The sequence below is a fragment of the Lactuca saligna genome, chromosome 2, assembly GCF_052625555.1.
Source record: "Lactuca saligna cultivar CGN05327 chromosome 2, ASM5262555v1, whole genome shotgun sequence".
Classification (NCBI taxonomy): Eukaryota; Viridiplantae; Streptophyta; class Magnoliopsida; order Asterales; family Asteraceae; genus Lactuca; species Lactuca saligna.
This window is the reverse complement of record NC_136418.1, coordinates 17,020,321-17,164,499: the sequence shown is the minus strand read 5'-3', so window position 1 is coordinate 17,164,499 and position 144,179 is coordinate 17,020,321. Positions and strand designations below refer to the sequence as shown.

Below are 144,179 nucleotides of genomic sequence, written 5' to 3'. Positions count from 1 at the left end.
GCACTCTCGAGTTTTATTGAGTTTAATTCCCTATCGATCTTATCCCTATTGCGCTGCGAGAGCTCTGTGTTATCGTAGGCATGGATTGGCTTGATGCGTTTGATGCGGAAATCCACTGTCGTAAGAAGCAAGTTCGTGTTCGAAACCCTAGAGGTGGACAACTTATTATTCAGGGGGACATTCCCCGCCTGGCTATGGCTTCTTGCTCTTCTGCTATAGCACTAGACGACGTTCCTATCGTTTCCGACTTCAGCGATGTCTTTCCAGAGGAACTCCCTGGCTTGCCACCTGTTCGGCAAGTGGAGTTTCGCATTGATTTGGTGCCAGGTGCGACTCCGGTAGCAAAATCTCCTTATCGCTTGGCACCACCTGATATGAAAGAGCTCCAAGATCAACTTCAAGAACTAAGTGATAAAGGGTTTATACAGCCAAGCTGCTCACCTTGGGGTGCTCCTATTCTCTTTGTGAAGAAGAAAGATGGATCCCAGCGAATGTGTATTGATTATAGGGAGCTAAGCAAGCGCACGATAAAGAATAGGTACCCGTTGCCACGTATTGACGATCTTTTCGATCAGCTTCAGGCTGCATCTTGGTTTTCCAAGATTGATTTACATTCCAGTTACCATCAGATGTGTGTTCGTGAAGAAGACATTGAGAAAACAGCATTCCGTACTCGATATGGGCACTTTGAATTCGTGGTGATGCCTTTTGGGCTCACCAATATACCCGCAGCGTTCATGGATCTCATGAACCGGGTGTGTAGCCTGATGCTTGACCGTTCGGTCATAGTGTTCATAGATGATATCTTAGTCTATTCTAAGAGCAAAGAGGAGCATCAGCAACACCTTCGGGAGATTCTGGAAACTCTGGCAAGAGAAAGGCTTTATGCTAAATACTCAAAATTTGAATTTTGGTTGGAAGAAGTTCAGTTCTTGGGGCATGTGGTAAACAAACACGGTATCAAGGTCGATCATGCCAAGGTTGATGCGGTTAAACAATATTCCGAAAACACCTTCTGAAATTAGCAGTTTCTTTGGTTTAGCCGGTTATTACCGGAGGTTCATTGAAAATTTCTCTAAAATCGCCTTACCACTCACCCGATTGACCAAGAAATCAATGAATTTCGTTTGGGGCCCGGAGCAGCAACTGGCGTTTGATGAGTTAAGGAAACGATTGTGTGAAGCTCTGATTTTGGCCTTACCTAATGGGGTTGAGGATATGGTGGTTTACTGTGATGCATCGCTTCAAGGTCTTGGTGTCGTGTTAATGCAACGAGATAGGGTGATAGCCTATGCCTCCCGACAGCTGAAACCCCACGAACGAAACTACCCCACTCATGATTTGGAGCTTGGGGCTGTTGTTTTCGCTCTTAAGATTTGGAGACACTATCTCTATGGAGTGAAGTTTATCATATACACTGACCATAAGAGTCTAAAATATTTGTTCGAGCAGCGAGATTTGAATATGAGGCAGATCCGATGGTTGGATGTGGTAAAAGATTATGATTGTGAAATTCACTACCACCCCGGTAAAGCTAATGTGGTAGCTGATGCTCTCAGTCGTAAACAATCTGCCGAACCGATTCGAGCTAAGTGTCTCCGGATCACGATGGTGTCGTCTTTGTTAGCTCTAATCCGGGACGCCCAAAAGACGGCAATACTGGAGGAAAAAATCAGGCGTGAGAAGATTGGGAAAGAGTTGCCTAAGATGGAACGATACGGGCGGGGTTTGCTGACTCGCTACGGTAGGGTTTGGGTTCCATATACCGGGGGAAATCGGAAAACCCTAATGGATGAGTCTCATAAGTCAAAATTTTCTATCCATCTTGATGCTACTAAAATGTATCGGGACCTTCATGAGGCTTACTGGTGGCATGGAATGAAGAATGATGTGGCTCGATTTGTGAATGTATGACATGTCGGAAGGTCAAGGCGGAACACCAGAAACCGCATGGGAAGTTGCAACCATTGGAGATTCCTGAATGGAAATGGGAGCATCTAACCATGGACTTCATTACAAAACTTCCTAGAACTGCCCGAGGATCAGATACGATATGGGTGATTATTGATCGTTTGACTAAGAGTGCTCACTTTCTGGCTATAAAGGAGAGCTCATCCGCGGAGAAATTAGCCGAGATCTTTGTTCGGGAGATTGTCTCATTACATGGGGTGCCCGTTTCTATCGTCTCCGATCGAGACACCCGATTTACCTCTCGGTTCTGGAGGAAGTTTCAAGAAGAATTGGGCACACGATTACATTTTAGTACCGCCTTCCATCCATAGACAGACGGGCAGAGTGAGCGGACGATTCAGACCTTGGAGGACATGCTTAGGGCGTGTGCGATTGATTTTGGGGGTAGTTGGGATGACCATCTACATCTAGCTGAGTTTTCTTATAACAACATCTATCACTCGAGCATTAAAATGCCTCCGTATGAAGCCTTGTACGGGAGGAAGTGCAGGACACCCGTTTGTTGGGGCGAGGTTGGGCAGAGGGTAATTGGGAGTACCGATATCGTGCTACAGACTACGGAGAAAATCCAAGTGATTCGGGATCATTTGGTCACAGCGAGCAGTCGTCAGAAAAGTTATGCTGACAAAAGATGCTCCAATCTTGAGTTCCAGGTGGGAGATTATGTGTTGCTTAAAGTCTCCCCCTGGAAAGGTGTGATTCGATTTCGGAAGCGGGGAAAGCTCGGACCCCGATTCATTGAACCCTACAAGGTCATAGCTCGTGTGGGGTAGGTGGCTTACCGTTTAGAGCTTCCTGACAAGCTTAGTCTAATTCATAATACGTTCCACGTGTCTCAGTTACGACAATGCGTTGTTTATGAGACCGCTGTGATACCACTGGAGGACATACAAATTGACGAGCGTCTCAATTATGTTGAGAAACCAATCGCTATTTTAGAACGAAAGACGAAAGCTCTCCGCAAGAAGACTATAAACCTGGTTAAGGTGCAGTGGCAACATAGGAAGGGTTCGGAATGGACTTGGGAACCGGAATGCGAGATGCAGGCTCATTATCCGGATCTGTTTCTAGGTGTTGACTTCGAGGACGAAGTCCGTTCTTAGTGGGGGAGAGTTGTAACGCCCCGGGTTTTCTCGGTACGTTTGGTTATTTTAATTTAATTATCCTTGTAACCTTGGGTTAATTTATTTAACCATTGTCTGATTTCTTATGTTATTGGACTCTTTTGATCATCTTGTAAACTCCTTTTATTGAAGTCCATGGGCTATGGGCCTATTTGCAAAGTCCATCTAGTTAATAGTACTTAATGTGTAAATTGAATCATTTGGAACACACACAAGGAAAACACTCTAAACCCTCCCTCTCTCTCAAAAATCGTCCCTCTCTCTCTCTTTGGGATCAAGAGCAGCCAAGGGGCTGTTTGGAGCTTAATTCTTGTTCATTTCCAGCCTTGATTCGTATTGGTATGAACCTCCTTATCCTTTCTTACAACTTGATTCATAACCTTGTTCTAGTTTTATGATTTCATCTTCACCTCTTCTCCTTCTTATTTGATTTGTAATTATATGTTATACATCATCTCAAGATCCTATCTTCACCCCATATATGGTGGATGATGGATCTAGGGGATTACATGTGGCAAAAGATCATGGAAACCCTAAAAGGAGAATGATGATTTTATGTGCTTATGTTTATTTTCATGTTGATTATTATTACATCGTGTGGCTAAATGAAATCCTAATGATCCCTAACCTTTTTTAGTACCACCATTATCATGGGGACTGAATTGGGATGATGAACACATCTTAAAATGTGTTTCAAAAGGAGAAGGATGGATAAGCCAAAAAGGAATCACGGGTGGCTACGATTCTGTTTTCCATCAGATCTGTAGTCATTTTGTAAAAACCATATCTGGAGCTCTAGAACTCAAACGGACCCCAAACCAGTTCCAAAAGTTCACAAATTGAGTTGGCTAACTTTCTTAAGAAGGCCAACCTCACTGATAACGGCTTTATCTATGTGAAAGAATGGCATCTTTGCTGTTAGCTCTGATCCGGGTCTGTTCTGATATGTCATTTTGTTTTCATCATTTCTAAGGCTTGGAAAAGGATCCAGAGTGATTCCAAGTTTCTATATGTTCCTTTTAATATAAGTTTAAGATCTGGAGAATATGGGGTGTTATTTACAATTATAAATTTGTTAGAATGGATCCACACTCCAGGTCAGTGGACAGTCACCAGCTTTTGCTAGTGCTGTGATTGTCCACAATGTGAATTTTATATCTGGAGTTTGAGAGAAGCTTTTCATTCAATTCCAACTCTGAGACTTTCACTTGTATCTCCTTTACTTCTCTTAATTTTCTTTTGGACGAATTCTACTCACAAGTTGGGTAGAATTGGCCAACATCACTTGACCGTATTGTTGGAGACAGAAGTGATACACCATTTTGTAAAATTCATATTTAATTCATCTTTTGGAGTTAGAATGAGTTCTTTATAGTTGTTGAATCCAGAGCAATCATAGTTTCCTATAAAATTTAGTTAAAGCGATGTTTCTGTTTTAGATTTTGGAGTAAATCCGTTTTGAACAGCAGGTCTGTTTCAAAGACCTTGCTGTGATTACTCTTTTCTCAACTCATAGCTTCATTACTTCTCCTTTCTAACCTTCAGTCCTTCTTAGGTGAGGTTTTGAAGTTTGCTCAAGCTTGGTAGCATTATTTGATTGTTAGCCATCCTTAATACTCACTCAAGGTGAGTTCTCTCACACCGTTGTATTGATGATTGTGTTGGCTAGTTAGCTCGTGTGTGATTATTTGAATTTATTATAAAAGCATGCTATATAAGTATTGTTTTAATTCGTACATGTGCACTGTATGTAACTAATTACGGATATGCGGACACCACCAAAGGATACGGATTTACCGATGCGGTGGGTAGGTAAGATCACCAACGTAATACTCTTCGTGAGGTGCGGTTATTAGGGCCAAATGATACGGGATCTTCCCGGTGCGGTTCAAACCTACAAGTCCTTCTCGTAATATAGACATTGATTCGTTCTTTGCCTTTATCATTATAATTGGAAAATGGATTAGGGCTAGTAAATATGAATGTTAGTACAATGTCTGTGTTTGAATTCACTAAGCTCCGTGCTTACGTTTTTCCCTTATAACTTTTCAGGTGTTAAGATTAAAGAGGCTAAGGCTTGACATGGAGCATCGGGACATCGCTACTAGTTATTTTGTTGGGACCTTATTATTATTATTACTTCCGCACTTATTTTATATGATTATTAAGTTGATGGATTATGTTATGACTATTTCAGTTGTTTTAATTTAATTTAAGATGGGTTTTAAAAGTTTAAAATTTTTGCAAAAAAAAATAATTGGGTGTCACATACATCGAGTCTGCAGTGTGATTGGTCCGCCTGCACCGGGCCTTTAATCCACCTGGTCCACTCTCTGAGTCTACAGTGTGACTGGTCCGCCCGCACTAGGCCTTCAGTCGGCCTGGTCCACTCTCCGAGCCTCGGCACGTCTGGTCCGCCCTCTTGTGGCCTACAGCCTATCCGGACCGCTCGCTGGGCCTTCGGGACAACCGGTCCGCCTTGGGTATCTTGGCCTACAGCACAAAGCAGGACCAGCCTCAACCCAACCCCAGTCCAACAACCATGTGCACATAAACATATAATCATATAACAATCCACAGTCAACAAGCCGATCTAGCAGATCACATAACATATCATCATCCTAACCAGGATACCGACCTAACCGGTCACTAGCATAGCATCATCCTACATACCAGGATGCCGACATTAACCAGGTCTCTAACATATACCATCCTAGCTACCAGGATGCAACATATCAAAGCAATAACATAACAACAAATACCCCGATCTCAATCCGATAAAGGGTCGGCCTTGGTGCCTTAGACCCTGTTGATATAGTGACGATAACTCACCTTGCCACTGCCGAAACTCTGAACTGAGGAAGCATATTCTCCAATCACCGACTCACCGAAACTCCCGAACTAGCCAACATAGCAAAATAATCATTAGGCTAAGCACAATACCCTTCCAAGGGTAAATTGACCAATTTACCCTTAACTCAATCCGGCCCAAAATCCAGCAGCCCAATAACAGCCCATTCCCTAAGGCCCAAAATGAAAACCCAACAGAGGGAGTATGCTGGGCGTACAACGCTGATTTGGAATTGGGGATCGGGGCACTGACCCGTTACGCGGGGCGTACTCCTCTGTTAAGCGGGGCGTAACCTCGCTGCTCAACAAGTCGACATAACTTCTTAATGGCTTAAGCTCTTAAGCCCAAACTTCAGATCCTTAGGCCAAATATGCCTAAGATTCATAAAGTCTCAAACTTTATCACTTGGGACGTCCATAAAGCTCTTAATCCAAGGTCTTAATCCATTAAGACCTACTTATCTCACACATGGAAGAACCACAACCCTTGGGACCTCATTTTTCTCACTCAAGACCTCTCCAAAGGTCTGAAAGGACAGATAATCTCGACCAACTCAAAACATGCATCAAGATGAGGACTTTTGGGACAAGAATGATGTCAAAACTTCACAACACTTAGATCTATGCAATATAAATGGCAAGCAAGAAGCTTTATACCTCAGATAGGCTCCAAAGGATGATATCTTTCCAGATCTATAAGCTCCGGCCACTCAACTCCTTCCTTGACAACTTCCTCTTTCTTCTTCTAGCCTCTCTTTTGCCAAAACAAGCTTTCCAAGGCCAAACACACCCAACAATGGAGGTGGAATGGCTATCTAGGGTTTCTGAAGTTAAGAGAGTGCTTATGGAGGCTAGGGTAAGAACCAACATGTTCCTTTTATAGTGGCTGACCCTAAAATTAGGGTTTTAGGACTCTGAGAGTACGTTGGGCATACCTCTAGTACGCTGGGCGTACTCAACCTCGCACCCGCGTCCATTCATACACTTACGGTGGGCGTAACCCAGCCTACGTTGGGCGTACTCGGCGTGTCCCAATTTTCATATTTGACCCTCTTTTTCCACTTTTCCCACAAAAGGACCAAAATACCCTTCCTCCTAAATCCCAGGGACTCATAAATAAGTACTTCTATGTACGGGGCGTTACACAAATTAATTCTTGATCAATACTATTTAAATCATATGATTTCATATGAATATATTATAACTTATAATATATTAATAAATCATATGTAACCTCTTCTCAAAAGTCCATCCTATTAAGTCCTTAATATAACACCCAAATGAAATAGTCTAGGTTAACTATTGTAACTCTTTTTGAAGTAATAAAGATGAATTATTTTAGTATTATGTGAATTATGTGTATTTTTGTGCTTATTTCTTATTTATAAATGTATAATAAATGAAGGATACAAATAAGCATCAAAATTAAAGTGTAAAATAAACCCGATATCTTTACATAAAGTTTTAGTGGTCAAAACAAGGATTCCGGGGATATAAAAAATGCGGAAATCCGAGTTATGACGAAGAAATTATGACCTTTCGAAGTTTTACAACTAAACCGGCACGACACAATGCGGCGTAAATAGTGAATTTACGATAGTAGACATTTTGGCCTTAGTGATCTAAACAAAATTCATAGTATACATTAAACTGGGAGTATGCATAAAAAGAATGCCCAAATCTGACTTCGTATGAGGAAGTTATGATTTTTCTAAGATTGGGCATAGTAGTGCACAATCCGGAATTCGAATTTTAGATCGAGCGGTTTTTGGTCAGTGCGACCTAAATGAGAATTGAAGATCTCATTAATAGGAACTCAACGACAAAAATACAGATGAAAACGGAGTCCGTATGTAGAAGTTATGAATTTTATGCGGTCATTTAACAGTATAATCTCCTCATACTGTTAAATTTAAAATCGGTCGAGAATTAGCCAACATAGTTAAAAGAAAAGTTGTAGATCTTGTTTTTACCTATGCGTGGATATAAATAACGATGAAAACGGACGTCGTATGTGAAAAATACGGATGAAGCTTAATCTATACTTTTGCAGCACGACGAATTCGATACGTTTTTGTAAATCCGAGATAGAATGAGAATTAGCCAATGGGGTCTAAATGAAAGTTGTAGTACTCGTAAATACCAACGTGTAGATATAAATAACGTCTAAACTAGATCTCATATGCGAAAGATATGGACGAAGCTTAGTCTCTACTCTTCGAGCGTGATAAATATGATATAATTTTTGTAAATCTGAGATAGAATGAGAATTAGCCGACGGGGTGTAAATGAAAGTTGTATTAATCGTAAATACCAACACATGGATATAAAGAACATAGAAAACGGAGCTCATACGCGGAAGATACGGATGAAACTTAGAGACTACTCTACGATAAAACTCCTATTAATAAGAGATGAACTCTTTATAATTTCTTTACACCATAAGCCTTTGTTTTGTCTCTCCAACTTATCTCTAGCCTTCCTAAACCCCTCCCAAGTCTAGGGAACCTCCCTAGCACGAGAAGGAAGCCCCAGAGCGCCCCACGGCTCCGAGAAGAAGACTTTCGGCTAGGAAAAGCTGTTCTAGCGAAGCTCGGTTTTTAATAAAAACCAACTGTAAGTGAGCTACACCTACACTATTTCTAATATAGATTTTATTTAAATATAGTATTGTTATTAGTACCTTATAATAAGTATTTGGGCTATTATTATGAGTTATATTTTTTCGTGTATTGTTATTAGTACCTTATAATAAGCTCGGTGTTTCGTGTATGGCACGTGTCTGTACATAGTGGTTGAGAAATATTTTTTCGTGCTTATATAATAGTAATAATAGTTAGACTATTAATTAGTCTCGGTGGATATTAGACTAAAGTCTAGTGGTAATGTTACTAGGTTTTGTCCAAGAAAAATTGTTTTGAGTAAACGAAGTGTTGTCCGAGTACCAAGTCACTACCTTACCAGGTGAGTGCATAGTTACTTTCATCTTACACATAGATATGAAGTATTTAATATAAACTGCATGCTAAGAGTGAATATTGTCTGAAAATTTGTTGTCTATGCTGATGAAAGATTTTTATACGTGTTTTAAATCATTTAAACTGTATATGTATTTTATATCTACAAAAATGTTGGGTAAAACATGGGTAGACGTAATAGACGATGTGTGATAAAATAACGAGAGGCCTCGATATTGTTGTTGTTGAATCTAGCATCTAGCGGAGTACGGATGACGACCACGGACTCTTCTAGACAGTCCGGTGGAAAGCTTGCTGGCTCGCAACCTGTAGGTGTTTGTGAACGATGTGTTCACCGGTGTACTCTGTAACGCCCGTAGATCCGAGCTAGTCAATTTAGAGGAAATAAGTGTCGAAAATGACTTTTCGGCAAAATATTATTTATAATAACTAGTTTTAACCTAGTTGTAGAATATGTCTCAAGGTTTCCGTACATATAAAGAATGCCGAAATCTGAGTTATAACGAAGAAGTTATGACCCGTCGAAGTTTTACGGCAAAACCGGCACGACACGGGGAAGCGTAAATAGAAAATTTACGATGAAGCGAATTTTATCCTTAGCAATCTAAAAGAAAGTTGTAGTATATGTTAAACCAAGAACATATAAAAAAAAAGAACGCCCAAATCTGACTTCGTATGAGGAAGTTATGATTTTTCTAAGATTCGGCTTAGCAGTGCACGACCCGAAACTCGAATTTTAGTTCAAGCGTTTTTTGGCTTACGCGACCTAAATGAGAGTTGAAGATCTCATTAATAGGAACTCAACGGTAAAAATATAGACGAAAACGGAGTCCGTATGAAGAAGTTACGAATCCTTCGCGGTCATTTAACATTCTAAATGCCTCCTACTGTTAAATTTGAGATCGGTCGAGAATTAGCCGACGGAGTCTAAATGAAAGTTGTAGATCTTGATTTTACCTACGCGTTGAAAAAAAAGAATGTCGAAAACGGATCTTGTATGCAAGAGGTATGATTTTTCTAAGTTGGAAGGCTGATACGCGATATTGGGTGACGTGGCGCGATCACAGCCATTGCTTTCTCTTCAAGGAAAGCCATCAGATGATGACACGTGGCACCAACTCGGCGAGTAGGTCCTCCTACTTGGCGAGTTCGTCAGGATTTCACCCTATAAATAGAAGTGTCGGGTTTCTCTCATTTCTCACACCTTTCCCCACTTCTTTCTCTCTCTACACTCTCTCTCTCTAGCCTACCTTAAGCCCCCTAAAGCCTAGGTAAACACCCTAGCACCCGAAAGAAGCCCAAGGATCCCGAAGCCCCGAGAAAAGAGCCTTTCGGCTCGGAAACGCTGCTCCAGCGAAGCCCGGTTTTCTAGAAAACCCGCTGTAAGTGAGCTATGCCTACCCTATCTTTAGTATAGCTTATGTTTTAATATAGTTATGTTATTAGGACCTTATAATAAGTATTTGGGCTATTATTATGAGTTATATTGAGCGTTATTTAATGCTTATATAATAATAATAATAATAATAATAATAATAATAATAGCTAGACTATTAATTATTCACGGTTAACATCAGACTAAACCCTAGTCATAATGATACTAGGTTTTGTCGAGGAAATTGTTTTAAGAGTAACGAAGTGTTGTCCGAGTGACGACTCACCACCTAATCAGGTGAGTGCATAGTTACTTTCAGCTTACACATAGATACGAAGTATTTTATATAAATTAGAATATGACACATCGATCCATAGTAGTAATAAAAGAACTTATCTCAAGTTCGTATCTAGTGAGGATCGAGATTGTGACTTGAAGGTCATAATTTGGAGTCTAGCCTGAGGTAGAGAGCAGGTGCACGATCGAGTACTACTTACAGTCAATGAGTCTAAGAGATAGACTTGAAGAAATATAGAAGTTATATTTATTACCTAGGATGAAGAGATGACATACGGAGTCATTATACGAGCCCTATTTCGTTGATGATTCAGGGACGTAATCATCCTAAGAGGGAGATAATTGTAACGCCCGTAGATCCAGGCTAGTCAATTTAGAGGAAATAAGTGTCGAAAATGAATTTTCAACAAAATATTATTTATAATAAATAGTCTTAACCAAGTTGTATAATATGTCTCAAGGTTTCCGTACATATAAAGAACGCCGAAATCCGAGTTATAACGAAGAAGTTATGACCCGTCGAACTTTTACGACAAAACCGGCACGACACGGGGAAGCGTAAATAGCAAATTTACGATGAAGCGAATTTTAGCCTTAGAAATCTAAAAGAAAGTTGTAGTATATGTTAAACCAAGAACATATAAAAAAAAAGAACGCCCAAATCTGACTTCGTATGAGGAAGTTATGATTTTTCTAAGATTCGGCTTAGCAGTGCACGACCCGAAACTCGAATTTTAGTTCAAGTGTTTTTTTGGCTTATGCGACCTAACTGAGAGTTGAAGATCTCATTAATAGGAACTCAACGGTAAAAATATAGACAAAAGCGGAGTCCATATGAAGAAGTTACGAATCCTTCGCGGTCATTTAACAGGCTAAATGCCTCCTACTGTTAAATTTGAGATCGGTCGAGAATTAGTCGACAGAGTCTAAATGAAAGTTGTAGATCTTGATTTTACCTACGCGTTGAAAAAAAAAAGAATGTCGAAAACGGAGCTTGTATGCAAGAGTTAAGATTTTTCTAAGTTTGAAGGATGATACGCGATATTTGGTGACATGGCGCGATCACACCCATTGCTTTCTCTCCAAGGAAAGCCATCAGATGATGACACATGGCACCAACTCGGCGAGTAGGTCCTCCTACTCGGCGAGTTCGTTAGGATTTCACCCTATAAATAGAAGTGTCGGGTTTCTCTCATTTCTCACACCTTTCCCCACTTCTTTCTCTCTCTACACTCTCTCTCTCTCTCTAGCCTACCTTAAGCCCCCTAAAGCCTAGGTAAACCCCCTAGCACCCGAAGGAAGCCCAAGGCTCCCGAAGCCCCGAGAAAAGAGCCTTTCGGCTCGGAAACGCTGCTCCAGCGAAGCCCGGTTTTCGAGAAAACCCGCTCTAAGTGAGCTATGCCTACCCTATCTTTAGTATAGCTTATGTTTTAATATAGTAATGTTATTAGGACCTTATAATAAGTATTTTGGCTATTATTATGAGTTATATTGAGCGTTATTTAATTGTTATATAATAATAATAATAATAATAATGGCTAGACTATTAATTAGTCGCGGTTAACATTAGACTAAACCCTAGTCATATTGATACTAGGTTTTGTCGAGGAAATTGTTTTAAGAGTAACGAAGTGCTGTCTAGGTAAACCCCCTAGCACCCGAAGGAAGCCCAAGGCTCCCGAAGCCCCGAGAAAAGAGCCTTTCGGCTCGGAAACGCTGCTCCATCGAAGCCCGGTTTTCGAGAAAACCCGCTCTAAGTGAGCTATGCCTACCCTATCTTTAGTATAGCTTATGTTTTAATATAGTAATGTTATTAGGACCTTATAATAAGTATTTTGGCTATTATTATGAGTTATATTGAGCGTTATTTAATTGTTATATAATAATAATAATGGCTAGACTATTAATTAGTCGCGGTTAACATTAGACTAAACTCTAGTCATATTGATACTAGGTTTTGTCGAGGAAATTGTTTTAAGAGTAACGAAGTACTGTCCGAGTGCCGACTTACCACCTAATCAGGTGAGTGCATAGTTACTTTCAGCTTACACATAGATATGAAGTATTTTATATAAATTATGTGCTATGTGTGTATAATGTCTGAATACTTTCAGCTTACACATAGATATGAAGTATTTTATATAAATTATGTGCTATGTGTGTATATGTCTTTTATATCTACAAAATGTGTTGGGTAAAACATGGGTAGATAAAATAGTTAATGTGTGAAGAAATAAAATGATAAGAGATAGGTGATGATAGGAAGGTGATGATAATTAGGTGAGGATAGATAAGTGATGATGAACCGGTGATGTAGGATGAAAGATACTATAACCTTGTCCGACAATTTGGAGATGTAGTCGTCTATCAGAGTATAAATGGAGACCACGGACTAATATAGACAACCCCGTGAAAACACCAGCAGCTCATAACCTGTAGGTGATGAAATACGAGTTCAGGTGATGTTGTAACTACGTATTCATGTGATGATACTCTAACCCTTACTATGAATCATGAGTTCAGGCGATGTTGTAACTACGTATTCATGCGATGATACCCTAACCCTTGTTGGGCACGTATTGAGGGAGTAATCCCTGAATCAATATTGTCTATGCGATGTAGGCGATGATCCTTAGGGAGAGTCCTTAGGAACAAACATATAAGGAAATGCGATGTAAGGAGATGAGAGGTAAATATGATGTAGGAGACGACCCTTAGGATAAATCCTTAGGGATGGTACTTAGGAAAAAAGAAGATAATGGGGATAGGTAATTGGGTTAAATGTTTGATGATTAAACATAATAATTATATTATTTTTGGTTGAAAACCCTATGTACTCACCAGGTTTGCCAACCTGACCCACTCCAGCTTATTTATATCATAGGTGTCGATATGAAGTGACATTACACTGAGAGATTAAAGAGATGTAGATCACTAGTGTAAATAAATGTCAGTTCTGTTTATGCTTATGTTCCTGTATTGACAATGACATCCCAAACGTTTTAAAATGAATAAAATACGTTTCTTCGAAAATGTTTTGATAACATATTTATCATATTTTCTGGGAACAAATTCCGCAAAATTTTTATGAAAAGAAGTACTCTGATTTTTATAAAGCATAAACAACATCGATCTTTTCTGGCCGTGAAAATGGGGATGTCACAGTTGGTATCAGAGCATTAGTTTAAGCAAACTAGGAATTTGTAGGAAATTTCTAGACATAAACTTAGAATGCTAAGCGATGATTGTGATGTGTGAGCACTAGCTTATTTTAGGAATTATGCCTAAAATGCTTTTATGTGCTAAATGCTTTATGCCTTATATGCTGTTATTTATTTGGATCGATGGTCTGTTGCCTAACGGATCTGGAAACCTTATGTGTTTAGGATTCTAAACGTAAGACTACGATATTAGAACTAGCATGTAAACGTTTCAGAGTGATGAGGATGATTTAAACGTCTATCCAAAATAAAGATGTAGATTCACCTTTTTCGATGTATAGATCAAGATGGCAAGGACCCGTAGCGGAAACGCCAATGCCAATGAGAATAGGAATCAACCCCCGGTGATTCAGCAAATACATGTCGTAGTAAAAATGTACCCGAGCCAATCACCACGGCTGGAGTTCAAGCCATGATTCGGGCTATGCTAGCTGAACAAAGGGAAGAAATGAGACAGATGCTCCACGAAAATAGGGATGAATGTACCTTACATGCTGAGCCGACCAAGCCAATTCCCGAGCAATCTGAGGAAGGGAACTACAGCCGCCAAGTGAGTCAAGTAGGGACTCAAGGTGAACGAAGGGATGGCCCGGAGAGGAGAAACCACAAGGATGGGCGAATGTACAAAAATTTATTAAGTACAAGACCACCAAGTCTCTCCGGGAGCCCGAAGCCTGTGGAAATTATAGACTGGATCTCCGAGATGGAGATGGTGTTTGAGAGTTGCGACTATAGCAACAAGCAGAAAACCGTCTTTGCGGTCAGACAACTAAAGACCGGAGTCTTGAGCTGATGGAAGTTATTGGCAGATACGATGCCCAAGGGAGAAGCAAGAAAGATGTCTTGGGAAGATTTCCAGAAGCAACTAAAAATGCAGTACTGCTCTGAGCAGGATCTACTAGAGATCAACAACGAGTTTCAGAACCTAAAGAAAAGAAAATGAGTGTCACCGAGTACGCTGCAAGTTTTACGAAGAAGATGAAGCTTGTTCCTTACCTAGTTCCAACGGAACTTTCCAAGGTCAACAGGTTTGCGAATGGATTACCAGCGGACTTTGTTCCAATGGTCAAACAAGCAACCACTTTGAAAGCTGCCATATGGGCAGCTAAGAATGTTGAGACCCAAATAAGGGAAAAGGGTCTGGAGAAAGCTGAAGTTGGTGAAAAGAGGAAGTTTGAAGGATCCTCAAGACGTGATAATAAGGGAAAGTTCACGAAATCTAACCTTGACGACCGAAGGAATGGAGCTAAGTGGTGTGAGAAGTGTAAGAAGAAGCACTTCGGAAGATGCGATGGAGAAGTGACGTGTTATAAGTGTGGTAGGACCGGCCACTATTCCAAAGATTGCACATTCGACAGCAAGAAGTGCTACGAATGTGGAAGTAATGGGCATATTTCAAAGGACTGTCCAAAGAAAAACGAAGCAACAAGACCAAATGCACCGCCAAAACCAAGGGCATTCCACATGATCCTCGACGAAGCAGAAAACCATGTGAGGAATAAAGGATGAGGACTTCATATCCGAAGATCAAGTTATGCAGTAGCCATAGTATCGTATGATGTAGCCTATTAGAGGCATAGTCTAGTGCGAACTTTAACACCTATGTAATAATTTCGAGAAATAATAAAGCCCTCGTTTTGTTATCTGATGTGTTAAACTGTTATGTGATTTTCCTGTATGTTGACTTTGAAAACTGGGAGATAATACTTGGGACGAGTATGAGTAGGTGTGAATGGTAGTAGAGGCCTATACTACCGGAAGCACAGGACTCACACTTAGATCAGGGAAAGTCACAAGGTTACCAAGAAGCTAGTAATTGATTTCGTTTTATTCAAGTATGTCGTTACCATTGTTTCGGTAATGACTAAGGAAATTGTTGTTATCCCGACCCTAGTGGTCATATCACATTGAGTCCGACTACGATGAGTAGTTTACGTGGTTTAGAGAACCAAGTTTGATGTAGCGTCCGACTAAACCAAACGATTGAAATCAAAGTGATCAATAGAAGCATCACACTCGTTGTTAAAGAAGTTGGTAGCTAGAAATGCTACATGTTAAAATGTGATTATATCACATCAGACCATGAAGGAAGGCATATTCCATTCCGGAATTTGACTCTAAGAGACCTAAGTCTAAGCATTACAACATACGATGATAGGTCATTAGAATATGACACATCGATCCATAGTAGTAATAAAAGAACTTATCTCAAGTTCTTATCTAGTGAGGATCGATATTGTGACTTGAAGGTCATAATTTGGAGTCTAGCCTGAGGTAGAGAGCAGGTGCACGATCGAGTACTACTTACAGTCAATGAGTCTAAGAGATAGACTTGAAGAAATATAGAAGTTATAATTATTACCTAGGATGAAGAGATGACGTATGGAGTCATTATACGAGCCCTGTTTCGTTGATGATTCAGGGACGTAATCATCCTAAGAGGGAGATAATTGTAACGCCCGTAGATTCAGGCTAGTCAATTTAGAGGAAATAAGTGTCGAAAATGAATTTTCAACAAAATATTATTTATAATAAATAGTCTTAACCAAGTTGTATAATATGTCTCAAGGTTTCCGTACATATACAGAACGCCGAAATCCGAGTTATAACGAAGAAGTTATGACCCGTCGAAGTTTTACGACAAAACCGGCACGACACGAAGAAGCGTAAATAGCAAATTTACGATGAAGCGACTTTTAGCCTTAGAAATCTAAAAGAAAGTTGTAGTATATGTTAAACCAAGAACATACAAAAAAAGAACGCCCAAATCTGACTTCGTATGAGGAAGTTATGATTTTTCTAAGATTCGGCTTAGCAGTGCACGACCCGAAACTCGAATTTTAGTTCAACTGTTTTTTTGGCTTACGCGACCTAACTGAGAGTTGAAGATCTCATTAATAGGAACTCAATGGTAAAAATATAGACAAAAGCGGAGTCCATATGAAGAAGTTACGAATCCTTCGCGGTCATTTAACAGGCTAAATGCCTCCTACTGTTAAATTTGAGATCGGTCGATAATTAGTCGACAGAGTCTAAATGATGGCGCAACTTCCTCCCATTTGGCGTAATATATAAATGTAAAAGAAAAAATAAGATACTATCTTCTTTCATCTGATAACCGGTTCCTAAAATAGATGCAAAGTTAACAATTTTGATTTGTATAAGATGCATCAACAAAACTACAAATTTCAAATTATTAAGGAACATGAAAATAGAAAATTAAGAGAACGATGGAAAGATAGACAAAGTATTCACGATGTCTCATAGTGAACATGTTGCTTGCAGTTGAGCCCTCCAATCACTATATCCATTGGAGGAATCACATACAACCCTGCTTTTACCTGGAGTATATCTGATTAATTCTCACTCCTAAATTAGAAATATATTTGTGAGAAATGAAATGATTCAACAATAGATTGAAAAATCTATAAGATCTTGTTGAAACATTTCATCAAACACTAAGTGCGCATAATCAAGCTTGTCACATTTTAAAAAAAAATGTATCATTGATTTTTTTCCTTATCCATACTATCATTTAGTTTTTCAATCTAAGCATCAAATACAAAGCTTCAAATTTTGATGTAGAATTCATTGAAGAAATAATTGCTATCAAGAAGATTAATACGAACTTGAAAATTACAAACCTTGAAATAACCATAACATTAATCACTTGAATCTTTGGATTACATATAAAACACATACTTACTACACACATCAATACACATAATACACATAATTGAATCACATATTATTTTCCAGAATAAAGAAAACATCGTTATAGGTAAAAACTCATTCATTGAATGTCTACAAACATTGTACATGACTGCCTAGAGTAAAGCTTCCATAGAATCGATAGGTAAAAAGCTAGAACCAAATCGTAAAAATAGATAGATTGGGCATTAATTACTAACCTTATGTACTTATTCAAGCCTTTTATCAATCTTTGTTATGAGAATATAATAAAATCAAGAACGATGGAGGTATATATAGACCATCGAATTTAAATTTGATATTGGTCACAGATTCTTGAATTCTTGCTAATGGAATCGAATTCAAACTATGTTGTTGATTTTTTGGAATAGCTACAATCGGTAATTGAGAAATTTATTCCTGATTTCTTGCTAATCATCATATTTGATATATTTGATTTTGGGAATGAGTTACAGAAAGATCTCTCATTTTCCTTCGGATTGATATTAATCTCAACTTCAATGCTTCAAATCATTCAAAGTAAAACATAAGAAACATTAACAAATACTTAGAATTATCATAATGAAGCAGTAACCTTGAGAAATCGCTAGAGCCTAGCAACAAAATACACTTCAAATACAAGCTTCAATGTAGATTATCAGCGTCGATGGAGATCGATTAAAGACTAGGTTTATATGATTCGATTTGGGAGATAATCTCGTTGTTAATTTCTTTTGTGATTTGGAGAAAATTGTTGCTGATTTTTTGTGATCAAGTTGTCGCCATCAGTTGAGACAACGGAATCCCATTCCCCATGGATTGTGGGTTGGTTTTACGAGAGATGGGACATGAGTGAGGGGAAACATTTTTGTTTTGCTAATTTCTAGGGTTTGATAAGGGATGCAACGTTATTTATGGAGGATGATTGTTATAGTACTCAAAATTGAAATTAACAATCAACTCCTTAATTCATGCTATCTTATCCGAAGAAAGAGAGATGACATCAAAGTAAAATGAGCAGGAAAAAAAGAAAGGGAAAAGCTGGAAATTCATATTGGTTTTTTGAGCGGGAAAATTACATGGGAGGGTGCTCAGTGACTGCCACATGGCAGGTTAGTACTTATTTATTGGATTAGGGGATATAGAAATTTACTTTATTAACTAACGTAACTTGTGATTCTTTTATGAAATTCTGAACACAAAAACATGAGTGTTACATTTTTCTAAAGATTGGATTCATCTCAAGGTGGAGTTTTGTTGAAGATGTATTGAAACCTACATTTTCTAAGACGTCGCTTTATGCAACATTGCAGGTTCTAATTTGAATGCACCATTTCTTTTAATGGTGCATGGGTTTTACTGTGTGATCCAATTCTGACGTAAAATATTAGTTGATTAATTGATTATCAAGTAGCACAATAGTTTGGAATGATTCCTTACTATTAAGAGTTATTCACGTATATTGTTATAACTCTGTTTGTAAGTCTATAAGGTTGCTCGATATGGGTCTCTCAACTGTGTTAAGAGTCTGAGTTGGAATGCCTCCACGATTTTAAGGATGAAGAATCACTACTATACCTACTAGCTATGTTAATTTTTGTTGCTTGCTCGATGCATATCAACGAAAATCAAAGAAACGGTCCTTGGACCTTAGATTAAAAAAACAATAAAAAAGGTTTTTACCTATATGGCGGTGTGGTGGGTATGTGCGTAAAAAAAATGGTGTAATGTGGAGGATGATGTGGAAAAAATTTACTATGGATCAAGAAGTGACCTATATGCTCCCGCCTAAATAAATCTGTTTAGATTCTGTATTTGTTTGTTCTTTTCATTGCATCTTATCGACTCATATATATATTATTCTTCCTATTAACAATTTAAAACCCATTCTAATTCTTTAATTTTGTTTATAAAAGTTTTTAGCATGTGCCTTAGACCCTGTTTGGTAGCCTCTTAATTGAAAAAATAAAAGATAACCTCTTAATTTTTCAGATGTAGACTGTTTGATTGCATATAAATTTATGCCTCTTAATTTAAAAGATCCCTCTTAAACTTTCAGATGAAAAAGCAAGTCTCAAAAAGTAAATAGAACGTTCCATTTTTGCCCAAATACTCCCATCTCCTGAAAGGGCTTCCACACATACATTATGTTCTTTGTGTGTATATTTTGTTTCTATTTCATTCATCACATTACCATAATTGAACATTATTCTTCAAAAATCAAGTTAGGTTTTCATTCGCATGCCCTCATTAGAGGTTTACAATTTTATCGTTCACAAATACAAATTGTCTTTTAGTGACAATTTCTAAAAACAAGGAGGTGTCGGTCTTATATTTCTCATCACTAAAGGTCATACACTAATTTCCAATATTGTTTCCATGACAATTTACTCAAAACACGTCACCATTGCAAATCAAACATCACATATGAACATCGATTTTGCGTCAGAGTATTGACAACTAGTACCAGAGTCAGGACCTATCATGAGGATTTAAATATCCTTAAATGTCATGGACGGGCTAGAAAAAAAGGACCGCTATTGCTATTTTAATTAGTTTATTTTTAAATAAATATATATACTTATATAATATATTAAAAAAATTGATCCCTCAAAAATATTGGGTCATATGCAACTGCCCACTTTGCCTTTCTCTCAGTATCCCCCATGACCACGATAAAAAACAGTGTCCAAATGTAATTTTTAATAACTGAGTTTTTATTTGATATGTATCTTTACCTTTTTAAATGAGATTTAAAGACATATAAGATGACAAAGTTTAATTTTAAGTGATTAATTCTTGTATTAAAATTGGTCACATGAAAAAACTCATGACAAAGTAAAAAGTAGTCATAATATTATGATCTGAGAAGGTGGCAAAGGCGATTCATTATAAAATGCCTGCTCTGTGGAGAATATCAAAATCGATTCCTCTTGATCCGCCCATATCATGTAACTAAATCATGAAATGTGTTTGAATTTTGATGTACGTCTTTAATATAAGGCAAGTCAAACCAGAACAAATTTAAGAAAAAAAATTACATTTTGGTCCCTCTATTATTTATTTCAGATGATTATTAATATTAAGCTAGTAAATAGGTAATATTTGTTTTGGAAAGTATATTTTGATCTATATATTGTGCAAATAACATATATATATATATATATATATATATATATATATATATATATATATATATATATATATGGTTGTTGTGTACCTAATATTAGGTATAGAACCATCAAAAAAATACCTAGTTTTAACAAAATGCAATTAAATCTCTCTTCGGTCCTTCTTATATCCTCTATAGGACTAAATGATAGGCTTTGTACATATTATTATGGAGTTTTAAATATTTAATTTTGTACCACAAACTATGCTCAAGAATACATTATCAACTATCTATAAGTCTTCATATTCAAACTTAATATAAAAACTATAGTAAAAAATTGAAATTATTTATTAAGAACCCAATAAACTACTTACCATAACAGTTCAAAAAGAACCTTGAAAGTATACATATGGTAGGTGTCAAAGAATGTTATAAAACCTACTAGAGGTCTAATACAAACAACACATTCGAGAAATACATAGATGTTGGGGATAAATTATGAAATCAAAATTAATATGAGCTGCAAAGCAATAGAAAGAAGCTAACAATGAAAAAAAATGTGTTTTTTAATCAAAATGAAGTCAATTTTGATTATTCTATATTTAATATTACATATATGATAGCCACATATTAACTTTTCCCATATATATATATATATATATATATATATATATATATATATATATATATATATATATATATATATATGTATATATATATATATATATATATATATATATATATATATATATATCTCGAGATAGGTTAAATCGATGATACCATAAAGCCATTAAAATATAAAAGTAATGTGAGAATTTATTTCACAATGGTTGTTTTATGTGGCCATTCATTAACTTTAGGTTTGTTAAATGTTATAACCAGTTAAAACACATGCATTTGTACTATAATAATATATTTAGTTGCATTTATACATTAGTATAATCGTATTACATATTCATATTTCAACTTTACATTTATCAACAAAAAGAAACCCAAAAAACAAAGTGTTTACATTCACAGTTACCATAAAGTTTTGCCTAAAGACATTTTATAAATTTACAAAAACGATTTTACTCCCAATAGACCTACTATCAAGATAAAAATCCAGTTTAGGATAATACTCGACAATTTCATCAATGATCCATTCGGCCGTATGACCCTCCTCTACACAATAGTTATTCTATAAAAATACTAGTTGTGAAACCCGTATATTATACGGGTTAATTATAACATAATGTTAAATAAGAGCGATTAAATGAAAAGTTTATTTGAGTTTGAAATATGAAATAAGTGAAAATTATGAAAAAAAAAACATGCAAAAAATAAATTAATTAAAATTATGTGTTTAATTGTTAGATCCGTGTACTAAATGAGTTATTATAATAAAATGTTAAATACAATGATTTAAAGTGTAAATTTATTTGAAATTGAAATTGAAATTTCAAATTTCAAATTTGAAATTAATAGTTATTATAGTAAGTTTAATTTATGGAAACTAAATTAATGATATAGTGGAAATGAATAATGATGTAATTGACGAGTGGAAAATAAATATATTTCAAAATTATAACAAAATTACATGTGGCAAATTAAATGACAGAATGACAAGTGGCAATAACTCTAAAATCTCTCTATCATATATTGAGGTGGTTAACCTACAACCGAGTTTTAATGGGTTATACTCACCACAATTAAACATCACCATAACTTATCGTTAATGACGCAAACTTTTCTTACACATTGAGTGAAAAAAGCATCATAAATTGTTAGTGACAAATTTTTTGCTTCATCGAAATCCATTTTTGTACTAGTGATAACTTCGAGTGACATGGATTCATTAATTTCCTAGTACATATTTGGTATATATAGTGACTAGTGTGTCCATGCAATTGACACCACCTTCGAATATCATACAATCTTCCATTATATGGTCAGGTGTGAAGAGTATCTCATTAGTCTTTAAGTATATTGGGGCTCTAACAAAAAAATACCAAACACATAGGCAAAATTGCACTTCACTGAAAAGTATAGGGGAGTTAAAGTGAAATTCACCCATCAATAATTATCCTTTTCCTCCTTCGCAATGTCACAAGATTCAAACTACTCTCCCCTATCATGGAAGTCAGTATAGTATGGTGTGGGATGGAAGTGTTAATATATAATCCTGGTTTGTTATGCTTTAAGATAGCTGAATTGGGATGGCTAAAACCAAAGAAGAACGAAAAATGTCTAAGAGACCAAAACCTGAATGAAAGCTCCTATAGTTCTGGTTTGGGTAATTAAAAGAGGTGGTTAACATGTTAAGAGATGCAAAATCTACAACTGTAAATCTAAATGAAAAAACTGTTCTCCGAGTCTTGCCCTTTGACCATAAATTGCACACTGCTTATGGTAAGTATTTTTCTTTTTCTTTCCTTTGTCTAATTGTTTACATATCATAGTTGTGAATTTTGATTCTTCCATGTGATCATAGAAAGCAATTTTTGCTTTAATCGTATAAGCAAGATTTGTTTCACATGGCCTAAAGTGCAAATAACTGATCCGACTATGGTAAGGGAGGTATTCGCAAATAACTATCAGTTTCAAAAGCCAAGAGGAGGTAACCCATTAATAAGGATGCTAGGACCAGGTCTAAGAGATGCTGATGGTGATCAATGGAGCAAACACAGAGAAATAGTCAATCCTACTTTTCATGTCGATAAGCCCATGGTTGGTTTTCCTTTTCTTATGTTTTTCCGATTGCACCATGGATGAAAGAACTTTATATAGAATATAATGCCTGCAATCTATGTGAGTTGTGCTGAGATGATCAACAAATGGGAAGAAAGGTTAAAGAAGTAAAACTCGTTTGAAGTGGATGTGTGGCCCTATCTTCAAAAGTTATCCAGTGATTTTTATTTCATGTACAACATTTGGTAATAACACTGAAGAAGGGAAGCGTATACTTGAACTACAACGTGCACTAATAGTGTTAGTTATAAACGCTATGCAATCACTCTACATTCGTTGATCCAGGTTATCTTTCCGAATAAATATTTTATAACGTCGTTTTTATGTTGATCTAGAGACGATTGGTCTAATTCAAACACAAATTTTAGGTTTTTACCAACAAAAAACAATAACACGATAAAGAAAATTGACCGAGAAGTGAAGGCTACGATTAGGATTATCATTGACACAATAATAATCACAATGAAAGATGGAGAAACTACTCCTTTCGTCCGAAAATTATAGTCTATCTTTCCGTTTTAGTTTATCCCAAAATAATAGTCTACTTCTAAAAATAAATAAGATTTTTATCAAAATATCCCCTTATTATTACTTAACCAACTAAACAATTAATGGAACATTAAATGCAAAGTAAGGACAAAACTATCATTTTATTATATAAATAAGTGGTAGTTAACGCTTTATAAAGGAAGTGGTAATTAATGCTTTATTATATAAACTTTTTGGGCATACTCTAGGATTCAAATTACAAGGAAATTAAACATGGGAATAGGAACTCTAGATTAACAATTGATGAAGTGACCGATGAGTGCAAGGTTTTCTATTTTTGCTGGATAAAAGACCACTGGAATTTTATTAGTTTGGACTATGATTTTGTTGGCTCAACACACAAATTGGCAAGAGTGTGCCAGAGAAGAATTTTCAAAAGTATTTGGGAATGAAAAACCAAAAATCAATGGGTGGAATTGTTTAAAAATTGTCAGCCTTTCAATACCTTAATAAAACCATACATGCTCCTATGATTCCATACATTTGTTTCTTTCCATTTATGTTTGTCAGATTAACATGATTCTTCATGAGGTTCATAGGCTATACCCACCAGCAGTAGGACTAGGACGAATGACACATGAGGAAACCAAATTAGGGGACATAAAATAACCAGCTGGAACTTTCCTCCATTTGCAAATTATGCTTATACACCATGATCATGATATATTGGGTGATAATGTGAGCGAGTTCAAGCCTAAAAGATTTTCTGAAGGTGTCTCGAAGGTGACCAAGGTACAAACATCATATCTTAATTTTTGTGGGGTTCCATGAGTATGTCAAGGGCGGTCCTAGCTAGGTGTCCGGTGTGGCACCGACCACACCTAGCTTTCACGCACGTAGTAGAAAAATTTTCGTTTTTTTTTGTTTTAAATTTTGACCTATTGTGCCACTATGTAAAAAAATCATGCAACTACTAAAAAATTTTTGTGCAACTACGAAAAAAAAAATTCTCACTCTATCGGGAAATACCAAACGAAAAAAATAATAATAATGAACCCAGTGTTTTAATCAATTATTGTCTCATAGCCGAATTGCCCAAAGCCCAAAATAAAACAATAATTGGATAAATTAGCAATTGGGCTAATTGCTTGTAAAAAAAATAGACCAAACCTAATTAATTGACTAAATGTGTTATCGGTACAAGAAAGGAAAAAAAATAATGACTACAGAATTGATCAGTAGACATCATTCCTTGGCTCGTGACCTACTCTTCGGTTGTACGCACAAGGCTTCCTTCCATTGTTCGATCGATCAGCAATCGAATGAAGCAAGTAACAAAATCGACTTCCTTAGATTTCTACTTTCTTGGTTAACAAAATTGACTTCAAAGCCCTAGAATGAAGAAAGTAAGTTTTACCAATTCATTTAGGTATTTGAAATTGATATGTTTTTTTTTTGAAGTTATTGATTGGCTTGGGTGTAATTAATTTGTTGTATTGAAGTTATATTGTTTGCTTAGGTTATATTGCTATGTTTTTATTGAATTTATTTTTTGATTAGGTGAAATTGTTATGTTTTATTGAATTTATTGTTTGATTAGGTGAAAGCAACTTGATTTATTGAAGTCATTGTTTGATTAGGTGTAATTGTTATGTTTTTATATGTTAAACAAAGTGTTTTTTTTACCAAAAGACAAAGTCCTTATCCTAATGAAAGTGGTGAAAAATGTGGTGAAGAATGTTCCCAAATACCAATCACTAATCAATCAATCCCTTCCATTTCTAATTCTAGTGCAACTCCACAAACACCAATCACCAATCAATCAATCCCTTCGGTTTCTAATGCAATTCTACAAACACCATGCTCTAACCAACTTAATGATAATGTTGACTTGAAAGATCTTCCAAAGGACCCGGTGGATAAGCCAAAGATTACACGTTAAAATCAAATATAAGAGATGATGTAAGAAGAGCGTATTTTCTTCAAGGACCTTGTCAAGTAAAGGCGTAATGTTTATATTGTTATGTGTGTGGAGACCTCATTGGAAAAATGAGGGAGAGATGCATTTGTTTCCCAAGGTTTTGATACTTGGAATAAAAAAGATGCAATTTCGGACTCATGTGGGTGGTGTTGATAGTTTTCACAACAAAGTAAAAGAAAAGTGTCAGTTTTTAATGAGGGAAAAACAAGCTATTAATGTAGTCTTGAGGAGGCAAACTGAAGCAGAGGACCATAAATATAAAGCATGATTATGTGTTTCTATTATTTTTGTTAGATGTTTATTGAAAACCGGTTTACCGTTTCGCGTTCATGATGAGTCGGTTAACTCGGAAAATAGAGGACTTTACATTGAAGTGTTAAAATCCATTCGAGAGACTAGTGAAGATATTTTAAAAAATACTTTAGAAAATGCTTCTAAAATCAATCAACTAATTTCCCCTATAATTCAAAAAGAACTTGTGCAATAAGTACTTTTGAGTATTCGTGAAGAGATTGGTCAAGATGTGTTTGCTTTACTAGTTGATGAATCTAGTGATGTTTCAAAAAAGAAACAAATGGCTATTGTTTTGCGTTATGTCGATAGTTGTCACACCCCCAAATCGGAACGACGAAAGCATTTTGGGGTGGAGGACGTCATATACAGTATCACAAGAATGCGTAATAGTAATCATAGTAACAACAACCATTACATTGATAAAATATAACTTTACATTCCTGTTCAAATCACTGTATATTTGACACCAAAAAGTATATTTTAAAAACATAATTATATGAAACTCTGTCATCTTCAAAACTTGTAGGTACCTATTTATCGACTCCCTGAAAATACAAGTAGTTTTGAAAATAGTATCAACAATTAAGTTGATGAGTTCATAAGTATTTATGTTTAGAAGCTTGTTGTTTATTTCTTGAAATAGTAATCATGTTTGTTGTCCTAGAAAATTAAATATTTTCTAATATACCTGAAAAGTAGTTTTAATACCATAAAACCGTTCTGTGTAATTATTGTTGTACTATAAAATAATGTACCATAGTTTTAGCTTAAAACTATAAAAAGAATGTTTTCTATTTTGTTATGTTCTCTTTGATGTAAACCGGTACTTTGTACTTGTACCCCGTTATGGTAAACCCAGTACTTTGTATTTGTACCCTGTTTAGTATAAAATCAGTATGTTGTATTTGTTGGATTAGTTTCTAAGTCCATAACTATTTTGGTATGTACTTGACCCAATTATGAGCATAGTCCTTTTGGGTTGCCTTCACCATAACAATATGTAGGATGAATTAAGGAGAGAAAGTTTTAATTATAATTTATTAATATATTATGAGAATAATATATTAAAGGAGAAATCATATTGTTTATTTAATATTAGTCAAGAATTAATAAACAATTAATTTTGTGGCTAAAAGAGATTAAAACTTAGGGAACTGGAATTGTGATTATAAGATAATTGCAATTAGGCTATGGATCACATTGGAATAACAGGTTGGACGAATTCTAGGGGGAGGCCCATTAGAAATCATCCAAGGCATGTTCCAGAAGGTGTCCATGGACTGCTTAGGGCTTAAGCAGTCAAATTAGGGTTTCCTTGTTAGATAACCCTAATTGGCTACATATTTAAGGCACCCCTAAGCCCCAAAAACGTGGGAAATGATTCCCTTAGGGTTTATGGACGATTTTTGGTGCTCCTCTCTCTTCTCTCTTCATCCATGTTGCTTAGTGGTGTTTGTGACTCCATTAGAGGTGCAACACTTGAGGCACTAAGCTTTCTGAAGCCAAGGATTAGATTGTTATTGCTATATAACAATCAAAGGTTAGATCTAAACCCTACTTTGTGTTAATATGATTAATTGTATGCTAGATCTAGGGTTTATAGCTTTGGATATTCATTTACATGTTCATTAGACAAACTAGATCCAAAAGCTAATAGGGTTTGCATGTACACCATAGGAATGATGTATTGCTCAAAACCCATCAGTGGTATCAAAGCCTAAGTCGTTTTTTCTATCTAATAGATGCATAATTAGACTGCCAAAGATCAGAAAAATCAAATTTTTTGCTTTTTGACAGGTTTACTTGCTGAGACCATTCATGGAATCGATGAGTTGGCCCAACTCAACGAGTTCCGTGGTGGACTCGACGAGTCCAAGGATCAGTTGCCAGGATTTTCGATTTTTTTGCCAGATTTTGTTAAGGATAATTACCAAAACTCGTTTTTATTGCCTAAAATCGATTTTTTATGTTTGGAATGTTTATCCTTATCAAAATTAATGGATTTGGTTAAATATGGATAACATAGGAATATTATTAGATAAATATTTGACCTAGTAAGTTTGAAAAGTTTCAATTTGCACCCTTTAGGTTTTATAGTTTAAATTTGAACTTAAAAGTTTTGTTTTTGAAATTTAAATAGGTAAACCTAAATGTTTTGAAAGGTTTCAAAACTTGTCCTTAAGGTTTGGAATTTAAATTTTTGATTAAAAGTTTAATTTTGAAATATTTAAATTCTAAACCCTAATGTTTTGAAATGTTTCAAAACTTGCCCTCAAGTTTTGGAATTTAAAGGTTATTTAAAAGTTTAATTTTGAAATGTTAAATTCTAAAACCCTAGTATTTTGAAAATGTTCAAATTACACCCTCATGGTTTTGTTAAATTAAATAAAGGTTTAATTAAAAGAGATAGTTAATAAAACCACCTAGTATTTTAAAAGTTTAAAATACACCCTATACTATATATATGAAACATTAAAAGTCTAATATATATATATATATATATATATATATATATATATATATATATATATATATCATGGTTGCAGAAATCGGAATTAATCGATGATTAATCGTGGATTAATCCCTTGGCGTTATCCAACCGTCGAGGATTAGGGTATTAATCGGAAATTTAGGATTAATCGGGTTTGGCGGCATTAATCGGTCTTGGAGGGATTAATCGGTCAACAAAAGTCAAAAAAATGTCATTTTTTTTTTCAAAGAATAAACTTTTTTTTTATTCCAAAATTTTCAAATTTTCAAAATTCAAATATTATACCAGAATGTTCATATTTTTGTATTTTCAAATTTTCAAATTACAAACTTTCTTATTTTCTAATTTTGAAGTACTTGTTTTTCTTAATATATATTAAGATTTAATTAATTTTATTATTTTATTAATAATCTATGGTCCCCGATTAATCCCTACAAAAACCGATTAACCCCTTAACACCAGTCCACCGCCGAGCTACTGCCAAGCGATTTTTACAACCTTGATATATATATATATATATATATATATATATATATATATATATATATATATATATATATATATATATATATATATATATATATATATATATATATATATATATATATGAGTAAAGAGCCAGTCTTACCGTTACTAGGCCCATTCACGAAGCTGATCTATAAGGGGTCTTTAAGGAAATTGCCTATAAAATGGCAATTGAATGGGTATCCACTCTTACCCACCGCACTCTTGACTAGTGGAGGGTCGTTAGCCGAACGGGTAGGATATGACAGAAACCTTCTATTATAAGTATAATGAAGTACAAAGTAAATAATGATTTTACAAATTCCCAAATCATAGTTACTTTAGGAAAAATGTGAATTTGTATGCTAATCCATGGAATTACACTTCGTACCCTTGTCAAACGAGGAATTACACTTTGTACCCTTGTCAAACGTTAGTGGAGCGTGTGTGATTAACCGACACACTAATTTGGGGATGACATTGGTAGCGAAGGGTGGCTCGATGTTTATCATAGATCAATCGAGCGTGTGTGGCTAATCGACACATTGATTAGGTGATTGTAGCATTGATTGAACCACATGATTCGTATGGTTATTCACACCTTATTTGTGATCCTCGGCATCCCAGTCACAAATAGAAGCGCATAATCGAGATTTAAACATGCCATTGAAAAGTTCAATGAATCTCAAAAGATCTAGGAGTTTCAATTCATTTAAATCTTAAACTTCGTTTTTGTTTTTCATGGTGGAAATTGGTTAATTGTCATTTACCTACCTTCAAATATTCTGCAACTAGATTACCACATCCCTCTTCTAGGTTGTAGAATATTGTGTTGGATCCTAGCCTTAATAACTCATTTTGGTGTTTTATTAAGGACTTAATCAACTTAACTTGAATTTTCTCCCGTTTTGTAGATGTATGAATCTTACAATGGTCTTCCCAAATCCTTTGGAACAAGCTTTCCAAATGAAGATGACATTCCGAGATACGATCAAGGAAATGAGAGTCATGCTTCACTTCCTCCACCTCCTCCAATTGTTCTCCCTGACCTACAAGTTCAAAGGCTGGAAAAGTTGAAGCTCACTCAAGCCCTTTTGGCAAGTAAACATGAACATGGGAAACCTGTGTGTGCACACGTCTTAGAGATGAAGTCACACATTGATAGGTTAAGGATGTTGGGTGTCGATATCTCAGAGATGTTGGCTGTTGACTCGGTTCTTCAGTCATTTCCTGATTCGTATAGTGAGTTCGTAAGAGAGTACTATACGATGGTTCACGACATGCCCCTCATTAATTTGACCTATTTGCTTATTTCTGCTGAATCAGCGATGATTTGGCTTAATGGTTAGGAAAACTTGTTTGGTCGATCAAACTCTTATACTTCATTGGACACTGGCAACATTGAAAGTCTAGAAAGGACTGACCATGAGATTGACCTATGTAATTTGCCAAGGGAGTCCATTCGCTTTTATTGCCAAGAGAAGCGGAATTGGAGACGAAGCTGCGATGTTTACCTGAGAGATCTAATAGATGGGAGAGTCAAGACGTATGGATCTACTTTAGGTAAAATCCATTAACTAACTCTATAAGTTCCTATTTTTGATTCTTAATACATGATGTGATATGATTACATTTTAATGTTTTGCAGGATCGAAGAAAAGAAAGGAAGCTTAAGGAAGAAGCGTGTTGAATCTGATCACGAAGAAATGGAATTCGATCGCATGGATTCAAAGATCGGATTTTTGAGCTGCTACATTAGAGTTAGGTTAGATTGCTAAGAAATATGTAATAGCATAGTTTTTCAGTTGAATTGCATTGTAAGGATAAGTTTTTCTGCAATAAAATAAATTTTGATTTTATCTTATTTATTTATCCTTGCAATGTCATGTATGAAAAATTGATGTTTGAAGGTTTCTATTATTAGCAATAATGGATTTGATTCTTAATTATGAAATTTGTGGAAATTTGAAAAATTTGCCAAACATGGAGAGTTTCTCATCGCCCAAGTTTCAATTGGACAAAAACTTGGAATCATACAACTTGGTTGTGTGATGAATGAGAAACTTTATAATTGGAAATTCTAGACTAATTCATTGACAATGAGTCAAGTGAAGGAGTAGGAGATCGAGTTCGCAATGTTGTGCATCAATCAAGTCCACCACAAGAGTGATAAAGATGTTCTTCATGATTTACTAAAGTTTAGTAAATATTATTATACCTATAAGATTAAGTGTAACTCTAAGTTGATTGAAAAAGTTTCAATGAATAGCAAAACGAATAAAGAAGGATCAAGTAGGCAGAAAGATAAAAGTTTCTCTATTCTAAGAAGAAAGGAGAGTACTTTTTATTGTGTTTTATGATAAAGTCCTAATGATTAAGAACCATATCTCAATTGGTCCTCTAAGTGAGTCTTAGTTCATTTGTATGTCTAAGTAGAGGAATCAGGAATTGTGGAAATGGTTAAATCAAGAAGTCAATCATACTTCGTTCCAATGTTGAATCTTAGAGTCATACTCCAAGATTGCGAATTTAGTGACACATCACGTCTTTAGTAGGTTTATAACCCTCAACAAATGTGGAATTTGGAAAAGTTTTCTTATTCGTGCACATTTGAAATTGGTAAATTGTGTTGTCTTGGATAAGACAAAGACCAACTAGAACCAATTATGTGAAGTGTTTTGTCTTGATAAGAACTACACTAACTCTTGAATATTTGTTTTGTCTAGGAAAGTTTCCTGACAAGAGAATCATATATGTCAAGAGGTCAGTGGGAGTTTTAATGACGTTGAAAAAGGTTTCAAGAACAAATCAAGAATAAACCTTATCAATCATCACCAGCACACGACTTGAGGTTTACAACCTATCATGTTGACATTATTTTGTTTCCGTGCCATTCCAGTTGAGTTAATTATGTATGTGAGTTCTATGAGTTCTCATTTGAATGCATAAAGACAAAGCACCTTGATCGATGGAAAGTACATTGATATGTAAGGATAAGTTGCTAAACTACTTGGAATACATGGTGGACACTCGTGTTACCATAAGGCTAGAAATCAAGAAAGCTCAATCCAAATGAGTTTGGATTTGTCTCAAACTTGGTTTTGGTAAATTCACATGGATAGGAACTCATACACTATAAAATTTAAGTGTCATAAGATTCCCTCCTTCATGAAAATGACTGTGAGGAAATGCTTTCACTAAGAGAGGTTTTAAGAAGATAGCAATTGTGAAAATTGTATTCTCAAATTCGATTATGGTTACGAGATCCCTTTCCATAGTTCGAATTGTGAGATTTGGCAATTAGTCTAACATTTGGGACTTATTGAAATAAGTTCTGAATTGTTTAGACACACATATGAGCTATCTAAGGCAAATGTGTATAAGTTTAAGAAGCTTAGATAAAGGCTTATCGAAGCATCTGGTATTAGGAATATGAATTTCAGAAATTCAATATGCATTGTTTTCTGGAAGTTCAGCTATTTTCTGAATACATGTCAAAGCTAGGGGGAGAATAAGTGTTATACTTATATGATAATAATCATCATGATAGTGGGAGCATAAGTGTTATGCTTGTATGATTATTATGGAAAGTATTGCAAGTTAGCAATATTAATTATAGAAAAACAAAGATTCAATTTGCAAAGTTGCATGTGTTGAAGAGTTGTTTTGCTATAATTAAGGGAGAGAATATTATACTTCTTTTAAAATCTCAAGCTTAGATTGAGAAATTTTAATAAATATTGTCAAAGGATACATAGTGTGTTCTCAAATTTCGATTATGATTACGACATCCCTCTTCATAGTTCGAATTTTGAGAACCTGACACATAAAATATTATGGCAAAAGATTGATAAAGTATAATATCTTTATGTAAGACATTATGCATCATGTCCCATACGCTTCGGGTATAGGATCAATTGTAAATGCTATAATATTTGACCATTCTTAAATTTTCCAAATGTCTAGCGCATTAAGAGGGAAGAAGGACTAGAATCGGTTTTGACTAAAATAATTAAACAACTATCAAAGGACGATCCAAAGTTTGTTGAGGATTGGTCGCTTGTGAATAGTTGGAAGTATGGTATTGGATGGACCATATCAACATTATAATGAATAGATAAGATTCTATTAAGAATGAGTTGTCATATGGCAAATATGGAAATCTTTCAATATTAGGAGTTGGAGATTGAGAGTCTATTTCTAGATTAGAAACTTTTATGCAAGAAGGATGTTCAAAGGAATGTACTTTGAATGTGAGACTTTACATCTATGGAATTGTCTTGTAACAATTTCTGATAGAGTATTTTGTAATTTCATTGGCCAAGTCATGGTAACTTTTGTGTTATGACTTTGCGAAAGGATCGCTGCAAAAAATGTTAGAATCTAGCATATTCTAGTAGTGGCAAGAACCTTGTGTTCAAACACTAATGATAAGGATTGGGAATTGTGAAATGAGAATCATTAGAAAAGGTTTTCAATTGATCTATTTCACAAAGTAAGGACCTTAGGAAACATACTGTGAATGCTTTGTGCATGGGACAACTATTGTTTTGATTTGAGTAATAAGTTGATTTTCTGAAACAGTAAACGATAAATAATGAGTAATCAATATGGTGGTTAAATAGAAGTGTTTTATTTACTCTCACAAGTTTGGGGCCATATAGGATTAAGTATTATTATTGTGTTTAAATTTTGCATGTTTTGACTTCCAGAATAACTGGGTTATTCGAACCTCCATATTCAGTTATACGTTGGAAGTAGGTATGAAGAAAGACTATCATGAAGAGTCTGCAGATTGTCTAAAGAGTTTAGACATAGCACAAGTTTGCTGCAGGATTCATGAGTGCTTTGATAAGATTAAAGTATTGGATTAAACCCACGCTCACAAGAATCACTTCATGGATTTTATCACGAGTGATTGTGAGTCGATAATATTGTATATTCTTGAAACCGAGACGTGTGAGTTGTTACTTGCTGGTCGGTTACACATTGATGATAATTAAACGCATCAGTAACTTCGTGTTATAAAACTTATTGTTGTGTGTGATTCGATTAGTGAATGCAAGCGAGCATATGAGTGGAGTTTATCCATTCCTTTTACCCAAAGTGGGATAAAAGCGATATATGTGGGCCCCTCGATGATTTAGTGATGACACCTAAGCGGTTGGCCAAGCCGAGACTAAGTTGATGTGCTCAATTGTATTCTGTTATCAGTTGTCATAAATCGGATGTCGGGAAACAGTATAGAGAGAAAGATTAAAATTCGTGTCTTAGGTCTATACGATATCTTGAGAATGGAGGAATATATGATCCCTTATCTAAAGGACACGCGTATCTGATAAGATCAGAGTTTATAGTGGCTTTTGAAAGCTACGATTGTTGATCAGGTTCTAAAGTCATACGGAAAATAGTTATTAGACTTATCCAAGTAGGAGACTGTTAGATTAGTGTCTAAGTCCATAACTATTTTGGTATGTACTTGATCCGATTATGACCATGGTCCTTTTGGGTTGCCTTCACCATAGCAATATGTAGGTTGAATTAAGGAGAGAAAGGTTTAATTATGATTTATTAATATATTATGAGAATAATATATTAAAGGAGAAATCATATTGTTTAATTAATATTAGTCAAGAAATAATAAATAATTAATCTTGTGGCTAAAAGAGATTAATTAAATTTAGGGGACTAGAATTGTAATTATAATATAATTGCAATTGGGCTATGGATAACATTGGAGTAATAGGTTGGACGAATTCTATGGGGAAGCCCATTAGAAATCATCTAAGGCATGTTCCAAAAGGGGTCCATGGACTGCTTAGAGCTAAGGCAGTCAAATTAGGGTTTCCTTGTTCGATAACCCTAATTGCCTTCCTATTTAAGGAGCCCCTAATCCCCAAAAACGTGGGGAATGATTCCCTTAGGGTTTATGGACAACTTTTGGTGCTCCTCTCTCTTCTCTCTTCATCCAAGTTGCTTAGTGGTGTTTGTGACTCCATTAGAGGTGCAACACTTGAGGCACTAAGCTTTTTGAAGCCAAGGATTAGATTCTTATTGCTATATAACAATCAAAGGTTAGATAGAAACCCTACTTGGTGTTAATATGATTAATTGTATGCTAAATCTAAGGTTTATAGCTTTGGATATTCAATTGCATGTTCATTAGACAAACTAGATCCAAAACCTATTAAGGTTTGCATGTACACCATAGGAATGATGTATTGCTCAAAACCCATCAGTATTTGTGCCCCATTTAGAATAATACTAGTACTTTGTATTTATATCCCATTTAGTATAAACCCAATACATTATATTTGTACCCCGTTTAGTATAAACTCAATACGTTGTATTTGTACCCCGTTTAGTATATATACGGTACGTTGTATTTTTGTTAAATAACTCCATCATTTTTTTTTAAAAGGTAAGTATTTTCACCTAGAAAATCCTATATTTTCTGCAGTATATGTATTTGTGTTCTGAAATAGTATTATATAGTTCTAATTCACATAAAACCATAAAATGAATCCTTTCCATGTAATAAAATAGTATACTAGTTTGAATTCTCTATAAAGATAGATGCCTATGTTTACATTTGTATTGCAAATTACCGTATTATAGTTTTAATTTATTAAAAATATGAGAAGTTTTTTACTTATTCATACACTAAACTCATTATTCAATACCAAATTGTGAGTTATCATAACTATGCTTGATGACGTAAGCCTTGCCTAAAACACAACGTTTGTTAGGGTCGAAATGTTGTAAAGAGTCGAAGTGTCTGTATTATAATTTCATATCTATTACTAAGTATTAGGTAACATATACATCAAATACACTCTATAACTAGGCAGCGGAATAATCGAAACAACAAAACGATTTACCTAAGTGTACATGCACCCTATGGATCTATGGCTTCATACTATTACTTCTACCCTAGGAAAACCGAAAATATAAGAAGAATACTAACCTCTTTAGCAGCCCAATGATCATCGAGCTTGACTCCTTATGCGTGCCACCTTGTTTGGATGATAAGGATCCAAACTAGAATCTCTCTCTTGGTTCACACCCAATGAACTCGAAAGAGTAGAAACAAATATAAACTAGGAGGGATGAACTCACGAAAACTTCATCCACAATTAGGGAGAAAGAAGGTGGCGAATACTCAAGCCAGAAAATGAGCAAGGAGGAATGAATCCCTAAGGCCCTATTTATAGCCTTGGATACCTCCTAGGGGTTTATCCTTCCACCCATGTGGGATGGGATATGCTATGAACGAAATTCCCTTTATCCAAAGGGAATTTTCGTCCAACCCCCTTCCTTCTAGGGTTCTGGAATGTTCCCTGATCAATCAACTATTGATTAATTCACATTCAACCCTTTTATTAATTAAACTATTAGTTAATTCCCAAATTGTTTTCCAATTAGTTTCTAATTAATTATTAAACCATAATAATTAATAAACTTAGTACTCCTATTATATATTCTACTCAATTTTGAGTCTTGAGGGCAACCCAAGAGGACCCTGCTATTATTAGAAATATCACCAACTATTTAATGATCTTGGACACACTTCCAACAGTCTCCCACTTGGAAAAGTCATCAACTAGATATGCATGGTTCTATATTTCTCAAATAATCAACAGAGAGAATGCCATCCAACGCATCTGCCGAACTTTTATCTAATCAGTATCAGCCCTGAGATAAGTGATCAACTATTCCTTCATCCTAGTGATATATGTATGAATCCGAGACATGGATAATGGTCAATCCAATAATTCAAAATTATGATTCCCGATATAGATTTGTGACGACTAAATCTGACTACTAAATCAAACACATCAATTGTAGTTAGTACCCGGCCAGGTTTTAAGATGTCAGCACCAAATCATCGAGGGGCCCATAGATATCGCTTCTCTTATTAAGGCAGAAAGGACAAATAAACATTGACTACATAGTCCTTGTCTATTTCATCATATCACACATGAATGCACCCGTTATAGCCATCAGTTACGAATAGCGTTGAAGTACACCAATGCATAACAGAATCATAAAGCAAAGCCCCACATGTATCTTGGTTTGAAGAACAGAGGATATTATCATCTTAGAATTAGTTGTGACTAAATCCATTAAGCACTCATGAGTGTTGACAAAATCACTATGTTATGCCAATCAAAATGGTCAATCCACCAACACTCATGATAGTCTTGAATCACTACTTACTTCCAAGAGTATGACCGACTGTGGAGGTTTAAGTATTTCAAACTCGGGAAGTGGGTTCTAAACATGCAAAAGTGAAACACAGTAATAAATAAACATAAATGATAGCAATCCAGCAGTTTATTAAGTCTCTACAAAACAAACATCACTTCTATTAAAAATTCATACTGCTCAATGTTTCAAGGATTATCAGATTAAACAACTAAACAACTATTTCATATCTTCAGCAAATCTTATGCCTATAGATCTCGTATGACTATCATGCTTGATCCTTGATAGTGGTTTAGTTAACTGATCGGCTGGATTCTCCTCTGACGATACTCTGCTCACAATAATATCTCTATCCTCGACTCGATGTCTTACATAGTGGAACTTTCTAAGTATATTTCTTGAGTTACCATGGTCTTTAGGTTCTTTAGTCAACGCGACTGCACCCTCATTGTCATAAAAGATTTCCAAAGGATCCTTGATGCTCGGAACGACACCAAGATCATCAATGAAATTCTTCAACCATGTAGCTTCTTTTGCAGCTTCACTAGTTGCTATATACTCTGACTCGCATGTAGATTCTGCCACTGCCGACTGCTTGGAACTCTTCCAAGTGACTGCTCCTCCATTAAGCAAGAATACCCGTCCTAACTGCGAACATGAGTTGTCCCTATCTGTTTGGAAACTTGTATCTGTATAACCTGTAACTCTCAAGTCATCCTTACCCCCATATACCAAGAACATATCCTTTGTTCTTCTTAGGTATCTCAGAATGTTCTTCACTGCCGTCCAATGACTTTCGCCTGGGTTGTCCTAAAAGCGGCTCACCATACTCAAAGCAAATGAGAAGTCGGGACGAGTACATGTCATGGCATACATGATCGATCCTATAGCAGAAGCATACGGGACTCGACTCATTCTTTCCTGTTCATCACTAGACTCAGGACATTGAGTTTTACTCAATTTTGTGCCATGTTGCATAGGTAGATACCCTTTCTTGGAGTCCTGCATCTTGAATTTCTTCAAGATCTTATCCAAGTATGTACTTTGGCTTAGCCCTATTAGACGCTTTGATCTATCTCTATAGATCCTTATACCAAGTATGTATGCAACCTCTCCTAGATCCTTCATGGTGAAACAACTCCTAAGCCACGTCTTAACACCTTGCAACGTCGGGATATCGTTTCCTATAAGGAGTATTTCATCCACATACAATACTAGGAAGACTACATTACTCTCACTAGCTTTGATATATACACAGGATTCCCCTTCACTTCTTGAAAATCCAAACTCCTTGACCTTTTCATGAAAGTAGAGGTTCCAGCTGCGAGATGCTTGCTTTAGTCCATATATGGACCTTTCAAGCTTACACACTCTATTTGGATATTTTGGATCTATGAAACCTTCAGGTTGTGCCATATACACTTCCTCTGTGAGTTTTCCATTAAGGAAAGCGGTCTTCACATCCATTTGCCACACTTCATAATCATGAAAGGCTTATATGGAAAGTAATATCCTAATAGACTTGATCTTCGCTACTGGTGAAAAGGTTTGCTCATATTCTATTCCTTGAGTCTGAGTGTAACCCTTTGCAACCAACCTAGCCTTGAATGTGTGCACATTCCCATCCATGCATGTCTTCTTCTTGAAGATCCATTTACACCCAACTATTTTAGTGCCAGGTGCAGGATCAACCAAATTCCAAACTTGGTTGTCATGCGTAGACTGAATCTCGCTCTCCATGCTTTCCTTCCACTTAGCAGCTTCAGTGCCTGCCATCGCTTCCCTATAGTTGGATGGCTCATCCATATTAATCAGTGTACGATCACTGATCAATACGTCTCCTTCTGTACTCACATGGAAACCATAGAATTCAGGAGGAAGACGAACTCTATTGGATCTATGAAGAGGAGGTGGAGATATATAATTTTGTTCAACAGGTCGCTCAGCCTCAGTTTGAGTTTCCTCCACGGGCTGGTGCACCTCAAGTTGAGTGCTAGTGTCTACTAAAGGTTCTTCTTCATTCAATTTTTGAAACTCTTCAAGATCTATGCGGCTCCCACTGTCCTCTTTGGAAATGAGATCCCTCTCAAGGAAGAATCCCCTTCGAGCAACAAACACCTTGTTTTCCGAAGGCTTGTAGAACAAGTATCCAAACGATTTTTCTGAATAGCCAATGGAGTAACACTTCTCTGATCGGGGTTCAAGCTTGTCATTCGCCTCGTGATGAACAAAAGCTTCGCATCCCGAAACCTTTACATGTGCTAGAGAAGGACATGTCCCACTCCACATTTCAGAGGGTGTTTTACCAACCTTCTTAGTAGGTACAAGGTTTAGGATATGGGCGACTGTCTCTAAGGTATACCCCCAAAAAGATATCGGAAGTGTAGCTCGACTCATCATAGATCGAACCATGTCTAACAATGATCGATTTCTCCTCTCAGTTACACCATTCAACTGCGGTGTTCTAGGAGGAGACAATTGTGAAACTATACCACAATTCTTAAGATGATCGTAGAATTGATGACTTAAATATTCTCCACCCCTATCGGATCGGAGCATCTTGATCTTTCTGCCCAATTGGTTTTCTACTTCGTTTTGAAACTCCTTGAACACCTCAAAGATTTCCGACTTATGCTTGATTAAATAGATATATGCATATCTACTAAAGTCGTCGGTAAAAGCCACAAAGTATCTTTCTCCATGTCTCGTGGCAGATTTTAAGGGTCCACAAACATCTGTGTGGATGAGATCTAACAAATCCTTGCCTCTTTCACAGTGTCCTGTGAATGGCGCCTTTGTCATCTTGCCAAGTAAGCAAGATTCGTATACATCATCTGATTTGAGGTCAAATGATTCCAAGATTCCATCAGATTGGAGCTTGGCAATGCGTTTCTTGTTTATATGGCCAAGTCGACAATGCCAAAAACACAATTTATCTAATTCACTATTAGATGAACCAACATTCATAATTAGTTTATCAATATCACCATCACAAACAATACTTTCATACACACCTTTACAAGGACTAGCTTTGAAAATAAAACAACCATTCTTATAAACCAAAATGTCACCATTATCATTATTAAAAGAAAATCGACAACCATCCTTATAAAGTGCATGAAAAGAAATAATGTTCTGTGCCATATCAGGCGAGTAGCAACAATTTAATAAACTAAGACAAACACTACCACTAAGCATTAGCTCATAGTTCCCAATCCTTGTAACAACTGACTTGTGCCTGTTTCCCATGATTAGGTTGAGCTCACCATGCATATCAGAGCAAATGTGAGTACCACATCCTGTATCAAGAATCCAAGAGTTAGAAGTAAGTGTGCTATGGAGTTCTATCATGAACATACCTGAGGTGCTAGCCACCTTGACTTTGCCCTTGTTAAGGTCCTCGAGGTATTTAGGGAAACTACGCTTCCAGTGTCCCTTTTGCTGGTAGTAAACACAAATGGCCTCACTTGGATCTGAAGAAGGAGTTATTTCACCTTGGGCCTTTTTCTTGGGAGGAGGACCAGACTGACCGACCTTACCCTTACCCTTCTCTTTGGGTTGAGGCGCCCTTTTCCTTTTGGCAGAACCACGGTCAATAGCCAGCACGGGAGCAGTAGGGTTAGAGTTGTTAGGCTTCTTCTTGCTTGCTTCAGCAGTTTTAAGCATGCCATGTAACTCCATCAAGGTCTTGTCGAGGCCATTCATATTGAAGTTCATGATGAACTGAGAATATGAACTAGTAAGCGAGTTCAAGACCATGTTAATGGACAACTCCTTAGGCAGCTCAACACCTAGATTCCCAAGTCTGTCTATGTATGACTTCATCTTTTGGACGTGTGCACACACAGAATCTCCCTCTTGTAGCTTACATGCCATGAGGGATTTAATGATCTCGAATCGTTCTTGCCTTGCTTGTTCTTGAAACATTTCCTCGAGCTGCTAGTTGATATCAAAAGTACCCCATGTCTCAAAGTTCTTTTGGAGACTAGAACCCATGGTTGCTAACATAAGGCAAGCCAATTTGGTCGATTCATCGTAATGCTTGTTGTAGGTAGTAACTTCTTCTGGGGTAGGGTTTTCTCCAAGCACCGGGACATCTTCTTCGAGAACATACTCCTTGTTCTCATATCATAACGTGATCCTCAAGGTTCTGATCCAATCAAGATAGTTGGATCCATCCTCCTTGAGTTTCTCCCTATTAAGAACCGGCATGAGATAGAAGCTTGAGTTTTGAGTTGGAGGAGGAGGAGGGGGAGGAGGCAAATTGTTGTTGTTGTTGTTGTTTGCTTGGTTCGACATCTATAAAAGATAAGATCCCAATTAGTTTGATATAAGTCCTTAATTAATAATTACCCTAAATGAATTATTGGATTAAGGCGAGGATCCATGTTTGGCTTCATGATGCGTAAAGGGATGCCGTACACACACCACAAAGTTATTTAGGTAGACAAAGCTCTTTGTCAATTTCAATCACCATGAAATTCCTAGATCTTTGAGATTCATTGACTATGAATGGCATGTTCATCTCGGATTATGTTCATCTCAAATTCAATGATGGGGATGCCGCTGATCATTGAATAGATGGTAAATCACCCATACAAAATTGCGTGGTCCCCGACTCCAGTTATGCTTGAGATTCGCGAGTCTCACATCATTCTCTACTTATACTCTCAAATTAACGTGCCGGTTAACCACACAAGCTCCATCAACAAGTTATAAAGAGAATGTGCAATTTTTACGGACAACATAAGATTCACTTTGATTAAATAAAACGGGATTTTGTTTAATACTTGTATTTAAAATACTTTTAGATTGACCATTATCACTACCAACCCCTTTCGGTAACTCCATTCACAAAATGCAATAGGGCGGTGAGGGTGGTAAGCGCGAAGCATATTAAAAACCGACCTCATTAGGAATAATAGAGACCTCCTTAAACCCCTACATTAGAACGGGTGAGCCTAGTCGAGGTAAGACCGACAATGTCAATATTTAAAATACGCGAGGACGCATATTGTAATTTTCTTATACATACAATATATGTATCTTACATATATAAGGGCCAAATTTAAAACTCTTTAAATCTAGTTGTCTATTATTAATTCAAATTAATCAAAAGGATGCAATATAACAATTAATAAAACATGGGGGATTAATATTCAAATTCATAAAACTATATTATAAACAATATTAAAATATTTAAAAACACCATTTAAATAATATTTATCTATTTTCAGATTTACATAATTGAAATTTGACATTTATCCATATTAAACAAAAACTTCAAATTTAAAATGGAACAAAAATCCCGAATCTACTGAGCTCACATCATGGACTACTCTTTTCACGTCGTCAGCTGTGATTAGGGTTTCATACATTTCAAATTTTCCAGATCTAATCCAATTAGGAAATTATCCATGCAAGATAAAGTCTTAATTTAAAAAAACGACAATCCTGATCTGCTGCTGCTCACGACGTGGACAACTCTGTCACGTCGTGAATTAGGTTTTTTTTTTTTTTTTTATCAAATTATGAATTTTTCAATTAAACATTCATCATTCAGTTCCAAAGCAATATTTTCAGAAAACATGGATGTAGGGTGATTGTAACCATCAACCAATGGCTCTGATACCACTGTTGGGTAACATATGCATCAAATACACTCTATAACTAGGTAGTGGAATAATCGAAACAACAAAACGATTTACCTAAGTGTACATGCACCCTATGGATCTATGGCTTCATACTATTACTTCTACCCTAGGAAAACCGAAAATATAAGAAGAATACTAACCTCTTTAGCAGCTAATGATCTTCGAGCTTGACTCCTTGTGTGTGCCACCTTGTTTGGATGATGAGGATCCAAACCAGAATCCCTCTCTTGGTTCACACCTAATGAAATCAAAAGAGTAGAAACAAATATAAACTAGGAGGGATGAACTCACGAAAAGTTCTTCCACAATGAGGGAGAAAGAAGGTGGCGAATACTCAAGCCAGAAAATGAGCAAGGAGGAATGAATCCCTAAGGCCCTATTTATAGCCTTGGATACCTCCTTGGGTTTTATCCTTCCACCCATGTGGGATGGGATATGCTATGAACGAAATTCCCTTTATCCAAAGGGAATTTTCGTCCAACCCCCTTCCTTCTAGGATTCTGGAATGTTCCCTGATCAATCAACTATTGATTAATTCACATTCAACCCTTCTATTAATTAAACTGTTAATTAATTCCCAAATTGTTTTCCAATTAGTTTCCAATTAATTATTAAACCATAATAATTAATAAACTAATTACTCCTATTATATATTCTTCTCAATTTTGAGTCTTGAGGGCAACCCAAGAGGACCCTGTTATTATTAGAAATATCACCAACTAGTTAATGATCTTCGACACACTTCCAAAACTAAGGAACGTGTTCAGTCGAAACATAATGTTGAGTCCTTAGTATTTTTTGTACTTTCAGTATCCTATAAATAGGGTATGAACTTGAGTGTAGGTAAGGAGAGTTTACACAACTTGTATTATCTGTGTTTGTACTCAAGTTTATGAAAGTAATCAAAGTTGAAAACAGATCATATTTAAATAGTGTGTTCATTCTAAATCATTACTTGAATTACTCTGATTTAATTTCGATTACTCATTGCAATTCTTCTTCAATTGGCATTAGAGCAGGATTCAAACTGCAATGATCTGATTTTCATTTGAATCGTTCATTTTTGAGTCAAAAGTTTGTCTCAAAAGATTCCGTACATTTCGATTTTGAAAATCGTCTTAGATCTACAACTTTGTTTAGATTCTGTGTTCGAATTGTATAATCGAGTGATCGATTAAAAGTTTCTGATCAATTCATTATTTCAATCTTCATGTTTCTCAAAATTTTCTAAAAATCGTCATCTGTACAACAATGGCGAACTTCAACATGAAAACTATGGCATCGTATTCTCGTCTGCTTGGATCATCAACAAAAATTCCAATGCTGATTCCAGATTACTATGATTAGTGAGCTGATCGTATAGAAGACTATCTCAATGGATTGGATGAAGAGTTATGGAAATGTATCAAAGGAAGTGTTCAACCACCACCGATTGCACAAAATTTAGGAACATCTGGTTCAACCTCTGCTGTAGAAGAACAAGCAACAAGGCTGAAAAACAATGAGAAATGTTGTATGAGAGAGCTGAGAGGTGCTTTGCCACCTGTTGCTTACAACTAGATCCGTGGTTGTAAAACCGCAAAAGAGATCTGGAATACTTTTAAAGAGAAATATAAGGGGAGTGAGAAAACGAAGATCAACTCTTTTAAACAATGCTTCGTTAAGCTAAAGGACTTCAAACAGAAAGAGAATGAAACAATTGAAGTTTGTTGTAATCATCTAAATGAGTTGATTTATAGGTGTAATCGCTATGGGATTAAAAGGTCTTCCATGGAGTTCAATCTTACATTTGTGATGGGACTTCGTAAGGAGTGGAGAAGTGTAAGCATGATGGTGAAGAATCAATAGAGTTTTGACACATCTTCTCTAAATGATTTGTACAATCAACTGACAACTCACGAAAGTGAACTGAATGAAATCGCAGAAGAGTCAAAGCTTAGTTTAGGAGGTCCACTAGCACTTGTCTCTAAAGTGTCTGAAAAGGAAGTAGTCGAAAAAGGTGATTCTGATGATGAATAGAGGTTTATCATGAATTTGGATGATGAGGCAATATTTTATTCGAACAACTGAGTCAAAAAGTTTTCCAAGAAACCGTTCAATCCAAAAGTGAAGCAAAGTGAGAGAAAAGGAAGTTTCGTGAACAAGGATGCTGGAGAGGAGAAGAAGAGGCTTGAGAAGAATGATGGGAAAGTTACTCAGGTAATGAAAGAGAAGAAATTGAAATGATATTCGGGTGTGGATTGCCATTATTGTAACGGAGCTAATCATCTAGCAAATGATTGCATGCTTTGCAAGAAAGATGAGAAAAAGACTAAAGTGAAGGACGAAGCATACTACACAGAGAAGCTAGTGGAAGTGAGGGCTAAGACAAAAAGTTTGTATGTGGTGGCTAGAGGGGAACAAAAGGATGATGGCACTTATCAAATCTGGTCTTCAGGATCAGATGATGAAGAAATGTGTAATCCTACGCATGGTGCCATGTATAGCTAGAGGAAGATTCGGATGAAGAGGTAACGGGCCGATGTTTCATATAAAAGTCTGATGATAAGACTCCAATCACAACAATGGTATGTAATATTCTTCAATATTTTAATATTCCTTTAAACGCATATGATTCTGAGATAGATGCATTTCATGACATTGTTGCTTATTTTGATACTATTGTTCTATCAGCTAGTAACGAAGCCAATAAAGTAAATACTCAACTGCTAGAGACTCAAAAACTTCTAGATTCGAAATGTAGCAGGGTAGTGTATTTAGAATTACAAATAAAAAAATGTCAATAATGATAGGGAAAATTTGGATAGAGATGTAAGGATGTTGCTTGCACAAAGAAACATATATTCTAATTCAGCTAAACGTCTCTATGCTAAATTGACTACTTTGCATCATTCGTGTGATATTACTAAAGAACAACATTGGAAATTATTACCTTTTCTTACTTTTGAGAGAGAGAGAAGGTTGATATTTTGTCCTATGATTGTGAACAAACCATATCAGACTTTAACAAAGTGTCTGATGATGGATTTGCTTATGGTATTGTTAAAATAGATGAATTTCTAAATGCTGATGAACTTGTTGAGTTTGTGAATGAAAGTTTGACAAAAAGTGAACAACTCAAAATTTTGAAAAGAATTGAGAATTCGAAAATTTATTCTCAATCTAATTTTGCAAATATCTAAGACAATTCTAATTGTGTTAGCGAAATCAATGAAATTGAGGAGGAGGAAAGTGTCAATTGTTCTCAGTTATCAATCATTAATGTCACATCTAAGTCAAAAGATAAATAAATTTATAATGATTCGATGGTTGAGGATGACACTGATAGACCTTCTACTTCAAAAGTTTGTGATTTTGATTATGTGAAGGTACGAGAGAGTCAAACTAATGATAGTGAAGATGAGAATGAAAATGAGGTGTCGAACAATTTCGAAAAAGAAAATAATGTTTCTAATGAAACGAAAATTCCACGAATTGTTTTTGATCAAGTGTTTGGAGACACTGAAAATTTCGACAAAGTGTTTTCTGACAAAGGTTCTCACTGTTTGGAAACCAACACCATGGTTTATTTGAATTTCAAGTGCATAGATGATGTTGTATTTCCGAATCAAGTGTTTGTCACTACTGGGAATGTTGAAAACATAAAGCCAAAGTTCAACAAAATGGTTGAAGAAGATAACAAGAACACATCAGACGAAGGATTCTTTTCAAATCAAAGAACTGTCAAAAATAATCTAACAAAGAAGTCGCATGTTTTTCAAAGACAAAAACCAAATCGAAAATGGGTTGAAAAACAAGAAGTTGCAAAAGAAATTTTGAAACAAGAATCAAGTAAACCAAATGTGAATGTGAAACATAATTCAAAAGCATTTAAAGATCTTGTTGAAAAATATTAAAAAAAAAGAAGGAATTTCGAAAAGAAAAGCAAGAAAAAGAATGTTTTGGCATGTTGTGACAAATTAAAAGCAATCAAATGAACCAACAAAGAAAAATCCCGCTCTATTAATTTCGCATGAATATCCAAAATCAAATTCAAAGGATTTTCCAAGGAAGTTTTCAAAATCAACATCACCAAAGATTTCTCAAACAAATATTTCTCAAAAGCAATTTTCTTCAAACAGTTATAAAAAATTTTCAAAATCACATTCGCCTTTCACAAAATCATGTGAACAACATATTTTCTTCAAAAAGAACAAATCAAAAGTTTGAGAATATTCGAAAATACGAAAACGTTCGAGAGTCTAAAAAGCATCAAACATTTGTTAATGGAATTTCCAAAAAAACTTCAAAGTTCATTCTACAAAAAGCAAATTTTCCAAATCAACCTACACAAAAAGTGACCAAAGTTTCATACACAAAAGACACATCTGAAGTGGAAACCATGAATCATTGGCTTGAAAACAATGGAAAAAGTATCAATCTGGAAAATTTTCACAACAACAAATCAAAAAGGCTTATGAACAGTATTTCAATGATACATTAGATGGACGTTCATCTTCAAAAGAATCAAATACTCCAATTCAAAGATGGCAACCAATCTCAAAAAAAAAAACAATCTACTAAACATGAGAAGGAAGTTGGTGAAAGTCCAAAACTATCGAAAAATTATATTTCGATATCTTTAACTTATGATGTAGACATAATTGATTCTTTCAAAACTAAAGTTCGAAACTGGGCTTTAAATTTTAAAATTCATTCTCACTTACAAGCTAATAACCAAGGACCCAAACAGCCTTGGGTACCTAAATTCTTTCAACAATTGCAGGTACAATGTGACGAGAAATATGATGGGAAATGGTATATTGATAGTGGTTGCTCACGTCACATGACTAGAAGGAAGGAGAATTTGCGTGATTTTAGAACTTTAGAAAATGTTGGTGTAGTGAAGTTTGGAATTAATCATAAATGTAAAGTTAAAGGTTATGGCAAAGTGACGAATGGTCAATTTACAGTGAATCGTGTTGCTTATGTTGAAGGTCTTCAACATAATTTGATAAGTGTTTCACAGCTTGTTGTGGGCATTGGCAATCAAGTTGTGTTTAACGAAGAAGGAAGCATAATTTCAAAAGTTGTGACAAATGAAGTATTGTTGAAATCAAAAAGATATGGAGATATGTTTACCCTCGATATCAAACCCATAGTTGGCAAACCCTCTATTTGTCTATTTCGAAAGCTCCCACAGATGTTACTGGTTATGGCATCGAAGTTTATCTCATTTAAGCTTTCGTAATTTAAATAAATTGGTTACAGAAAATCTTGTTTCAGGTTCACCTGTTCTAAAGTTTGATAATGATACTTTATGTGCAACTTGCGAACAAGGAAAACAGTATTGTAAAGGGCATCCAATTGTTATTGATTCAGAAATTGTTGAACCGTTGGAACTTCTTGATATTGACCTTTGTGGACCATCAACTATTGAAACTCTCAACAAGAAAGAGTACATTTTGGTTATTGTTGATGATTTTTGAAGATTTATGTGGGTGTATTTTCTCAGGTGAAAATCTGAAGTCGCTCAAACAATGATTGAATTTATCAAGAAAATTGAGATAAGTCTGAAAAAGGAAGTTTGAAAAATCAAAAGTGATAATGGGTCTGAGTTTAAAAATAAAGTGTTGGATTCGTACTTAATAGAACAAGGAATTTCACATAATTTTTCTTCGCCCTATACTTCTCAACAAAATGGAGTGGCCAAAAGGAGAAATAGGTCTCTGTGCGAAGCAGCGAGGACAATGTTGACTTATGCGAATCTTCCTCAATACTTATGGGCAGAAGCAATTTCGACATCATGTTTTACTCAAAATAGATCTTTCATTCATAGACGTTTCAATATAACTCCGTATGAAATACTCTATAACCGAAAACCTAATGTCAAATTCTTTCATGTTTTTGGTTGCATATAGAGTGTTAAACAAACGAACTCGTAAAATAGAAGAAACGTTTAATCTCACTTTTGATGATTACTTCGTGAAACAAGTTGAATTTTTTTTGAACACAAACCAATTCTTAATGAATCAACTGATGCAATAGAAGAATCTAATTCATCAGACTTTGATTATGATTTAATTTTTGGTGTTCCAAACAGGGTTGTTGATGCTGAAGTTCTTACTGCTGATAATCAAATTCCTGAATCATCAAAACATTCTGATGATTCAACAATTACATTAGATGCATTTGCTAATGGAGAAAGAATGCAAGTTACTCATGTGGAGAGGGAGTCTTTACACAATCCATCACATGTTGAGAGGGAGCATCCTTTCGAGGGGAGAATAGCAGGGTAAATGAAAGTTTCGAGGGGGAGCGTCAGAATGATAATCTTGCCGAGGGGGGCATGATAATAATGAAACCATAAATCTTGATCAAAATGATGAATTTCATGATCTAAATGATAACTTATCTATTGCAGGATCCGAAAATGAAGATATGTACAGAGATGCACCTTTGGACTTTGATCCAGCATATCCACCTTTGGAAAAGTGGACAAGGAATCATCCGAAGGAACAAGTCATTGGAAATCCACAAGATGGAGTTTTGATAAGAGCTCAAATTCATGTGAAGAAGGAGATACTAAATACTCATCAAGAATTTTCCATGTTTAATTTTTTTCATGTCCAAAATAGAACCAAAGACAGTTAAGGTTGCAATGGAACACTCTGATTGGGTTGTTGCAATGCAATCTGAATTGGCTGAATTTGAACAAAACAAGGTTTGGAGATTAATTCCTAAGCCTGATGATGTTTCTATTGTCAGATTAAAATGGATCTTTAAAAACAAAACCGAAAAAGATGGGAATATTGTTCGAAACAAAGCACGATTAGTTGTTAAAGATGGCTAACACCTTCGTTAGACAAACCTAATGTTGATCTTACTTTATACAGAAGTATGATTGGTTCATTGCTTTATTTTATAGTAAGTAGACCTGATATCATGTTTTCTGTATGTAATTGTGTTAGGTACCAAGAAAATCCAAGAGAACCTCATTTGAATGCAGTGAAAAATATTATTCGTTATCTTAAGGGCATAATTTCTTTAGGATTATGGTATCCTTCGAAATCAGGTTTTTTCATTCAAGCTTTTTCTGATTCGGATCTTGGAGGATGTACTCTTGATAGGAAGAGTACAAGTGTAGGATGCCAATTACTATATGGGAAGCTTGTAAGTTGGGAATCGAAAAAGCAAACATGTGTTGCAATTCAACTACTGAAGCAGAGTATATTGCAGCCACCGCTTGCACTTCGCAAATCACATGGATCCAGAGCCAATTGCGTGATTATGCAATCAACAAGAAGAGTCCATTGTATTGTGATTCAGAAAGTGTTATACGCATTTGTCATAATCCATTACAACATTCGAAAACTAAACATATTGCACTTCGTTATCATTTTATTAAGGATCATGTGGAAGATGACAATATTGAAATTCATTTTGTGAAAACAACTGATCAGCTTGCTAATATTTTCACAAAACCATTTGATGAAAAATTATTTGTTCGAATTTTGACAGGTTTGGGCATGATTTAATCAATTTCAGTTCCCGGCCTACTTTCGAAAGTGTGATAAAGAAGGAGGTTAAAAATATGTTGATTCAAAGGCGGTGCAGGATGATTCAGATCTTTACAGTATTAATCGTTCAGAAGTTACTGTTCACGTGAAGCGCTTCGACATGCTTCGTTTTTGTAAATAGGAGCTGAAAATTTTGTGTGTTTGGTACATTCTCAATATTTTCGTTAGTTTTTCTTTATTTTCAAAAAAAAATGAAAAACACAAAAATATTTTCGTTAGTTTGTTTTTATTTTCGAAAAAATTAAAAAAAAATACAAAAACATTTTCTTTTGTTATTTGTCTTAATTTTCGAAAAACATGAAATCACAAAAATATTTTTCTCTCTTTTCAAAAATATAAAATTCCAAAAAGATTTTTGTTATTTTGTATTTTGTTTTTCTTTATTAAGTACAGATTTCACGAAGGTTTTAAAAGGGTCATGCTTTTGCTTCAAGGGAAAGGTAAAATTTCGACATTTTTTTGTACTAGTTAGTATGTCCCTAGAAGCATGTTGCTGCATGTCGATCAAAGCCTCCATTTACTCAATGTGTGTTTTCGAAAGCCTTAATGAAAATTTTCATTATGAAAATTTCTTCCCAATCAGACTTGCACTCACATTAGTCTCCTGAGCTACCTAACTCTTCTCAAATGAGTTAAGAGTTTTCTATATGGTTCAAAATAACATAGGTACAATTGTCTTCGTGAAACAATCTTTTTCATCCGAAACTTCTTGCACGAGCACACAGTGACATGTGTCCAAGAGGTCTTTGATCAAAGCTGTCGAAGTCTTAGACATATCAACATTCTATGTTAATGATCAGACATCATGAGACCGTGATGAAAGTGAAACCCAATTTTCTAAACCTTATTAAGGAATTGATAGGGAACTTTGTTCCAGATTTTAATGAAACATTTGTTTCAGTACCAATTTTCGAATCTCCAAATCATATTCATTCTTATGAGTGATCTTTTTCAAACTATCGAAACCCGTGATGTTTGTTACCCAACATGATCCATCACAAATACTTTTTTATGAATATGATTTCCGTGTGAGTTTTATTTGATTTCTAAGTCACTTTCAAAATTAATCCATAGCATACTTGTCACTGACTACACTGGTCAAACAGGTAATTTCGATTACAATTACTCACCTTATGTTAAGGATGATATGTAACGAAATTTTTAAGCCACCCAGGAAGCCTTGGAAAAGAAGCCCTTCGAAACTTCTCTATAAGTTTTTGATTGTAATTCACGGGACACCACACAAGTGGTTGATTATCTCTCTTGATAATTAACGAAGTAACCTTTTCCTAGGGTTTAACTACTTTCGTGTCAAGATTTTATTTTTTGACATCACAAATCTAAATTTTTTGTTAAAATTGATTCTTATCTTTTTTCATTTGCACACAACACTCACGAAATCCTTGAGGTTTTGAGTAATTCCAACTCAGGCTGAAGATTTCACAAGTCTGGAAAATGACTTTGTTTATAAGCCTAAAAACGAAAGAGACCAATTTCCATACCGAAGGGTTTCCTTCTTATCCTCTTGGTACTCAAGAATAGTCTTGATGTAATTGTTTGGCAACTTATTCCGAGTTTCAAGGCACTTTATCTGACATGGCGTATATACCGGCTAGTTGTGTGATTTTCAAGGAGGGACGCGGCAAACTCAGTAATGAAAACGTTTGCAATTCTTTTGGGGTTACATATAAAAGGAAATTATTTTTCCTTTGATCATTACGCTTTCAAGTACTCTCCGATGAACAAAAGCCCTAATTCTCAATTTCTTCAAATTCTCTTCAAGCTGCTACTCAAAACACCTCTACTGATGACGTTCTCTCACAACCAATCATGAAGATCCAGAGTACTAATACCAGGTTGAGGGTAATGTTTCTTTATACCCTGAGAAATTGAAGATGCTGATCGTTGCTCTTCAAAATTTTGGTCTTGCTACTGTGATGTTTAACTCCTTCGTTGTTCCGCTAACATGGTTATCCATGGCTACTTCAATTGCTTCTTATAGCAAGGTTACTGATGTGATTACCTTCAATATTATAAATGAAAAACGGATTCGTCTGACAAAGAAGAATTTTACTCAATTCTTGAATATCCCCGATTCTCCACCCTTTTTCAAACCCAACAATGATCAAATCGTGTTTATGTTTAACGAGATGGGACAACAGCCTTCCCTCACCAAAATTAGTGATTTCAAAACGTCAGGATTACCCTGTATGTGGAATTTCTTCTTTGGCGTCTATCTTAGGTGTTTAACTGGAAGGAGTGTTGGTCTCGACAAAGGTAGACTTGAAGTCTATGCTATGGTAATGGGATTATACTATAATATCCATGTCGATTATGCGACTCAACTATGGAAGGAATTCGTGAAAAGTTTGGAGAATACAACTATGGTGAAGGGTATTTCATGTGCATGGTATTGGAGTCTCATTCATTAGAAGATTTAAGAAAAAGAGGGAATTCAAGTTCCTGATAATGAAGAAACAGTAGAATTTACAAAGTATCAATTTCCGAAGTCAGTTGAGGATACTTCAAAAGTTTTCCCATCCATTGCCAGAATTCCAGATGGTATGTTCAAGAAGGTTGATCCAACAACTCCCGTGTTGGTAAACTATTTGAAGACCATCAACCCTACTGTTGAAACTGGAATGTTGCTTGAAGTTAATGCTGGGACTTCTAAACAGTCAAAGAAATCGAAGAAAAATGATGATGTTGTTCTTTTTTATTAAAGTCCTTCTAAGCCTAAAATTCCAAAGAAAATTGCTTCTGATAAAGTAAAGAGTTCGAAGAAAGATGGAAGTGAAAAGGAGTTGATTACTTTTGATTCATCGAAGGAATTAGTACCTTCAAAATCTTGTATTTTGAAAAGATTGAGGAGGTCATCTGATATTTCTTATACATTCGTACGAACGGCTCAGTTAAACCGTAAAGGGTTAAAGATTCGTGAAATACCAACTCTTGTATCTCCAGAGTCGAAAAAGAGAAGAGCTGAGGATGTTGTCAAACACATTTCCAAGAAACGCAAGAAACAAAAATTAGTGGTTCATGATGAGTCGTCAGACAGTGAAGTTGTACCTGATACTCCTTTGGGATCATCTTCCTCAAAGGTATCTACTCCTATCATCTCTTCCTTATCTTTACCCATCACCACCATTTTTCTACTATTTCAACTCCACTCTAAATTCGTGTTACCCAATCAGTTTCTGAGGCGGTACCCATTTTCTATTTTCGTACAAATGTATCTGATACGGGTGTCAAAGTCATTATGAGTATCGACAATATGAATCTTGTTTCTCAAGCCCTTCCTCTTATCACTTCAGCTATAGTTTCTTCAAATATAGATACTTCCTGACCCCCTTTCTTCACTCAAACTCAAACTATCACCACATCACCCACATTTGATAACATTCTTAACCAACCTATCACAACCCTTTTCCAATAACAATCTACTGATTCACCAAAGCCAAATTCCGATGATGAAACAGACGGAGGAGGTTTCAGAGGAACATTTGATGATATTAATTTTGATTCTGAAGAAGAAGATGTTCCTGATCACATGCTGATGTCATGACAATTCAAGATCTTAAATCGAAAGCTTAATTCGATTTTTCAATCTCAAGCTGATTCAGGAGCTAAGAATTAGGTTTTTGGGATTAAGGTTGATGTTATGATAAAAGCTGCTGAGCTTTGGTTGCACACGAAGATAGATACAAATGATGAGAGCAATGTGAAACAGATGAAAGCTCAAGGAGATTTGATTAATTATGAAATCAAAGAACTTTGCAATGTTGCAAAAGAAAGGCTTGTGATGTTCATACAAGATGTTAAAAAGGTTCGTGAAGATGTCAATCTAAAGTTGGAAGAACTGAAGAAAGAAGTTTCTCAGGAAATTCGTGAAGTCAATGATCGTTATAATTCCATTCAAGAGAAGGTGAATATTATTGTTGGGGTAGTGACGAATTTCATTCAAACTTTTCAAGCTACAGTTCCCATTGTCGAAGCCAAGGCCTCAGAAGATAAAGAAGAATTTGCTAAGTTGAAGGAATTGCTTGATGAACTCAAGAGCATTGTTTCGAAGCCAGCCCCACAATCCTTTTTAACTACTGAGTTTCTTACTCAGAAGTTGAATGTTCTTTATCAATTCATTCAGAGGGTTGTTGCTCCTATAATGAAATTTGCTCAAATGCTGCCATCGAATGCCCCACTTGATGTCACAGGGGTGGAAGTGGGAGAAAAGAAGGCCAATGAAGGCAAAAGCAAAGTTTCAGGAATTCTAGCCAAGATTGTTTCTAAGCAAATCTCAACTCCGATTGTTAAGAAGGTTGTAACAAAAGCAATCAAAACAACAGTAAAACCTATTAAGGGAATTGTTGTTGGTTCTTCTACAGAAAGAGGGAGTTCAAGCTCAGCTAAGGCAAACCCTTCGGAAGGTGATAACGGTAAAGGTGTTGCATATGAAAAGACCAAGGAAGAAAAGAAGGCAGAAGTGGAAGCATAAATAGAGAAGCAAAGACAAATATAAATCATTTTGAGGTCAAGAGAAAGTGATCCGAAATGTAACACCGTGAATTTTAAATTAATTTTTTCGCAAAATATAAAAACATTTTTAATTTAATTTTCATAAAACACCAAGTTTAAATCTTGAATTCACATCATACAAAATCCCAAGATCGTATCACATAAAAATCCCTTGCGTGTGTACAGATCAAGCCGGCGCCTTCCCACGGTCATCACTAGTACCTGAAACAAACAACACTAACACTGTAAGCACAAAGCTTAGTGAGTTCCCCAAAATACCACATAAACACATATTAGCCACTCGAGGCTATAACTCTATGGGTCCGTGCACCCAAACTCTGTGAACCCTCAGGTTCTAACTCTGGGAACCTTCCGGTTCCATCTCTATAAACATGCACATCATAAATCACATAGACATCATGCAGTACAACACATAGCATACACATATCATACACATACTCTGACACATAACTCTGATTACCTACTCAAGGTAAAGTATAGTGAGAAGACTCACCTCGTATATCTCGATAACCCGCGAATCCTGGAAATCACTCGTGCTCGATCCTCCAAGCTATAATCCTCCTATAACATCATACATCTCTAATTAACACTTTTACCACTAAGGTTGACTACCCCTATCAAGTCAACTCTGGTCAACTCTGGTCAACGGTCAACTTTGACCGGACACAGCGAGTGCACTAGGACGACTCGGCGAGTCTATACGTATTCACCAACTCTTCTAGGATTCTCTTTTGATACGTCGAGTACTCCCCTGACTCGACAAGTTCCACCTGGCATGAATCGCGGGGCCACCACGACTCAACTCGCCGAGTCTCAAGAAGAACTCGGCGAGTCCCAGCTCGACTCAGTCCAACTGTCAACCCTCCTTAACTCTCCCTGACTCACTGAGTCGACCCTTAACTCGGCAAGACCACTCGCTGAGTGGTCAAGGACAAACTTCATGCTACTTGCCGACTCTGTTCTTCAGAGTCGGCGAGTCCATGCCATGCACCAACTCAATCTCACTTCTGAGGTCAGATCCGCTCCAACAAATCATAGATCTGGCCCTCCCAAGCACATTCATCACGTAAAGTTCATGTCTTGGTGCCCATAACACACCCCATGCCTCATAAATGGTGTTTTGACCTCAAGCACAAAGACCCCAATCCAAAACCCCCATGGATTCATAAAAAGCTTGGACAAAGGGACACTCTGGACCTCCAAGGGTCCAGATCCAGAACCTAACTCGCTTAAGGGACCAAGGAAGCACTAGATCTAGCCACAAAAGGGCTCAATAAGCCCTAAATCATTATGAACATCAACATAATTGAGAATGGCTCTAAAATAGTACCTCAAACGTGATGTTCTAGACCTCAAATCTTCAAGAAGTGGCTCCTCTTGTTTCCCCCTTGGCTATTGCTTCCTTTCCCTTGCTAGATAACACGTCCAAGGTCAATAATGGATCCTTGACTTACTCCAAACGCTCAAGCTCACTAGGGTTTCTCTCAAGGGACTGGTGAGCGCAAATGACGGCCATAAGGCTCTTTAAATAGGCTCTAAACCCGAGAAATTTGGGTTTCAGTAAACAGCGCGGACTCGCCGAGTCCGGGCGCGAACCCGCGTCCACATCCACGATCATACTGGGCGAGTCTAGACTCCAACTCGCCAAGTCTCCTCACAAATCATCAAAAATAAAATAGATAAATAAATAAATAATACCTGGGAATCCGGGTTGTTACAATTCTCCCCCACTAGAACTAGACTTCGCCCTCGAAGTCCCGCTCTGCAAATAGCTCCAGATGCTGCTCATGCATCTCACGCTCCGGCTCCCAGGTCATCTTCGATCCCCTCCGATGCTGCCACTGAACCAACACCAGGGGTACTTCCTTGTTCCTCAAAACCTTGATTTTCCGATCCCTGATGGCCACTGGTCTCTCGGCATAATTCAGGCTCGCATCCACCTGAATATCCTCTAATGGAACCACTGTCGACTCATCGGCTATACTCTTCCTCAGCTGCGACACATGAAAAGTGTCGTGAATTTGCCCCAACTCTGCTGGCAAATCCAAACGATAGGCTACCCGGCCTACCCTCGTGATCACTCCGAAAGGACCAATATATCGGGGTCCCAACTTGCCCCTCTTCCTGAATCCAATCACTCCTTTCCAAGGAGAGACCTTTAGGAGTACAAGGTCGCCGACCTGAAACTCATGCTCGGACCTGCGTCTGTCTGCATAACTCTTCTGTCGGCTCTGAGCGGTCAACAACTTCTGTCTGACCTGCTGAATCTGCTCTGTCGTCTAAAGTATGATCTCTGTACTGCCCATCACCCGCTGACCAACCTCTCCCCACCAAATGGGGGTCCGACACCTCCTCCCATACAACAACTCAAAGGGTGGCATACCAATGCTCGAATGATGGCTGTTGTTGTAGGAAAACTCTGCCAAGGGCAAATATGCATCCCAGCTACCCCCAAAATCCAACACACATGCTCGGAGCATATCCTCGAGCGTCTGAATCGTCTGCTCACTCTGACCGTCTGTCTGGGGATGATATGCGGTACTAAAATGCAGCCTAGTACCCAACTCCTCATGAAACTTCTTCCAGAATCTGGAAGTGAAACGCACATCATGGTCTGAAACAATCGAGATCGGCAGCCCATGCCGAGATACCACTTCCCTCACATACACCTCCGCCGATTTCTCTGCTGAAGAACTCTCGCTGATAGCAAGGAAGTGAGCGCTCTTCGTCAATCTGTCCACAATCACCCAAATTGCGTCAACTCCTCTGGCAGTCCTTGGCAATTTGGTGATGAAATCCATAATGATTTGTTCCCATTTCCATTCGGGAACCTCCAAGGGCTGCAACTTACCATGCGGCCTCTGGTGCTCAGCCTTAACCCTACGACAGGTCAAGCACCTCTCAACGAACCACGCGCCATCCCTCTTCATACAGCGCCACCAATACTCCTTTCTCAAATCCAAATACATCTTAGTGGCCCCCGGATGGATCGAAAATTTCGACCGATGCGCCTTCTCCATCAAAATGGTACACGTTCCTCCCACAAACGGTACCCAGATACGCCCTTGAAATGTTATAAGCCCCCGACCATCGGTAACAAACTCTGAAACCAAACCAACAACCCGTTCCCTCTTCTGCACCTCAGGTCGCACAGCCTCGGCCTGTGCCCCACAAATGGCGTCCAATACTAGAGCTATCACGGTCAATCTCAAACATACCTCCTCAGCGGCGTGCTCTCCGCCCTGCGGCTCAACGCATCGGCTACCACATTGGCCTTGCCTGGGTGGTACAAGATCTCACAATCATAATCCTTGACCACATCCAACCACCTTCTCTGACGCATATTTAGGTTGGGCTGATCCATCAAATACTTCAAACTCTTATGGTCCGTGTATATCGTACACCGAACCCCATACAAGTAGTGACGCTAAATCTTGAAGGCGAACACCACTGCCCCCAACTCTAGATCATGGGTGGGATATCTCGTCTCATGAGGCTTCATTGGCCTCGATGCATACGCTATCACATGCCCCCTCTGCATCAGCACCGCTCCCAATCCCAAAATCGATGCATCAGAGTATACAACAAAGTCCTCCATCCCTTCCGAGAGAGCTAACACTGGGGCTTCGCACAACCTCTGGCGAAGTGTCTCAAAGGAGGCCTGCTGCTCAGGGCCCCATAAAAAAACAACACCCTTCCGGGTCAATCTGGTGAGTGGCACTGCGATCTTGGAGAAATCCTTAATAAACCTCCGATAATACCCTACCAACCCTAGGAAACTCCTGATCTCGGAGGGTGACTTCGGCACCTCCCAACTCATCACCACCTCAACCTTGGCCGGATCGACCAATATCCCTTCCTGGTTAACGAGATGTCCTAAAAACTAGACCTCCCGCAACCAGAAATCACACTTGGAGAATTTGGCATAAAGCCTCTCCGATCTCATAACTCCGAGAACCTCTCTCAAATGCTCCTCATGCTGCTCTCTAGATCTCGAATATACCAGAATGTCATCGATAAATACAATCACCGACCGATCCAGCATCGGCCTACACACTCGGTTCATGAGATCCATGAACACTGCCGGGGCATTGGTGAGCCCGAAAGGCATCACCACAAACTCGTAATGCCCATAGCGCGTCCTAAACGCTGTCTTCTGGACGTCCTCATCCCGCACCCTCACCTGATGATATCCAGACCTCAAATCGATCTTGGAAAACCAAGATGCTCCCTGCAACTGATCGAACAAATCGTCGATCCTCGGTAACGGGTAACGGTTCTTGACCGTCAGCTTGTTCAACTCCTGGTAATCAATACACATCCGGTGTGAGCCATCCTTCTTTTTGACGAACAGGATAGGCGCTCCCCACGGCGAGCTGCTCGGCCGAATAAACCCCTTCCTCAGCAGCTCCTGAAGCTGCGAGGAGAACTCTTGCATCTCTGGAGGTGCAAGGCGATAAGGCACCTTGGCGATAGGCGCGGCCCCCAGAACCAAATCGATACTGAACTCCACGTGCCTCACAGGAGGCACACCCGGCAACTCCTCGGGAAACACATCTGGGAACTCATGCACCACCGGAACCTCCTCAACTAAACTCGGCCTCTCGGAATCCACCCGCGTATCCATCACATACGCCACAAAATCCTTACAGCCCTGCTGTAGACACTGCCTCGCTCTAGCGGCCGAACAAAACGCTGATCCTGAACGTGTACCCTCACCGTACACCGAAAGAACTCCCCCACTAGGGTCTCGTATGGTTACCAGCTGGCGCTCACAGTCGATAACCGCACCGAATCTACTCAACCAATCCATGCCCACAATGACATAGACATCACCCATCGCAATAGGAACCGGATCAATCGGGAACTTAACACCGAAAATCTCGACTACGCAACCTCGGAGAACCTCCGTGGCATATATCACCCTCTCATCAGCTATGGAAACTCTCAGAGCCTGACTCAACGCCTCACGACTAACACTGATATGCTGACTAAAAGCCAAAGATACAAAAGACCGACTCGCACCCGAGTCAAATAACACCAAGGCAGGTACATAATTCACAAGAAAAGTACCTACGTATAACATCACATAAGCATAATATCACAACATCAAAATAAATACATGAAAGAATACATACCAGCCACGACATCAGGCGCTGCGCGGACCTCCTCCGCGGTCAGCTGAAAGGCTCTCCCTCGTGCCCTCGGCGCCTCGACCTTCACTGGCCGACTCTCTGTAGCTCTGATGGCGGCAGGGGCAGATCCCTGAGATGACCCTCACAAGTGCGGACACTCTGCCTTCCGGTGTCCGGTCTGATTGTAGTGGAAGCACACTGCAAACCCCTTGGGGCAATCCTTGGCCATATGCCCCTCTTTGCCACATTTGTAGGAAGATCCTGCTCTACAGACTCCATCGTGACCCTTGCTGTCACACCCCGCTAAAGCGGAAACGCAAGGTATGACAGCGATAACGGTTTCATTGCAAAAGATAAAGATACATCACCATAGCAGTATTTAAAAGTTTACAACCCATAGCTTCAAAAGAAACAAAATACAAGTTTTTCAAAATAACATTGTTCAAAATATAGCTTCATAATAGCTTCAACACGATGCAACATGCTCTATGATGATGAATCTTTACATCCACTTACTAATTATTTCCTGAAAAAGCATGTAAAACGAGCGTCAACTATGAAAATAGTTGGTGAGTATCACAAGTTTATAAAATCGAGCGTACAATAAGGCTTTTCGTAAATACAAGTACATTGCTTCAATGATAAACAAGTTGATTGCTATTAATGAATACAAGTTTATTGCTATAACGAGAAACGAGTTTGTATGTGTATGAGCAAACAATGAGTCTCAACCAAACCTATGACTGAAGCCCTATCGAGATCTATGCTTATCGTTCCATAGATGAATATGGTATCATGCACTCCAGCGATTCGGGCGAGTGAGGAGTTGTCAATTCCTAATAGCGCTATCCATAACGACCATTGGCTCAAAGAGTTAATGGTTAGAGATAAGGGAAGGGCCTTTGTACGATAAGTTCTCATGTTCCGTGTTGCATAGACATACATAAAGAAACATAGCAATACAATAGCAATCATGTTTGATACAATTCAATTTAAGTACAACATGCAAACAATAGTTTTTCTGGACATGCTTTTCCACCCCAAAACATAAAAAAAACGAAAATAGGGGAGTGCGTGAATACTCACGATGTTTTGTGTAGACACAAGCGGTACTTCGGGATGCACCAACGTCTTACTACCGGGATCCTACGACACCAAACACACGCACTAGTGAGTTTCCATGTCGATATCTAATGCTAATATACTAAACTCTACATATAGGGAAATGCCAATTTATGTTTTAGTATTGGATTTATATCATTTTGTTACACTTTTTCTGATGTATTGAAATTTTACAAGTCGTGCGATTAATTACAACCTTGGAAGGTTAATTTTCCAAATTTTAAGTCTCAATAACAACATAAATTCACGAAAAATAGTATTCGAGGGATAAAAATTCTCAAACTTTTTATTTAACTGTTAATACACAACACTAAGCTGGGAAAATTATAAAAATGGATTTCCAAGCTGTTTAATTATATTTTATAATTTTTGAGCATTTATTTCAATAAAAATTGAAATAAATAGTAAACAGTTTCCAAAATTACCCAAACTTTTTATTTAATTGTTATTATACATAAATAGGCTGGGAAAAATATAAAATATATTTTTCAGTGGTTATTTGTATTTTTCCTTGTTTTATTTCTTTAAATAGTCATTAATTAAAGAAATATTATTAAACAGTTAAAATAAATTACCATAAATTTTTGTAACATCATTTACAGTATAAATATCTTGGGAAAAATATCAAAAGTGGTTTTCATAATGTATAAACTGGTTTTGGGTATTTATGTATATTTAAGTGAATTTTAGTGCAATTAACTTTAGAAAATAAGGGAAAAATAGTTTACAGTGGAGAAAAATATTCAAAATTTTTATGTAACCTCCTACTATATAATATGATATCCTGGCAAATTTTCATGAATTTTGGATAATCAGAACTATTTTTCCCATTTTTAAGCCATTATAATTACCAAAAATTGGGAAAAATAGCTAGACATGATGAAAAATCTTGAAATTATTTTCTTGAGTCACCCATCACAGGTAAGGTATGCGAAAATTGTTAGATACAATTTTCACATCCTAAAAAGTGGTTTTGTAATTTATCATGTTCTAATTAAAAGAAAATTAGAAATCGTATTAAACAGTAACAAAAATTACTGAAATTTGGTGAGGGGTCATTATTCCCCATAAGTATCATCCATGAATTTATTTAGGATTTATTGACCTCTGGAAGTATTTTATATGATTTATGCCCTTGGTTTTAGCAATAATTCTAATAAATCAAATAAATAACAAAAGCTCTTGAAATTTTCCAGATTATCTCATGCATGCAAGGGCTTTCAAAAGGAAAAATGTAAAAAAAATGTATTCAGAAGAGAAATGAGGGTAATGATTCCAAACAATTTAAGAAAAGTTGCATGCAATAATGCATGAAGTGTAAATGTGGCTGAAGTTCATGAATTTGTGTAGCCCATTCAGTGAGGTTTTAAGCCACGAAATTTCAACCATAATTCACTAGATATGTTAAGTTTCTAAGGTATTTTTCCTCATATTTATGGTTGGGTTTAAGGCCATTGTTTAAGCAAGATAAAAATAGTGATCACAGAAAAAGAGCTGTATGCGCAACCTTTTTGTAAAATCTGCTAAGAATCGGATATTTAATATTTTACAGTGAGACCAGTTGGGTTTGAAAGTTAACTCGTGGAACTAACCAATACAAAAAGAATATCATGATTTGGTTAAGAAATGACTGAGTTATGACTGTTCAAAGTCGAACAAAGTAATCTGGCAGATTGCATGTTTGCTTGTGTGCATTATTAGGGTATTTCAACAAGAACATCATGCATGTCTTTGGTAAGATCCGATTTCTAACACATGCATGGAATGAATGAGGATTCAATATGTACTAGAAATGGTTTAAATGCTTTTGGTCATGCATGAACATAAAAGAGATGGAGAAGAACATGAAATATTAGATTTTGATGTCACATGATCATATGTGCATCTTTTTCACTCCTTGCATGGGTTTGATCCCGGATTTTCACCATTTCAAACACATGCATTGTGTTATGGTGAGAATCTACAAACCACAAGGGGAGAATAAAGATTTCTAGCCATGGAAAGGCATAGAATCCTAAAAGAAGAGAAAACTAAGAAGGAAAAGAAGTAGAATCATCAAACTATGGAAGAAGATGATGTTGTTTACCTTGGTTATGATCTTGAGAGAAGTAAGAACACTTCAAGGTCTTCAAAGTCTTGAAATTTGGCAGAGAAATGAGAGAAATTTCGTGAGTTTAGAGAGAGAGAGGAAGAGGGTGAAGTGTGTGAAGAGAGTGAAGTGAGAAGAGTGAAGAGAGAAGAGGTGGAGTGTGGGTTTGAGTTTAATCATGAGTTTTGGGAAGAGAGTGCATGGGGAGAGGGGAGATGGCCAGATTTTTGAGGCATTAAAGCCTCCTCTCTCCTAAATTCAAATTTTTATAAAAAATCCCTCCTTAATTTTTATAAAAATCTAATTTTTATAAAAATCTAATTTTTATAAAAGTGATTCTTTAAGCAATTTTTGATTTATTTAAAAATCTTGTTTTTAACTAATAAATTATGATTAATACTTGTAATTTATATTTCTATTTCATTGGTATAATCCATAATTTGATTAATAAAATTTGATATTAGAAAGTTTATAGCCAAATTTTATAAAGTTTTTAAGCTTTAAGATTTATAAATTTGGATTTTTGGCTGTTTAGAGTTTTTGGAACATTGATTGATATTCAACAACATGTTGAAGTATAATTAGAGTGTTTTAATTTATTTTTAGAGTTTTATACCCTATTTCAATTATAACAAAGTTTGAAGCTTATTCTAATTATAGTATTGGCATTTCCTATTGTAGCTAAGCAACTTACTAGAATTGTAAGTATCAAGTATATTAGTCCTAGACCTTAGTTGGATCCTAGTTTATGCATGATTTTTGACCTAATTTATACTACTAGGTCATGGCATGTTGTGCATGAATGGTTATTATAAATATGCATGAGTCCAAGAATGACCTGAATTGACAGTTGTCACAGTATCCCCCACTTAAAAAGAATTTCGTCCCGAAATTCATTCTATATCATCGCTTGTCATCGCATGGGAATAGTTGCGGATACTTTTCCTTTATGTAATCCTCGCGCTCCCAGGTGTACTCCGGCCCGAGTTTTGAGTTCCATCGAACTTTCACAATCGGGATCTTACTCCGCTTAAGTTGTTTTACCTCCCTGTCAAGGATTTCTATCGGTTCCTCAACGAAGCTCAGCTTATCATTGATCTTAATTTCCTCCAGGGGTACTATTAATGTTTCGTCGGCTAGACATTTCTTAAGGTTGGAGACGTGGAATGTGTCGTGAATGGCGCTTAACTCTTGGGGCAATTGGAGTTTATACGCTACCGGACCAATCCTTTCAAGGATTTCAAAGGGTCCAACATATCTCGGGCTTAGTTTTCCTTTCTTACCAAAACGCACAAGCCCTTTCCAAGGCGACACTTTTAAAAGTACCTTGTCTCCTACTTGGAATTCTAATGGTTTTCGACGATTATCCGCATAACTTTTCTGACGATCTTTAGCAGCTTTAAGCTTATCTTTGATGATAGTAATCTTGTCAGATGTTTCCTGGATAAGTTCGACTCTAGTCAACTGTCTGTCACCGATTTCTGTCCAGCATAAGGGCGAACGACACTTGCGTCCATACAATGCTTCATATGGAGCACATTGGATACTCGTGTGGTAACTGTTATTGTAGGAAAACTCAATTAGGGGCAAATGAGTATCCCAATTTCCTTTGAACTCAATGACACACGCTCGTAGCATGTCTTCCAATGTTTGTATTGTTCTCTCTGTTTGCCCATCTGTCTGCGGGTGGTAAGCTGTGCTCAAATCTATCTTGGTTCCTAGTGCCCTCTGTAACATCCACCAAAATCGAGATGTAAAACGACTATCTCTATCAGAAATGATAGATAGGGGTACACCATGCAGAGAAACAATTTTGTCGATGTAGATTTGGGCCAATTTTTCCATCTTGAAATCTTCTCGAATAGGGAGAAAGTGTGCAGATTTCGTCAGTCGATCCACTATGACCCAAATTGAGTCATGACCTTTAGCAGTTCTAGGAAGTTTGGTAACAAAGTCCATAGATATTTGCTCCCATTTCCATTGGGGAATTTCAGGTTGTTAACCCTTGGAATCCAGACCCTGTCTTTAAAATAACGAACTCCATCAGGTTTGGTTTCAAATCTTTCTTCCAAACCATGTAAAGTTTCGCCTGGAAGATTTTCCTTGCATAACGCTTTCTCCTGGGCATTAATGATTTGAGATTTCAAGCTTGTCTGAATTACCATTCCCAAAGCTCTCACATGGGAAGGTTTCACTATTTCTTTCCTACTAAGAGCGTCGGCTACTACGTTAGCCTTCCCTGGGTGATATCGTATCTCACAATCATAATCACTAAACAACTCTACCCATCTTCTCTGCCGCATGTTTAACATTTTCTGATCCAGGATATGCTGAAGGCTTTTGTGATCGGTATAAATGGTGCACTTGGTTCCGTACAAATAATGCCTCCATATCTTAAGGGCGAAAAATATTGCTCCTAGTTCTAGATCATGGGTGGTATAATTCTTCTCGTGCGGTTTGAGTTGTCTGGAAGCATATGCAATGACCTTATCTTTTTGCGTTAGCACACATCCTAATCCTTGATGAGACGCATCACCATACACCACAAAGTTCTCTAATCCTTCTGGTAAAGCCAAAATTGGTGCATTGCACAACTTGTTTTTCAGGATTTGAAACGCCTCTTCGTGTTTCTCTTCCCAGAGAAATTTTCTATCCTTTTGGGTCAAAGATGTTAATGGTTGAGCAATCCTAGAGAAATTCTCAATGAAGCGTCTGTAGTACCCAGCTAATCCTAGGAATTATCGTATTTCTGTCGGGGTTTTGGGGGCCTCCCATTTCTTGATTGCCTCTATCTTAGCTGGATCTACATGGATTCCTCTTTCACCGATCACATGACAAAGAAAATGTACTTCCCGAATCCAAAATTCACACTTAGTGAACTTGGCATACAATTTCTGTTCCTTCAACATCTCCAACACTAGCTTTAGATGTCTATTGTGATCTTCTTTGATCCGCGAGTAAACAAGTATGTCATCGATAAATACAATTACAAACCTGTCTAGGTATGGTCTGCAGACCCTATTCATCAAATCCATGAATACAGCGGGTGCGTTCGTTAGTCCAAAAGGCATAACTAAGAACTCATAATGTCCATAACGGGTTCTAAATGCTGTTTTGTGAATGTCCTCTTCATGAATTCTTAGCTGATGATACCCTGACCGAAGGTCGATTTTTGAGAAGTAGGAAGCGCCCTGCAACTGATCGAACAAGTCATCTATTCTAGGGAGGGGATATCGATTCTTGATTGTCAACTTGTTCAATTCTCTGTAATCAATGCACATTCGGAACGAACCATCTTTCTTTTTGACGAATAACACTGGGGCTCCCCAAGGTGAAGAACTTGGTCGAATAAACCCTTTGTCTAGAAGTTCTTGAAGTTGTCCGGATAGTTCTTGCATCTCGGATGGTGCAAGGCGATATGGTGCTTTTGCTACCGGTGCCGCTCCGGGAACTAAGTCTATCCGAAATTCGACCTGTCTATAAGGGGGTAGACCGGGCAATTCCTCCGGAAATACTTCGGGATAGTTTTGAACCACCGGAATCTCCTTGAGTTGCTTAGCTTCTAGTTCTCTTTCTAGCACGTGGGCCATGAATGCAATATAATTCTTCTTCAGGTACTTGTGAACCTTCACGCTTGATACTATGTTTAAACTTCTTCCTGGCTTCTCACCGTGTATGATAAGGGTTTCTCCATTAGGGAGAGGCACTCTAATGACTTTCTCATAACAACCAATGTCCGCTCTATTTTTGGATAACCAATCCATCCCTACTATCACATCAAAACTACCTAGCTCTATAGGAATTAGGTCAATGCTAAAGAGTTTATCAGCTAAATTCAAAGTACAACCAGGAATTATATCACTAGCCCTAATTTCATACCCATCAGCAAGTTCAATAGCATAAGCATTCCTCATCTTTACCGATTTCAAGCCAATTAACGGTCTAAATGCTAAAGAAACAAAACTCCTATCTGCTCCCGCATCGAATATTACTGATGCAAAATGGTTGTTCAGGAGGAACGTACCTGTTATCACTTCAGGGTCCTGACAAGCTTCTTCTGCACCAATCACAAAGGCTACACCTCTTGGCTGTCCAACTTGATTTCCTTGAAAGTTTTGCCTGGCTTGGCCTTGTCCATTGTTACCAGGTCCATTGTTCAGTTTAGGACATGCTCTACGGAGATGATCATTACTCCCGCACTCGTAACATGTCCTTTTTCCCTCCTTATTCACCTTACAATACTTCGAGTAATGGCCTGTTTGCTTACAGTTTTGGCACACCGGGCAAGCTCCCTTGTGATGGAAGTTACACTTATTGCACTTCGGAAGCGGCCCTGAGTACTGCTTTTGCTCCTGCACTTCTTGTCCTTGAGTTTTCACTGGTTCTTGCTCCTGGGCTCTTAACATAAATTTTCTTGAGACTTTCTACTTCCTCCCTGACTTGCCTCCATACTTCTTCTCTCCCTGATCTGCTGGCTTCCTCTTGCTACTAGAGCTTTCCTTTGTCAATGCTCCCATCCTTATCACATCACAATCAGGAACAGCCCACCAAACACATAATATGCTGTCATCGCATGACCTGCCTCTCGTCTAGCAGCACTAGCAGTGTCAGCAGTCTCCATCGAATGCTGATACAGGATTTCCATTCCTGCCAAGACTTCATCCAAAACTTCTCGATGCCCAGCTATCGCAGCGAGACTGTGACGTAGGCCTGCTGCTATCGACTGCAATCTCCGGGACTCCTCCGGGGTCATACCTGGCTGTCGGACAGGTATCCCTATGACTTGCTGAGGTGAGGATGCTCTTGGTCCTGCATCGCTGGGTCCTACCCCGCTAGGTCCTGCCGTGCCATGTCCTGCTGTGCTGGCGGGTATCCTTCCTGGAATGGGGACACTCTTCCTCGCTGTCCTCCGAATGCGAAGTCCATAGAGCGGTGGTTGTGGCAACACCGATGTCGGTGATGCCTCGCGTCGTTGACTCGGGGCGTTGTCATTGCTGATCTCCACCGAGTTCCCAGTATCTTCCGTATCCTCTGATGGGTCTTCTTCTACCGAGGCGGGGGGATTACATCGAGGGATAACAGTGACGTAGCCGGATTCATCGGCTGAGGCGGTAGCGCGGGAAGATGACGATGTTGACATAGTGGACTGTGACATAGTTTCAATGAGATATGAAATAAATGACAATGCATGCCTATAATATGCAATGCTTACACACACCAAAATTAACCTTCTGAAATTTTAAAATAAAGTTTTCTCAAATATTTTTGTTGAACATATTCCCATTATAATTAGCTCAAGCTTTGTATAAATCTTTTCTTAATTAAACATAGGTGATCAGGCTATGTTTAATCAAGGTCCAATAATACAACTCCCGACCTAATTATCTTAGTAATATGTTTGATGTAAAAAGAATTTCTTTGTAAGTTTTAGTTATAGGTTGTGTTTTCTTAAAGAAAAACCGATGTTCTCTATAACTTTAGCTCTGATACCACTTCTGTCACACCCCGCTAAAGCGGAAACGCAAGGTATGACAGCGATAACGGTTTCATTGCAAAAGATAAAGATACATCACCATAGCAGTATTTAAAAGTTTACAACCCATAGCTTCAAAAGAAACAAAATACAAGTTTTTCAAAATAACATTGTTCAAAATATAGCTTCATAATAGCTTCAACACGATGCAACATGCTCTATGATGATGAATCTTTACATCCACTTACTAATTATTTCCTGAAAAAGCATGTAAAACGAGCGTCAACTATGAAAATAGTTGGTGAGTATCACAAGTTTATAAAATCAAGCGTACAATAAGGCTTTTCGTAAATACAAGTACATTGCTTCAATGATAAACAAGTTGATTGCTATTAATGAATACAAGTTTATTGCTATAACGAGAAACGAGTTTGTATGTGTATGAGCAAACAATGAGTCTCAACCAAACCTATGACTGAAGCCCTATCGAGATCTATGCTTATCGTTCCATAGATGAATATGGTATCATGCACTCCAGCGATTCGGGCGAGTGAGGAGTTGTCAATTCCTAATAGCGCTATCCATAACGACCATTGACTCAAAGAGTTAATGGTTAGAGATAAGGGAAGGGCCTTTGTACGATAAGTTCTCATGTTCCGTGTTGCATAGACATACATAAAGAAACATAGCAATACAATAGCAATCATGTTTGATACAATTCAATTTAAGTACAACATGCAAACAATAGTTTTTCTGGACATGCTTTTCCACCCCAAAACATAAAAAAAACGAAAATAGGGGAGTGCGTGAATACTCACGATGTTTTGTGTAGACACAAGCGGTACTTCGGGATGCACCAACGTCTTACTACCGGGATCCTACGACACCAAACACACGCACTAGTGAGTTTCCATGTCGATATCTAATGCTAATATACTAAACTCTACATATAGGGAAATGCCAATTTATGTTTTAGTATTGGATTTATATCATTTTGTTACACTTTTTCTGATGTATTGAAATTTTACAAGTCGTGCGATTAATTACAACCTTGGAAGGTTAATTTTCCAAATTTTAAGTCTCAATAACAACATAAATTCACGAAAAATAGTATTCGAGGGATAAAAATTCTCAAACTTTTTATTTAACTGTTAATACACAACACTAAGCTGGGAAAATTATAAAAATGGATTTCCAAGCTGTTTAATTATATTTTATAATTTTTGAGCATTTATTTCAATAAAAATTGAAATAAATAGTAAACAGTTTCCAAAATTACCCAAACTTTTTATTTAATTGTTATTATACATAAATAGGCTGGGAAAAATATAAAATATATTTTTCAGTGGTTATTTGTATTTTTCCTTGTTTTATTTCTTTAAATAGTCATTAATTAAAGAAATATTATTAAACAGTTAAAATAAATTACCATAAATTTTTGTAACATCATTTACAGTATAAATATCTTGGGAAAAATATCAAAAGTGGTTTTCATAATGTATAAACTGGTTTTGGGTATTTATGTATATTTAAGTGAATTTTAGTGCAATTAACTTTAGAAAATAAGGGAAAAATAGTTTACAGTGGAGAAAAATATTCAAAATTTTTATGTAACCTCCTACTATATAATATGATATCCTGGAAAATTTTCATGAATTTTGGATAATCAGAACTATTTTTCCCATTTTTAAGCCATTATAATTACCAAAAATTGGGAAAAATAGCTAGACATGATGAAAAATCTTGAAATTATTTTCTTGAGTCACCCATCACAGGTAAGGTATGCGAAAATTGTTAGATACAATTTTCACATCCTAAAAAGTGGTTTTGTAATTTATCATGTTCTAATTAAAAGAAAATTAGAAATCGTATTAAACAGTAACAAAAATTACTGAAATTTGGTGAGGGGTCATTATTCCCCATAAGTATCATCCATGAATTTATTTAGGATTTATTGACCTCTGGAAGTATTTTATATGATTTATGCCCTTGGTTTTAGCAATAATTCTAATAAATCAAATAAATAACAAAAGCTCTTGAAATTTTCCAGATTATCTCATGCATGCAAGGGCTTTCAAAAGGAAAAATGTAAAAAAATGTATTCAGAAGAGAAATGAGGGTAATGATTCCAAACAATTTAAGAAAAGTTGCATGCAATAATGCATGAAGTGTAAATGTGGCTGAAGTTCATGAATTTGTGTAGCCCATTCAGTGAGGTTTTAAGCCACGAAATTTCAACCATAATTCACTAGATATGTTAAGTTTCTAAGGTATTTTTCCTCATATTTATGGTTGGGTTTAAGGCCATTGTTTAAGCAAGATAAAAATAGTGATCACAGAAAAAGAGCTGTATGCGCAACCTTTTTGTAAAATCTGCTAAGAATCGGATATTTAATATTTTACAGTGAGACCAGTTGGGTTTGAAAGTTAACTCGTGGAACTAACCAATACAAAAAGAATATCATGATTTGGTTAAGAAATGACTGAGTTATGACTGTTCAAAGTCGAACAAAGTAATCTGGCAGATTGCATGTTTGCTTGTGTGCATTATTAGGGTATTTCAACAAGAACATCATGCATGTCTTTGGTAAGATCCGATTTCTAACACATGCATGGAATGAATGAGGATTCAATATGTACTAGAAATGGTTTAAATGCTTTTGGTCATGCATGAACATAAAAGAGATGGAGAAGAACATGAAATATTAGATTTTGATGTCACATGATCATATGTGCATCTTTTTCACTCCTTGCATGGGTTTGATCCCGGATTTTCACCATTTCAAACACATGCATTGTGTTATGGTGAGAATCTACAAACCACAAGGGGAGAATAAAGATTTCTAGCCATGGAAAGGCATAGAATCCTAAAAGAAGAGAAAACTAAGAAGGAAAAGAAGTAGAATCATCAAACTATGGAAGAAGATGATGTTGTTTACCTTGGTTATGATCTTGAGAGAAGTAAGAACACTTCAAGGTCTTCAAAGTCTTGAAATTTGGCAGAGAAATGAGAGAAATTTCGTGAGTTTAGAGAGAGAGAGGAAGAGGGTGAAGTGTGTGAAGAGAGTGAAGTGAGAAGAGTGAAGAGAGAAGAGGTGGAGTGTGGGTTTGAGTTTAATCATGAGTTTTGGGAAGAGAGTGCATGGGGAGAGGGGAGATGGCCAGATTTTTGAGGCATTAAAGCCTCCTCTCTCCTAAATTCAAATTTTTATAAAAAATCCCTCCTTAATTTTTATAAAAATCTAATTTTTATAAAAATCTAATTTTTATAAAAGTGATTCTTTAAGCAATTTTTGATTTATTTAAAAATCTTGTTTTTAACTAATAAATTATGATTAATACTTGTAATTTATATTTCTATTTCATTGGTATAATCCATAATTTGATTAATAAAATTTGATATTAGAAAGTTTATAGCCAAATTTTATAAAGTTTTTAAGCTTTAAGATTTATAAATTTGGATTTTTGGCTGTTTAGAGTTTTTGGAACATTGATTGATATTCAACAACATGTTGAAGTATAATTAGAGTGTTTTAATTTATTTTTAGAGTTTTATACCCTATTTCAATTATAACAAAGTTTGAAGCTTATTCTAATTATAGTATTGGCATTTCCTATTGTAGCTAAGCAACTTACTAGAATTGTAAGTATCAAGTATATTAGTCCTAGACCTTAGTTGGATCCTAGTTTATGCAAGATTTTTGACCTAATTTATACTACTAGGTCATGGCATGTTGTGCATGAATGGTTATTATAAATATGCATGAGTCCAAGAATGACCTGAATTGACAGTTGTCACACTTGCCACACTTCCCACAAGTGCGGCCCTTCTGGCTCCTTGGTTTGGGATCAGCGGGCTTGGCCCGCTTGGCTGCCGGCTGAGACTGTGCCGGTCGCCGATCCCTCCCCTGAGACTCCGCCTCCTCCCTGGCCTGAGTCTCCAGCTCAATCTCCCTCTTCCGGGCATTTGCCTGAAGCTCGGCAAATGTCTGGTACGAGGAGTTCACTGCGAACTCCCAAATGTCTCGCCTCAAAACACTCAAATATCGGCTCATACATGCCTGCTCAGTGGACACGTGCTCAGGGCAGAACATAGCCCTCTCATGGAACATCCTGGTGATCGCTGTAACTGACTCAGTACCCTGCTTGAGGGTCAGAAACTCCTGTGCCAAACGCTCCCTCTCCACCTGGGGAACGTACTCATCTCGAAACATGGCAGTGAACCTCTCCCAGGTCACTGCCGCAAGCTCAGCAGGCGTAAAATGCGCCGTCACAAGCTTCCACCAGTCCTTCGCTCCCAAGCGAAGCTGGTTTAGCGCGAACCGAACCTTCAAATGCTCAGGAGATGAGCAAGTGAAGAAACAACCCTCTATATCAGAAATCCACCTCATAGCTGCCACCGGGTCCTGGGTCCCATCAAACTCTGGCGATTTTGTGTTGCTGAACTCCCGGAACAGCAACGCATCACCACCTTGCGGCCTCGCGGCAGCAATAGCTGCGGTGGCCGCTGCAACAGCAGCCTCAGAAAGAGTGGCATAACGCTCATCAAAGGTCTCAATCAGCATGGTCTTAATAGACCCGAACATCTCTGGTATCTCTGCCCTGATGGCCACAGCCACCTCCTCGTGGATGATCCGACGGATCTCGTCATCACTGGTATCACTGCTCTCAGGCATCAAACGTGTCCTCACCATGATCTACCTCTGAAATACAACATACGAAAAATTAGAATCCCTTCGAGCATAATCACACTCGACAACTCATTCCTCCTTGATCCTTGGTATTCCTAAGATTCTTACTTGGGCTGTACACCGCTCCGGTGCTTTCAGTAGTACGGGCCCAATACTATTGTCTGCATCGTATCAGAATACACCCCAAGTCCTCCTCTTCGGATCCCAAATTCCAACTACTCTATCATGCACAGGCTATTCTCTAATAGATCCCTCATAAGTCTCTCACTGCTACCTACTCACTCTCAAGCATCTCATAGCAGCTCAGCCCCTTCCTAGGCTAAGGCATCACAATCAGGCCACTCTAGTCCTAATAGGAATACTTTGCCTACTCTAGCATGTGAATACATCATATCAATATCAATAGCACATAACATGAGGGTATTTTGGGAAATCACCGTTTGTACACACAACTCTGCTCTGCGTTTCTTTTCAAAATCTTTTACTCTTTTTGAAAATACTTCTCAAATCCTCAGTTTGAGTTCAAATACGCCCGATGGTGTACTTGAATCCCTCAAACCAAGGCTCTGATACCAACTTGTAACACCGTGAATTTTAAAATAATTTTTTCGCAAAATATAAAAACATTTTTAATTTAATTTTCATAAAACATCAAGTTTAAATCTTCAATTCACATCATACAAAATCCCAAGATCATATCACACAAAAATCCCTTGCGTGTGTACAGATCAAGTCGGCGCCTTCCCACGGTCATCACTAGTACCTGAAACAAACAACACTAACATTGTAAGCACAAAGCTTAGTGAGTTCCCCAAAATACCACATAAACACATATTAGCCACTCGAGGCTATAACTCTATGGGTCCGTGCACCCAAACTCTGTGAACCCTCAGGTTCTAACTCTAGGAACCTTCCGGTTCCATCTCTATAAACATGCACATCATAAATCACATAGACATCATGCAGTACAACACATATCATACACATACTCTGACACATAACTCTGATTACCTACTCAAGGTAAAGTATAGTGAGAAGACTCACCTCGTATATCTCGATAACCCGCGAATCCTGGAAATCACTCGTGCTCGATCCTCCGAGCTATAATCCTCCTATAACATCATACATCTCTAATTAACACTTTTACCACTAAGGTTGACTACCCCTATCAAGTCAACTCTGGTCAACTCTGGTCAACGATCAACGGTCAACTTTGACCGGACTCGGCGAGTGCACTAGGGCGACTCAGCGAGTCTATACGTATTCACCAACTCTTCTATGTAACAGCCCGGAATCTCAAGTATTATTAAATTATGTTTTTCGGGGTGATTTAAGAGGGGACTCGGCGAGTTGGAGCCTAGACTCGTCGAGTAGGATCGTAGACTTGGTCGCGGGTTCGCGACTGGACTCGACGAGTCCAGATATGGACTCGGCGAGTCGACGCTGTTCAGCAGAACCCCTAGCCGTTTGGTTTTGGATCGTATATAACGCCCCTTAGGCCGTCATTGTCCGTCTTTTGGTCGATTGAGAAGAACCCTAATCGTTGTGGATGTCTAGAGCAGGAGAGGAAGCTATTGGGACTTGGAGGAACTTGTTAGGCAAGAAGAAGAAGAGTTTGGCCAAAGGAATATCAAGGAGGATCGAGTCCTGAGGTTTGGGGGACACAGAGAGTGCGTTTTCAGGTAATACTCGGACCATTTCTGTTATTTTGATGTGTATACAAATCTAGGGTTTATGAAACCCATTTAGTGATTAGATGGGTTATTATGTTATTACCCAGACGTTTATACCCAAGTAATAAGATGTTTAGAAGTCCAGAAAGTCCCATGATTGTATATCTCGGGACCATACGTAATTTAGGGAGCAGTTGCTCGTCTGCATGGCATGGACTCGCCGAGTTGTTCTTCAGACTCGGCGAGTAGCTTGAAGATTCATTGGGACTCGCCGAGTTGTTCATCAGACTCGGCGAGTGGAGTCGGGGTGGCCCCGCGATTCTTCCAGGAGTAACTCGTCGGGTCGAGGAGGATACTCGACGAGTAGATAGGGAATCTCAGAGAGTTGGAGGACGTCTAGACTCGCCGAGTCGCCATGGCACTCGCCGAGTCCGGTCGAGTTGACCGTTGACCGTTGACCAGAGTTGACCTAAGTCTGACTTCTTAGGGATAGTCACACTTAGAAGATATAAGTGTTAATGAGATATGTGATGTTATAGGGAGGTTGTAGCTCGTCGGATTGTGCAGTAGTCATTTCAGGATTTGCTAGCTTTCAGCTTTTACGAGGTGAGTCTTCTCACTATACTGTACCCGGAAGTGTTTGACTGTGTGACCAGAAGGTCGGATATGATATGTGATATGTATGCTATATGTGGTAAGTTACTTGTTAGATGTGCTATGTATGTTATGTGGGCCGGAAGGCAATATATTATGGGCCGGAAGGCGAACATGTTATGGGCCGGAAGGCGTAGCGTTGATGACCGGAAGGTCAGGGCCTGGAAAGGCGTACATGCGTAAGTTGTATATTGGGGAACTCACTAAGCATTTATGCTTACAGTTGTTATGAATGTGTTTCAGGTACTAGCGAGGACCGTGGGAAGGCGCCGGCGTGATCGATACACACTGAAGAATGCTTTTATGATCTTGGGATTTTGAATATTTGTATTTGACAGGATACTTAAACTATTTATGCCTTGTTTTGAATGGAAATAATTATATTTTTAAAAATGAAAAATTTGTTTGAAAATTTGCGTTGTTACATTCTAGGATTCTCTTTTGACACGTCGAGTACTCCCCTGACTCGACGAGTTCCACCTGGCATGAATCGCGGGGCCACCACGACTCAACTCGCCGAGTCTGAAGAACAACTCGGCGAGTCCCAGCTCGACTCAGTCAAACTATCAACCCTCCCTAACTCTCCCTGACTCACTGAGTCGACCCTTAACTCGGCAAGACCACTCACTGAGTGGTCAAGGACAAACTTCATGCTACTCGCCGTGTCTGTTCTTCGGACTCGGCGAGTCCATGCCATGCACCAACTCAATCTCACTTCTGAGGTCAGATCCGCTCCAACAACTCATAGATCTGGCCCTCCCAAGCACATTCATCACATAAAGTTCATGTCTTGGTGCTCATAACACACCCCATGCCTCATAAATGGTGTTTTGACCTCAAGCACAAAGACCCTAATCCAAAACCCCCATGGATTCATAAAAAGGTTGGACAAAGGGACACTCTGGACCTCCAAGGGTCCAGATCCAGAACCTAACTCGCTTAAAGGACCAAGGAAGCACTAGATCTAGCCACAAAAGGGCTCAATAAGCCCTAAATCATTATGAACATCAACATAACAAAGAATGGCTCGAAAATAGTACCTCAAACGTGATGTTCTGGACCTGAAATCTTCAGGAAGTGGCTCCTCTTGTTTACCCCTTGGCTATTGCTTCCTTTCCCTTGCTAGATAACACCTCCAAGGTCAATAATGGCTACTTGACTTACTCCAAACGCTCAAGCTCATTAGGGTTTCTCTCAAGGGACTGGTGAGCGCAAATGACGGCCATAAGGCCCTTTAAGTAGGCTCCAAACCCGAGAAATTAGGGTTTCATTAAACAGCACGGACTCGCCGATTCCGGGCGCGAACCCGCGTCCACATCCACGATCATACTCGGTGAGTCTAGGCTCCAACTCGCCGAGTCTCCTCACAAATCATCAAAAATAAAATAGTTAAATAAATAAATAATACCTGGGAATCTGGGCTGTTACACGAAAAAACTCTACAACTATGAGAGCATTGAGTCCAGGGTAGCGTTTAATCGAATGTGTGCTTTTGAAAAGAAGCCAAAGAAAAGTTATTCGATTGCAAGAACTGACATGAGCCAACTGGATTTTCCTGTGAATGAGATGATGTTCATCATGGCTCAATACAAGATTGTTGAAAAGTTTGATAACGAAGATGACTTTATTTACTTAAAAACATCAAATATAATGTCATTCGTGCAAATAATCAAATATGTGATTTTTCCATTGCGGATTTTCCTTTGATGAACCTGAACGATTTGACTGAAGTTGCTTTGATCCTCAAAGATATGGAAGCTTCTCAACTAAAAGGAACTGATAAAGATGTGTTTAAACATGGCCTAGCACACATCAAGACTTTCATAGAAAATTATTATGATTGTCTAGCATTAATTGATGAAGAGTTAGCTTCTGGAATGGGAAGAGATGTGAAGGTTGCAATGGAGTTGTCGAAAACTCAAGCTGAGTTAAAGAACTATGTTGATGGAGAAATCTGCTTAAAACCTTTTGGATTAGTCTTTGCAGGAAAAGATAAAAGTGGCAAAGCTAAAAGGTTTTTATTTCAAGTGAGCGAAGTGGAAAGGTATACGACAGCTCGGTATACGAACTTTATTGTTCGTATGAACAATTGTACAAAGAATAATGAAGGAGACAAGACTGAGTTAAAGAAGGTGTTAACTTGGTACTCAGAGATTCGAAGAATGATGCACTTCACTGCTCAAATTCTAACGAGTTGAGTAGTTCGACTCGCCTACAAAGGGGGAGATTGTTAGGGTCGAAATGTTATAAAGAATCGAAGTGTTTGTATTGTAATTTCGTATGTATTTACTAAAGCAAATGTTCAGTCGAAACGTAATGTTGACTCCTTAGTATTTTTTGTACTTTCAGTATCCTATAAATAGGGTATGAACTTGAGTGTAGATAAGGAGAGTTTACACAACTTCTACTATCTGTTTTTGTACTCAAGTTTCTGAAAGTAATCAAAGCTGAAACCAGATCATATTTACATTGTGTGTTCATTCTAAATCATTACTTGAATTACTCTGATTTACTTTCGATTACTCGTTGCAAATCTTCTTCAACATTCTTCAGGCGTCAAAATTGGGTACGACAAAATTGTCATCCCAAGCCTGCCGGCTTGACTGTACCTAACAGTCGGGATGTGGGATTGTCAGTCCCGTATAGGTCTATACACATGTGTCACGCTCTCCCTCCAGGAGACTATGGTTATAATCATCAGGACTTTTGTTTTATACTTAAATAAGTACATGAATCGTGTCTCACAAATGCTATATTGATAGTTACGTGTAGAATAATGAAAAATATCTTTGTAGTAGATATATTGTAAATATCTCATAACTTATATTTAATATAATTTATATGGTTATTTCCGTAAGTTACTCTGAATATGGAAAGAAAAATGTAGTTCCGTAAAGTGTATTGATAAATATGCATGACCCATAAATTATACCTATTATAATTTATATGTTTGTTTTTGTAATAAATTCCGAACCGGTAAAACAGTTTGTTTATAATAATCGTAAACTAGTTGAATAATTGTGTTATTTATACAAGATTTCCTTGTATTTTACTTGCATTTCCCCTAAAATATTAGAAAGATAGTGAAAATATAGGGGTATAAACTCACTTGATAGTAGTGGTGATTTGAGCAACACTTTGTTGCTAGAAAAGACTTTATTGTTGAAAACCGGGCTTTGCGAGGGTCGGGTTTAGAAACCGAAAGACTCTTTTCTTGTGGACTTTAGGTGCCTCGGGATGTTCTTCGGGTGTTGGATATGTTGTTGGGGCTTCGGGGGGTTGTAAAGAGGTTTATGGGGGTTAAATATGTGTAAAAGGGTGATAAATGGTGAAAAAGTGGTGTAGGAACCGAGAGGGTTTGCACCCTCCTTATATAGGTGTGAAGCTCGAACCGGGGAGGAGGAAAAGGTGACACGCGGCATCAGATGCGAGGGGGAGGGACGCGCGTCAGCAGCTCACAGGCAGTACACGTCTCGCCTTCGGATAGGGCAAGAGTCAGACACACGTCGGAACCGGAGGTGGCTTTGTTTCGGATGCGCCACACCTTGTACACGCATCAGACATATGAGGAGGCTACGTGGCCGAGTTTGAGCCTTGTATTTGCGAAGATTTTCAGTTTTTGTGCCTGAAACTTTAAAAATTCATAACTTTCTTATACGAGCTCCATTTTCAACGTTCTTTATTTCCACGCGTAGGCAAGATTATATACTATGACTTTTATTTAGACTTTGTTGGCTAATTTTGACTTTATTTTTAATATTATTATTGTTAATAGACTGGGACAGTAAAATCCGTTAAAAATTCATAACTTCTTCATCCAACGTCCGTTTTCATCTGTCTTCTTAGCGTTGTACTACTATTGATGAGACCTTCGTTTTTCATTTTGGTTGTGTTGTCTAAATATCGCTTGATCTTTATTTCGAATTTTTGGCTATGTACGACTATGTCGAATCATAGGAAAATCATAACTTCTTCATATGAAGTCAGACTCGGACGGTCTTTTTATGGAAATTCACAATTTAACTTATACTACAACATTCATTTAGATAGTTAAGGTTAAAAAGCATTTTTATTGAAAACTCACTTTTTACGCTTAACAGTTTTTCCCCGGTTTTGCCGCGGATCTTCGATTGATTATAACTTCTTCGTTGTAACTCTGATTTGGGCGTTCTTTATATTTTCGGAATCCTTGTTAAAATCTGTAGCACTTTATTCACCCCAATAAATTTTATTTAATACTTCCATTTTGACGCTACTTTTCATGTCAATTAATTTCTATTTTTATTATTTCAAAATAAGTTAAAATAATTGACCTAGACTATTCCATTATGAATTTACTAGTACATAGGTAAAGTTTAGACTCCAATAAATATAGAATTATTCCATTTATGATATCATCCCCCCGTTAGAGGGAATTTCATCCTGAAATTAAAAACTATAGAGATACTCTAGGACTTAGGAAAAAAAATATGTGGATACTTTTGTTTCATTTGATCCTCCCACTCCCAAGTGAATTCAGGTCCCTGCTTTGCATTCCACCAAACCTTGACTATCGGGATACTGCTTTGTTTAGTACTCTTTACTTCCCTGTCTATGATTTCTACTAATTCTTTTACGAAGTGTAGACTTTCATTTAACTCGATTTCATCGAGTGAGATAACAAGTGTTTCAATGGATGGACACTTCTTTAGATTAGATACATGGAAAGTTGAATGAATGTTACTGAGTTCATGTGGTAGTTTGAGTTTATAAGCAATTGGATCGATTCTAACAAGAATCTCGAATGGTCTGATGTACCTCGGATGATCTCAGGTCTCTCGAATGATCTCAGGTCCAGTTTTGTACAATCTTTTTTGTGGTCTCTCGAATGATCTCAGATCCAGTTAGAGTATTGTTAGGTACTTGCTTCTTGGATAGTTATGTATCTCCTACTTCAGTCCAGCTTGGAGGGGATCTACACTTACGGCCATAGAGAGCTTCAAAGGAAGTAACTTTGATACTAATGTGGTAGTTATTGTTATACGAAAATTCAACTAGTGGTAAATGGATATCCGAAGTTTTACCAAAATCAATCACACAAGCTCCCAACATATCTTCTAGCATTTGTATGGTTCTCTCACTTTGTTAGGTACTTGCTTCTTGGATAGTTATGTATCTCCTACTTCAGTCCAGCTTGGAGGGGATCTACACTTACGGCTATTGAGAGCTTCAAAGGAAGTTACTTTGATACTGATGTGGTAGTTATTGTTATACGAAAATTCGACTAGTGGTAAATGGATATCCTAAGTTTTACCAAAATCAATCACACAAGCTCCCAACATATCTTCTACCATTTGTATGGTTCTCTCACTTTGCCTATTAGTCTGAGGATGATATGTTGCACTCATATCAAGATTTGTTCCTAAGGAATTTTGCAGTGATTGCCAACACCGCGAGGTAACTCTATTATCTCGATTAGAGATAATGGATAGTGGCAGAAAGTGTGTGGATTTGGTTAAACTATCGATTAGCACCCAAATAGTGTCACGACCACCCGTTGTTCTGGGTAACTTGGTTATGAAATCTATAGTTATCTGCTATCACTTATATTCGGGTATTTCTAGTTGTTGTATGTAAACCCGAAGGCTTTTGATATTCTATCTTGACTTGCTATATGAGTGGTATTCCCAGAAGATCTACTAGGAATAATTCATGAAGTTTACAGACTTCTGGAATATCCTTGTTGTTTTTTGCTTTCTATTTCTTATCTATTGTGTGGTATAGGAAGGCATAGTATCCCTTGTGTAGGTATTTCTGAGCTTTGAAGCAAGATATGATTTGGAGGTTTTTGTCGAGTTTGTCATTTATAAATTTGAAAAGATTTCGTTAGGCGGTCAATTATGGCAAAGGGTCTTTTCGTAGCATAGGAAATTGATATGGTGAGGACTAAGTCATTCTACATCGAATAACGATGTTGGAATTTCTTATGGTAATATGTGTTAAGTCAGTTTTGGAAGAAGTGATTGCTAAAGTGATAGTGCATTCTGTGTATTCTTTCTATTTTTTTCAGTTTTATCCTTGTTATTACTACTACGAACGATTTGTACCTCATTAAATGAGTATTAGTAGTAAGAGTGTTCCAATAATTAGTGATGAAATCTCGTAATATGATCCCTACTAAGTCCCTCTATAATCGATTAGTGTATAAAAATCATATATTGTTAAAATTGAGAAGACAGTTGACTGAGTAAATCTGCCCTAAATCCACCATTAAACAGGAAACAGGAAATAAGGCAGAATCACTCACTCTAAGCCTACAAAATCTTAACTATGTATGACTCTAATGTCTACACTAAGTCATCATAGCTCACCTTTAAGGATCCTTAGTTTTTATATGAATACTGTGTTTTATTTGAATAAGATGGCAATTTATGATTTTGGTTTTTAATTGTCAAAAATTTTATGAAATTTTTGAGGTTTAATTATTGTCATTTGGAAAACATACCAAAATTTTCAGTAAGGTTCCTCGTTTCTTCTTTAGGTTGTGTTGTTAAACTTCTCTCACTCCTTTGTCATTCTTCTCTGTTGGACGGTCTCTCTTGAAATGTCCTATTTCACCACATAGATGACATATTGGGCTCACACTAGTATTGGTGGTTGAAGTGATGTGTCGGACCAGAGTTCTACAAAAACAGATGATGTACCCCTTCTTGTTATAGTTGTTGCAATGCAACCCTCGTCAAGTTCCATAATGATGGAAGTTGCACTTTTTACATTTTGGGAGGTTTCCAGCATATCGACTGTTTGGTACTTGTGCGGCAGACGTTGTGGCTACAAGGGCTGCCACAAGTTGTTGTCTCTTGGTAAGTCTTTGAGATAATTTGCGCTCCTTTTGTTTCCACAACTTTCATTTCTTACTCTTAGGTTTGTGATATTGGGTGCTCTTGATGACCGAGACTTGTTGTTTTCCTTGGTTGTTATTTCGGTTTGAATTGTCGATACTGTTTCCATTTTCATTTGTATTTCTAGCATTGAGATGTACCATGACAGCTGTCACGGGAGCTGTTACGACGGCTTGGAATGTAGCGGGATCTATATGTAGAATCGGTGTTTCATCGATTGGCCAGTTACTTCCATTTGAATACATGATTATGTTGCATGATGTGAAATGAGTTAGTAAGTAATTATGGTTGTTTCTAGATGTATTTTATCTATTTATATATACATGTAAATTTCTCATTTTGTTGTGCGATTCTCAATGTTTCAACCTACATTCCTAAGATGTATTTATGGCAGTAAATAGAGGTAAGTATTGTATGAGTGTTACGTTCACCTATCCTAGAATTATTCTCGCCCAAACATGCATAACTGCTGAGTTCTGATGGGATCCAGTGCGTTAGTGTTGGTATGACCACACCCTTTAGGTCTACGGAGAAATATCCTTCCACTATATCGTTTTCGAATATGAGGCAGTGGTTAGTCTTTAGTAGTGGTTTTAAGTTGAGTGTTATTTGAACTGAGTTATCCTAGTTCCCAAGTGTATCATGTCTCAACTTTTATATTTTTTTTGTATTCAATTCATAACAGAGGTTTATATAAAATAAACCTATGAATTTTAGCGACTACCCTTGAATGCATACTTGTGACTTGATGTATCGTTATTAGTTGATACGTTAAGCGAGATAAACCTAACATATAGCATGACTAGTGTAATCACTAACTCACTAGGTTATATTAGTTCATTACTTATTAGTCTGACGAATAAGGTGCTCTGCCACTTCGAATGCCTCACGAGTGGTCTTTTTTGTTCTCTGTATGTTATGATTGCTCTAGTTTCAGTTGTACAGATTTGTTGCCTCCAGATGGCTATTTCTTCCTATAAAGAGTGTAGGTGATCCGTATTATTATCCTGATTTTTCTGTATGTTTGGCATAGAAATCGTATGGTGTCTTCGTTTTTGGTAGGTGTGTTGAATTTTGCGTCGTCGTCTCCTGGGTTTCGTCATCGATCCCCATTACTTCGTGATATAGAGTTTGAATCCAAATGTCTAGGTGGGTTTCTCATAGTAAAATTTAGAGATATTGCTTAATTATAGACAGCAAGGTGTAATGGGTGTATGCAGAATGTGGATCATCGGTTGCCTTTTCCAATCTATGCATTTAGATGGGTCGTATATCGTAAAGATGTATCTTAGAAAGAGGTGAAAGTGTCTTATGCCTTTTTTTAGTAAGATAAGGTTGATTAATGATTTTACTAGCGCCTTTCTCTTCGTTTGATCCTTTCTCATAATCTTCCTCTTGAACCCCCTTCTGGTTCTTCCTCAACTATTCACTTGATTGTTGTGGTAAGGTTGCGATGTCTAGATTTGTTGGTGCGTGAATAGGTGTGTCTAAAGAATCTATTAGATTACTAATGCATTTCTATTTAAATTACTTGTTCTAGTATATATATATATATATATATATATATATATATATATATATATATATATATATGTATGTATGTATGTATGCATATATACATTTATAAAAATATTATTATATTTAAAACTATAACTCTTGGTCATAGTGTTTTAGTCCCATTGTATTTATAATAGTATATTTTTATGGGTTGATATACTTAGTTCACTATAAACAATGCTCTGATACCAATCTGTCACACCCCCAAACCGGAACGTTGGAAACATTCGGGGGCGGAGGGCGTCATGTATAGTATCACAACAATGCACAATTGTAATCAAAGTAACAACAACCATTACATTGATAAAATATAACTTTACATTCGTGTTCAAATCATTGTATATTTGACACCAAAAAGTATAATTAAAATACATAATTGTATGAAACACTGTCTTCCTCAAAACTTGTAGGTACCTGTTTATCGATTCCCTGAAATTACAAGTAGTTTTGAAAAGAGTGTCAACAATTAATTGGTGAGTTCATAAGTATTTATGTTTAGAATCTTGTTGTTTATTTCTTGAAATAGTAATCATGTTTGTTGTTCCAGAAAATCCAATATTTTCTAATATAACTGAAAAGTAGTTTTAATACCATAAAACCGTTCTCTGTAATTATTGTTGTATTATAAAATAGTGTAACATCGTTTTAGTTTAAAACTATACAAATAATGTTTTCTATTTTTTTATGTTCTCTTTGTTGTAAACCGGTACTTTGTATTTGTACCCTGTTATGGTAAACCCGATACTTTGTATTTGTACCCAGTTTAGTAGAAACCCACTACGTTGTATTTGTACCTGTTTAATATAATCCCAATACTTTGTATTTATATCTTGTTTAGTATAAACCCAATACGTTGTATTTGTATCCCGTTTAGTATAAACCCAATACGTTGTATTTGTACCCCGTTTAGTATAAACTCGGTACGTTGTACTTTTGTTAAACAACTCCGTCATTTGTTTCTTTAAAAGGTAAGTATTTTCACCCAGAAAATCCTATATTTTCTGTTGTATATGTATTTGTGTTCTGAAATAGTATTATATAGTTTTAATTCACATAAAACCATAAAATGAATCTTTTCCATTTAATAAAATAGTATACTAGTATGAATTCTCTATAAATATAGATGCCTAAGTTTACCATATGTATTGTAAATTACAATATTATAGTTTTAATTTATTAAAACTATGCGTAGTTGTTTACTTATTGATACACTAAATGCATTATTCAATACTAAATTGTGAGTTATCATAACCATGCTTGATGACCTAAGCTTCGCCTGAAACACAACATTCTTCAGGCATCAAAATTCGGTACGACAATTGTCATCCCAAGTCCGTCGGCTTTTCTGTAGCAAACAGTAGGGATGTGGGATTGTCAGACCTATATAGATCTATACACATGTGTTACGCTCTCCTTCCAGAAGACTATGGTTATAATCATCAAGGCTTTTGTTTTATACTTAAATAAGTACTTGAAGCGTGTCTCACAAATGCTATATTGATAGTTACATGTAGAATAATGAAAAATATCTTTGTAATAGATATATTGTAAATATCTCATAAATTATATTTAATATAATTTATATGGTTATTTTTGTAAGTTACTCTGAATATGGAAAGCAATATGTAGTTCCATAAAGTATATTGATAAATATGTATGACCCATAAATTATACCTATTATATTTTATATGTTTGTTTTTGTAATAAATTCTAAACCGGTAAAATAGTTTGTTTATAACATTTGTAAACTAGTTCAATAATTCTGTTATTTATACAAGATTTTCTTGTATTTTACTTGTATTTTCCCCCTAAAATATTAGAAAGATATTGAAAATATAGGGGTATAAATTCACTTGATAGTAGTGGTGATTTGAGCAGCACTTCATTGCTAGAAAAGACTTTATTGTTGAAAACCGGGCTTTGCAAGGGTCGGATTTAGAAATCGAAAGACTCTTTTCTTGCAGACTTCAGGTGCCTCAGGATGTTCTTTGGGTGTTAGATATGTTATCGGGGCTTCGGGGGGTTGTAAGGAGGTTAATGGGGGTGAAATATTTGAAAAATGATGAAAAACTAGTGTAGGAACCAGGATGGTTCGCACCATCCTTATATAGGTGTGAAGCTCGGACCGGACAGGAGGAGAAGGTGACACGCGGCATCGGATGTTAGGGGGAAGCTCCGACCGAACAGGGCACGAGTCGGACATGTGTCGGAACTAGAGGTGGGTTTGCTTCGACGCGCCACGCCTTGTACACGCCTCGGACATGCGAGGAGGCTACGTGGCCGAGTTCGAGCCTTTTATTTGCGATGATTTTCGATTTTTTTGCCCAAAACTTTAAAAATTCATGGCCTTTGCATACGAGCTCTGTTTTCAACGTTCTTTATATCCACGTGTAGGCGAGATTATACTACGACTTTCGTTTAGACTTCGTCATCTAATTTTGACTTTATTTTTAATATTTTTATTTTTAACTGACCGGGACAGAAAAATTCGTTAAAAATTCCTAACTTCTTCATCCGATGTCCGTTTTCGTATGTCTTTTTGCCATTCTGCTACTATTGATGAAGACCTTCGATTTTCATTTAGGTTGTATTGGCTAAATATCGCTTGATCTTTATTTCGAATTTATGGCTATGTACTACTATATCAAATCTTAGAAAATAATCATAACTTGTTCATATGAAGTCAGATTTTGACGTTTTTTTTTATGAAAATTCACGGTTTAACGTAGACTACAGATAGTTAAGGCTAAAAATCATTTGATTGAAAACTCACTTTTTACGCTTAACAATGTTTGCCGGTTTTGTCGCGGATATTCGATTGATCATAACTTCTTCATTTTAACTTGAATTTGGGCGTTCTTTATGTTGTTGGAATCTCTGTTAAAATCTCTACCACTTTATTCATCCCAAGCAAGTTTATTTAACACTTCATTTTTTAATCTACTTTTCATCTCAATTAATTTCTATTTTTATTATTTCAAAATAAGTTACAATAGTTGCTCTAGACTATTCCATTATGAATTTACTAGTACGTAAGTAAAGTTTAGACTCCAATAAATATAGAATTCTTCCAGTTATGACAATAGTCTTGGCTTTGTGAAAGAAAGATTCATAGGACTAGTGCACGTGAAGGATACGTCCTCTTGACACTCAAAAACGTCATACACGAAGTACATACAAATAATAAGTTGAGTTTTAGTCAGCTAATTTATTCTATACCTTTTGTTGTTTCAATTTAATTTAATTCGGTTTATGTGACACCAGTCAAATTTAGGTAAAAAATAAATTGATCAAGAGTCGTGATTGCGATGAACCAAGTGATAGACATTGTAACAAGGTTTCCAAAAATACAAAGAACACTAAAATCCAAGTTATAATGAAGAAGTTATGACCAATCGAAGATCCACGACAAAACGGTAAAACACTATTCAATGTAAAAACTCAATTTTCGATAAAGGCTTTTTAGCCTTAACAATCTAAATGAATGTTGTAGAATATGTTAAACCGAGAACTTTCATAAAAAGAACGTAAAAATCCGACTTCGTATGAGCAAGTTATGATTTTTCTAACTTTCGGTTTAATAGTAGACAACTAAAAATTCGAAATATTAATTGATCGATATTTAGCTGACACAACCTAAACGAGAATTGAAGGTCTCGTCAATAGTATTACAACGGTAAAAAGACAGACAAAAACGGACGTCGGATGAAGAAGTTATGAATTTTTAACGGATTTTCCTGTCCCGGTCTTTTAAAAATAATAATATTAAAAATAAGTTCAAAATTAGCCGATGATATCTAAGAGAAAGTCTTAGAGTATAATTTTACCTACGTGTGCATATAAAGAACGTCAAAAACGGAGTTTGTATGCGAAAGTTATGAATTTCACAAGTTTTAGGCACAGAAATCGAAAAATGTTGAAAATCGGGAAAACTCGCATGCTCACCCTTCTGCCACGTCACCTCGCATGCGAGGCCTCCCTGTGTCAGACACGTGTTCGCTTCTGATTGGTCCGTAGTCTCGCGTGGCGCCTTCTGATTCGACCAAATTCGCGGTCCACTTACCTTCGGACACCCTCGCAGGAGACACTCCTCGGATACCCCTCGGACCCTTGCGGCAGCTTCTGATTGGACCGAAGTTCGGCCAGTAGCAATTCGACACGCGCCTTGACTCTTTGTCTCGCATCCGATCCTTGGCCTCATGGCCTTCGTAGCTGATGACGCGTGGTTGCTGACTCACCCCTCGGACCGCACCCTCGCACCCCTATATAAAGTGTGCGAGACTTCTCGGATTTTTGATGTTTTTCACCCAAAATTTCACCCTTTTTCACCTTTTCACCCCCTAAACTTTCTTACGACCCCCCAAGGACCCGGTATCATATCTAAAACCCGAAGCAAGCCCCGAAGCCCCGGAATTCTCGAGAAGCTAACCTCTTTCTAGTCGAAGTGCTGCCCACATAAAGCCCGGTTTTTACTCAAAAACTTGTGGTTTCTTCGAGAAAGATCATCTATAGAAACGAAACATTGCCTAAAATCACCACTTATCAAGTGATTTTAAACCCCTATAATTTGCCTTTTTAATGGTTTTTAAATGCTCTTTAAGGGGGGGGGGGGGTATAAGTTTCACACAATATAAATTGTGTTAATAATTTTATGTGATAATAATCACACAAAGGGTTTCCTTATGCTTTTAAGGATTACCAAATACTTCCAAAATGACTTAAAGCCATGTTAAATCTTTAAAGTTATGTAAACCACGTTAAATTCTTTGAAAAAGGTTTTATAAACTATTTCAAATTATAATTGCCAAAATTAGGTTTATATATGTATAAATATATAAATAAGATTTGAAGGGCTTAGGACTAATGAATTATCTTATTTCCTTTTCCTTGTTTGGATGTGGAATTAAGGTGGTGTTATTTGTCCAAAGGTCGTTTCCTTCTTAATTATATATATATATATATATATATATATATATATATATATATATATATATATATATATATATATATATATATATATAAAAGGTTACTCCATTCGCACTAGTACAAAAATGACCTACGGTCACACTTTTCGAAAAACGGCCAGTGACACTTTTTATTAAAAGTGTGGCCAAAGGTCACTAAAAAAATTTAGAAATTGTTTTTTGATACATTTGAATATGAGAGTTTGCGAGGAGGATATTCAGAAGACGGCCTTTAGGACTCGTTATGTGCACTACGAGTTTGTGGTGATGCCTTTAGGGCTCAGCAATGCACTGGCGGCGTTCATGGACCTAATGAACTGGGTGTGGAGGCCTATGTTGGACCGATCGGTGATCATGTTCATCGATGATATTTTGGTGTATTTGAGAACTAGAGAGTAGCACGAGGAGCATCTTAGAGAGATTATTGGAGTATTGAGGTCGGAGAGGCTTTAAGTTTGTGTGACAATTATATAGACAATCAGAACTTTAACCACACTTAATTATACCAAATGTGACAAATATTAGTCACACTCGAACACTGAGGCCATAGATCACAATCAACCACAGGTATTGATTATCATTGTAATACCTTTTTTATAAGAGACAATATATAAACGTATTGTGACATGAGACAATTGTATGTGTGTTTATAACCCGATGACTTTTTAGACACATAACAGACAAAGTAGCTAAAAGGTGATACATATGGTCACACTAAATATTTGTGTGTCCATAGGGCGGTTCTGTACTAGTTGTACTTAGTAAACGCAAGAAAACAAGTTAGTATTGGTTGTTTATGGTCATGTAGCTTTTATTAGGTGTGTCAAAATATGATGAATTGACTTTGAGAGAAAACAAATATTGTGAGTGTAGGTAGCATTTAGTTATGATTACAGTTATTATGTGTGTCTATATGTAAATATAGTTATAAAAGAACAATAATGTGTGTCAAAATATGATGAATTGGCTTTAAAAAATCAAATATTGTGAGTGTAAGTTGTATTTGGTTATGTTTACAGTTATTGGTGTCTATAAGTAAATCTAGTTATAGAAGAAATATAATGTCTGATCAGTATAATTATATTATGGTCATTGATTGTGTGATTATAATTATGTAATGGTCACTCTTTTTATACTAGTATATGTCTAGATTTAAAGAATAGTCTTCATAAAACGAAATTATGTTGTTGTAAGTATTTATTGATGATTATTAATGTATGTTGTGCTTCATCACCAAAATCCTCCACAATAATAATATCTTTATAATATTAATTTAAAAAGTTACTTTTAGTAGTTTATGGTCATATGCCTTTTATTATGTATGCCAGAAAATGATGAATTAGCTACATCAAATAACTTTTGGTTATATATCAATTTGACTTTGGGACCTATTTTTGTCAAATAACAGTTGGAATAATGTGAACATGAACAAAACTAATGGTTAAATTTGCATCTGAAGGGCTCCTTTAGGTCCACCAAAATACCATTTTAAAGGGACATAAATCGTTACTACAGTCTATACCAATTTCTACATCAAGAACCCCCAAAAAAGTAAAAGACCATATTACTTTTTGCAGTAAATTAAAATTGTTCCAATTTTCTTATATTCCATTTTAGAGATGAAAATACAAACCAAAATAGTTTCACCAACAATAGCATTCATCTTTAAAATGCACCTTTTCAGCTTCTGATCACACAATAATCGGTTAAATATGTTAAAAATTCAAATCTTCAATCGTATAACGTATAAAAAAGAGGAGTAAAAGAGTTTGGCTCATGAACATGAATTCTAGACTTCTATTTACTACTTTTATTTACTGTTACTTGGTTCACCAACACCACTAATATCAATTGAGTTCAATATTCCAGACCCTTTGATTCTAGTTCTTGATCCTTCATCACAAACTGATTGGCTAATGACAGAATCACCCATGGTTGAATTAAGTATGGTCCAGGTTGACTGATGTGTGAATAGTAATGCAGTGTTGGTGCCATATTGACCATAATGGCTCTTTCTTAGATCCAAACATAGTTTCTGCTCCAAATTACTCAATCAACACCTTCCGGCATTTTCAATCATCCACTTCAACTAGACCACCATAATCGACATCTAAATAATATAAGAAACTGAGTAAAGCAACAACAACCAAATAGATAATCTTAAAACCAATCATCACCTTACCAATTTCCTTGATGTAGATGCTCCTTACCAATTACCAACAAAATGAAGAACAAATTATATAGCTTTCTCACTTCGAATGATGATTGCTAAAGGGGGTTCTGATAAGCCTTGACCTGATAACACACCTTATGCTTAGATTTTAACAATCAAACAATAAACTAACATAAGGAAACAGGATTAATGACATCATACTTATGATAAAATAAAAATTAAAAAACCCATTTCCTTCATTCAAAATTTCAGAAACAGACATCCTTCTTTAAACTAATTCAATAAGATTAAATTTTTAGAAAAAATTCAACTAAATAATCTACAAGATGTAACTATAATTTTTCATGTTTAGAGTATTATAATAATAAAATGGAGAGAGAGAGAGAGAGAGAGAGAGAGAGAGAGAGAGAGAGAGACCCATGTAATATCACACAGGTACAGAGATTGAAAGCAACTTACATGGACATGATTAGGTATCCCAACCACAAACTTCTCTTGGATTGAAGAAAGCATATATCTAACAAGATTTTGTGTATTATCGTTCATAGTTTTGCCCTCATCAACATCCTATAGAGGAAACAAAAGTGCTTACTATTAACATGAAACCAGAAAATTAATCACCAAACTATATCAAAAAAATTAGATTATAAGACCAAATCGGATTATAAGCGTCATTGATTCCAAGAATAATCATGTGCTTAAAATTTAAGTGCTTTATTGATTCAAAAATAATATCATCAGCTTATCACGAGGAGCAAAAACTAGGAAAAAAAGTGGGATTCTAAACCAGAAATTGGGAACAAGAATTGAACTGTAGATTCAAAATTGTACAAGAAAGTCATATGCCTCATCAATTTCAGAAATCAAAAATCATGTATAGATCCAGGAGGTGTAACCAAGTAAATAAAGTCGGATTTACTAGATGAAGAAGCAATAACCGGTGTCGCGATAGGAAGTCTGGAGCGAAGATCGGGGAACGATCGTCGGTGTGAGAGATCGGAGAAGGGTCACAACTCTTCTCTCTGATGAACATTATGAAGGAGCGTGTCAGGGGAATCGGTCTAATGACATGAACGAGGGTGTTGCAAGTATTGAGGGAGAACAAGGGTATTTTGGTAATTTTAATTTAAATTTAAAAAGCTATTAGTGGGAACCCAAAACATTTATTTTGGGGAAGACGTTTTAGGGGGGAATGAAAATAAGGTTTTCGGAAATAATTTTTTTTTTTAATTTTGATTTATTTTGGATTTAGGAAAAATATATACATTTTAATATTTAAAATATTTCATACCACCAGAAGTGAAGGTGGTGATGGAGATGGTGTGGCCAACCGATTGTAATGTCATCGATGTGTGACGAAGAGAGAAATCAACCACTAGATAGATTACAGGTTGATATTTGAGAGTATAATATCTAAAGGTTAAATTATAAAGAAACTCATGTATTTTGATGCCGAGACAAGGAAGGAAAAAACGGGAGTGATAATTTGGTTGAAAAAAAAAGATATCTATTAGGAAATCTGATCGCAATAGTCGTACCTTGTAACTTATATTTATCGCGTTGCTTCCTCTTCTTGGATTTTTTATGGTGATTGATGTTGCTACGGTTGATGCTAAACGAAGGTGTTTAGGTTATGAGATATGTATATTGGTTTTTAGGCAATTTCAAAGGGAGAAACTCAATCTATTTTTTTTTTTTTTTTTGGGGGGGGGGGGGGAGGAGGGAAGATTCTGATTTTTCTTGACCTTTTCATAAATGTTGACCGGATAAGATTCAGTATTCTTTTAATGCATAAAGTGATTGTACGTGATGCACTAATGGATTTGTAACTCTTAATTTTCAGCATTTGACCAAATTTGCATAATAAGTAATATATATATATATATATATATATATATATATATATATATATATATATAATGTATGTGTGTGTATGTATATATATATATATATATATATATATATATGTATATGTGTATGTGTATGTGTATGTGTATATCCTAAGCCTAAGCCTTAAGTCCTAATGCATAAACCCTAATACAAGCTCTAAACCATAAGCCTTAAGTATGAAGCCTTAAGCCCTAAACACTAAGCACTAAGCATTAAGCATGTATTAAGCCTTGAGCACTAAGACCTAAGATATAAGCCTCAAGCCATAAGTCTTAAGCAGGCATCCCCAAACCTTAAGTCTTAATCCCTAACCCTTGAGGCATACGACATAAGCTATAATCCCTAAACCCTAAGCCTTAAGCTCTGAGTCATAATCTCTAATCCCTAATCCACAAGGGATTAGACATAAGTTATAAGAGTTAAGCCTAAAGTCGTAAGCCTTCAGCCTTAATCCATAAGCCATAGGTTATGTGGATTAAGCCATAAGCCTTCAGCCATAATCCATAAACCCTAATCCATAAGGTATAAGCCTTAAGTTGTAAGACTTATGGTTAATGCCTTACGGCTTATGTCTTAAGGCTTATAAGTTAGGGCTCATGACATAAGGCATATGGATTAGGGATTGGGGTTTATGGCTTAGACTTAGGTTTTATGGCTTGTGGGTTATAATTAAAATACTATGGCCACCCATACTTATACCGCCCACCCTACCCCACATCTGCAACCACACTCTAATGCTCATCCACTTTCACTCAATATAACCTACAAGACCTATACATAGACACACGTACCCCACACCAACATGCTTACCCTATACCCCTATATTTACCCTACCATATATATACACTTATCCGCCCATTCCTACAAGCCCACACTAATGCTTAATCCACCCCATCTTTACAACAAACACCCTACCCCCACAAACCCACACCAACATATATCATATCCCACATCCACCTCCACACCACACACACTACCCACACACCATCATCTCATACTCATATCCATTCCTACACTCAGATCCTTACCCTACCCTTACACCCCATCCAACCTTACCCATGTTAGTGATTTTGTATCATCAATGTGTATTTAAGTGTAATGGACTGACTTGTTGACCAAAAATCAATCTTGATGAATATTAAACAAGTAAAGAAGGTGCGGAGTGCACACTTGTTTAAATTTATTCAAGATTCAAAGTAGATTGTCATTTAGGGGCGAAGCCCCTAAACGAACGGGGGTCCGGGGGCAGCGCCCCTGGAAGTGGGGTCTAAGGGGCAGAGCCCCTGGCTGGGGTCGAGTTGCCAGGTCAGCGCGGAATTTTTTTTATTTGGGTTATATTCCTGTATAAAAATTGTCTTAGAAATCTGAATTTTTTGTAAACGAACCCGATTTTTTGACTTATTTTTGACCTTTGTCGAAGAATTAAATATTTAATTCCCTCTTATTCCAATTTTAAGAAATTTGGATTCCCCCCAAATTCGCATAATATTGATTTAATCCCAATTCCCTCTAATTCCAATTTTGAGAAATTTGATTTCCCCCTAAATTGCATAAGATTGATTTAATCCTAAAATCCTTTAAACCTAATCTATTATTTTTCTCTCCATCCACGCACATAAGATACCTCTTACCCCCTTTTCACGATGATGACATTGTTGGGCCTTCAACCGACGGTTAGATTTAAGATTTCGACTGGTGGTGGTGGATCGATGCTAACATTCAACCATCATGCACTATGTGAATACTCTGTTAGACTGAGAATCATATAATAATACTAGGCCAAGGGAAATCGAGATAATGTAGAAATTGATAATTTCCAGTCGAGGTCATCAGGTTCCTTCACCGTCTCTGGCTGTTGATCGTGTCTCCGTTGCCCTACGTTGTCATCATTATTATCGGTTGTCTCTATGACACCATGTATGCATGTATAAGGTATCACTGTTTTTTTTTTATTTGATTATCATATCGATTAACTCTTATTTGATTATCATATCGATTGTGTCTATCGATTGTCTCTATACCACCATGTATGCCTGTATAAGACGCCTCTTATATCCTTTACATGATGACGACATCTTCGAGCCTTCAACTACCAGTCAGATTCAAAATTTTTACTTCTGCCTCAAGACTTATGCCACCGGCTTCCATCCAGCCCTGTAAGTAAGTTAATAATTAAAATATATATATTTGATTCTTAGCTTCTTGGTTTTTCTGTTTGTAGATAAGGGAAGTGAGCTGATGTCTGTTGGATTTGTCAAGTCTTGAATGATATTTTGGATTATTGATTGCAGTTTAATAATTTTCCTGTGATGGTGACATATTTTAAGAGAGATTTCTGCTATTTGACCTTTTTACCCCTTTCAGGTATCTTGTTTGATGACAGCCCTTGATGTTATTAAGTTCTTTCCCTTTTATTTGGTGTTTTCTGTCATATGATGGTTTTGACTGCTTTCCCCTGTCGAATTATTGTTTTGCTCTTGGTTGCCTTTTTTGTGCTAGCTTTGATGGTTTTGGGCATGGTTATGCCTATTGATGTTGTAAGCTTAGGTGTGCTCGCTTCTAGATAAAAGATGTTTGGGTATATTTACTTTTTGTTTTGATAATTTAAGATTTTTACTTTTTACCCCAAACTTTGTGGTTGGTGTAAACAATCACAATTGTGGGTGTGTTAAGGTCTGTTGATGCCAACGTTTATGAGCCAGGCAATTGTTATTCACTTTTGGTAAACTTTATTCAATGAAAAAGTCTAATGTTGGGTTGCTTGCTTTTTAATTGTGTTTTTGTAGCACTTGAAATGTTGCATGCTTATGGATTTAACAAAATGGAGAAAGTTAGATTAACTTTAGTGTTCTTGATTAACATGATCTAATTTTGTTAGCCTGCATCTTATTTTTATGCAAGTAAGGTGTTTGATTAATCGAGTCAAAGAATCTAACTTATATGTATAGGGTTTATATTGATATATCTTGCTGCCAGGTACCTTGATTTCAATAAATTTTATTTCTTTTGTTGAACTGGATGATTATCGTAAATTTTGTTGCGTAGCTTGACTTTGGTCACATCTTTCTTACCTTAATTTTTTATATATTTTTTAGGCCCTAAAGAACCTTAGCTACGGTAGGTTCAATTATCCAAGAACCGGTAAAGCCATCTTCTTTCCTTATGTGAATTGCAGGTATTGTTCTAAGAACAATATAAATGGATGGATAATGATTCATTTGTTCTAAATAAATGGATTATAAGCTAATTATTTTAAATAAATGGATCATGACTCCACTTGACCAAGTTATCATTAAAATTTTACCACTAGTTAAGAGTTTTTTATTATAAAATATATGAAGTGTATTATTTATCTATTTTTTAACTGATCCGACCATGTGGCATTTTAGATTTTCATCAGTCTGCTTGTCTACTTTATATATGGGGTATATACTTCATATTATCTCTTTACAAATCTAGTAGTAGATTGATAGGTTAGATGATATATTGATGTTGATGTTGGTGTTGTTAAACCAAACCAATTGGAAATGTATATTAATATTAAATATTTCCAAATTTCAGGTTCATATTACACCCTCTAATGCAAGTTCGCCACAGGTACAGATCGTTGCTTCAACAGGTAGTATACTGTGGTTTCTGTTAGTTTTTTGATAGTATATGTTACGCATGTAATATACTAATAAATAATTGATACAATAACATGCTTCTTTATAGATTCTTTTTATATGATCATGTATGATTCGACTTATAAATGGTTTATTTCCAATTTCTATTCACAAACATATTAGCATATATGAAGCCCTAAAATTAAGAGATGCAGATTATGAGTATCTACGAAAAGGAGTGTTCTCATTTGATATTTTCTATCACAATTTGCATTAAGGAAATGTTTCAAAAGGATAAATGGTTATTAGATGTAGAAAGTTAAATACTTTTGAATTATGGTTTTTTTGTTTTCTTTACCATATTTTTAGACTTGTTATAAGCACAAGTTCTTTTTGCTATTGTAATTCGGGATCTTATGTATGGATTTGTATTTCAATTATTAATAATATTGATTTCTTTTTATTGTTTCATATTGTTGATTTATGGTTACTTTCGTTTATATTGTTTTGATGTGTATGAAATATAACAAAAGTAACAATAAAAAATTGAATTAATGTCACCGAATGTTAAACAATAATCACATTTGAAAATTTTCTTGTGTTTATAATATAAATGTGGCCATGCTTTTAAGTTTTTCAATGTCTCTAAAATTATACAATAGTCACTTTACATTATTTTTGACATGTGGCTAAAAGGTTAATAATAACCATGATCTAAACTAAATATGTGTCTACATGTGTTTTAGTATCATGTTTTTCTCAAGTTTTTGTGACGATAACTTAACCAATAACAACATCGAAAAAAATAATGTGTCAAATAAATGACATTTCACTAAATTCAATACTCTGTGACTAATAATTCATATATCGTCATGTTTAGATAATATTTGTGTGTCAGAATATAAAACAAACGACATGTTAATATACATATAATGTGCCAATATGGAAGACAATAGTCATGTTTATCTATTGTTTCTATACGATAGGCAATAGTCACAATAAAAGATTATTTTTGTGACTAATTATTAGTAAATCGCCACTTATGAAATTAATTACATGTGACCATTTAGCGAACATTGTGATGTTCAGCATAATTACATGTTTACAGAAGATACTATATAGTCTTAATAAACTTTAAACTGTGTGGCAATATATTAGTAAAACACCACACTAAAACAATTACTAAATAAATGTGTCCACTAACGGTTTAACGCCACAATATTGGATAAAATGATTGATTTTAGCAACAAAATTCCCTACCTATTAGCCACACTTTTATAATACGGTCACATTTTTTCATATCATACGGACACTACATTTTAAACTGACTATAAGACTCATACGATGGCGTCACCTTCTGTCACACTTTTAGTGAAAAAATAAAATGTCACTATACGCATATGGTCACACTTTTTTGGTGTGACTGTAAGTCATTTTTCTTGTAGTGTCGGTATCATTACCTTTCTAACATGCTGAGCAATGGTGTTCATCCATAAGAAATCATGCTAATTAGATAGAACATATAAATTATAATAGGTATAATTTATGATTCAAAACTACATATACAAGTATGATTCACGATTGTATACTTTCCAAGGAAATTACCAAAATTCATTTAACTATACCAGGATATGTATAATACCTTTAATATATGAATAACATATTAAAGAAGTAATAATACATCATACCGGGTTTGCATTAACAAAGGTATAATACAGAGTACCAGGGTTAGCAATCCCGGGGTAATAATACATCATACCGGGTTTGCATTAACAAAGGTACAATACAAAGTACCAGGGTTAGCAATCACGGGGTAGTAATACATCATACTGGGTTTGCATTAACAAAGGTACAATACAGAGTACCGGGGTTAACAATCACGTGGTAATAATACATCATATCAGGTTTGCATTAACATGGGTACAATACAACGTACCCGTGTTAGCAATCACGGGTTAATAATACATCGTAAATCTCATAGAAACAATAAATCTGTGAGACTCTTCATGGTGTACTTATCTAAGTACGACCTTAAGTCCTGACTTATTAACTAGAATCTCTTGTAGGGAGGCCGTAAATTTGTGTATAGATCTATATGGGACTGACAATCCCGTACCTTCACTGTTCGCTACAGTTTGGCCGGAAGGCCTAGGGTGTCAAATATCATATCGTTTCTAACGCCTGAAGAACGTCGCATTAGGCACATTAGTCTTATTAGTATGGTTAATAAAACTCACATGGATAAAACAATGAGTAAATTACTTAGTAATATACTTCTCATAAAACAGTTTGAAAAGATAATTACACCCTGACCAAATATACCTTCTGTTACGTTTTACTTACAGTAAAACTACGTATCATGAAATCAAGTATGGCAAATATACTTGTACTTCTGGTTTTGGAAACATTTAAAACCACAAAGCAGTATTATGGATAATATAATATTTTCCAGGATTAGTACTAATGTTTTACCGTAGAACGGATATAACTAAGAAGACTTTTACAAATGAAACGTTTTATGAGATTAAACTACTTTTACAAATCAAACGGTTTATGGGATTAAACTACTCTTACAAAAGAAACAATTTATGGGATTAATTTTTTTTTACAAATGAAACGGTTTATGGAATTAAACTACTTTAACAATTGGAACTTAGTCATTTACTCTCTATAAAATTGTATAACATAAAGGACCTTTAGTGGTTAGTTCTATAATTCCTTAGTTTTTACATCAGAGATATACATAAGTAATATCCGATTGACAGTGAAATATGTGATTTCCGCCTTACTTCCTGTTCCTTCTTTGGTTGTAGGCTTAGCGCAAATACACCCATTTAACTGTCCATTCGATATTAGGTTATATATAATTAGTATAAACTAAGTAATTGCAGAGGGAACTATTGAGGTTATCAGTTTATCACCTCAGGAAATACAGGATTTTCTGGAGGAACCAACGAACTTTTCCAAGAACTTAGAGTATACGTTATAGAACTAAAATACTTATGGACTCACCAGCTTAAATGTTGATCTACTCTTTCAAAATAACTTGTATTCTCAGGAATCCAGTAGACAGGTACACTCCCGGAGATTTTGAGAAGACTACCTAGTATCGTACTGTGACTCTTGTCTTCTACTGTACCTACTTTGGTGTTTGAATATGTAATGTTTAAACACTTATGTAAAACTTATACTTATTAAAGCAATGGTTGTTTGTACTTTGATTATTATATTGCATGTGTTGAGATACTTACATGATGTCCTCCACCCTCGAACGTTTCTGCCATTCTGGTTTCGGGGTGTGACAGATTGGTATCAGAGCATTGTTTATAGTGAACTCAGTACAGTCATAAAAGATATACAACTATAAACCCACTGGGTTAAAAACACTATGACCAAGAGTTATACTTTAAAAATATAACAATATTTTAATGTATAGGTACATGAAGAATATATATACTAGAATGAGTATCACAAGAGGAACAAAACAAAAGTATTTGGATGTTGGACATTACTTTTGAACGTGGATAATTATTTAATCATATCTGGGATCAATATAGCCTGATCAACTATATTCATTTGACATATGACCAACATCTGTTTGGGAATTATTGTAGTGTTGCAACAAGTCTAAAACTTACCTAGGTACCAGAAGAATTCCAGAACCAAACATAAAGGTTAAAATACTATTGGAGTATATTAGGATACTATAACAAGAAAATTGAAAACTTATGAACTTCTTATATCTAGAAGTCCAAGAAACAAACTTATAATTAAAATACCATGGAAGTATTTTAAATAAACTTTTGGGATATGTTAAAAAGATCTTCTTTGGTACGTCTATAATTACTAAGTGTATCAGTTAAGGTTATATATAGTTGAGATTTTATAGACTCAGAATATGTGATTTTCACTCTACTTCCTTTTCCTTGTTTGGATGTGGTTCTATAGTAGGATTACTTATTCGAAGGTCTATTTGATATGGATTATATATAATCGGTACAACCATGTGATTATAGAAGGACCAGATAGGATCACCTTCGTAAAAATTTAAATTTTCTCATAGACTCTTTAAACATTCCCATTCTTGTATAAACCCCTAGGTAGATATAGTCACTCTGGCAATCAATAGAAGAGTTAAGGAGGATCCAACAGAATTTCATTAGGAGAATTCTGAGAGAGAAATATATGAGAAGTAAAGAAACTATAGAAATCATTTAGTGCCCTTACCCTATTAAGGACACCAATGAGAGATTCGCATGAACTTCCGAGATTCAAAATCTTCATTATGAAATAATGGGGATCAGTATCAGAATAGGAAGTAAGACAGCTCGGGAATTCAATATACCTACATTGGAGAAGGACACCCTATAGATACCAACAGAGAACAAATCATTACTGCCCAGAATAGAACTGAGAATGGAGGAAAACCACACATGATTCATGTGAAGTGTTTAAGCGCCTTTTCATCTAAGTAATAACTAATAAATAATACAACCTAGTGAGTTAGTGTTTACATTAATAACATTAGGTTTTGAGCTTATCTTCTTTTCCTGTCACGACTAATAACAATGCATCGGATCACGAAATCTCAATTGATAGTGATCACTTCTCAAATTCATAAGTCTCTTTTATGTGGACACTGTTATGAATTATTTTCAAATATTTTCGAAAGCTGGAAAACGATATCCACCAATTGAAGGTAACTTAGTTCAGATGACACTCGGTTCATTCTAGAAACTTATTTCTGCTCCTTACCAGGACTGCATCATAGGGATGCAGGTCGAATCATTAAGAACAATATAACAAAATGAAAGATTTATATGTATATACAAATGATTAGAATACATCTAGAGCCAACGATAGTCGCTCACGAGCTCATTTTATTATCATGTAACAGAATCATGCCCCCGAAGAAATGTAACCAACCCACCATCATAACACCAATCCTTCAAATAGATGCGGCTATGTTTCAAGCTACAGTCATAGCAGCTGTAGCAGCTGTCATGTCACACCTTAATGCTAACAACGCAAATGTTAGTGGTAATGCTATCGGAAATCCCTACCGTGGTAATGACGAAATACAGCAATGAGTATCTATTTTTAAGGACACTTCAAACCTTAAGCATAATATCTTGAAACGAAAGTTTGAAAACAAGAAAGGGAGTTGTTCAACTCAAGAATCTAACAGAGGGCAACGAACTGGGGCAGTCAACACCCCCATCAGCCCTGTTATTCCAACACCAACCATGCCATACTTAGGAAACCTCCCACACTGCAGCAAGTGCAACTACCATTACCATAGAGGTTGCTGAGAGTTGCATTGCAATAGATGCAACATGAAGGGGCACACTTCCCGCATCTGTAGAACCCCGGTTGTCACACCCCGAAACCAGACGGCGGAAACATCCGGGGGTGGAGGACTTCATTTGTAGTATCACAACACATGCATCATAGTAATCAAAGTACAAACAACCATTGTATTTAAAAAGTACAAGTATTTACATGTGTTCAATCATTGTATATTGAAACCAAAATAGTTATAGAAAAGAAGAAGATATGACTCATAATGGCTCCATCTTCTCAAAAAGCTCAGGGAGTACCTGTTATTATTTCCATGAGAATACAAGTAATTTGAAAAGAGAGTATCAACAATAAGTTGAGTGAGTACATAAGTCTTTATGTTTGAAAGGGTGTCTTTCTATCTTGATTATGAAAATTGTTCCAGAAAATCCCATATTTTCTGTTGTATATAAAAAGTAGTTTTATTCCCATAAAACCGTTCTATTTTGTAAACAAATGTTTTGTATTTGTAAAACTTGTAACTGAGAGTGTGCCTGGCTTCACCAGCTGTTATTGAAAACTGTAGTATACCATTGTACTTTGTATTTTGTAAACTGGTACTTTGAAGATGTACTTATGTTTAGTTGTTTATACACTAACGTGTTGTTACTATCTTTTTAATGAGTTATTATAACCATACTAAGACATGAACGCCTGAAACAAACGCCTTGTGGGCCTTTAAACTGTTGATAACAATTGCCACTCATTGGCGTGTATGCCTGACTGTAGCTAGCAGCCTGAATGCGGGGTTGTCAATCCCGATATAGATCTACACATAACTTGTTTCGATCCCCGGGCTGGAGATTCTGGTTATAATGTCAGGACTTTACCTTGGTTGTCCAAAATGAATTAACCAACCTGAATTGAATGTCTCATAAAAAGCATATAAACGTTACATGTATATTAGATATGAAAACCCAATCATATGGAAATAAATGATTGACGGTATGTTCTTGAATTAGTATTCCGAACATGTATTTGACAAGTGTAAACCCTTGTTTTGTTTTGAATCAAAACCCTTGTTTCATGTAAAACAGTGTATTCTTCTATACTTGAATCATGAATAATTGTTCTATGTATCATAAATTATACCTATTATAATTTATATGTACTTTATGAATTGGTAAATAAGAATTTTTGCATGTAATCCTTTGCTCAACATGTTACAAAGGGTAATTAAGCTGACGAAATATTTTATATTTATATACATATACAATTTTATATATAAGTAAAATTTAAACGACCATCGGACAAATAACCGGTAGTATAAGTCCACATCCAAATAAGGAAAAGGACCTAGAATGAGTTATTAGTCCTAAGCCTTTTAAAACATATTTATATTAATATATATATATATATATATATATATATATATATATATATATATATATATATATATACCAATATGAATATTTGGGAAAAATATAAGTTTATATAAGAGTTCAATATTTGGAGTATTTTTGATGCTTTAAAATAGTTTTATCGTGATTTGAAATCATTTATTTATAACACAAAGTTCTTGTGTTATACTTGTATTCCCCCCCCCCCCCCTTTAAAACACTAGAAATTATGAAAATACGGGGGTATGAACTCACTTGATAGATGGAGAATCGGACAGAGTTTTGACAGGAGAGAGGTTACCGTCGCATGCCTTATATAGGCCGAAGTTTCGGACCCGAGCCTATGCGAGGCTGCCATGCATCGAACAGATGGCGAAGGGAGGGGGCTTCTTCGGACCAGAGGCTCATTGCTGGCAGGCTTGGATTGGACCAGACTTCCGTCCAATGGGTGACTGACACGTGCGAAGGAGGGTGTCCGAGGAGCGTGTGAGGGTGATGTCCGGTGTGTCTCATGTGAGGCTGTTCGGTTCTTATTGGACCTCGGACTTGGTCGAATCAGGAGGTGACACGTGAGGTTGCGGTCCAATCAGAAGACGCCACGTGGAAGCTCTCATGCGAGGGTGACGTGGCAATTACTGTTCATGCGAAATTTCCCGGTTTTTCCTATTTTTCTTTATTTTTGTGCCAAAAACTTGTAAAATTCATAACTTTTGCATACAAACTCCGTTTTTGACATTCTTTATATGCACGCGTAGGTAAAATTATGCTCTACGACTTTCGTTTAGACTTCGTTGGCTAATTTTAACTTTATTTTTAACTTTATTATTTTTAACAGAACAGGACAGGAAAATTCGTTAAAAATTCATAACTTCTTCATCCGATGTCCGTTTTTGTCTGTCTTTTTACCGTTGTACTACTAATGACGAGACCTTGAATTCTCGTTTAGGTTGTGTCAGCTAAAAACCACTCGATATTTATTTTGAGTTTTTAGCTCTACACTACTATACTGAAACTTAGGAAAATCATAACTTCCTCATACGAAGTCAGATTTTGGCGTTCTTTTTATGAAAGTTCTCGATTTAACATAAACTAAAACTTTCATTTAGATTGTTAAGGCTAAAAAGCCTTTTATTAAAAATTCAGTTTTTACACTGAACAATGTTTTGTCGGTTTTGTCGCAGACTTTTGATTTGTCATAACTTCTTCGTTATAAGTCGGATTTTAGTGTTCTTTATATTTTTGGAAACCTTGTTACAATCTCTATCACTTGGTTCATCCCATTTGAGATTAATTAATAATTTATTTTTGAGGGTCAATTATATAAATATACACAGTATGCCAAAATTTCTCTTTATTAATTTAAAAAGAAGTACAAACTGACCTACACTATTACATAGGTTTGAAATAATGGTTTGTTACATTATCCCCCCGTTAGAGAATTTCGTCCCGAAATTTATATTACAGATAGACTAGGGAAAAAGTTGTGGGTATTTCTGTTGCATTTTATACTCCCGCTCCTAAGTGAATTCTGGTCCCCGCTTTGCATTCCAGCGAACCTTCACTATCGGCATGCGGCTTTGTTTGATTTTCTTAACTTCCCTGTCTCGTATCTCTATGGGTTTTTCAACAAAATTTAGGCTCTCATTTAACTCGATTTCCTCGAGTGGTATTACAAGAGTCTCGTCGGATAGACACTTTTTCAAGTTTGAAATGTGGAAGGTAGGATGAATGTTACTTAGTTCTTGGGGTAATCGAAGTTTGTAAGCTACAGGGTCGACTCGGGAAAGAATCTCGAATGGTCCTATGTACCTTGGATTTAGTTTGTCATGCTTTCCAAAGCGTATCATGCCCTTCCAGGGTGAGACCTTTAACAAAACACGGTCACCGACCTGGAATTCCAAGGGTTTTCTCCTTTTGTCAGCATAGCTTTTTTGCCTTTCTCTGGAAGCTTTAAGTCGCTCCTGAATTTGTACAATTTCTCGGTAGTTTCCTGAATAATTTCTGGACCATTGAGGGTACTGTCAGGAGTTTGACCTCTAGCCAGCTGCGTGTCACCCACTTCAGCCCAGCACAGAGGGGATCTGCACTTACGACCATAGAGGGCTTCGAATGGAGCAGCTTTTATGCTAGTGTGATAACTGTTGTTATAAGAGAACTCAACAAGGGGTAAATGAATATCCCATTCCTTTCCAAAGTCTATCACGCAAGCTCATAACATATCTTCAAACGTTTGAATCGTCCTCTCACTTTGTCCATTGGTTTGCGGATGGTAGGATGTACTTATGAGCCTAGTTCCCAGAGAGTTTTGTAAAGACTGCCAGAAACGAGAGATGAATCTACTATCTCGGTCCGAAATAATAGATATTGGCACACCATGCAGTCTAACAATCTCCTAGAGGTATGTTCTTCTTAGCTTCTCCATCTTGTCAGTCTGCTTGATTGGTAAGAAGTCTGCGGATTTGGTTAATCTATCGACAATTACCCAAATAGTACCATAACCACTTGATTTCTTGGGTAACTTGGTTATGAAATCCGTTGTAATCCGCTCCCACTTCCATTCAGGGATTTCAGGTTGTTGTAACAAACCTGAAGGTTTCTGGTACTCTACCTTAACTTTGGCGCAAGTAAGGCACTTGCCCACAAAGGTAGCGATTTCGGCCTTCATGTTAGGCCACCAATATAGTTTCTTAAGGTCCTGATACATCTTGTCTGAACCTGGGTGGATGGAGTATCGGGTTTTGTGTGCTTCATTCATAACCACATCTAGGTAAGCACCGAACCTTGGTGTCCAGATCCGGTTCATGAAATAATAGACTCCATCATCCCTGATTTCGAAGTTCTTATCCATTCCTCTCAAGGTTTCACCTGCCACATTTTCGGGTTTCAAGGCTTCAACTTGAGCTTCCTTGATGTGTGTGGATAGATGCGAATGGATTGTCATGGTTAATGAATTTACCCGGCGTCCCGAGTATTCTTTTCTACAAAGGACGTCAGCTACTACGTTTGTTTTATCAGGGTGGTAAAGAATTTCACACTCGTAATCGTTCAGTAGCTCCACCCATCGTCATAGTCTCATATTCAGCTCTTTTCTGATCGAAGATGTGTTGGAGACTTTTGTGGTCCGTGAATATTGTGCATTTCGTGCCATATAAGTAATGTCACCATATCTTCAGAGCAAAGACCACTGCTCCTAGTTCAAGGTCATGTGTTGTATAGTTGACTTCATGTGTCTTTAGCTGTCTTGAGGCATCAGATATAACCTTTCCTCTTTGCATAAGAACACATCCAATCCCTTGATTAGAAGCATCACAGTACACTACGAAATCCTCTGTCCCTTCAGAGAGAGACAGGATCGGTGCACTACACAAGGCTCGCTTCAGCATTTGGAACGATGTCTCTTGCTTTTCTCCCCAGGTAAAGGTTACACCCCTTTAGGTCAGAGTAGTAAGAGGCTTAGCTATTCGAGAGAAATTTTGAATGAATATGCGATAATAGCCAGCAAGACCTAAGAATTGACGGATTTCAGTAGGTGTTTTGGGTGCTTTCCAGTTTTCAATTGCCTTTATTTTGGAAGGGTCGACGTGTATTCCTTCTGAACTGACCATGTGACCTAGGAAATCTACCTTCCTGATCCAAAATTCACACTTTGAAAACTTCGCATAGAGCTTCTCCGATCTAAGAGTTTGTAATATTTGACGAAGATGTTGGCCATGTTCCTCTTTGCTTTTTGAGTGGATAAGGATATCGTCAACGAAGACTATAACGAATTTGTCAAAGAATGGACGACACAGTCTGTTCATTAGGTCCATGAACACTACATGTGCATTCGTCAATCCGAATGGCATCACTATAAACTTGTAATGACCATAACGAGTTCTGAACGCGGTTTTGGGAACATCTTCCTCCAAAATTCGTAACTGGTGATACCCAGATCTTAAGTCTATCTTTGAGAAGTAGTTCGCCCCTTGAAGTTGGTCGAACATATCATCAATGTGAGGCAGAGGGTATCGATTCTGGATTGTAAGCGTATTCAGCTTGCAGTAGTCTATACACATGTAGAATGATCCATCCTTCTTCTTTACGAACAAAACCGCTGCTCCCCAAGGTGAGAAGCTTGGTCTTATGAAACCTTTTCTTAGGAGTTCGTTAAGATGGCTGGATAATTCCTGCATTTGAGAAGGTGCAAGACGATAGGGGGATTTGGCTACGGGGGTAGCTCCAGGGATTAAGTCGATTCGGAATTCGACTTGTCGTTCGGGAGGTACCCCTGGAAGATCATCAGGAAATACATCGGAAAAGTTGCAGACCTCGGTAATGCTCGCGATGTCTTTCACTTCTTGCTTTTTGTCTACCACGTGAGCTAAGAATGCACAGTACTCCTTGCAAAGGTATTTATGTGCCTTGATGCAAGAAATGATCTGAAGGTTCGTTCCAGGTTTGTCGCCATAAATAATAAGAGTTTCGTTAGTTGGCAAGTTCAAAGGAATAGCTCTTTCATAGCATAGGATGTCGACATGGTTGGTGCACAACCAATCCATGCCTATTATGATGTCAAAACTTTTGATAGAGACCGGCATAAGGTATATTGAGAAAGAAAAGTCATTTAAGGTAAGGGTACATCCTATGTATATATCATTGGTGGATTCGGATTTCCCGTTAGCCATTTCTACTATGAAAGTTTCCTTTAGTGGTTGGGAGTTTTGATTTAGTATATATTTAAAGTTATGGCTCACGAAGCTCCTCTCAGCACCACAATCAAACAGAATGCATGCATAAGTATTGTTGAGAAGGAACGTACCCGTGACCACTGTAGGGTATGTCATCGCTTCTTCGTGACCCAGTGCTAGAATTCTCCCAACCCCACCGCCATTTCTAGCTTTTGGACAATCTCTCTTGAAATGCCCCACATCACTGCATTGGTAGCATGCTCGACCTACTCCAGTGGCAGGTACTTGGTTAAGGGGTTGAGGTGGTGTTCTACAGAATCGGGCAGTATGCCCTTTCCTGTTACAGTTATGACACTGCATATCTGGGCAATTTCCAGTGTGGTGAAAATTGCACTTGTTGCATTTAGGGAGGTTACCAACATAGGGTTTAGTTGGTGCTAGGTTGTTAGGGGCAACAGCAGGCACAATAGTAGGTACGGTAGCAGGTACAGTAGTAGCATGGACTGCCACTATTTGTTGCTTCTTTGAAGGTTCTAGAGGAGATTTGCCCTTCCTTTTGTTCCAAACCTTCTTTTTGTTGTTGTTGTTGTTGTTCTCCCTAAGTTGTTATGGGGCAGTAACAATGGAGTTTTGACGATTTCCGTGGTCAATAAGTAACTGTGCCAATTCCTTGGCACTGTCAAAGGTAACAGGCCTAGATGCAATGACACTTGCCTGTATCTGGGGCGACAGTCCCCAAATATACCTTTCAATCTTTTTGCTCTCTAGAGCAACCGTTTTCGGAAACAGAATCGCCAAGTCACAGAACCAATTCGTGTAAGTTGTTATGTCTGCACCGGCCATGGTAAGACCCCAAAGTTCTTGTTCCAGTTTCTGAATTTCCCTTCGCGGGCAGTATTCCCGCATCAACATGGTTTTTAGGTTCTCCCAGCTTATAGTATTAGCCACTATCAAAGTCAGTGACTTAACATGGCCATTCCACCATGTTAGGGCCCTATCTGAAAAAGTACAAGCAGCAAATTGAACCTTGCTACCCTCTGAACAGGAGCAAATTTCAAAGATTGCTTCTGTCTTCTCTATCCATTGCCTTAAAACCATCACTCCTCCAGTTCCATTAAAGGTCCTGGGTTTGGCATTCGAGAAGTCTTTAAAAGTGCACTCTCTCGAGTGCTCATGACCCTCGACATGGTTAGAAGGATGTGCACCAGCTCCCGACCCACTAGCACCAGGAGCATTGATATGAGATAATGCAGCCGCTACAGCTGCCGTGACTACTGCTTGGAACATAGCAACATCGAATTGAGGGGGTGGTGGTGGAGGTGGCGTCGGTGCTTTTTTTTCATTGTTACGTCTTGTATTTCTATGAGGAGGCATCTTTTTCTATAAAATTCAATAGATAAAAAGATAGTGAGATATCAAGAATGAATATCAATTTGATATCTCATAACTTAAACACTTAATTCAACTAAAATCTTGTAAAGAATTGAAAATGGATGTCTACTGCAAGTACAACTTGCAACAGGATAGTATAAAATGAAGTCGTTCTTTTTCAAGGAGTATTAAAATACATGTCGATTGTATTGGTATATTAAGTATATGTAATCTGGATACTTTATCCTAAAGCAGGTCTTTAATAAACCACAATATTGCGAAAGTATCGACATCAAACCAACCTACCGAAAATAAAAAATTTCGCGGTCGTATTGAAAAGTATGAAAAATAACACTGGAACATATCCATAATCCCAAAACTTTGGAATCGAATGTTTGTGAAAATAGTAATAATTCTTGTTGAAGTAAAGTGCTTATTATTTTATTGATACTTGATTTTGTACATATCATGAAAGTAGTCTATACATTCAGTATATTAAACTAGAAAGTAGTGTAAACACTACTTGCGGCGGTTGCTACGACGATTACTGGGTTCCACTTCATCTTGCGATTTCCAGCGCCTTTCTTGGGCAGCTTGATGCTCCCTCGGTTCTCTGATCTCTGATTCAACAACATTAAGTTTCCTTTGAAGGGCTTCAGTATGGTGCTGGGTATCATCTTGTATTTCTTCAAGACGAAGGATATCTACAGTGTTAGCCTGCATAGTCGCATTCACTTCTAGGATTCGATTGATTGACATCCTTGATTAATCGAATTGTCGGGCTATTCGGTTCACTATAATTGGAAGAGCTCTGTCGGCTGTTCCTCTTTTTGAGACGTTATAGAAACCCCATGCCATTCCGTAGGGACGGCGTTGGCCGTCTTGTCGGCTCCAATAGTTTATGTATGGGCCCCACTCGGGTATGGGTACCGCTTCCTCTTGCCTCAGAGGACGTAACCCCAGGTTGCAGACTTGTGGCTTTGTATCTGTACCACTTGATTCGCTTTCCTCAAATGGTTCTTCATTTGAGTCTTCTTCTGGATCCTCCGCTACCCATCCTTCATTGCCATGATTTGGAAAATAAGGGTCCCCTGGTAGATGATGTCCTGCCATTGTGTCTGTGCGAGAATAAGGTTATGAGAAATTCCTGAAAAGCTAAAGCATATAGATGTTTAAAATATTCTTATAGTATTTTATGTTCTGTTCTAGAGTTTCTTCTATACTTGGTAAGTTTTAGACATGTCACAACACTACTATCACTCTCAAACACATGTTGGTCATATCTGAAATCAATATAGTTGATCAAGCTATATTAATTCTAGATATGATTACATAACTGCCCGATTTTGACTGTAATGGTCAACATCCAAATACTTTTAAGTTCTTATGACTAGGTACTTCTAGGTATGAGTGTTAGTATACTTCTTGTAAAAATACTTAGAATTCTTAAAAAGTACACTTGTAGTCAGAGCTCTTAGCCCCAATGTATTTATAGTTTGCATATCTTTTATGGATTGATATACTGAGTTCACTATAAACAATACTCTGATACCAATCTGTCACACCCCCAAACCAGACGGCGGAAACGTCCGGGGGTGGAGGACTTCATTTGTAGTATCACAACACATGCATCATAGTAATCAAAGTAGAAACAACCATTGTATTTAAAAGTATAAGTATTTACATGTGTTCAATCATATTATATTGAAACCGAAATAGTTATACAAAAGAAGAAGATATGACTCATAATGGCTCCATCTTCTCAAAAAGCTCAGGGAGTACCTGTTATTATTTACCTGAGTATACAAGTAATTTGAAAAGAGAGTATCAACAATAAGTTGAGTGAGTACATAAGTCTTTATGTTTGAAAGGGTATCTTTGTTTCTTTATTATTAAAACTGTTCCAGAAAATCCCATATTTTCTGTTGTATATGAAAAGTAGTTTTATTCCCATAAAACCGTTCTATTTTGTAAGACAATGTTCTGTATTTGTAAAACTTGTAACTGAGAGTGTGCCTGGCTTCACTAGCTGTTATTGAAAACTGTAGTATACCATTGTACTTTGTATTTTGTAAACTGGTACTTTGAAGATGTACTTACATTTAGTTGTTTATACACTAACGTGTTGTTAATATCTTTTTAATGAGTTTTTATAACCATACTACAACATGAACGCCTGAGCCAAACGCCTTGTGGGCGTTTGTTGATAACAATTGCCACTCATTGGCATGTATGTCTGACTGTAGCTAGCAGCCTAAGTGTGGGGTTGTCAATCCCGATATAGATCTACACACAGCTTGTTTCGATCCCCAGGCTGGAGATTCTGGTTATAATATCAAGACTTTACCTTGGTTGTCTAAAATGAATTAAACAACCTGAATTGAATGTCTCATAAAAAGCATATAAACGTTACATGTATATTAGATATGAAAACCCAATCATATGGAAATAAATGATTGACAGTATGTTCTTGAATTAGTATTCCGAACATGTATTTGACAAGTGTAAACCCTTATTTTGTTTTGAATCAAAACCCTTGTTTCATGTAAAACAGTGTATTCTAGTATACTTAAATCATGAATAATTGTTCTATGTATCATAAATTATACCTATTATAATTTATATGTACTTTATGAATTGGTAAATAAGTATTTTTGCATGTAATCCTTTGCTCAACATGTTACAAAGGGTAATTAAACTGACGAAATAACTTTTATATTTATATACGTATACAATTTTATATATAAGTAAAATTTAAACGGCCTTCGGACAAATAACCGGTACTATAAGTCCACATCCAAACAAGGAAAAGAACCTAGAATGAGTTATTAGTCCTAAGCCTTTTAAATCTTTTATATATATATATATATATATATATATATATATATATATATATATATATATATATATGCAAATATGAATATTTGGGAAAATATAAGTTTATAAAAGAGTTCAATATTTGGAGTATTTCTAATGCTTTAAAATAGTTTTATCGTGATTTGAAATCATTTATTTATAACACAAAGTTCTTGTGTTATACTTGTATCCCCCCCGCCCCCCTTAAAACAGTAGAAATTATGAAAATACGTGGGTATGAACTCCCTTGATAGATAGATAATCGGTCAGAGTTTTGACTGGAGAGAGGTTACTTCTTGGGAATCTTGGGGATTCGAGGCTTGCTTAGGGTTCGAGATTTGATACTGAGGCTTTAGGGATTGTATATGACCATATGGAAGTGGAAAATGTGAAAGAGAATGAAATTTGGGGTGAAAAAGTGTAAAAATAGCCGGACCCTCGCATGCCTTATATAGGCCGAAGGTTCGGACCCGAGCCTATGCGAGGCTGCCACGCGTCGAACAGATGGCGAAGGGAGGGGGCTTCTTCGGACCGGAGGCTCGCTGCTGGCTGGCTCGGATTGGACCAAACTTCGGTCCAATGGGTGACTGACACGTGCAAAGGAGGGTGTCCTAGGAGCGTACGAGGGTGATGTCCAGTGTGTCTCATGCGAGGCTGTCTGGTTCTTATTGGACCTCAGACTTGGTCGAATCAGGAGGTGACACGTGAGGCTACGGTCCAATCAGAAGACGCCACGTGGAAGCTCGCATGCGAGGGTGACGTGGCAATTACTGTTCATACGAAATTTCTCGATTTTTCGTATTTTTCTTTATTTTTGTGCCAAAAACTTGTAAAATTCATAACTTTTTCATACGAACTCCTTTTTTGACGTTCTTGATATGCACTCCTAGGTAAATTATACTCTACGACTTTCGTTTAGACCTAGTCGGCAAATTTTGACTTTATTTTTAATATTATTATTTTTAACAGTAGGACAAGAAAATCCGTTAAAAATTCATAACTTCTTCATCCGATGTCCGTTTTTGTCTATCTTTTTACCTTGTACTACTAATGGCGAGACCTTAAATTCTCGTTTAGCTTGTGTCGGCTAAAAACCACTCGATCTTTATTTCGAGTTTTTAGTTGTACACTGCTATACTGAAACTTAGGAAAATCATAACTTCCTCATACGAAGTCAGATTTTGGCGTTCTTTTTATGAAAATTCTTGGTTTAACATAAACTACAACTTCCATTTAGATTGTTAAGGCTAAAAAGCCTTTTATTAAAAATTCAATTTTTACACTGAACAGTGTTTTGCCGGTTTTGTCGCGGATTTTCGATTGGTCATAACTTCTTCGTTATAACTCAGATTTTAGTGTTCTTTATATTTTTGGAAACCTTGTTACAATCTCTATCACTTGGTTCATCCCAGTTGATAACAATTGCCACTCATTGGCATGTATGCCTGACAGTAGCTAGCAACCTAAGTGTGGGGTTGTCAATCTCGATATAGAGCTACACACAACTTGTTTCGATCCCCGGGCTGGAGATTCTGGTTATAATGTCAGGGCTTTACCTTGGTTGTCTAAAATGAATTAAACAACCTGAATTGAATGTCTCATAAAAAGCATATAAACTTTACATGTATATTAGATATGAAAACCCAATCATTCTGAAATAAATGATTGACAGTATGTTCTTGAATTAGTATTCCGAACCTGTATTTGACAAGTGTAAACCCTTGTTTTGTTTTGAATCAAAACCCTTGTTTCATGTAAAACAGTGTATTCTAGTATACTTGAATCTTGAATAATTGTTCTATGTATCATAAATTATACCTATTATAATTTATATGTACTTTATGAATTGGTAAATAAGTATTTTTGCATGTAATTTATTATGATTACTCTCTCGTTCAAATTAAATCAGAGCATTCATATACAATTTGAAATGCTAACAGGTAAGCTATGATGACTTAGTGTATACATAAGGGTCATTAATAATTAATATTTGTAGACTTAGAGTGAGTAATCCCGCCTCATTTCTTGTTCGATGTTTGGTTGTGGATTTTAGGCAGGGTTGCTCAGTCAAAGGTCTTACCAATCTTAATTATACATGACTTGTATACACCAACCGATTATAGAGAGACCTAGTAAGGATCATTTCATGAAAGTTCATAATTTTAAATTACCAAAACCCTTATATTGGTAGTACCCGCTAATTCCGAATCAAAAAGGGGATTCATAACAGTAATAACAAAATAAAACTGGAAGCGCTGAAAAGTTAGGTACATAGGATAGTTCACTATCCTAAGTAATCATTTCCCCCAGAACAACTTAATATCTATTTTGTCGAGAAAATTCCGACATCCTCATTCGACATGGTTTGGCCTGGCCCTTACCATGTGAATTTTTTTTATGCTGTGTAAGAGAACTTTTTCCTTATTTAGCCGTAAGATGAAATTCCTCTAATCCATAACGCAAACCCTTAGGTTGTCTCTCATTTCAAAACTTCAGAAGTACCCATGCGAAGGGTACCACGCCCTTCTAGCCTACTCAGTAGACACGGAACTTAAAACAAAAAGCACCGAATTATTCTTAGAAATCAGTAACCACCGAAGTACCCCCAATAGATCTCATAGCAACATCATTGTAACTCATTAGGTTAATCTATTGCTGCTAAGTGTATACACGAGAGTGGTATATAATTTAGACTTAACAAAATTTAGGATGTGTAATTCCGCCCTATCTCTTATTCCTTGTTTGGTTGTGGACCTGGGGCAGAGTCACCCATCCGAACGTTTTGGGAAACCTAAATTATATACGAATTGTATAAACGAGGTGATGGTGGATGAGCCAAGTATGAGTCTTATCATGAACTTTGAAGTAAAAGCCGCAGGCTAACTACAACAACCGGAGATACCTGAGTGGAAGTGGTAGTGGATTACAATGGGCTTTATAATCAAGTTACCAAGGCAATAGGTGGACTTGATGCCATTTTGGGAGATTATCGTCAGAGTAGTCTAGTCCACACACTTCTTAAAATTTTAAGGAAACAGGAAAATAGAGAAGATAACTAGAATGTGTTTAAAGAGATTAGTCAGAGTGCATGGTGTTCCAATATCTGTTATCTCCGCCAAGATAATAGAATCATCTCCCAGTTCAGGCAATCACTTCAGAAATCTCTGGGAACTAGAGTAGTCTTGAACATATGGAATCGACTATGGTAAAATATGGGATACCTATTTACCAATTAGTTGAGTCCTTTACCATGCTAGCATTAAAGTTGCTCCATTCGAAACCATATATGGTCACAAGTGCAGATCCTATTTGCACTGCACTAAAGTTGGTGACGTACAACTAGCTAGAGGTCAAATTTCCACACAACACCTTCGCTGGACCATAATTATTCCAAGAGACTACCAAAAAGAGAATACAAATCAGGAAGTGACATAAAGCTTCCAGAGTTAATCAGAGAAGCTACGGTTTCGATAAGAGAAAACCCTTGGAATTCCAGGCTGATGACCTTGTCATATGAAAGTCTCACCCTGGAAGGGCAAGATATGCTTGAGAAAGAGTGGAATATTAAATCCAAGGTACATAGGACCATTCGATATTCTTACCAGAATTGGTCTTGTAGCTTATAAACTTAAACTACCACAAAAACTTAATAACATTCATCCCACCTTTCACATATCTAAACGAAAGAGGTGTCTATCCGATGAAACACTTGTTATTTCACTCGATGAAATCAAGTTAAATAAAAGTCTACACTTTGTAGAAAAACCAATGAAAATCATGGATAGGGAAATCAAAAGAACAAAGCAATGTCTTACCCCGTTAGTGAAGGTTTGCTGGATTGCAAACCTGTGACCTGAATTCACTTGGGAAATGCAAGATTAGATAAAAAAAAATATATCCACATATTTCCCCTAGTCCATGACTATTACTTTTAGACTTAATTTCGGGACGAAATTCCCTTTAACTGGGGGATAATGTGACACCAGACAAATTTAGGTCGAAAATAAATTGATCAATAAACATGATTGGGATGAACCAAGTCGTAGAGATTGTAACAAGGTTTCCAAAAATATAAAGAACACTGAAATCCGAGTTATAACGAAGAAGTTATGACCAATCGAAGATCCGCGACAAAACCGGTAAAACACTATTCGGTTTACAAACTGAATTTTCGATAAAAGGTTTTTTAGCCTTAACAAACTAAATGAAAGTTGTAGAATATGTTAAACCGAGAACTTTCATAAAAAGAACATAAAATCTGACTTCGTATGAGGAAGTTATGATTTTTCTAAGTTTCGGTTTACTAGTAAACAACTAAAAATTCGAAATATTAATCGATAGATATTTAGCCGACACAACTTAAACGAGAATTGAAGGTCTCGTCAATATTAGTACAACGGTAAAAAGACAGACAAAACGGACTTTGGATGAAGAAGTTATGAATTTTTAACGGATTTTCCTGTCTCGATCTGTTCAAAATAATAATATTAAAAATAAACTCAAAATTAGCCGACAACGTCTAAACGAAATTCGTACATTATAATTTTACCTATGCGTGCATATAAAGAATGTCAAAAATGGAGTTCGTATGCGAAAGTTATGAATTTCACAAGTTTTTGGCACAAAAATCGAAAAATGTTGAAAACCGAGAAAAATTGTATGGTCACCCTTCTGCCACGTCACCTCGAATGCGAGGCCACCCCACGTCAGACACGTGTTCACTTCTAATTGGACCGCAGTCTCGCGTGGTGCCTTCTGATTCGACCAAAGCCGCAGTCCACTTACCTTCGGACACCCTCGCAGGAGACACTCCTCTGACACCCCTCGGACCCTCGTGTCAGCTTCTGATTGGACCGAAGTTCGGCCCAGTAGCGATCCGACACGCGCCTTGCCTCTCTGTCTCGCATCCGAACCTCGGCCTCGTGGCCTTCATAGCTGATGACGCGTGGCTGCTGACTCACCCCTCAGACCGCACCCTCGCACCCCTACATAAAGGGTGCAAGACTTCTCGGATTTTTGATGTTTTTCACCCAAAATTTCACCCTTTTTCACCTTTTCACCCCCTAAACTTTCTTACAACCCCCCAAGGCCCCAGTATTGTATCTAAAACCCGAAGAAAGCCCCAAAGCCCCGAAATTCTCGAGAAGCTAACCTCTTTCCAGTCGAAGTGCTGCCCGCATAAAGCCCGGTTTTTATTAAAAATTCGCGGTTTCTTCGAGAAAGATCATCTATAGAAACGAAACGCTGCCCAAATCACCACTTATCAAGTGAGTTCAAACCCCTATAATTTACCTTTTTAATGGTTTTTAAATGCTTTTTAGGGTGGGGGGGATATAAGTTTCACACAATATAAATTGTGTTAATAATTATATGTGATAATAATCACACAAAGGGTTTCCTTATGCTTTTAAGGATTACCAAATACTTCCAAAATGACTTAAAGCCATGTTAAATCTTTAAAGTTATGTAAACTCCGTTAAATTCTTTGAAAAAGGTTTTATAAACTATTTCAAATTTTAATTGCCTAAATCAAGTTTATATATGTATAAATATATAAATAAGATTTTAAGGGCATCAGACTAATGAATTATGTTATTTATTTTTCCTTGTTTGGATGTGGAATTAAGGTGGTGTTAGTTGTCCGAAGGTCGTTTCCTTCTTAATTTTATATATATATATATATATATATATATATATATATATATATATATATATATATATATATATATATATTATACATATATGAATATAAAAGGTTACTCCATTCAGTATCATTACCTTTGTATTATGCTGAGCAAAAGTGTTCATCCATGAGAAATCATGCTAATCAGATAGAACATATAAATTATAATAGGTAAAGTTTATGATTCAAAACTAAATATACAAGTATGATTCACGATTGTATACTTTCCAAGGAAATAACCAAAATTCATTTAACTATACCAGGATATGAATAATACCTTTAATATATGAATAACATATTAAAGAAGTAATAATACATGATACCGGGTTTGCATTAACAAAGGTACAATACAGAGTACCAGGGTTAGCAATCACAGGGTAATAATACATCATACCAGGATTGCATTAACAAAGGTACAATACAGAGTACCAGGGTTAGGAATCACAGGGTAATAATACATCATACTGGGATTGCATTAAGAAAGGTACAATACAGAGTACCAGGGTTAACAATCACTGGGTAATAATATCTCATGCCGGGTTTGCATTAATAGGGGTACAATACAACGTACCAGGGTTAGCAATCACTGGTTAATAATACATTGTACATCTCGTTGAAACAATAAATTTGTGAGACTCTTCATGGTGTACTTATTTAAGTACAACCTTAAGTCCTAACTTATTAACCAGAATCTCCGGTAGGGAGGGTGTGAATTTGTGTATAGATCTATATGGGACTGGCAATACCTCACCTTCACTGTTCGCTATAGTTTGGCCGAAAGGCCTAGGGTGTCAAATATCATATCGTTTCTGACACCTGAAGAACGTCGCATCAGGCACATCAGTCTTAATGGTATGGTTAATAGAACTCACATGGATAAAACAACGAGTAAATTACTTACTAATATACTTCTCTTAAAACAGTAAGTAAAGATAATTACATCCTGACCAAATATACCTACTGTTAGTTTTTACTTACAGTAAAACTACGTATCATGAAATCAAGTGGAAAATATACTTGTACTTCTGGTTTTGGAAACATTTAAAACCTCAAAGCAGTATTATGGATGATATAATATTTTCTAGGGTTAATACTAATGGTTTAACGTTCAACGGATATAACTAAGAAGACTTTTACAAATGAAACGATTTATGGGATTAAACTACTTTTACAAATGAAACGGTTTATGGGATTAAACTACTCTTACAAATGAAACAGTTTATGGGATTAAACCACTTTTACAAATGACACGGTTTATGGAATTAAACTACTTTAACAATTGGAACTTAGTCATTTACTCTTTGTAAACTAGTATAACATAAAGGACCTGTACAGAACTAAAATATGTATGAACTCACCAGCTTAAATGCTAATCTACTCTTTCAAAATAACTTGTATTCTCAGGAATTCAGTAGACAGGTACTCTCCCGAAGCTTTTGAGAAGACTACCTAGTATCGTACTGTGACTCTTGTCTTCTACTGTACCTACTTTGGTGTTTGCATATGTAATGTTTAAACACTTATTTAAAACTTATACTTATTAAATGCAATGATTGTTTGTACTTATATTACTATATTGCATGTGTTGTGATACTTACATGAAGTCCTCCGCCCCCGAACGTTTCTGCCATTCTGGTTTAGGGTTGTAACAGTTTATGTGATATATTATATTATATTATATTATATTATATATATATATACACACACATATATATATATATATATATATATATTGTTTTAAATTTTAATAGATAATAGGACAAGGTTGCGATGGGGCTAGCAATATGCAATGGGAATTCAATGGTTTGAAAGCTTTGATATTACAAAAGAATGACATAGCTTTTTATGTACATTGATTTCCACACAAACTTCAATTAGTAGTTATGGCTGTAGCAATGACGCATGATGGTGTTAGTGACTTTTTTGAACAAATTTCATTGAAGCTTAATGTTGTTTGTGCCTCGTGTAAAAGTAAAGACTTACTACGTGAGCAAGTAAGAGAAAGGGTGCAAAACGGCTTATGTAGTGGTGAACTTGAAACCGGAAGAGGGTTAAATCAAGAGACTACACTTGTTCAAGCGGGAGAAACAAGATGGGGTTCACATTTCAACACACTCACAAGCTTGATGAAGTTGTTTGTGGATGTTCTTGTAGTTTTATATTTTGTGAAAGAGGAGGGAGGGTCATTGGCAAACCGTCAACAAGTGCCTGAAATATTAGCATATTTTAAATCATATGAGTTCGTCTTTTACTTACATATGATGTATGACATTTTACGCCTCATGGGTACATTTTCAAAGAAACTTCAAAGAAAACATCTAGACATTTTAGAAGCGGTTTCGATGGTTAGAGGGACAATGGAGGCATTAAAATCATTTAGAAACAAAGGGTTTGCTAGCATTTTTCCAAAAGTATCATCTTTCTGTCAAACACACAAAATTGATACTTTAGATATGGAAGAGTTTTATATTGGTGCGATAAACCGTAAGACTACAAAGACTAATAGGCTTCATTTTGAGGTTGAAATCTTCAACACGGTGGTTGATATGCAAATTACACAATATCGGGATCGATTTAGTGAAACAGGCACCTAGTTACTAGAATACATGGGTGCTTTGAGCCCTTGTGATTCATTTGCATAATTTGACAAATCAATTAAATTTGTTGAAGTTGGGTAAGTTATACAAGTATGACTTTTATGATTTGGATATGATAGACCTTGAAGGACAACTTGAGATATTTTATCACTCTTGTCTCAAAGATAAGCGCTTCACTAGTTTGAAAGGAATTTCCGACCTTTCTCGTTTGATGGTTAGTACGAGGAAGCATCGGTCTTATCCTTTGGTTTATAAGCTCTTAAAGTTGGCTTTGATATTACACGCAACAACCGCAAGTGTAGAAAGATGTTTTTCAAAGATGAAGCTCTTAAAGACCGACTTACGTAAAAAAATTGACGATGACTTTTTGAATGATGCATGGCTTTGTAATGTCGAGACTGAAGCACTTGACAAAGTTGAGAATGAAAAAGTAATAGAGCGGTTCCAAAAGATGACTGTACGAAGAGGACAATTTTAAATTGTAATAGATCGTTATTATATTATGTTTAACTAGAAAAAAAAATTGTATTAGACGTTTTATATTATGTTTAACCAGAAAAAAAAAATTTGTATTAGACGTTCTATATTATGTTTGACCGGAATTTCTTTTTATGTTTTATATTATGTTTGACCGGAAAAAAAAATTGGGCAACCCCTACGACTAATTCCTGTGTCCGCCCCTAGAATATGTGTTGGACTGAATTTTGCTTTGTTAGAAGCCAAAATGGCACTCATCATGATTCTACAACACTTTTGCTTTGATCTCTCGCCCTCCTATTTGCATGCTCTGCATACCATTGTCACTCTTCAACCTCAGTTTGGCTCTAAATGATGTGTATTGAAGCACATGTTTCTATTATTGTGCTTTGTTTATCTTGCACTACAACTTTAATTACTCGTTAACAGGCCCGGTTTACGGCATGTGCCATATGGGAAATGGAACAGGACCTAAAATTTTAAGGGGCCCAATTTTTTTTATAGTATATCGATTCATCCTCGAGCAATCCATCCAACATCATTGGAATTTCCAATTCGCAAATTAGCATCAAAGTGTATTTGTGAATACAGCAGCGATCTATCGATGATCATTCTTTCAATACTTCATCGATTTCGTTTTCCTTTAATAAAAAAAAGTCGATTGAATCAATCAACAAACACTTATTAAGAAGTGTTGAAAGGCTTCTTTTAATTAGGCTTATTAGGGTGGCTTTCGCTTCGATTCAACATTCCTAATCTTGATATAACATAGAAAGTGAACGAAGTACTTGTGAGACCGGTGTAGTCTGTTGAACAAGTAGGTTGGGAATAATTTAAACTGGCTGGGAATATAAATCTCAAAAAATTTAAAACCGGATCCCAAGGGAAGAAATGTTATGGGTTGTAACAGTTTCATAGGAATCACAAAAAAACTTGAGATAGCATGAAGATACATCTGTCAATTTAATGGTGAAAACTAGAGCAAATTAATTGTTCACCGTCAATTCGTATTGGGTATTGAATTTTGGGTTTCACTTAGCTCGTAGTGGCACGAAACTAAGATCATGAACACAGTTATTGTGTAACCATAAACCTCAGTGGTAATTTCTGAGAGTCTCAAGGGTTATGTATGTGAAATGAGTGTGATGGAGAAATGCAATTTAGATGGTGTAAGAAAACAAAGTACCTCTGCTGTGAAAAACTGGACCAAACAGAAAACTCTTAGCTCATGTGAGAAGAGAGTTAGGTAGCTCATGATTAGAATAAATAAGGAAGCCTAATTGGGAAGACAAGGTTTGTTTATACCAAGTCAGTAAGGCCTATTATTCAGAATTAGGTGAGGCTTTGGACACATACAACAGCATGCTTCTAGGGACACTTAGCTAATTCAATAATTTCCCCATAAACGAACACACACATAAAAGTAAAGCCAAAAAGAAAATAAAGAACAAAATATTTTTAGAGTTTGTGAAATTATGAAAAATATTTTTGGAGTTTTTATGAATAAATAAAAGATGAAATAAAAAATAAGACAAAAGAAAAAAAAATACAGAGAGAAAAAAAATTTTGGAACCGAACCCGAGCGTTCGGTTTATTTCGGTTGTGAAAAACTTTGGAACCGAACCCGAGCGTTCGGTCTATTTCGGGTAAGAAAATTTTTGGAACCGAACCCGAACGTTCGGTATATTTCGGTTGTCAAAGAAAATAGGTTTTAAAAAGAGAATAACTTTGATAATAAAATAAATGTAATTGGAGAAATTTTACATAAGATGTACAACCAAGAAAACTACCTTTGATTGATGAGCGAAAAGCAGATTATTCAACCGAACCCGAGCGTTCGGTTCATTTCGGTACATTAGTACAAGACCCGAACCCGAACGTTCGATCTATTTCGCTTCTTACTTTTGAGTTTGAGAGGTAATGTTTGGTACTAACTCCGATTCCATCATACCTAGCCCTTGTAGAATTTTGTTGAACGATGCTTCAGGAAGGGCTTTGGTGAAGATGTCAGCCAGTTGATCAGTGGTTCAAACAAAATGAATTTCGACGTTCCGATCTTCCACATGATCTTTAATGAAGTGATACCTCAGTGCTATGTGCTTAGTCTTCGAGTGTTGCACTGGGTTATGACAGATCCTAATTGCACTTTCTGAGTCGCAATATAGTGGGATCTTTTTCATATTGAGTCCATAATCCCGGAGTTGACTTTGGATCCAAATCACTTGAGAAGTACAGGAGGCAGCTGCGATGTACTCTGCTTCAGCGGTAGACAAAGATACACATGTCTGTTTCTTTGATTGCCAACTAACCAACTTCCCGTCTAGGAATTGGTAGCCACCCGTGGTGCTTTTCGTGTCTAGTCCACAACCTCCAAGGTCTGCATCTGAGTAGCCTTGAACAAAGAAGCCTGAGTTGGATGGATACCATAGGCCTAAAGAGGTAGTTCGCTTGAGATAACGGAGTATGTTCTTCACTGCAAGCATATGAGGTTCACGCGGATTCGCCTAAAATCTAGCACAGTAACAAACAGAGAACATGATATCAGGCCTACTAGCAGTAAGATACATCAGTGAACCGATCATCTGGCGATATAGCGTAATATCAACTGCTGGCTTATCCAATGATGGAGTAAGCTTGGTGCTGAACGCCATTGGAACTTTAACCTTTAAATCTCCCACCATGCCAAATTTTGCAAGGAGAGTCTTCGTGTAAGCTTCCTGATTAATAAAGATGCCTTCGGGTCCCTGTCTAATATTTAAACCAAGGAAAAAGTTAATTGGACCCATTGAGCTCATTTCAAATTTAGTCTCCATCAGCTTTCTGAGTTCAGCCGTTAAGCTAGGATTCGTTGAGCCAAAGATGATATCATCGACATAAATTTGAACAATCATAAGGTGGTTGCCTTCCTTCTTACGAAAGAACGTTGGGTCAACCGAACCTTGTTTGAATTTGGACATCTTTAAAAACTTGGTTAGCGTTTCATACCAGGCCCTCGAAGCTTGTTTCAGTCCATATACGGCTTTGTCCAAAATGTAACAGTGATTGGGGTACCTTTCATTGACAAATCCAGGAGGTTGCTCCACGTACACGGTTTCTTCAAGTTCTCCATTTAGAAATGCGCACTTGACATCCATTTGGTAGACCTCAAAGTTTTTGTGTGCAGCATAGGCAAGAAATATTCTAATGGATTCCAGCCTAGCAACAGGAGCGAAAGTTTCTTCATAGTCGATTCCTTCCTCCTGACAGTATCCTTTCACTACCTGACGGGCTTTGTTTCGTATCACGTTGCCTTCCTTGTCCATCTTATTTCTGAAGACCCATTTGAGACCAACAACTGAGGCATCTTGAGGAGTTGGAATGAGACGCCAAACTTTATTCCTTTCGTATTCATTTAGTTCATCTTGCATAGCTTGAACCCAATCGGAGTGATCAAGAGCAGTGCTAACTGTCTTTGGTTCAACTTTTGAGACGAAGGAGTTAAACATACCGAATTCTACTTTTGAAAATAAGGAAGTTTGTTTTGCCTTTAGTTGTGATCGGGTCAGGACCTTTTCAGAGACATTACCGACAACTTGAGAAACAGGATGATCTCTAGTCCATTTGGCAAGAGGAGGGTAATTTGGTTCATAAGATGGATCCAATTCAGCGTTTACCATCTCTTATAGTTCAGATTGACTATCATAGTCGTAAGACATATCTGCATTCTCCCCCTCGACAGATAAGCTTTCAGGTGTGTCTTGAGTTTTTGGAGCTATAGGAGTTTCGTGCCGTGTTGAGCTTTCGGGTACCACTGGACTTTCGGGTGCAGATGAGATTTCGGGAGCAGCTGGAGAATAGTTCTCCCCCTCAACATGAGAGCTCGCCTGTGATGACGAAGATGTGCCCTCCCCCTCAACTGAAGTATCGTGCTGTGGAGGGTCATCAGAACTTGATCCTCCTTCATTCATTCTCTTTGCAGTATCTTCGATGAATTGCTTCAGATGATCTACTTTGTTGTCTGATGCACTCGCTTCTGAGAGAGTTTCCTTCTCTGGTTCATCAAATAACTCGACGAACTTCTCAAATAGGTTTGCAATCGAGGCTGTGACTTGGCCTGTGTGAGAAAAGATTTCTCCAACTGTGTCTTCTTTGGCCTTAAGCTTTTTGACATAGCTATCATCAAAAGTCACATAATAGGTTTCTTCTATTTTCCTCGAGCGCTTGTTTAATACCCTGTAGGCTTTAGAAGTGAGAGAATAGCCCAGAAATATCCCTTCATCGGCTTTGACATCGAACTTGTTACGATGTTCTTTAGAATTGAAGATGAAGCACCGTGAGCCAAATACATGGAAAAATTTGACATTTGGCTTCCTGTTGTTGATGATCTCATAAGGAGTGAGAGTGAATCGCTTATTGAGATATGACCTGTTCTGCGTAAAACAAGCAACAGCAATAGCATCAGCCCAAAAATATAAAGGTAAATAAGCAAAACTTAGCATGCTTCGGGCCGCCTCACATAAAGATCGGTTTCGTCTTTCGACAATCCCATTTTGTTGAGGAGTGTAGGGAGCTGAGAAGTTATGACTGGTTCCTTTGTCGGCTAAGAATTCTTCGAATTCTTTATTTTTGAACTCTAGACCATTATCGCTCCTGATGTTGCGAACGACTTTCTTTAGTTGTACTTCAATCTGCTTGATAAACGTCTTCAGCTTGAGAGTCGCTTCAGATTTGTGCTTCAGAAAGAACACCCATGTAAAATGCGAGAAATCATCAACGATGACAAGAATATACTTGCTACCGCCGATGCTTTCGATAGATGATGGACCACACAAATCAATGTGAATTAACTCTAATGGTTCAACAACTTTAGTGTTTACAATCGATGGGTGACTTTGACGACTCTGCTTCCCCATTTCACACGCAGCACATAAATGTTCTCGATCGAATTTGAGCAATGGAAGACCTCGAACATGACCACCTATGACAAGTTTGTTGATATCCTTGAAGTTGAGATGAGAGAGCCTTCGGTGCAACAACCAACTTTCGTTAGATTGTGCTTTGGATAACAGGCAGATAGCTGGATTACCTTTGATGGGTTTGAGGTTCAGGGGAAACATTTCGCCTTTGCGCTCCGATTTAAGAATGACTCTTTTCGTTTTCTTCTCAATTATTTCCGAACCCTCATCATCGAATGAAACCTTGAGACCGGTACCTCCAACAAGCTGAGATACACTGATGAGGTTGTGATGTAGTCCTTCAATGTATGTAACCTTCCTAATCATAAAATCACCATTTGTAATCATTCCATAGCCTTTTATGGTGCCGAAGGAGTTGTTCCCGAACTTGACATTTCCACCGTTTGAAAGAGACCTGAACTCCCTCAGTTCTTCCTTCCTTCCTGTCATGTGACGTGAGTAGCCACTGTCAATGTACCATTCTTCATCAAACTGCTCGTCACTAATAAAAATTAAGCAGATTTAGGAACCCAAAGTTTCTTGGGTCCACGTGCGCCTTTCACTGGAACAGGAATAGTTAGAGAGATGTCAACAAGATATGTTCGTTTTATTAACGTTGTTTCATCTTTCTTTTTAATGGTGAAAACCTTAATTTTGTTGTGATTTGTTTCTTTCGATTTGGATTCTGGTTTAGGTATTTGGACTTTTGGATTATTTTGATTTGTTTCAACTGATGAAAACTTTGATTTTCCTTTCATATCTGTTGATGATTTAGGTTTTTGAGTGCGAACAAAGTTGAATTTAGAAAGAGGTAGAGAGGAATTAGAAGAATTAGAAGAAGAAGAACGAGAGAAGTTAGACTGAGATGAGTTCTTGGCTTGAGATTCTAAGTGACCCTTTTGTTTATGATCATTAGTGGGACCGAACCTAGATCTTTGGTCTCTTTTGCTCTCGGAACCGAACCTCTGCTTTCGGTAGATAGTATTTTCTGAACCGAACCTTTGCTTTTGGTTGTCAAATTTTTCAGAACCGAACGTATCCTTTCGGTTGTTTTGACCTTCATAACCGAACCTCTCTCTTCGGTTGTTATGACTTTCTTGTGACCTAACAGTGTTTTTCGCTGACTTTAAATTTCTGTCATGATAAGAGAAATGGGCATTTTAAGATTGCCAGAACTGTTTTCTTTCAGAGAGATTCTTCTTGTATCTCTGATTCCTTTGCTGTTTCTGATTTCTCACCTGCTTCGGCTGACGATGGATATTCGCTTTTTGTTTTTGCTTTCTGTCAGCTGATTCACTTTGAACTGATGATGTGTCGCTTGAAGGAGTGACTTCTTTTGTAGAAACTCCTTTTTCTTCAGGAACATCTTTTGTACCACTAGTGCTTGGCACGTCGAAGATATCAGGCTTGTTCAAAGGCTCTGGCACATATCTGCCTTTGGTTTTCCATGAAGTCCTTTCTGACAGACCAACTGTTTCGTCAGCATTGTCGATAGGAGCAGACCAGAAGAACTCATCACAACCATCAGCATTATCTTCGTTTACAATAGCTGTGAGTTCGGCTGTCTGATGTCCTGTTATGCCTGTGACTTTATACACCTGATTTGGAGTTGTTCTCACTTTTTGGTATACAACAGCCTTTTCTTCAAGGATCGGGGACTTTTGTTGGGACAGACGAGCAAACTCCACAAAATTTTCTGAAATAAGATTTTTGTGGTTTTTGGGTTCGCTCTTGACAAACTCTGAACAGTCAACTGTGTCTTCAATAGAAATTTCACTCATATCATCGTCCTCATTGAGCTCAGATGCATTTTCAACATCAATTTTATTTTCTGAGCTCAGGTTGGCATTCAATGAGTCAAACTTTTGTATGGTTTCGGTTCTTAGCTTTAGTTTATCATTTTCATCCAAAAGATTTTTCAGCATGTCTTTATGGTCCTTGGACTTCATGAAAGATTCGATTTTGTCTAGACCATACATATATGTCGGATTAACATCCTCAGACGAAATAACACTTTCACAGTTATATGCTTCAGTGTCAATTTCATCCTCCTTAAACTCAAGGAAGGGAAAAATCATGCGATGAATTTTCTGCCCTATTTCACAGTTTAAATGAAGTTGAGTGATATTAGTGTAAAGACGCTTAGCAATTAAACAAAAGACATTTCTCTGTTTTAAAAGTTTTAAATTGTCTCTTTGTAAATAAATGTTTTCATCCTTGGATTTGATTAACTCCGACTCCTTTAGCTCGATCCACATCCTTCGTTCCTCACTTTTTGAAGATACCCTGCTTATTTGGTCAGTTAGGTTAGAATTGGTGACTCGTGTTTGAGTTAAACTGCTGTCTAGATGAGAGATTCTTGAATTAACATTTTTTAATTCCTTTTCATATGAACTTTGTGGGACTTTGAATGAAACAAAAACTGATTGTACCTTCTTGATTAATTCATCAAGCTCGTTAAACTGCATGCTGAGAGGTTTAGCTGTGAAGCACAAGTCCTCTCGCTCCTTTGTGTCTTCATTCCCACCATCTATGTTGTATCCCCTCATCTGAGACACGTCTGACACCATTAAACACTTTCCACCGCTCCCTTCACCTTTTGCAACATAGGCCTTTCCATGGGATGGCTTCCTGACTTCATCGTCCTCAGAATCGGTTGACCAGACCTCCACGCCACCGAACTCATCATCCGCTACCGAACCCTGCACAATTAAAGCATTCATAGAGGGGTTAGCTGTGGATTTCTTTCTTTTGATCTCTTCCAGCTTTTTCAACAACACAGTTTCTTCGTCTTTTTCCTCATCCTTTTCTGCCATTTTCTTGAGAACACAATCTTTGGCATAGTGGTTCTTTTCTCCACAATAATAGCAGCTCACACCCGAATCTCCTTCAGCTTTCGGTTCCTTCTTTGGTTCTTCTGCTTTCGGTTCTTCCCTAACCTTTTCAGAACTGTAACTTCCCTGCCAATTTCGGTTCTTATTTGTAGGGAACCTTTTCTTGATAAACCTCTTTGGGTTTGAGACCATCATTGCATAGTCTTCAGAGGTAAGGTCATAATCCTCTAGGTTGAGGTCTTCATCTTCCATCACAGCTTTGCTTTTGGACAGAAGGGCCAATGATCCCAAGCTTGAAACCACATTTTTCTCCTGTAACACAATCTTTTCTTGAGATTTCAAAATCCCTACCAGTTCCGCCAAAGAGTAAGATTTGAATTGCTCATGCGCTTTAACAGTGGACACAACCACTCTCCACTCAGATCTGAGACCGTTTAAAAATGTAACCTTTTGTTCAATCAACTTCCTTTCAATATCATGTTTAATCATCTTACTGAGAAGATGATTGAAGCGATCGAACGTCTGAGTTACAGTTTCTTCAGGACTCTGCTTGAATTCACCAAATTCGGACAAAAGCAAGGTTTGAATGGAATGCTCGAGATCTTCGTCCGTAGAATATAACTCTCTCAGCCTATCCCATATTTCTTTGGCAGTGCTACATGAACTCACTAGCCTGAAAGTGTCAGATTGAAGAGCAAATCTGATTAGTCTCAATGCTTTAATATTGCACTGAAATTTATCTTTTTCGTCTTGAGCAATATCTTTAATGTCTTTCAAAAGATCATTATACTCCTTCCGAGTTTTAATAATTCTTGAAGTTGCTGAATGAGCGAATGGTCCGGATACAATTGCTTCCCAGATGAGATATCCATTGTCCTCAGATCCGATGACATAATCTTCAAAGTAATGTGCCCAGACCTCGTAATCTTGGGTGTAAAGGATGGGAATCTTTGTCGTTGACCCAATGCTGTTTGAGATGTTGATGGGATTGGATTGTGACTCGTCCATGCTTGATCGAATAACCTGTTTAAAAGACCAGACTTGTAATATATTAAATTAGGGCAACACAAATAAATGTTGAGTTATGTCAATTATGGGATGACGGCTCAATAAATATCAGTAAATGCAGAATAACCCTAATCGCAACCTTTTTCACAGAAAAGAAGTGTATGAATTACACAGCCTCCTGCTCTGATACCAATTGATAATTTAGTAAATAAACTTGAAGATCGATTAGATCTTTGTAACAGGTAGTGCGAAGAACATAAAACAATAAACAAGACAAGATTGAATCACAATGTGTCGAATGATTAATTCAAACAATCCTCAGCAGAGCTCGACTAAGAACTTCCACTGTAGAGGATTTAGGGTTACAAGAACGATAATTAAAACTACTGAATAATGCTCTGATCTATCGTTATTATCGTTAACCTAAGATGCATGCAAGCACCTATATTTATAATAAACCCTACTATACTCACGGATGGAGAAGCCCATACCGGAGATACAAAAACGGACTAGCTAACGAGCCCAATAGACGCAACACTTAATACAAAACACGACCCAACATACTAGAAACAAGTCCTTTTGAGAATCATTGCAGTAGTGAAGTTTCTTGCCAAACATAATTTAGCATTCCGTGGATCCAATGAAAAGTTGTATATAAAGGTAACTATAAATTGTAATTTTTTTGTTCTAATTCCACCAAAAACCATTTTGTTAATTATTATGACTGATTTCACTTCTTATTTGTTAAATGTATCTAATAGGTAATGGAAATTTTTTGAATGTCATTGAAATGTTGGAAGAGTTTGACTCAGTTATCAATGTAACATCCAAAAATTTTAATCCAAATTTAAACTTTTTCAACATAAAAACCAAATATTGTTTTTACTAAATGTTTTCAAAATATTATTCATCAGAGTGTACAGTAACAAAATCATGAGGATGAGGAGCGATACGGTCATGCCTTTGTCATGCCACGATCTTCTAATGTACCTGAAACAATAAACTGAACCTGTAAGCCCGAGGGCTTAGTAAGCTACCCCCAAAATACAAATACCACACCAATAATACCATATCAATAACAGTTAACAATAATATGCATACTGGTCCTTCAGCCTAACTGGACCGCCTGACAAGGCCTACAATCTATCTGAATCTAATCCGAGCTTACGGTATGACTGGACCACCACACGGGGCCCACAATCTATCTGTACCGCTCGCTGGGTATATTGGCCTTCAACACAAAGCAAGACCGCCTCAACCCATCCATCAGCAAATAACCATGTGCACATAAGTAACAAATAATGGCATATACAAATATCATATATAACTATCTCACATATCATCAGTCAAAGAAACCTCTCATAACCAAAATACCAACCTAACCAGGACACTAACATACCAATCCTAATAGATTATAAGAGCATAACAACATACTATCTATCCTAATACCGATCTAACATATCATAATCATATGTAGCATACTACAACCAAGATAACAACTAAAAGAGTCGACCTTGGTGCCTTAGACCCTTTTGATTAAGTGAGGATAACTCACCTCGCTAGCAGCTCAGGATGATATTGTCCACTCCTCCAGATATAGGTCCAACCACCTCGCCTGTTCCCATAAGTAGTCCACTCAATAATTACTCAAATTACCAAAATTCCCTTGGGGAGGCACAAAACACTCCCCGATCAAAGTCAAAGCTACTTGGTTCATAGTCAACAGTCCATGCCGACTTAGTTGCTGAGCCCAATTTTCCCTTTCGTCAAGCCCCTATTGGTCCAACAATTCCCGACTCAACTCGTCGAGTTCCAAACAGAATCACCGAGTCGATACACGACTCAGTGTTTGAAAACCCCACTGACTTGCCAGGTCATCTCCCAGACTTCGCCGAGTCCAAGCGGGACCAATTTGGACAAAACCCTCCTCGACTCACCGAGTTGATACAAACATTCCCATAAACAACCGATTCTGAACTATCTCTTCGTTCCATACAATAGATCTAGGTCCCTAAAGTGCATTAGCAACATAAAGTTTCTACCTTTACGTAGTTGGATGACTAAAACTCCAAATCTAAGCTTGAAATGGAACTTTACTCATAAGCAAGTGTTCCTTCATGACCATAATAAGAACTTTATCAACTTAGGGCTCAAAGGAGGTTCAGATCTGAAGTTTCAACTTTAGATCTAGCTCCCACACCAAAATCCCTTCATGAATAGCTAAAGAAAGCCCTAATCTTTACACATGAAAGATTCTAGAGGAAAAGAGATCAAGGTAACAGCTTAATACCTCCAAAACGTGCCCAAACTGAAGTAGACTCTGGATCCACACGAATTCCTTGATGAGACTCTTGATCTACAATTTTCCTCCACAAAATCACCTTCCAAAGCTCCAAAACACTCACAAGGCTCACATGCACGAAAATTTAGGGTTTCTGACTCTAAAGGGGTGATAGAGGATAGTGGGAGGCACTAATGGTCCAATATATAGGGTGAAAAAACCCTGAAATTTAGGGTTTCCCCTGCCAGCTCCTACTCGTCGAGTCCTCTTCCCGACTCGGCAAGTCCATCATTAAATGACGTGTCTCATCCCGCTGATAGTCAACGAGTCATAGCGTCGACTCGTCGAGTAGGACTAAAAACATGAAATCTAAATTGGATATTAATGATACATGATAGTTAGGAAGCTACAATTCTCCCCCACTTAATTTAGACTTCGTCCTCGAAGTCTGCTATACTGAATAACTCCGGGTAATGCTCCCGCATCTCAGCCTCCGGCTCCCATGTCCACTCAGATCCCCTCCGATGCTCCCATTGTATCTTCACCAATGGAACCTCCTTGTTTCACAGGACTTTCACTTTCCTTTCTAAAACGGCAACCTGCCTCTCTATATAATTCAGACGCTCATCAACCTGAATGTTATCCAGTGGTACCACTGCCTCCTGGTCCATAATTCACTTTTGCAATTGCGAAACGTGAAAAGTGTTGTGAATCCGACTGAGCTTGTCCAGTAAATCCAACCTGTACGCCACTTTACCAACCCTGGCAACAAACCTGAACGGTCCAATATAGTGGGACCAACTTGCCCCTTTTTCTGAAGTGAATCACGCCCTTCAAGGGTGAGACCTTCAATAGTACCATATCATCAACCTGAAACTCCAAATCCGATCGGCGTCTATCAGCGTAACTCTTTAGTCGACTCTGGGCGGTCTGCAACCGCTATCTGATCTGCTGGTCTTTTCGGTAGTCTATAAAACTACCTTCGTTCGACCCATCACTATGTGTCCAACCTCACCCCAATAGATCAGGGTTCTACATCTCTGACCATACAACAGCTCAAAAGTCGGGGCGCCAATACTGGAATGATAGCTATTGTTGTAAGCAAACTCTGCAAGAGGTAGGTGGGAATCCCAACTCCCTCCAAAATCAATAGCACACACCCTCAACATATCCTACAGGGTCTGAATGGTTCGCTCACTCTACCCGTCGATTTGAGGATGAAACGTTGTACTAAAGTGTCGCCGCGTACCCAGTTCCTCATGGAACTTATGCCAGAAACGAGAAGTAAACATGACATCACGGTTGGAAACAATAGAAACTGGTACCCATGCCGAGCAACGATCTCATGAACATACACATCGGCCAATTTCTTGGCCAAGGAACTTTCCCGAACATCCAAGAAGTGAGCACTCTTGGTCAATCTATCAACAATAACCCATATAGTATCAAACCCCTTCGCCGTCCTCGACAACTTAGTAATGAAATCCATTGATGTTTGCTCCCATTTCCACATGGTAATCTCCAAGGACTGCAACAAACCATGCGGTCTTTGATGCTAGACTTTGACCATCCTACAAGTCAAGCACCTCTCAACATACTCAGCGATTTCTCGCTTCATACACGGCCACCAATAACTCAATCTCGGATCTCTGTACATCTTGGTGGCCCCTGAGTGAATGGAGAAATGAGACTTATGACCCTCCTCCAAAACAGTCTGTCTGACTCCCCCAAACATCGGAAACCATACACGACCATATCGGGTCATCAATCCTCACCCATCTTGCACAAACCAGGTGTTTTCACCCTTAATCCTTTCTTTTTTCCAATTCTCTGGTCTCATACCCTCAACTTGTGCGTCCCTGATCAAACTCACAATCAGAGAATCTATGGCTATCCTCATACATCTCACTGGGGTGGAAGACCCCATTGACTTGCGGCTCCAAGTGTCCACCACCACATTCGCTTTACCAGAGTGGTAAAGGATCTCGTAGTCGTAGTCCTTAACTACATCCAGCCACAAGCGCTGCCTCATATTCAGGTTTGGCTTATCCATGATATGCCTCAAACTCTTGTGATCCGTGTATATGGTAAACAGACCCCGTATAGGTAATGCCTCCAAAATTTAGGAGCGAATACCACCGCTCCCAACTCTAGATCGTGCGTAGGATATCTCGTCTCATGCAGCCTTAGCCGTCGCGATGCATAGGCTATCACTCGTCCTTTCTGTAGGAGGACTGCCCCCAAACCCGTGATGGACGCATCATAGAATAGCACAAAATCCTCAACTCCCTCGGGGAGTTTCAAAACTGGCGCCTCGCATAAGCACTGTCGAAGGGTCTCAAATGCCCTCTGCTGCTCTGGGCCCCACCAGAAATCCACCCCCTTCCTCGTCAGATGAGTGAGAGGTACCATAATCTTGGAAAAATCCTGAATAAACCTCTGGTAGTACCCTACCAATCGCAAGAACCTCTTGATATCTGAGGGAGATTTCGGAATCTTCCACTGCATAACCGCCTCAACTTTGGCCGGATCGACCAAAATCCCCTCCTGGTTAATGAGGTGTCCAAGGAACTGGACCTTTCGCAACCAGAACTCACACTTCGAAAACTTGGCATAAATCCGTTCTCGCCTTAAAACTCCCAATAACTCCCGCAGATATTCTTCATGCGGTTCCCTGGACGTGGAATACACCAAGATATCATCTATGAATACAATAACTGAACGGTCGAGTATCGGCCTACAGACTCGATTCATCAGATCCATGAACATTGTTGGCGCGTTGGTGAGCCCAAACGGCATCACCACGAACTCGTAATGACCATAACGAGTCCGAAGTGCGGTCTTCTCCACGTCTTCCTCTCACCCTGACCTGGTGATATCCGGATCTCAAATCGATCTTGGAAAACCAAGATGCACCCTGCAACTGATCAAAAAGATCATCTATCCTCGGGAGTGGATAACGTTTTTTCACCGTTAACTTCTTCAGCCCCCTATAATCGATACACATCTGGTACGAACCGTCCTTCTTCCTAACGAAAAGGATCGATGCTCCCCATTCAGAACTACTCGGACGAATAAACTGTTTACCCAGCAGCTCCTGCAACTAAGATGACAACTCTTGCATCTTTGGCGGTGCCAATCGGTATGGTGCCTTAGCGATAGCGGCCGCACCCGACACTAGATCAATCTTGAACTCAAACTGCCACTCTGGAGGCACTCCGAGTAACTCCTCCGAAAACACGTCAGTAAATTCTCTAACCAGGACCTCTAAAACTGCAGTCTGGTCCCTAACCCGCGTATCAACTACATACACTAAATAACTGGCGCACCCGTGCTGAATATACTGCCGAGCTTTGGCTTCTGAACAAAACCATGATCCTACTTTGGTGCCCTCACCATATACCACCAGTTCTCCCCCACTTGGGGTTCGAACTACAACCCGCCGTCCTTCACAATCAATCGGGGTGCCAAAACGACTAAGCTAATCCATTCCTACGATCACACATACTTCCCCCATAGGAATAGGAATCAAATCTATCAAAAAGGACACCCTAAAAATCTCAAACTCACATCCCCGGTAGACCGAAGAATTAGAAACCCCGTGTTCGTTAGCAATAGAAACTCACAACGGACACTCAAGCTCATCTACTGGCACATTGAACCCCCCACTGAAAGTTTGAGATACAAATGACCGACTCACCCCCGAGTCGAATAAAACCAATGCAGGAAAATAGTTTACTAAAAAGTACCTACACATAGGTACAACAGATAAGCATACACAAATATAATGACTGAAATAGAGAATATAAACATACCGGCAACCATATCCAGTAATGCCTTGGCCTCCTCTGCCGTAAGCAGGAAGGCACGCCCTTGAGCCTTCAGAGGCTCCATCTTGACTGGCCTCACATCTGCAATCCTCTATCTGTCGTGAGCTGGTGTGGAAACCTGCACCAGCTTGGCGGCGAGCTGCGGACAGTTGGTCTTCACATGACCAACCTGATGACAGTGATAACATATCCTCATATCTACTGTAGGGCCGGACTGGCGACAGTCCCTGGCATAGTGCCCCTCCTTGTGACATTTATGGCACCCACCATTTGCTCGACAAACTCCGGAATGACCCCTGCCACACTTTCCACAAGTGCAGCTTTGATGACCTCCGGTCCTAGTATCAGTGGTCTTAGACAGCTTCGGTGCCGGCTGAGACTGTGTCGGAACCCGACACTGCTCCTTCAACTGCAGCTTTATCTCTAACTCACGCCGCCTCGCGGCTTCCCGAAGATCTAGAAGAGTATCACAACATTGCATGGCAACAAACTGTCAAATATCCGTCTTGAGCATACTCAGATAACAAGTCATCTGAGACTGCTCGGAAGTAAACTACAGACAAAACATAGCCCTCTCTTTGAACATGCAGGTGATCTCCATCACCGACTCCCCATCCTGCCTCAATGTCAAAAACTCCTGAGCAATCCGCTCCCGCTCCACGCGTGGAACGTAGCGAGCGCGAAACATATCCCTAAACCACTCCCAAGTAACAGCAGTCCTCTGATCATCTGTATATGACCCAGTCATCAGTCTTCACCAGTCCTTGGCCCCAAGCCTCAGCAGGTTCACGGTGCACCTGACCTTTTGGTCAGTAGGACATGAACACGTGAAGAAACAGCCCTCCACATAAAATAACCACCTCATAGCCTTGATCGCATCCTGTGTACCATCAAACATCGAGGGCTTCGTGTTATTAAGGTCCCGGTACTGGAAATCCCGACCGGTTCCTCCTCCACCTCCTGTCGCTGTTACAGCCGATGTGGCTGCAGCGGAAGCCGTCTTTGCTAAGGCCGCATAATGCTCATCAAAGTACTCGACCGTCGCGGTCTTGATCGACCCAAACATCTCTAGTAGTTGTGCTCGAAACGCAGCAACAATCTCATCATGCAGGATCCCTCGAATCCTGGCATCCAACTCCTCTTTCGCTATCTGCACCATGGGCTCAAGTGCTACAGGCACATCTGGGCCTCCGTCCCATGATCCTGATCCAGATCCTGTCGCAAAGCGTCTCGTCACCACCATACTGAAAATATACCCAAGACGTCAGATAAGTAACATAATATCGAGAGACCAATTCCTACAAACCCTAAGGGTTGTGACTTCCTTGCTACGCGTATGGGTCCTTTGCTTTCAGTAGTACGGGCCCATACTACCTTGCACACCTACCCATATTTGTCTCAAGTATCACCACAATGCCCTAACAATAGACATAAACATAGCGAGAACTCCACCTTCACTTCTAGAGGAATGTTAAACTATCTCATAACTGGCCTTACCACTTCTCACGACCCACTCATCCATGAAACTTCCGCCAACCTTGCAGCACTAGTGTATGCTTGCCACACATAACGCTGGACCCGATAGACCTTCGAATATTCAATCCAACCCTAAGGTGAAATCAAACATTCTCAGGCTATAAGATCTAATTATGCACAGCCGTGATGCATACACAAGACAACTACAGTAATGATGTCAATCCCATATAAAAGAAATCCTAGGCTAGTAGGCATCATATAATCAGGCAAGTCCATCATGCAATTCCTGAAAATCCCTAGCCTAGCACTAGCATGCTGTTCTAACATATCATAATATCAAATAGCTGCATGGTATTTTGGGGTCTACTTACATGCTCCGGCTGATCGTACACTTCGCAACCTCCATCCTTCATTTTGAAAACTATTTTAGAATTTATTCTGAAAATTTCCTTGATTTGAGACTGGATTCACACGAGTATTCCTCCGATTCACTCAAACCAAGGCGCTGATACCAACTTGTAACATCCAAAAATTTTAAGCCAAATTTAAACTTTTTTCAACATAAAAACCAAATACTATTTTTACTAAATGTTTTCAAAATATTATTAATCAGAGTGTCCCAGTAACAAAATCATAAGGATGAGGAGCAATACAGTCATGCCTTTTCCTTGCCACGATCTCCTGATGTACCTGAAACAATAAACTAAAACTGTAAGCCCGAGGGCTTAGTGAGCTACCCCCAAAATACCAATACCACACCGATAATACCATATCAATAACAATTAATAACTGAAACTATAAGCCCGAGGGCATACTGGTCCTTCAGCTTGACTGGACTACGGTATGACTGGACCACCACGTGGGTCCCACAGTCTATCCAGACCGCTCGCTGGGTATGGTGGCCTTCAACAGAAAGCAGGACCGCCTCAACCCATCCATCATTAAATAACCATGTGCACATAAGTAACATATACTGGCATATATAGATATCAGATATAATTATCTCACAGATCATCAGTCATAGAAACCTCTCATAACCAGAATACCGAGCTAACCAGGTCACTAACATACCAATCCTAATGGATCATAAGATCACAACAACATAATATCTATCCTAATACCGATCTAACAGATCATAATCACATGTAGCATACTATAACCAGGATAACAACTAAAAGACCCGGCCTTGGTGCCTTAGACCCTTTTGATTTAGTGAGGATAACTTACCTCGCTAGTAGCTCGGGATGATACTGTCCACTCCTCCAGATATAGCTCCAACCACCTCGCATGTACCCATAAGTGGTACACTCAATAATTACTCAAATTAACAAAATGCCCTTGGGGAGGCACAAGACACTCCCCGGTCGAAGTCAAAGCTACTTGGTCCATAGTCAACAGTCTATGCCGACTTAGTTGCTGAGTACAATTTTCCCTTTCATCAAGCCCCTTTTGGTCCAAGAATTCCCGACTCACCTCACCGAGTTCCTAACAGACTCGTTGAGTCGATACGTGACTTAGTGTTTGGAAACCCCACTGACTCGTTGGGTCATCTCCTAGACCTCGCCGAGTCCAAGCGGGACCAATTTGGACAAAACCCTCCTCGACTCGCCAATTCATCTCCGACACTCGCCGAGTTCATACGAAAATTCCCATAATCAAGCGATTCTGAACTATCTCTTCGTTCCAAACAATAGATCTAGGTCCCTAGAGTGCATTAGCAATGTAAAGTTCCAAACAATGGAACTTTACTCATAAGCATGGGTTCCTTCATGACCACAATAAGAACTTTATGAACATAGGGCTCAAAGGAGGTTCAGGTCTGAAGTTTCAACTTCAGATCTAGCTCCCACACCATAATCCCTTCATGAATAGCTAAAGAAATCCATAATCTTTACATATGAAAGATTCTATAAGAAAATAGATCAAGGTAACATCTTGTTACCTCTAAAACGTGCCCGAACTGAAGTAGACTTTGGATCCACACGAATTCCTTGATGTTAGCCTCTTGATCTACAAGTTTCCTCCACAATATCACTTTCCAAAGCTCCAAAACACTCACAAGGCTCACACACACGGAAATTTAGGGTGTTTGGCTCTCAAGGGAGATAGAGGATAGTGGGAGGTGCTAATGGTCCAATATATATGGTGCGAAAACCCTGAAATTTAGGGTTTCCCCTGCCAGCTCCTACTTTTCGAGTCCTCTTCCCGACCCGGCGAGTCAAGCATTAAAAGACGTGTCTCATCCCGCTGATACTCGATGAGTCATAGTGTCGACTCGTCGAGTGGGACTTAAAACATGAAATCTAAATTGGATATTAATGATACCTGACAGTTAGGATGTTACAATCAAAGAGCATGTGCGGTGGATCACAAGTGATGGGCTTCATGTGCATTATCTTGGCCGCTTAATCCAAACGAACTAATATCTTTGCTAGCTCAAGAAATTAAAAAAGAACTTATCAAGAAGATAAAGGAAGCAAAGTACTACTCAATCATACTTGATTGTACTCCCGATTCAAGTCACCAGGAACAGATGACTATAATAGTGAGGTATTTAACGTTATCATATAATTATGTTACTGTCGAGGAGTCCTTTTTAGGTTTTTTGAATGTTGATGATACCTCTGGAAACGGACTATTTGATATTACACTTGAGGAGTTAAAGTCTCTTGGTCTTGAAATTGATGATATGCGTGGTCAAGGCTATGTTAATGGAGTAAATATGAAAGGAAAACACCAAGGAGTGCAAAGGAGATTTTTAGATATAAATCTTAGAGCATTTTACACTCCTTGTGGTTGCCATTCTCTTAATCTAACATTATGTGATATGGTTAACAAGTGTATTAAAGGAAAGAAATTTTTTGGATTCATCTAACGCATTTATACCATCTTTGCAAATTCTAATAAGAGGTGGGAAATTTTGAAAGATAATGTTAAAGCTTGGAGTCTTAAGTCATTGTGTCAAACTCGTTGGGAAAGCCAGGTTGAGAGTGTAAAGGCTATTAAACTTCAACTTGTAGATATATGGGAAGCTTTACTTCACGTTGCAGAAAAAGATAATGATGCGGTAATTGCAAGTGAAGCAACTTCACTAGCAGAAAAAGAACTTGGTGACTTTGAATTTTGGTATCAACTGTTATTTTGTATGAAGTACTAAACCATGTGAACATTGTGAGTAAGAAGTTACAATAAAAGGATATGAATCTTGATAATGTTATTACATAAATAAACAAATTGATTGGGTACTTCAAAGATTATAGAGAAACTGGTTTTTTAAAAGCGATTGTTGAAGCTAAGGAGATTGCTATTGAAATGGGTATTGATACAATATTTCCAAAAAAGCGTTTGATTGAAAGGAAAAAAAAATGTTTGATGAGAGTTCAACTAGCGAAGAAGTTTCATTTACACCTGAAGAGAATTTTAGAGTTAATTATTTCTTATTCATTGTTGATCAAGCTATTTCTTCTCTTGAGACAAGATTTGAACAATTCAAAGAGTATGACTAAGTATTTGGTTTTTTATTTCCACATAATTCGAGGGGAATTGAAGATAAAGATCTTAAGTCGTATTGTCATCGTCTTAAAAAAACACTCAAGTTTGAAGAAAGATCGGATATTGATACTGAGGAACTTTATACGGAGTTGAAATTATTTGAGACATTGGAAACCAATGAATTTAGCAACCCTATAGATGTTTTGAAGTTTTTGAAAGAACTTGATTATTTCCGAAATGCAAGCATTGCATATAGAATATTGTTGACTATTCCAGTAACGGTTGCATTTGTAGAAAGGAGTTTTTCAAAATTGAAGTTTGTGAAATCTTACTTACGCTCCACAATGACGCAAGAAAGACTTAGCAGTTTGGCAATGATATTTATCGAGAACGAAATCTTAGAGAGTATAGACTATGAAGAGTTGATCAACCAATTTGCAATCAAGAATGCTAGGAGAGCTTCACGGATCGTCGGTTAGCTGTTAGGATATATAATTACTCATTAAAATACTATGATTTTGCTTTATTTATTGCTATAAAGTTTATCGTCATTGTAATAAAAAAAATAGTTTATGTAATTTCATTCGTTACACGTTAAGGTCTAAGGGCCTTTTTTATCCATCTCGTCCTGGGCATTTAAATCCTCAGAACCAGCCCTTCTCGTTAAAATAGACATTAAATCATATTTATCGTTTATATCATAAATATGGTTTCAACTTTCAACCCAACATTTGATATTTATGTTCTCAAATTTTTAAATATTGCAAATTATGGTCATTATATTTTTTCATAAAAATCCGATTTTGGAACTGATTTTTTTATATTAAATTGGACACTTATTTAATCAGTTTGTTTCTGATTATTTAACTAGCCAACCCTCATTATAGTGTTCACACTCGTTGCTTCCTCCAGCTCATGGACACGTCGTCATCGTGATGAGTATACCGTTCGGCCTTTAATGTTTAGACTCCATCTTAGGATATTGGGCTTATACAAACTTCCTATATTTCCATCTTGATTCAACATTAAAATTAACAAACATTTTCAGGTCGATATGGGATCTAAAAGACGACAAAAAGAAGTGACCATCACCTTCTAGACGATATGGTACGCATTGCATGTGGTACAAAGTTATCTGGATTGACAATGCATTAAACATATTAGATTTTAATGGATTGACACATCATCATTTTTACTTACTATACAAATCTACATTAATTTTCCTACAATGCATTGAACTCAATAGAGTTCAATGAAATATATAATTAATAATTAAAGGTTTCCTTTTCCAATTGAAGAGTTCAATGGCAATTGAAGAGTTCAATGGCCATTGAACTTCATATCCATTAAAGGCCAACATGACATCCCACAATGGTAGAGTTTGATCCATTGAATGTCAATTAGACATGTCATCTCATTCAACTCTCTGATTGAACTATGCATGATTGAACTATGCATTGCTGATGCTCTCATGCCACTTGTGTAAGTTGAAGATAGCTAGCCAAATTTGATTTTTTTTTTCTACTCCTAAACTTGTGAACAATCTTGACAAATATAATGATAGAATCTTTTCCTCTGAGATTTGAAGAACATTTCGGAGATCTGTATAAAAAATTATTATGGACATACTCATACATATAACTTTAAGTAAAAGCAGTCAAAAAGGGTGGAAATGATTTTCAATATTATTTTCTGATCTAAACTAGGGATTCAGATTATCAGATACATTATTTGATGTAGTACAACCTCTAGTACTACTAGCAACATTCGGCCCTTCCCATTTTAGTCATTCCACAACAACCCTTCTTACAAAGCTCCCACCTGGTGTTGAACCGCATGGTTTTGGTTTTGGTTTTGGTGATTCACCACTTCCACTTCCACTTCCACTTCCACACCCGCCGGGTCCATCTCCTTGTTGTATAGGGTCATAATCACAATTTTGTAGCTGCATACATCAATTTCAAATATTTTTTTAGGGATGGACAAGTTGTATATGCACTCTTATATAATACTATAATTAAGGTAGTTTGATCAGAAAATCTGGAAATCGGTTATGAATGAATTGCAAATTAGCGATAGACAATTGATAGTAAATACACGAATGAAATAATTATAGAAAACAAAATCAGAAGACTATAACCCTACAACTTCAAAAGTAAGGTGAAAAGAAACTGTTTTCTTAAATGAATAAATAAATAAATAAAAATAAAAAAAATAACTACACGTATTTACAATGCAACCTTAGTTAATTTATAAGAGATGCTGGAGCAGCTTATAACTGCGAGAGGTTTAGAGATAACCGAACCTAATTGGCCGCCATGATTGTATGGAGTCCGAGCAGTGGCGGTTGTAATGACGTGAGATGATGAACTAATGACGATGAGGATTATAAGAGCCAAGGTAAGTCTTCCTCCTTTTTAAGATTATGGCCATTTTTTTCAATGATTGAATGAATATGAATGTGTGAGTAACCATTTATATATGAATGATCTATTTATACACGATCATTCCCCCATGGTTTGTTCAAACATTGACCAATTGTTTTAGTCAACGATATAGTCCGAGTAAAGGAAATTGTTAAGAAAAGAGTGTGGCGCGCAGTTGTTAGCCATAGCCACCTAAAAAATCCCACCTTCTTGCTCATTTCTTGAACTTTGTCTATGCAGTTTTGTCTTGACTTCCAAAATATCAGATTGCATTTTTACTTATCATATCTTTTAAATAATTATTTTATTAGCAGATTGCAAAATTAAATACTAATTTTTGGAAACGACAAATGATCAGATGCCTACTCGCATATTTCAACGAGCACCCTGGTTCGAATTTCTTTATAGGAAAAAATTAAATACTAATAATTAATTAATTGTGGTTTGTAAAAGTTAATTATAAATAATTAATAGTTAATTTTACTTTTCTTAATAGATTAACATTATATATACATTTTTTATTTTAATTATTACTTCCAACTAATGATTCTTATTTATTAATCATTATATTAATAAAATTATTAAATTATTAGTTGCAA

The 144,179-nt window shown here is 37.1% G+C and overlaps 2 protein-coding genes, 3 long non-coding RNA genes and 1 pseudogene across 8 annotated transcripts in view; 4 read left to right on the top strand and 2 right to left on the bottom strand.

Moving 5' to 3' along the window:
* LOC145029561 (uncharacterized) overlaps positions 1–20 on the top strand; it is a 1,422-nt gene extending 1,402 nt beyond the window's left edge. Inside the window, exon 2 of the mRNA XM_078978065.1 lies at positions 1–20. This exon is cut by the window's left edge and continues 216 nt beyond it. Coding sequence (XP_078834191.1) covers positions 1–20 — 20 coding nt within the window.
* A 22,895-nt stretch (positions 21–22,915) lies between these two features.
* Positions 22,916–121,654, top strand: LOC145029560 (cytochrome P450 CYP72A219-like; annotated as a pseudogene).
* LOC145028786 (uncharacterized) lies at positions 91,062–92,519 on the bottom strand. Of its 2 annotated transcripts, none has more exons than XR_013676182.1 (4): positions 92,393–92,519; positions 91,933–92,040; positions 91,483–91,595; positions 91,062–91,410 (listed from the first exon to the last, which is right to left on the bottom strand). It is a non-coding gene; the product is annotated as an uncharacterized LOC145028786 (long non-coding RNA). The 2 variants fall into 2 exon arrangements; XR_013676183.1 differs by having other exon boundaries at positions 92,412–92,519.
* On the top strand, positions 94,963–97,439 carry LOC145030731 (uncharacterized). 3 transcript variants are annotated; one of them, XR_013676693.1, is made up of 5 exons: positions 94,963–95,295; positions 95,406–95,519; positions 95,585–95,727; positions 96,459–96,538; positions 96,925–97,439. It is a non-coding gene; the product is annotated as an uncharacterized LOC145030731 (long non-coding RNA). The 3 variants fall into 3 exon arrangements; XR_013676692.1 differs by having other exon boundaries at positions 94,963–95,519; XR_013676694.1 differs by having other exon boundaries at positions 94,963–95,523; positions 95,655–95,727.
* Positions 121,655–140,195: 18,541 nt separating the features above from the next.
* Positions 140,196–141,633, top strand: LOC145029559 (uncharacterized). Its single transcript, XM_078978064.1, has 4 exons — positions 140,196–140,502; positions 140,590–140,805; positions 140,916–141,087; positions 141,201–141,633. The coding sequence occupies exons 1-4, from the start codon at positions 140,196–140,198 to the stop codon at positions 141,631–141,633; spliced, it is 1,128 nt and encodes a 375-aa protein (XP_078834190.1).
* A 1,102-nt stretch (positions 141,634–142,735) lies between these two features.
* On the bottom strand, positions 142,736–143,615 carry LOC145030730 (uncharacterized). The gene is made up of 2 exons (XR_013676691.1): positions 143,460–143,615; positions 142,736–143,099 (listed from the first exon to the last, which is right to left on the bottom strand). It is a non-coding gene; the product is annotated as an uncharacterized LOC145030730 (long non-coding RNA).
* Positions 143,616–144,179: the final 564 nt, after the last annotated feature.

Coding starts and splice junctions, on each gene's coding strand:
- LOC145029559 (XM_078978064.1), top strand. CDS start 140,196: ATGACTATAATAGTGAGGTATTTAACGTTATCATATAATTATGTTACT. Junction 140,806..140,915: donor TTGGTATCAACTGTTATTTT/GTATGAAGTACT, acceptor GGTACTTCAAAG/ATTATAGAGAAACTGGTTTT. Junction 141,088..141,200: donor CACCTGAAGAGAATTTTAGA/GTTAATTATTTC, acceptor ACATAATTCGAG/GGGAATTGAAGATAAAGATC.